Consider the following 140255-nt stretch of genomic DNA (forward strand, 5'->3'; position numbering starts at 1 on the left):
TGAACTGTATTTTAAACACGATAGCAAAAAACCCAAGAAGCAGCTTAAAAAATACCACTGTAAAACTGTTTACTTCTTGCAAGGCCCTTATGAAACATAAGCCTCACAAAGATAGTGGAATGCTCATCTCCAGACACAACCACAAACCATCTGTATGGGTAACAGTGAAAACTCCAGCTAGCAAACTGGATGTGGAGCTAGTCTAATTCCCAACGCTAACCTACTGGCGGTTAGTGCAATGCCATACCCACTTCATGATATCCTTGATGCCTGGTTGGAGGGTCTCATCCGTGGCAAAGGGTTGGGGGGCCGCCATCCCACGGGGAATTCCACTGCTGCACACCTTGGCCAGAGACCACTGTCAGGAAGAATTTGTTTGAATGAGAGAATATCTCATCGACACTTCTCTCTGTCTCACGCTGACCTAACATGCTAGAAGAAAAAGATCTTGGAATAGTCATGGATGTTACAATGAGGTTGGAGAATGAGAGACAGAGTCAGAATACTGTCAGGATTTAGTTTTACTATTATTTGCCCATTTGCATTACATTTACATTCATGCATTTAGCTGACGCTTTTATCCAAAGCGATCCTCATTAGCTTCCACAAAGTATTTGCTGGTCTTCTTTGGGTCCACAGAAAAATAAACAAATATTATAACCAACACTAATTAAAATCACACTATATCAATTGAAAAATGTGTAAAAAATATATAAACATCAGATAAATAAATACAATTACTCTACATATGGAACGATAAACAAAAGAAACAACAACGAAATGAAATAATCAAATCAGGATGCAAATCATGGTTGTGTCAATGACTGCCAGCTAGACAGGCCAGTTTGATGCCCCTGTGCACCAGCTGTGCCAAAACGCTTTAATCAGTCTATCAAATCTATAAGATGAACTCAAAACCCCCTGAGATCAAATCTCTACTGGGAAATATTTTGGAAAAGCGAGCTACAGGAAATTGAGGTCTGAGCCTAAAGATGAAACAGTAACTGTTTATAACAGCCTTTTCACAGGCAGCTGCCATGGCTGACAGACGACACCCGGGCCTGCGCACAAGCAATGAAGACTGGCTAAGGATGCTATTATACAGACTAAAAATAACCAGGGGACCAAACACTGACAGTGAAGACAATTGAAAGAGCAAGTGGCTTTGTCTGAGTGTGTGAGTCAGAGAGGAAGAGGACACTGAGTCCTCCATATCACTGTTTCAGAGAATGCAATCTTTGATGCTGAATTATAAGCAATTATAGGCTTTTTAAATCACACACCTGAACATGCAACATCCTTTGTCTGTGTAGTCCCTGAGGGTTTGTTCACATTGGAGGTACCTACCCAACACCTGAGGAGTGAACAGTCAGAGAGAGACAGAAAGAGAGAGACAGACAGAGACACAGTGAAAGACAGAGACACAGTGAGACAGAGAGACAGTTAGAGAGAAAGACAGAAAAAGAGAGAGACAGAAAGAGAGAGAGAGACAGAGAGACACAGTGAGAGATAGAGACACAGTACGAGAGACACTGTTAGAAAGAGAGACAGAAAGAGAGAGACAGTACGAGAGAGACAGAGACACAGTAAGAGAGACCATTAGAAAGAGTACAGTGAGAAAGAGAAATCATGGGTAATGGTGGACTTCATATCAAACTACACACAGGATGCGACTTCACCATATCTAATACAGGGAGACATCTTTTCCCTTTCATAGGGTCGTTGAGCAGGTGGTCCACTATGATGCCAAAAATAAAATCCATCATTTGTTACATCTCCTGGTGCAGATGACTAAGCGAATTGCTGATTGTGACACAAAAAAGGGGGGGAAAAAGAAAAGACGTAACATCAGAGCATCCCAAAAATTGCCAATTTTTTAATTGGGCTGTGGTGCATCAAGCGGAAAAAAACAAAACATGGTTCTATCTGTTGGATTAGATGTGTTTGATGTTCTGAAAGCCGGACGGAATATAAATATGATGCAAGAAAAACCACTTAGTGAGCCACGCTTGTTTGCCCATTACTGTAATAGTGAAACCTGGACAAGCAGGATCCTTCACTTTCTCTGCTGTCCTTTCATCACTAGGCACATGGCGGCAGGATCCCTCTCTCCCAAAACTACACTGGAAGGAGAAGACATTTAAATCCCATCTTAAAGAAACAACTGCCACAATGATTATTTTACATGGAAAAACTTTTAAACAACCCCCCCCACACACATACACACACACAGTTAATACACAGTTATACTTACCGTTGAAACCAGGTGATATCAACTCTCTGGTGTCCCTTTTTGATTGCCTTAAAGACATCAAGTGCTGGATGGATAAAAACTTTCTCCAACTTAATGAGAGTTAGACCTAGGTGATTCTGTTTGGTACCCCCAGATCAATTGATAATGCATCTACAAAAATTGTCCCCTTATCCACCAATGTGCCATGCCAGACATTTGGGTGTTATCTTTGATTTGACAAACAAATTAATTCTGTTGTCAAAGGTAGTTTCTTTCATTTAAGGACTATTGCAAAACTAAAATCTTTCCTCTCTTTCAAGGTCTTGGAAATTGTTATTCATGCACTTATACCGTCTTATACAGTCATTTTTATTTATAAAGCCAATGCCGACCAAAGTGCTGTACAAAATCATCAAATAGGGCAAAACAACAATAAACAAGAACAACAGACAAACAGTTCTTGTTTATTGTTGTTTTGCCCAATTTGATGATTTTGTACAGCACTTTGGTCGGCATTGGCTGTTTTTAAATGTGCTCCATAAATAAAAATGACTTGACTTGACACACACTTGGTCTTGAGCCAGTCAAACACAACAGCCTTACAGCAACTACCGGTGGGGGACCAGGGAGGCTGGAGGGAGACCCAGACCAAGGGGTCTGCCGTGGGTGGTGGCTTGCAGGTTCTCAGTTGACTGAATAAACGCAATGCCTTCATGAAAGGCACATCGGCCCCGGCCCTCATCACAGAGCAACGCCAGAAGGACAGGAAAACAAGGACGTGAAGGAGGGGTAAACATCACTGAGGAGGTAGTCAATGATCTTGTGGATCAATGATCTCACAGGTAAACCTACCCTACTTTAGTTGGGAGTCCTCAGGAAGTGTATGTACAGTATAACTTGCTTCCTTCATTGTACAGACAGGCAATCCCTACCTTCACGAAGGGCTTCGAAGTGCCCTTTCTCAGCATCCCTTAACGGAACAGTTGGAGAGATTGTAGTCTTTAATTTTCAGAGTGGAAGGGATACAGATATGGAGAGTTGAGGGGGAAGTGTATGTTCGCATGAGTGGGGTGTTGTGTGTGAGGGACCCTTTCAAAGAGCCAGGCTGTTTTGGGGGCAGGCAACAGTTTTTCTCCTGCATTGTGAATCTTACATTCATGAAGAGGAAATGTATTTATAAGGATCAATAATTGCTTGAATCAATCATTACATTTAGTCATTTAGCAGCAGACGCTCTTATCCAGAGCGACTTGAGTGTCTTGACTGAAGTACGTTTACCCACCGCTCTGACAGCCAACAAGTCTTCAGCAGAGACACTGGAGTGCACACGGGAGAACCTCTTTAGGAAGGGACAGCAGGGGCAGGGCTAGGGCACGCGTACAAACCTGCTTTGACAGTGTGGTACTGAGAACCACACTCAGTGTGGAACTGAGTGTGGTAAGAGAATGAAAAGTTAATAACTGGTCCATACTGATGAGGCTACAAGCAGGCAGTTTGTCCAAGAAGGAAACACTTTCTCCTTTGACACAAACTTTGAAGGTCTTCTCTCCAGGAGCCTTGACACACTTGTTTTTTTCTCAAGAGGAATATTACAGCGGGTGATGTAACAGTTGGGTAGCTTGCTACAGTCAAGACATCAAGCTGTGAGGAGTAGGACTAGCGGTACAAATACAATTCAGCAAACATTTTTCAGATTCAGTACTAACATAACAATGGCAATGTGTGAAAGGAACGCTAGCAAACAGTATCCATACAAAAAAAACATTATAAACTTAGCTCTGCCGCTTTCATTTTCAGTGGCAAATAATTCCAAGTAGCCTACAGATCAAGTGGTCGGCAAGTAATTAAATATAAAAGGTAGCTTTCTGGTTACCAGTCCAGTATAAAACTAGAGGGCATCGATCATTCGGAGCAGTGACTCCTAGGCTGTGGAATGTCTTGCCTCCCTGTCTACGGTGTGCGACTTCTGTTGAAGCTTTTAAAAAGCAATTGACTTGAAAAAGCAAGACTGCTATTCAAGCAGGCTTTTAGTTAGTCACAGGTTTTTTATGGTTGTTTGTCATGTTTTGTATTGAAAATGTTCTTGTATCTTATTTGTGATGTTGTATTGCATGTTGTGAAGCACTTTGTGATTTTTTTCTGTGAAAGGTGCTATACAAATAAATTCTACTTACTTACTTACTTTCTTCAATCCAAATACTAGCATGAATAGAATGAATGTTGTAAATTATGCTGATACTGATTGTATACTGCTGTCTTGTATTTTACAAACAACAATACTTTCATATTGCACCTTCGAAACACCTCCCTATGCAAGTCGATCTTCCACTTCCTGACGGGGAGGCCTCAGGTGGTGAGAATCGGGGACTGCACCTCATCCACACTGATCACCAAAACAGGCACCCCCCAGGGCTGTGTGCTCAGCCCTCTCCTGTTCTCCTTGTTCACTCACAAGTGTTTGGCAACGCTTAGCTCCAACCTCCTTGTTAAGTTTACTGACAACACAACCATCATGGGCCTCATCTCTGTCAGTGATGAGTCAGCCTACAGAGAGGAGGTTGATAACCTGACATCATGGTGTCAGGACAATAACTTCTCTCTCAATGTCAGCAAGAGAGATGATTGTGGACTATAGGAGGCGGCAGGAGAAGGAGCCTGCACCCCTATACATCAACAGATCCGAAGTGGAGAAGGTCAGCTGCTTCAGGTTCCTCGGGGTGAATATCAGCAATGACCTCACCTGCTCTGCTCACACGGACAAGGTGGTCAAAGCGGCCCGGAAACGCTTCTTCACTTTGGACACTTCTTCTTGAGGAGACGTTTGGCATGGAACTTTTACAGATGCACTATAGAGAGCATACTGACTGGTTGCATCACAGTATGTGAGCTGCACAGTCAGGGACCGCAAGACCCTTTGTAGTGTGGTTAGGTCTGCTGAGTTCATCATTGGCAGGAAGCTCCCAGCCTTACAGGACACCTATCACACACAATGCTTCAGGAAAGCTGACAGGAATCTAAGAAACTGTTACCACCCATCATTCAGTCTTTTTACCCTGTTAACTTCTGGCAGGTGATACCGTAGCATCCGGTCTCGCACACGCAGACTGGACAACAGTTTCTTTCCAAGGGCCATCAGGCTTCTGAATGAACATTGATATGGACACTGATACACTTCTCACTAGTCACTTTACACAATGTCACTTTCAGCTACTTGTTGCACTATCAGCAATATTGCACAATTGTATTCACTTATGTTGGGTTAGCATAGGTTCATGAGGTTAGTATAGGTTATTATGTGTATTTAGAGGTTTAGTATGCTGTATTGAATATGGTATATTGCTGTATATTAGGAGGTTTACAATATTTTAGCTTATCATAGATGTAATCTATGTTCATACTTATATGTTATGTTATGCCAGGTTGCTTTGCGTCAGTGCCCAGTCTGACCCTGTGCTGTCCGTGCATCTAACAATAAAAGACTTGAACTTGATATTGCTATTACCATACCAATGCTACTGACTAGCTTCTTGAGATGTTGTGAAATTGTTAATCAGACTACAATTATAATCCATGTATGCATCTGTACTGGACATCTGTCACAAAATAATTTAGTGTTAGAGTTAGAGTTAAAATTAACTTCACTTTTATTGACAGCAAATATATACGCCCAGACAATTGAGAATTGGGCGAGAGAGACGAATCTACAATGTTTTCATTGGTTTAGTTGGTTTAGTTCATAACCAATGAATGGTTACAAAAACCAACAAATTGGTTGCGCTAGTTTTCTGGGATATGTAGTCTTCTTCTTCTTCTTATATTGTTGTGGTTGGCATCCAGCTTATTGGAGCATTAGCGCCACCTTTTACTCCAGGGTGTGGATCAGACAGCAGCCTTCAATTAGAAGTCCCTTTAAAAAAATAATAAACATGTAAAAAAGCTCCTACTGGTGGTCCTTTCCCTATCATCCACCCCTGCAACCCATCCCTACTCAACGTCAGATTTACATTTAGTCATTTAGCAGACGCTCTTATACAGAGCGACTTACAGTAAGTACAGGGGACATTCCCCCAAGGCAAGTAGGGTGAAGTGCCTTGCCCAAGAACACAACATCATTTGGCACGGAACCAGCAACCTTCTGATTAATAGCCCAATTCCCTAACCGCTCAGCCATCCCTATGAAAAAACCCTGCGTCCCTTAGGAAAGCTAACAGTAGCCTATAGAGAGAGAGAAATGAACCAGAAAGTCTGAATTGTTTTCTCTTGCATTTTGGACAGGATTGTGAAGGGTAAATATTTAACTATATATATAACTAAATATTTATCATAATATATACAGTATATAAAGAAAGAAATATATTTATATTTCAGTTATATATGTATATATTGTGACACCACAAGAGCGTGGGTGCTAGAGGGCAGGTATGTCCCCCTCCAGTGGCTGAGGTCATGCGGGACTATAAATCCCAAAGGTGGCCGAACTACAATCCCCAAGATCAGAATCAGAATTTGGTTTATTCGCCATGTATGTTACACAAACTCGGAATTAACTGTGGCAGGAAGGTACAAACAATAAACATATACGGATCTTAAATTAAGTAAAAGTACAATAGTTTAACTAATTCTAAGAACTAAACAATCAAAAAATGAATAACATTGAAAAAATTAAATATATTTAAAAATAAGAATAGAATATGCGTGAGCAGCATGAATGGGCAACATAGTGCAATGAGATACTGAGATAAAGGTGGCTTGTGCATAGTGCAATAGGTGTCAGATGGACTTATAATAGTTAAATACATCTCAGTGGCAGTCCTTGGCCTTGTTGAAGGGGCCAGTAGCAGATGGAAAGAAACTGTTCTTATGGCGTGAGGTTTTAGTCCTGATAGACCACAGCCTTCAGCCAGAATGGAGTAGCTGGAACAGTGTGTCCAGGGTGGGAGGGGTCGGCCACAATCTTCCTCGCTCGCCTCAGGGTCCTCGAAGTGTGCAGGTCCTCGAGGGTTGCAGCCGATCACCTTTTCAGCAGTGCGTATGATTCGCTGCTCTGCTCTTGTCCTTGGCAGTGGCAGCAGCGTAACAGATGGTGATGGAAGAGGTGAGGATGGACTCAATGATGGCTGTGTAGAAGTGCACCATCATTGTCTTTGGCAGGTTGAATTTCTTCAGCTGCCGTAGGAAGTACATCCTCTGTTGTGCTTTCTTGGTGAGGGAGCTGATGTTCAGTTGCCTCTTGAGGTCCTGGGAGAGATGGTGCCCAGATGGGTGTGCATTGGCACACCTAAGGAGAATAAAGACATGAACGCCACACAGGAGGGCTACGTAGGCTCGAGAGGAGAGGCAAGAGAGGAGCGGTGAGAAGAGTAGATCTGTGGCCTGATTGCAGCACACTGGGCGGAAAGTTAAACCACTTAAAAGCCTTTTTCCCTATTTCTCAGTACTTTATTAAATAACAACTTTTTGCCATTTTGTACCGAAGGACACCTTTTGGTTAAAAAGTTACACCTTTATCTTTTGTGGCAACTGTTGAAATGAAAATATATTTTCTTGTGTTGTGTTCTCCTTGGCAACCACTAGAGACTACGAAGGCTCGTCATACCGAGGAACAGCCTCTCATGGTGTCACAATATATGTATATATATATGACATATCTATATATTATATATTTATATATATTACATATTTAAAGATATATACAATATAGATGGACAGACAGACAGATACATCTCAGAATTATTTTGTATCAGTATTTCTTATTGATTCATATGCATTATTTTCAGATAGATTTTTCTGTGGCAGGCATTGCATTGACAAACAAAACACTAACATATTGAATAAAATCTGCAATCAGCACTTACACTCACTGAACAGTCTGGCTTTTGAGTTTTGACTGTACTTAGTGTAAACTCTGTGTAATCACAGTTACACAATTATTGGGACATCTCTCCTGTTGTTTGACAGCCTGTATGCTGTTCACAACCCATTTTCTGAAAGGCATTACATTTCAAAGGAGCAGATAATGCTGACAGTTTTCTTTCAGACAGCTTGACACATCTGACAGTGTGCATATTAAATGTGTTCAATGTGGAAGGAAAGGAGGGGGAGGAAATATCGAGAGGGGAAAGGGAAGGATGAGTCTCACTCACTCCATAGACAACTTCTAAAATGATCAATGTAATCTCAAAGCCTCTTGTCAAGAAAAGCCATGTAAGACTCACAGCTAATTGTTGGTTGTTAATGGATGCTTCCTTTTATTTCTTCATCTGTACTTGACAGCTAAAGAAGTTTGATTGGCTGAGGGTTTCATTGTGTGTGACAACTCCCTGACACATCATTTTAACATTCAACGAACAGAGAATCAAAACCACTTTGTTGTGAGATTCATATTCTAAGTGGATTCATTCCATTCTGCTTTTATATTTACAGCTTTTACCATTGTACTCTAGTAAATGAAACTCACTTGGGCATAGCAACCAGTTCCTTAGTCACCAAACACCAACAGTTAATCTTATAACCAATAACATATGACCAATTTAGTACTTGACCCTACTCAGTACAAGGCATTGTCATTTGCTGTGACTGATCCTGACTACATGGCATATATTTACAGGGGCACTGTCCATCAATTAATCAAGCATTTATAAGTATTACATGGTGAGTACAGACTGAAATAGATATAGTTGTGTCTGCGAATGCCACAAAAGCTAACTCAAAACAAGGGAAATACATTTTCACATCTCAATTAAAAACCTCATCAGCAAAACTAGAATCCAACGTTTGGATAATTAATAATTGAGTTACTCTTTTTATACAACTTGTTTACCCCTGAGGTCCAGCAACATGTCCCCGCATCCTAATAGGCTGAAGGACTTATTTGGAACGGATTCATTAACCTTTTTAGACTTGCTCATCAAGGCAGGAGAAGTGGAGGCAAGGAAGGACACACTTGTGACTCATCGATGGAGCTAAATATAAACCCATGTTGGCTTCAGAGCTTGAAACCTTCTTGCCTATGCTATTGATGAAGTAACTCAGCGATAGAGAATGACTGTAGTTCTTTTTTCCCTCGTAGTTCAACACCAACACTAAAGGAAATAAACCATGTAAAATGCGTGAGGACCTCCTGTCACCTCTCTCTCTCCCTCTCGCTCTCTTTCATTGTCTCTCTCTCAGACATGTACAGACACCCCAACACACAGACACATTCATTAATCATTATCTGTTGTGACCCAGCTGACACGTAATTGGCAGAGAAATAAATTAGAGCATTTGAGACAGCTGTTCCAGCACCCAGGATATGATGATTAAGTCCCCTCGGTTACCAAGGGAGTAAACATGTATTTTCCAAGAATAGCAACCTTTAATGACTGACCACTTGAGTGTTTTAAAAGAGTAAAAATCATTACTCCTACCTTCCCTGCTCGCTCAGTATTGATGTATACACATCCTAATACCCAAGGGGCTATTCCAGAAAACAGGTCATGCAACATAACCGGGTAAGTTAACCCACCAACTGATTCACAATGTTGCAGCAACCTACTGGCAATGTTGTTACAATGCTGGGTGTCTGTCAGCTGAGGAGTTAACTTACCCGGGTATGTCGCATAACCTGCTTTCTGGAATACCCCACAGGTCACCTACGCATGCAACAACCACACGTACACACAAACAGAAGTGGGTCAGTGTGCAGCACTATTGACCACCACCAAAAAGATACAGAGATACAAAGGCAGTATCTTCATGTCTAACCCTTTACTACTCTGAACCACTCTCAAAGCACAGACCTATGCATGTTGGTGGCAAGTGAATCCTTGGAAAAACACTCAAACACAAGTCCAGAAGAAAATCAAGTGTTCAGTACCATCAATAGTTGGTTGTCAACCATGCAATTTTCTCAGCAATTTTCTTAACTACGTCAATTTGTCAGCCAGTCCAAACCCTTAAAGGAGAGTGATGCAGAAATGAGATGACTTTGGCAAATACAGTATATTAGCATTTTCATGCCATAAAAAATGCCAATGAAAGTAAGTAGTATATGGTTCACTCTAAATATAAAAAGGTTTCCACAGAGTACAATGTAATCTGGAACAAAGATCGAACATATAGAGGACGAAAAAAAGATATGAGGTTCAAATTAGGTTTCAAAACATAACATTTAGCAATGTTTCTTGTTCTTCCATCTGGGCACCATTCTCTCCTAGGACCTCAAGAGGTAACTGAACATCAGCTCCCTCACCAAGAAAGCACAACAGAGGATGTACTTCCTACAGCAGCTGAAGATATTCAACCTGCCAAAGACAATGATGGTGCAGTTCTACACAGTTCTACCTTTTCTCCACTAGTTCGAAATAAAAATGAACCACAATGGTCTTGTGGGTGAGTGTGTAACCAAAGACATAACCTAAGTCAGACTAATTTTGTTGAATTAATTTACTGTTCCCATAGCAACTCTTCAGAGCCTCAATTAAATATGAGGTGACCCTGGATAAACACGTGAAAACGGTGTCACAAAACTAATACTGTGCTCAAGCTTTCAACACAGTCTACATAAATAGCCATCTGAGTATGAATTTCTATGTTTCTGAATATATGACTATACTGTTTACGCTATATTTAACTAGTCAATTCAATTATTTTGCCTGTGTTTCTGTGTGCAGTGGGTTCCTTTTGATGGAACTAGACTAATGCCACTCAGCTGTCCTCAGCCAGTTCAACAGCTTCTTCGTTTACTGCTACTTATCTGTCAAAGCCCTAATTCTGTGAATCACACTCGGGGATGAAAGAAATGTGAGAGATGAAAAGGGGTTGGCTATTTTGGAGTAATTGTGTTCAGAGAAATCCACTTCAGAGGATATTTAGTCTGTGTCTCTACCTCGACCCATTCATTTGTAATTATGAAAGCCATTAGAATTGGGGACCAACAGGTTCCCCTGAAAGAAAGCTTTTAGGAACACACATGTCATGTGGATGTTTTAAAATGAGAGAGAGATGAAGAGGGAGACTTTAGTACAATCATCATGATTGCTTTTATCAAACAGACACACATTCACAGCCTGACCTTTTTGAAACCTCTGAAAAACTATACCACTACCACTCACATGCTAAAGACTTGGAGGAAGACCTCTTCTTGTATTGGATGAGTGTCAGTATGGAAAATGAACCAATGGACCACTGTCCCTGCCTTTTAGGCTGGTCGTTGGGCAATTTTTAGTTTATTAAAAGAACATATATGATATGATATTTAATACATATATATCAATCTTTTTAAAATATAAAGATTGATATATCATATATATCTGCCCCAAGTGCGCCGGCCCTCCGGTCATTCGCCCGGGATGCCAAACGACCAATCCAGGCCTGGTTGTTTCCAACATTTAAAGGGTATAACATGGAATGTAAAACAATGCACTCGCTCTCACCTTCTTTTGGAACTCCCACCAACACATTTTACAGCTGAATATGTACATACAGGCCTTGGGGTCTGTCCTGTCTTGTGTGTCATGTATTAATTTCAAATATTTGAAGGGTGATTATTTATTACAGAGAAGTAACCTTATATGGAATCCCTAGTGTGCTTGTAGCAGTTGTGTTGTGTAGTCACCATGAAATGTTGCCTTTGATGTCAGGGACTGAGTAATGCTCTGCAGTGCACTTTTGTTGTGCATGTGTTTGTGTGGATGTGTGTGCTTGTGTGAACCTTGGATTTCTCAGACAATAGGTAACCCCCTCAGCATATTTCCTGTGAGAATTGAAAAGAAAAGAAAGGGAAAGAGGGACTTGCGAAAGAAAGAGAAGGAACAATAGAATGAGGCAAGAGAATGAGAAACATGGCGTGGAAGACAGAGGGTGGCAGGGCCATAATTGGATTGCACACAGACACACGCACAGATAAACAATGGCTCTATTGATCAGTACAAAGTGCCATTCTGCCTTTTGCATTCTTATCTCGCTTGATCCTTTTGACCCTTTTTTAAAATAAGCCTAAAAGGGGTGAGTTAAAGTGTGTGTATGTGAGTGAAAGAGAAGAAAGGGACTGATTGAATGAGAGAGTTTGTGCATAATGTACTACTGTGCTATGTATGCAACACTCCAATTTCATGATTTTCCAGTAGGTGGTGTCTTTCTTCAAGACAATTAATCTCTCGCCCTCACCAACTCCAAATCCAGACACCTTGATGTCCATTCTCTGTACACCGACTTGAGGAGCTATACATTCTATTAGAAATATGGATGAGACATGAGAACAATATGGTCATATATCAAATCCAAATTCATTTGAAAGGTCAAGCCATCATTAAAAAAATCATCCTCGCTCTCCCTATCAAACACATCTGACTTTGCATTCCATGAAACAAGCCCACCAACGCTCTCTATTTCATTCTTCCCTGTTTCTCTCTCTCAGTTTCTGTGTCTCTTTTTCCTTCGCTAACTCTCTCCCTGCCCCCATCTGTATTTATAGCCCAGTCCCAGGGGACAGAGATTCTCTCAGATTTGTGGGAAAGAAGAAAGGAGATTGTCTTGGATCTGTCAAAGTCTCCACTGCTCCGCTTTACAAATGAAAAAAGAAAGAAATGACGAGCGAGACAAATGTATTCACATGACATTTGTTTAATACAACAAAAAAAATACATTTAGATATGAGTATAAATATACAGTACAAATATAAAACAGTTGTATGTACAACACCAAGTAATATAGGGCAGACGAACATATATTTTGTGTCACCATTGGTAGTGACAAACAAAACGACCGTCCACTTGGTTAAACACTTCCCTCACTAGAGAGGAGAGGTAGATTTTCACTCTTCTCTGTTGCAGCAGAGGGTAAAAAAGGAATCCCATCTCTACAAACAAACAAAACGCAGCCACATTCCCCTATAAGTGCCCTCATTCAACTAGTCGATTATAATCCGGTGTCACAAAGTAGAGCTACATTACACACACTGCATGGCGACTGAAACTCTCAGGTGTACACACACTGTACATGCATGAGTAGGTGTGTGGCTGAAACAACAGCCTTACCGACGGGAAATCAGTATTCCTGGCACGTCACTCGCTCTTTGCGGTCGGTTTCTCTCAATGAAAACGTACCAGCCCCTTGCTGTGCCTTCCCCCTCCATCTATCTCTCTGTCTTTTTATGAATGCGGGCAGAAAGAGGAAACACCCATCTCCAGCCAGTCCACTTGGAGCTCATACAAAACCATCAACCCAGCTGGATAGATTTCTGTCAGTTTCATGTAGCAGTTACCTTGCTATTTCTTGCCTCTGTGCATTAACAGGAACGTTCATATATGCTTTTATCCAACAGTCACCATGTCCACTAGGTATTCTCTTTGTAAGCAGAAATATTCCTTCTTCCAAAATTCTGCAGTCAGAATGTGCTGTCTTCCTAATGAGCGTGCAAGAATGACCTGCACTCTGGTTTGGTAAGGAGAGAGAGATAGAGAGAAAGAGAGAGAGAGAGAGAGAGAGAGAGAGAGAGAGAGAGACACCGACCTAAAAGGACACTTCCCTCTCTCTCACACTGACCTAACATGCTAGAAGAAAAAAGTATCTTAGATCTTGGAATAGTCTTGGATGTTCCAATGAGGTTGTCAACATCAGGACACACCCTGGTTAGGTTTTATCAGTACAGCAGAAATACACAGCAATACAAGGAAACACGACCAATGCCTGGGGGAGTTTGTTTCTCCAGTAAATGCTACTCATCAGCCAAGTTCAGCTGAGAAGGCACTGTGTTCCTTCCTTGTGGCCTGGTGCCCAGAAACCAGTCTTGCTAGGACCCGGAAGGCACAGATCTCTATCTGAAGCTAACTTGACATTACCACTGTGACTTCCAGTAAAGGGGCATGCTAGAACCTCTGAATAATCACGTTTTGTTCAGGAGGAATGATGCCAATCTGGCCATGGACAGAGCCTGCCTTCCCCTCGCTCCCTGCCTCTCCCTTGATCTCTCACTACTCAATATGTTGGGTCAACTAAGTGAAAGCTGCATTAGTTATGACCTACAATTGAGCAAGCACGCATGCACACAGGCACGCACGCACACATCGAAAAACAGCAACATATTCAGGGCAAGGCAAAGCGTGACAGCTACTGATCTATCTACGTCGACTACACCATAAAACAGGCAGCCCACACAGGCAGCCAGCCAGGCAGCAAGGCAGGTAGGGAGGCCTTGTGTGGCAGGCTGATCTACGGAGAAGTCTTTGGCACTGATCACGGCTCCTTAATGCATGAGCACATTTTGCCCAAACGAGTCACAGATCTACGAAGCTGGATCAATACAGTGCTGATCAATGGTAGTCCTCAAGGGCTTCCGTAAAGGCAGACTCCCTCACAGACACCAGTCCAGACTGCCTGCCTTGTCTCGGCACACACATCGACCAGCCCTTTTGCATCCTGACACCCCTAAATCATTAAGACAAGCTGTCAGCAAGAAAAACAGCGAGAGAAACTCATCATGCCCGTCAGCCGTGCTCAGTCACACAGGCATGTGTAGAGACAGTGGAGTGGGCCGGCCGTTTGTTCGTTCTCTACTTTGGTAGACGGTGGACGCAGCGCCTCAGCACATTAGAGAAGAGAGGGAATTCTCCGCGTTTACGACATCGATGTTCGTCACCAGGACAAGGCAGTAATCCAATGCACCAGAGTCTCCTCGCCAGAGACCAGTCCTCCCAGTCTCGCTCAGAGAGAGACCTCTGGAGGAGGAGGATAAGCAACAAAAACAAAATACCAACATTGAGTGCTGGTGAGGTTGACTGTGTGTGTTCTGTACATGTGTGTGTTTGAACGCGTTTGCATGCGGACTGCATGCCGGTTCTCCAGGTCCATCACCTCAGGGTTCCGAGAGAGATAAAGAGACAAAAGAAGGTGGAGGGAGAGTGAGAGAGGAGGAGGAGGAGGAGGAGGAAGAAGAAGAGGAGGGGGGAGGAAGTGTATTAAGGGTGGTAATGGAGGGAGAAGTGCTGCCAGGGGAGTGGAATGAGGGGGAGGGAGCAGCAAGCGAAGGGGGGGACATTCTCAGGAGAGCAGATGGAAACGGGGGAACACACAGAGCCTTTTTCCATGATCGCTCGTTCAAGGCACTAGGCAAAAAGGGGGATGGGGGGGTGGGGGTTTGGGGGTGAAGTGTCCGTCCCGTGGCATGTCCCCCCCCCCCACCCCAGGGAGAGTGTCCTTCAGTAGTTCTGGTCCAGCAGACCGGTGAGATCCCCTCTCCCCACAGGACAGGGGCAAGGCCAGGAGTCTGGGGTGTATAATCCCCCCCCCTCCCGCCCTGTCTCTTTTTCATTCCTCTCCGTGAAAGAGTCCAACTGTGGGGCACGTGAAGTCTAATTCCTCTGTGTCAGTCTCGACTATGGCCCTCGAGTCTATAGCCCGTGGCTTACTACAAGGAGTCCTTTCTGAGGCCTCAGAGGGCAAAACCATCTACGTGCACACACGCAGGAACGCAGGCAGGCACGAACGCACACAAAACCCTCGCGCGCGCGCGCGCACACACACACACACACACACATCAATTCACATACTGTAATATTGCTGAGACAGGTCACAATCACTCTACTTAAGACAATATGGTCATTAGGTCGTTAGGGAGCAAGTCCCCAAAAATATAGAAGTCTTTCAGACTTCCCAGAATCTCACACAAACACACGCACACACACACACATTTCCCTTCCTAGGCAGCTTCTCCAGCTTCTCGTCCACACAGCTGCTAGTAAGATCCTGCTGGACTCAGGTTCCACTCTCCCGTTGCGTAAAAAAAGCCCAACACATTGCTACGGTGTCACAGTACGAGTGAATGACGTGGGCCGCCGACGCGGGTCCACTCCTCTTTCGACCCGGTGTCGGGTTGCCCTTGGACGGTCACCTGTCCCCGCAGGAGAAATGCTGTGACTGACGCGGCCGGTGACGGCAGCACTAACTCCAACAGCAGCTCCGCATAGTGGGTTGTGTGGCCCGGCAATCTTCCGTTGTGTGTGTGTGTTTGTGTGTGAGTGTGCGAGTGTGTGTCTCTGGACGGAGGTTGTTTTGACACTGGACACCTGCTGTCGGCCGTGGTGAAGCGAGTGTGTGTGTGAAAGCGATGGTTTGAACCCTATCGCCAGTCCAAAGCCACAAACTCCACAGTTAGCCTCCTCAGATCCTCGGTGATCCTTTAGTCAGTCCAACTGTCCGGGAATCCCAAACCTATGTTGTCTCCGGTCTTCCTCCTGAACTTGGAGCGGGGCAGAGGTCCATGATAAAGACCTAGGGGAGGAAGGGAATGGAGTTAGTGGAGAGTGGAGGAGGAGGAGAGGGGGGTGGTGGATCACAGGTGCTAGCCTAACCCGGAGCTTCCTATCCTGGGTCGTAGGTCCGCGGGTGTCCCTCGTGTCCCAGGCCAGCGCTCATAAGGGGCACTGCTCCGAGGTGAAGGAGCCCCCTTCTTTCTTTTTCCTCTTCTTCTTCTTGTGGACCGACCAGCAGGCAGTGGCCATCAGCACCAGCACCAGGCCGACCACCAGCAGAACCACCGACACCACTTTGGTCTGAGGTAGGTCGTTGTACGTGTACGTGACCCCGGTCCCTGACACTCCGATCACCAGGGAGATGATTCCAAAGGGGAAGATGCAGCGGTACCAGGACTTCTCCATGCCGCCCGTGGCCTGGGACAGGCGCTCCAGGGAGGACAGCACCTCCGGGACCTTGGGGCCTCCCGCTTCCAGGGACAGAGCCTCCTGGCCTGGGTTGGCTTGGGGCTGCGGCTGGCAGGCCAGGTGACCCGTGGTGCAGCCCATCCTGCTGCCGCCGGGGGCTGGGGGCTCTAGGGACTGGACTGGGGGGCCGCTGCTCCTGGGGCTGCCTGCCGCCGTGTCCTCAGTGGTCAGCTTCAGCTCTGGCCTGGAGAGAGAGAGAAAGAGAGAGATGGAGAGATAGAGATGGAGATAGAAAGAGAGAGAGAGAGGGAGGGAGGGAGTAAGAGAGAGAGAGAGAGATGTCTGTGTGAGAGACCACAGAGACTGGGTAGGATCACTGTCGTGAAGAGTGTGAGATCAATAGCTAGGCGCAGGAATCCACTCACACTCTCCCTTTCTCTCCCTCCCACTCTGGCTGTCTCTCTGTGCTCTGCCTGCTGTCTCTCTGGCAGCACATTGTACACTCTGCCGAGGGGGCTGAGAGGGGATTTATAAGGAGTCGGGAGCAGGGGCGGAACCTGGAGAGGGAAGGGGTGTGTCCGAGGGTCTGATTGGCTAGTGGCGCCAATGAGTACAGGAGGGAGGACAGGAAAGGGGAGGGCGGAAGGAAGTTAACTGCTCCCTGTCCGTCTGGATCCCCATCTTTCCCCCCCAGTCTGCATCTGACTGAATGCTATCGTGCGATGTTGTGAGCAGAGTATCACCAGTGTGGAGAGAGAATCGAAATGCTGCCTCCAGCACGTCGATGCAGGTCATCGACTCAAACGATGAGAGGGAAATGGAGAGAGGCCTCTGAGCTTCGCTATCCTCACCTTATTCCCTCCCTCTCTCTTTCCCTCGAGAAAAGGGGGGAACGAGTGAAATAACTGTCACCATACTGATAATGTACAGCCTTTGTCAGACACACACACACCCACACACACGCACACATACACACACACACACACACCCACACACACACACACGGTAATTCGAAAACAAAAAGGCACTCCCACTGCCGGCTGCCATCCCAGACTTCACACACACACGCGGAGCACAGCCCACACACAACCTCCCCCACCGAGCCTTTAGTCATGCTCGTTTACGTTCACGAACATCCCCTTCATCTCGTTCCTCCTTTCCTTTTTTTATTCCCAAATGTTAAATATTGACAGGTTTCCAGCACACACCACACACACACAACCACAGACACACATACACACAGTGGATCATACTGTGAGTGCAATGAAGGTTTGTTCAAAATTGCTTTTTTATGGATGTTGAAATGGCCTGCATGTGTGTGTGTGTGTGTGTGCGTGTGTGTAGACCTCTACATTAATAGGAGTTCATATCCTGAACCTGGGTGTTAAATGAAGGGCCTCTGGCAATGGTGTTTTAGAACAGCTTTCCCTCACACACACACACACAGATTACATATACCTATGTTAACTCACACTATCTGCTCACTCACTGTCTCTACCAAACACACACACACACACACAGAAATGCATGAAATAACACAAATATAGAAAGCATCTGAAGCCCCCTGCCTCATTCTCTTCCGCCCACACACACACTGTGCTGCCAAAGGCAAAATAGAAAGAACATATAGATGACAGGGTACGTCATCCCAATACATCAGTCTCTGGAGCCGTTTTCCTCTGTGAAAATCAAATCAGTCCAGGCAGTTTTCCACCCCTCTAAGCCTTCAAATCCAGTCACTTCCACATCAGTCCAGTTAAGGTACAAATTGGTTGTGGGTGTGTTTTTTGTCCCATTCACCCACAATAATCCCAGTTTTGTTCTGTTGGCTTAAGAAATACTTTAAAGTTGAATTAAACGTAAGAATGAAAGTTAAATTCAATTAGACAAATTAAAAACTAGGAATGAGTTTTTTGACATCCAGACCCATTATTCTAGAAAAAAGGAATTTTACAATTCATCTAATTGAATTGTACATATGCTAGATTTTCTTAGCAGCCACTTTACTATACAAAGCCTTTTGTAAGAGCCATGAGCCAGAGTTCTGTATGTATGAGAGAGTGAAAGAGAGCGAAAGAGACAGTTGGAGGGGGATGTAGCTCTGTAATCACAGTCACCACAGTGGCATATCTAGTTATTGATATTCTAACCCTAACCTGATGAACAGAAGTCCACTTATCTTCCAGATCCTCTCAATCCTAACTGTCCGCTGAACAAAAGCTCCTTTTCATGCTGTCTGGCAGCCGGAGCAGCTGGGAGCCAGAAGAGTATAGGTGAAGGATCAGTCAATAGCCCCTGGCATTACTCTTCTATACACACATAAAAGAACAACACAAAGCCTGGGACTGTGCAGTAGGAACACAATGAAGACGATGGATTCTATTCTAATTTCTAAACCATTTCCCAAATTGTTGGATCGACATAAATGGAATGAAATAATAAACTTTCAAGAGGGATTGAAGACAGAAGGGACCAAGTTGACACTGCTACACACTCAACCATATTCAAATAATTCCACTTAGTCTAGTGTCTCTCAAGCCAGCCCTGCAAGAAGCCTCAACATAACAATATACATTATTATATATAATAAATAATACATAATACATACACATCCATTATACATAAGGCCTGTGATTCAATAATTGCACCTGTGGAGTGATGGCCCCATGAAGGGGCTGATGAAGCCAGCTGGATGCGTGGCAGCCTCAGAGTGTGTGTGTGTGTGTATGTGTGTGGTGGATAAGTGTTAGTGGGGGTAAAAAAAAAATAAAATCATATACAGGAAAATTGATGGTCACAGTGACTCAACGCTCCCTGCCATAATGCAGTGCAAATGGAAAGCCATACAAAGGAATTGAGACGAGAAAAGAGAGCTGGAAAGAGAAGAGGGGGGGATGAAGTAGCGAGAGAGAAGATGCTAAGACGGAGGGGAAAGGAGGCAAGGAGAGAAAAGACAGCTGAAAGAACAGAGAGACGAATGAAAGGTAAACATGTGGGATTCCTGGTCCCTCTCTGGGGTTTCTTAGGATTTTCTTCGTATCCCCTAAGGCCTACTAATCAGAGAGCACAATTGGCTCCAGGCCTTTTCATCTATTTAGATCACGTAAGAGTTACAGGAATCGGACAAAAACCAGCTAGGAAAAGGAGCTGGAGGGAGAGAGAAAGAGTGAGCATGTGTGTGCGACACGCAGCGTGCATCAGATACGTTCAAGTAAACGGCTAGCGACACAGCGAAACACAGCGATCTACAAATCTCCACACTGTCAGACATCTGCGGCCTGGGTGTGGCCGGCTGGCTGTTAGGACTGCTTGGGGGCGGGCCTGGTGTCAGGCGTCTGGGTCAGAGGAAGGCTACAAATGCGTGGGCCGCCCTCCCTCTGGGAGCGCCGTGTCGTGCTGACGTCAGCACTGCAGGGGCTGCTTTCCTGTATCGCTGGCTTCACACGCCCTGGTCTCAGAGCACGGGCCCAGAGCCCAAGGAGTCTGGCTCCGTTGGACATCCACTTTTACACTGGGACTGAGTCCCAGAGGCCACAGTGATGCGGAGATTGGGCTTCTGGAATGTCAGAGTACGCTATCAGGGCACTTTCTCACCAAATAAGAGACCCAAACCGAAACAGATTAGGCGGTACACATGAACCTCAAATTAGCAATGACAGTTTCCGTACACGGGAAGCCATAGAAAAACCATGTCCTTATGTGCAATTGTCTCGTCAGCGGGTGAAAGAGAGAAAAGAGAAAATCCCTGGTTTGTGTCGCAGATGGTAATACCTAAACAGCTCAAGGGAGAAATTGGTAAACATGATCAAAAGCTGAAGGCCCTACGGTCATTTAAGATGCCTGTGCTCGCTTCGAACGTCTCTTCACTCTCTCCACCGTTTCTGACAGGAGAATGTGCTCATTCCAACCGATGGCGTCCTGAGAAGCTGTCCCTGGAACGCTTCTCCATCGTGACTCATCCGCCAGGGATATCTGTGTGTGTGTGTGTGTGTGTGTGTGTGTGTGAGTGTGAGCGAGCGCGAGGGCTGGTCCAGCGGGGCACACCCACCCACAACCCGCTGTGTGAACCCAGCGCCACCTGTCGCCCAGTCTGCCGCGGACTGAGCCGTCCTCACGTCATCTGTGGGCACGTGCGTCTTTCTGTTCTCTCCTGGCCCCCCCCCCCCCACCCCCGTTTTCCAGCACGCCCTCACATCGTTGCCGTCACCTCGCCGTTGGACAGACCCAGAAATACATACTTCCTTAGATTAGACACAGAGCAGAGCAGAACTGCATTGGTCCATGAGGAAATGGTACCGTTACAAAATATACTATACCTACAAAAAAAATCTAATAAAGTAACCCATACTCGATGCCAGATATACTTCACAATTATCTTCACTGATATACTTCACCTACTTCACAATGTGTGTAATATTTGTATTTTATATTGTAAATTGGCAACTTATATGTTATTTTATGGCAACTTATATTTTATATTTTAATTGTATTCCACTTAGTATTGCTAGTTAATGTATCCTTAGTATAGTTAGACCATATATCTAAATTTAAGATTCCTATATGTTTATTGTATGCACCTTCCTGCCAAAGCAAATTCCTTGTCTGTGCAAACTTTCATGGCGAAGAAATCCCTTTCTGATTCTGATATGTATTGCCCATGGAGCATCTGCCTGATAGATGTAGACACCATCCTTCAGTCACTCTACCCCAAAAATACACAGTCCAGTCACAAATCGAAAGCCCACAGCATCCGTCCATCCGTACAAAGGGTCGCGTGTACACCCATGTGGTGGAGGCGGCAGGTGAGGCACACTTCTTCTTACTCACTTCACGTGTTTTGTTTTAAAACGTGTTATTTGTGGGCACAGAAGCCCTGTTGTTCGGAGTGTGAAGAGCTCCCGTTGTTTCTCCTTCCCACACCCGGGCTTTCCACCGATCTGCAGGCCGGAGCAGAGGCCTCCCTGCACTGCCATGAGTCAGCCTCCTCCTGTAAAACAGATGAAGTCATCCGACAGGAGCTCCGTGATTCCTGCCGTTCCGACGGGGCTTTGTGCAGACTGTATCCATCGGTGAGGGTACTGATTTATGGCACTCGATAAGGTGTTAATGTATCAGATATATATGAGTTATTTACAGTTTGGATTTAGAGGTAGCCGTGATTTCATCTAGGCACATACAGTTTGTTGTAATAGAAGCGCCATCTGCTGGTGCGGACAAGACTGCATAGAACACTTGACCAACTTTTGACTCCAACATTATTTCTTGAGAATATAACGTTGTTCACTTAATAACTAAGTTACGTTAAGTTTGAACCTGATTTCTGGTCCCGCTTTGGTGTTAAGCAAGATTTACATCCATACGGCCATGATAGTTCTCCCACTTGGAGAGGCCTTTAAAGGTTGGGCTTGGTATTGGAGGATGAGTCATCACAAGTCATCTTAGTGTTCTGCTTACTTCAGACTCCTGTGTAATAGGCCCACAATCAAGGGCCAAGCATTAGGCACATCGTTGTAGGTATTCTGCTAACTTCAGACTGAAACTAAATTGTTGGTGTAAATGCACCATCTGCACGCTAGGCTCATTATCTAGCTGTAACTACCTTGGTATTTAACCACATTTTAGGTAAGCCAACATCTCGATATTTTGTATCGTATTAATTGTGTATAACACAATCCCATTTTCTTGTATTCAATGTATTGATTACGTTACCAGTATAATATGAACCTAATTTGAAAGCTACTTTGCTTGGTTGGTTAGATGGTATGCATTGCCATTAGTTGACCACCAAGGTCAAAGCCCTGATGAAGCAGAAAACAATACCCATCTATACTTAAGTCCTTAAGTATAGATGGGTACTTAAGTCTCATGCATGCGTTAGTCTGTTTAGCACTTAAGGATACACATAAAAAGTATATCATGAACATATTTGGTAAATACATCAAAAGTTAGAGGTGGTATTAGCTTGTATGGTTTGCCATCAACCCAAGATACCCGACTGAACAAATAAACTCCAGAGCTTAGATGTCATAAAACATTGTGACCACTGTAATCCACTTCAATGAAAAACACAACAAACTAGAAACTGCAGTACAAAAAGGAACTGTTATTAGCAACATGGTGAGTTAGTTCAAGAGAAAGGGCCCCTTAGTCCATTGATAAAAATGCCTGCATCGAAACACATTTATATCATATATCCATCAGTAGACACGCAGGCACTCAGAATAAATACATTTCACATCCCACACACTTACATCACAGTTCCCATGGCATCCTCTCAGTGTCCAGGACTAAGACCTATCATTTATGCTTCGACCAGTTGATAGTCTGCACAACCACAAGGGGCAGTAAGACGTGTCCAGGTGTTCATGTCCCCCTTCTGCGTCTTTTCTCCTGTTTATTTGGTGCACATGTGATATGTGGAACACAAATCCAGCTTTAGCCAGGCTCTGTGTCGAGGACCAGGGCAGGAAACTGCTCCCCCCCTTCCCCCAGCAGGGCGTAGATGTCCCGGAGCAGCGCTGGGGGGAGCTGTGCTGGCCCAGAGAGCAGGGAGAGCAGGCATGGGCACAGGCTGCCACCCAGAGCCTGCCCAGGGGGGTGTGGGGGGGGGGGGGGGGGGGGTGGAGAGGGGTAAGAGAATATGACAGGAGAAGCAGTTAGGTGCTACATCTCTACTTATGATCTCCCCTAAATATGTCCGTGCCTTCAGTATCCTGGGTTTTATTCTGTGTGTGTGCGACTGATTGTGTGTGTGTGTGTGTAAATGGGTGAGTCTCACCTGCTGCAGCTGTATCTCCTGCTCCAGGAGCTGCAGGCCCAGCCTCAGGCCCTCCAGCTCGCAGAGCTCCGCCGGGCTGCTGTAGGTCACGATGAGGGGCAGGGGAGGGTTCGCCACCCCCTCCCCCACCTCCCCCCACCCCCTCCCCCTCCTCCAGATGGGGCACAAGGACCCTCCGGCAGGCCTCCATCGATCCCATGCCCCCCACTCTGACGGAAAAAAGAAATAGGGCTATTTTTAGAGCGCCAGCGTGAGCAACCAAATCCGTTTTTTTCTTTTCTTTTTTTTTTTGTCGCGTTGTGCTGCCTCAGCTTTAAATAGTCAGGGGTCTGGGCGCATCAGCGTGGGTCGCCTCGGAGCTCTCCGTCAGGGAAAGAACCTAGCTGTGGCCCCCGGGTCCACGGGGGGCTCTGTTTTCATTTTCCATACGTCAAGAATGAGCGGCTTCATTAGCTCGTTAGCGCAGGGATGTTCTCTCCCCGGAGCCAGCTTCCCAAGCCAACAGGCCACCCTTGCTTTGGAACTACCCTGCCTCAGAGTAGAGCGATGGCACTGGAAGCAAAACACCCCAAATCATATGACGAGACAGAGAAATACGATGGGTTGTCGGCGATGTTTCTTTACATTTAGGCTCCGTTTAGCCAGGCAACTCTTAAATAGGAGGGACGCTTCAGTGGTAAAGGCCAACTCAATGCAGTAACCTCACAGGAGTGTTGCAGCTCCCGACCACGTCATTCTACTTGGATTTCTCACAGATGGCACTGGCACATGACCCTACACCAACTGTGCATTGAGAGCACTGACCTTCATCAAGCTCCCTGCGGCATTATAACTGGTCAGTGAGCCACAGGTGAAGGTTGTGAGGGTCTCCACAGACTTTGATTGTATGGATGGAGGGCAGGCAGGCAGGATAAAGCACTCAACATACTGTTACTGAACATTTCCGTGAACAGATTATTTTGAAGGGGGATGAATAGATTGCACCTGTAGCTCTAAATTTCATTTCTAATTTCTCAAGTTTGCTCGCCTGGAAAGCATTTGGACCTTGGTCCACAGCTGGACTTTGAGCTGGTGAATCAACCTGATTTCTGATTCAGCGTCTCACCACAGCAATCCGAGTGAGGGTACTTTAATGAGGCCCGTTCGGTCACTGAGTGTGTACATGAGTGTGTGTGTGTGGGAGGAACTGCAATCACTACCTTGTCTCAGCTTGTCTGCTCGCTGCTGAAGGTCTTTCACCATCTTTTCTAGGCCGCCCAGCATTAGCCAGGACTCGTAGTTCTTCCATGCTGCCACACACACAAAGACACCAAGTTACATGCGCTCTATAGGTCCTCAGTTTGCCCATAAACCCATGTATGTACACTCCCCCAAAGGATTTTAAGTGGAAATATCCATGTTACTACTTTATTTTATTTGAAATCACAGTTGCTTATTCAACACTAATTAAGCACAGAAGACAGCCTAATTCTTATCTGGGCATAAAAACATGGCCAGATCTTATGAAACTAAAGAGTTTCAGCAGATAAAGAGTGAAGCAGCTAGCAGGTTCAGAGAAATGAGATGTTAGAAGTCAAAAAAGAAATCACAACTCAAAAATAGATGATTAAAAGCTCTGTGTTGGGAAAGATTGCTTCACCTCACCCCCGACTGTTATCTGCCTAGACTCTTCATTTCTTATCCCCCCACCCATCTGTTGTTTACCCAGCCCCCTCCTTGTTCTCCCTTCTCATCCCTCACTCCCTCCCATCACACCATACATTTTTCCTTCTCTCCTTCTCTCCCTCCCTCCCCACCCCAGCTGGTACCTGGATGCCTGCCACTTCTGGAGGCCTGGTTAGCCAGCAGAAGCTGAGTTTGGTAGCAGTGGGTCAGGTTATTCCCCAGTCCAGTCAGTTTCTCCATCTGGGCCCGAATGTCTGCTGGGCTGCCATTGGGCCACTCGCTGGGGAACTGGCACACACACACATACAATGAAATATATGTGTGTTGAGACCAGACAGGCACTGGAGGATATACAGAAGGTCATTCTCTCAAAGCATAGTATAGTGTAGCGGAATGGCGTCTGTGTGAATCTGAATATCTGGCAAAAGCTGACACTGACTTTGATGCCGTGCTAATTTGTAACAAGCGGGCTGTGTGAAAGAGTGGGAAGCAAGCTGGTTGATTAGCTAGCTGTCAAAGACCTATTGAAGAGGAAAGGAATTGGATACCGTGGCTCTCATTTGCTCCACAAAGCGGGTCTTCTCTGGCACTGGCTTGAAATGTGTTTCCGTTACTTTGTCCCATAACCTGAGGGCATAAAGCTTCTTTGTTAGAAACAGATCATATCAAAGTAACAGTAGCCTATTCAGTTTATTTCAACCTCAGTCATGAAATTACTTTGAGTCAGATTTACCGGTTCTGTTTGTTCTTGAGAGTCCTCCATTTAGAAAGCATCTGGGAGGATATGCTGCCAGACACAAAACACAAATGAAACAGATTGTTGGAACTAAGTCAAATGACTACCTCTCACAGATCAACATAGCATTTTCTACATGGACATGCTATACATTGCGGTCTACGTGACAGCAATAGTCATGTATACGGTCACGCGTCATACCCAATCTGTGGCTGTGGAGGGTGTACTGATGTAGACCCCACAATGTAGCAGGCAGACACTGGGTCTTCATGAATAGGTAGACAGGTAGCTGTGTCTTTGCCTGAGTCTCCCACACACACAGTATACTCAGAGGGAAGGTGAACCTGTTCAACCATAGCTGGACCTGGGATAGTTGGCTTTTCTTTCATAGGCGGGTCTGGCAATCTCTTGGCTGGTTCTCCTGATCGTTTCTGGACGGAACCTCTAACCAGGCTGGCCCTGCCATGGTCCAGCTGATGGAATGGCCTCCTCCGCCCTCCTCTTGAGGAACTTGGTACTGGTACTTTTCTTTCAGCAGGTTTGGTGCCTGCTGGTTTCTCTTTGGTGCTTCCTGAGCCTTGTACACCACCCTTAGTCGTCTTTCTCAGCGCGTCTCCAACATCTTTACGAGGCTCAGTGCAGATGTGAGTTTGTTTGGTGGGTGCGCTGCTGCGCACTCTAAGGGCTTTTTCTAGCACCTTCTGCAGCAACTCCATCTCCTCCCTCTCTTCGGGAGGAAGATCAGAGTCTGCACATGGGAAAATAATATGCAGATTAGATTAATTCAAAATCAACGGTGACACATCACTCTCCCAGTACCCAATGTTTATTTCATACCCTTGTCAAGAAGATGAGCGGATTCAATTTCTTTGGGTGGCTTCTTTGCTGGTCTCCTGCAGAAAATAATTACTCGAGTCAGTGACGTTGGTTAAATTCGCAGAAAAAGGACAGCTGACCTGACAGTAGATAACTTATTTGCAAACTGTATGACCCTTTACTGAACTTCCAACGATGACAATGATTGTCAGTTGTACTTACATGGATGCCAGTATCTCTCTGCTTTGGTTGATGTTTTCATTTATCCTAGCTTCTTCAGCGTTGCATAACCTGATAGCCTCATCCACAACACTGAGCAGTGACATTCTACGTAAACAAGGCTGCCTAAAAATTCCACCCACCGACCGCAAATAACACATCACATGATCGTTTGGACTTGAAATAGTTTAACACCGACAAAACAAAGAGTCAAGGAGCGATCATCTACTTCACAATGCTTGACACTTGTAATCAAAAACCGCTGCCCAACATTTACTTGTACGACACGTAGATGTTTTTCGTAATGCCCCGCGAAAGGATGCGGAAGTTACATAGCAACTAGTGCTAACGACTTTCACTCTGATAGAACTAAAACAAATACTTTGAGAAACATGTATATACTTAATAATATTGTCACGGGGACATTATAGACTATGTATATTTTAGCACGCCACGGATTAAAAGGTTTGGTAATCAGAGCTAGGTAGACCGAAAAGCAACTTTTCAAACTTAATCCCGATGTTGTGTCTCGCTCTCGCGATATTCAGCTTCGTTGCTATGGAAATTAGACGCAGATGCTTCAGCCTGCCTGTGTAACTGATTTTTCAGTTCAATTTCTTGACAACTGACACATTTGTGGAGTTCATAATTTAACATGGAGCCATGTGTACTGTAGTCAAAGCAATTCCTGTGCAAATTACAGTTGCGTGTGGGAATAACCTGGTAAAGCATCCATGGCATTACTGTACCAGTGCAGAAGGGCTGTGGGAATGACACCAGTGACTACCAGTACAGTGGCAGTCCACTGTAGCTACAGTAGGCTAAATGCTTGTAGACAGTATAGAAATTTATGGCAAAAACGCAACATTGAACAACAACAACAAAAACACTTAATTAATATAACCTTATTTGTGTTTATGTACATTCATTATTATTAGTTTTGTTTGTTAATGCATCGTTAAACATTTCCCAGCTACCTAATGGAGACAGCTACTGTATATCCAGCTGGCTAGCTGCTTTATATTCTATGTATGTTGCTCGCTAATGCTAGAGGCAGGGAGTGCTTCCCATACATCCACTCGATAAATGCTCAAATCTAATACGTGAGTGTCTTGATTGAACTGCAGTTGTCAACATGTGCAAAATATATCCCACAGCCTATCGAAAGATCATCGTTAACATTAACATGACCAACATGGAGGGAAGACTACTGTAGTCATCTAGTTCAAGTATTTTATTGTCAGATGCACAGAACACAGGGTCAGATTGGGCACTGAAATTCTTTGGACAACACAACGCAAAGCAACCTGGCATAACATGACATATAAGGACCCAGGTACTCAGAACATAGGTTACACCTATGACAAGCTAACATAATATAATAAACCTCCTAAATATACAAAATAATAAACAATACAGCATACTAAACCTATAATACACATAATATCCTATACTAACCTAGTAACCTTATAACCTTTACTAACTTTATGAATAGCCGGAGGGAAATTGCCACATGCCATTTCAATGCTTACCTGGTGTACCTTCCTGGGGTATACAAATTAAACAATGAAGCCACTTCTTCTTTTAATGGAATTACATTGTTTATCATTACCCTCTTCTCATCTTTTCTCTAGATACACTCTAGCACTCTCGAGGATCATGTTGTTTAATTGTTATCTGTTTAACTACATGCTCTTCTGGTTCTACCCATTGGCACTTATTGCGTTTTCACAATGTATGCTTCATGTTTTGGCTACCCCCAATGTTTGGGGCTGTCTCGCTGTTTATGATCATTGACCTATGCACTTTTTGTAAAGCTCTCTCCTGGAAGTTGCTTTGGATAAAAGTGTCTGCTGAATGAATAAATGTAAATATAGTCTAAGGTAAATGCCATGTAATATATATTTAATTATGGATATGGATGGCTAATATGTTACTTGGCAGACAAAACATTTTAATAGATTATATTTTTGCTTTAATTCAGTGCTTGTCAATGTATTCAAACACCAAGGGTGTAAACAGTTTTTGAAAACAAGAGGAGGGCTAGTTAAAACTGAACCTGTACTCTAGCTCTATAGCTAGTTTTGCTAAAAGTACTGTAAACTATTGTGTTTTTCCTAGAGTAAACTGATTATATTTAACTTTTGCAGAAGGGCAACAAGCCCAACGAGTCCTTCTTCAGCTTTGTCCGGGCTGAATTCAATGGCCTAGTCCTCGGGGATTCCCAGAAGCTTGATGCGTCTGTGGACCTGGGAGTAAAGTACAACTTGACCTGCGGCTTTGAGTGTTCAAAGGCTGCTGACACATTGGATGATGTGGCACATAAACCACTCATACGTGAGCTAACTGGTATTGTCCTGGCTATTGATTGTACAGCAATTAGCTGTTAAAAAAACAAACAAACATGTATGACATTAGATTTGAAATATATCTACACTTCATCATCTCACCATTCACTGACACCTATCCCCCCCTTTTTGTACCTCATGGGTGCTATAGTGACAGTGATTGAGATCCTTCCCAAGATAAAGAAACAGAAGGAGGAGACTGCAGTCATAGGGCAAGCTGTTGTTGATCTGCTGCCTCTTTTGCGTGGTGAGAAGAGAATAACATAGTTTCCATTCCAAGCACATTTTCCCAGAAGACTTGATTAATTCTAAGAATTGAAGTGTCAAAAAATGGCACTGGAACTCAGAGTTGATGCAAAGTTTATTGGACTCCTCGGTGACAAAGAATCCAACAAACGAGTGTGTTCCCTGGAGCAGACTGGAATTTTTCTCCAGACATTTACCTTATATACTGTATATTTTCCTCCTATTATCTTGTGCTATTTTACCATTGGTCATTTCAGATGATCACAGATTCTACGCATCATCACACAATTGGTCCCTTGTCCTGGGGGTTTCACATTACATAGTACATATTTATCCACTTCACTATCAACATAGTAAACTACTGTCCAGACCACAATGGTGCTTTTTACCTTCAAATATTCTTTAAATACTATGTGTGCACATATGTTTAGTTTCTTCACAAAAAGAGGAAAAATTGTGGTTTTCCAACGGCTTACTGAAAGTAGGTGGAGAGAGAGAAACTGTAGGCAGGCCCAGGAAGTGGCCTCTGGGGCCCCTTGTTGGGGCCTGGAGCTCAGTTCATCCGGAGACCCCATCGAGCTGGAGGACGGAGACCAGAGACCATAGAGGTACTTAACCTACATACCGAGGTGCTACCTGGAACCATACAAAAGGAAATAGATTTTACCCACAGTAGTGTTCTTTCAAAAAATATAAAACATCTCATACTAATAATTCAGAGACCCTTCAAATAAATGATGTGTATTACTAGCATTTATAGGCTTGTGCAAGTGAACCGTTAAGATGTACAGTAAATTAATCCCTTTTCTTTATCGCTGTCCTTGTGTTTCCTAGGATTGAGATTTCCGTATTGACGCTGAGACTGACAAAAAGAGAGTGAGCTGGGACACAAAGCGATGCTTTGAGATCAGCTAAACTTCATTGAGATCCCTGCTTTCGACATATGCAATATCTATAAAAATGAATTGTGTGGCTATCCTTCATCTCACCAACACCCTTCTCCTTCCTGCCTTGCTCGGCTTGACCCGAAGGATAGCGAAGAGTCGACTAGTCGACCTGGGAAACCGGCAATGGTGAAATGTCACAAGCAAACAGCCACAAAGAAGGTTACAGAGCATCATAGGCCATCATTCAGCATCACAGAGCCTCACAGACCATGATAGAACATCTCAGAGCGTCACAGAGCATCATTCAGCACTACCGAGCATCACAGAGCATCACAGAGCCTCACAGATCATCATAGAGCCTCACAATGCATCCCAGAGCATTTTATTCAGCATCACAGAGCCTAACAGAAGAGAAGATCTGAACAAATCTCTTAACTGGATCTGATGAGTCTGTCTGTATGGAACCATCAAAACTTAAGACTGCTCTGATTACTGTTTCTGCCCAATGTTTCAGAACTTGGTAACCAGAGACAGCTTAGATGAGATGAGTCCATGTGGTCTCAGATAGTGTGGTGCTAGCCATAGCAGTATGATTTGTGTCCTCTGCTGTGTATTTACAAGTATGAAACTAAATAGCTGCCTCTCTGTGTTTGTCTGAGCAAGCTGAGAATGAGTTCCAGATCTCCTGCCACGTTGTGGCTTACATCGACATGGCCCCCCTATTATATCCCGGGGCAAAACATATCCGAGGAGCAACCTCTACCCCTTCTACGACTCTGAACTGTTAGCTAAGGTGAGGACAAACAAACAAGGGAAAGCAAGCTTGCAGGCAGACACGGATGAAACCACTTCAAGACAAAACGTGGTAATGGTGCTGTTTCTGTGACAGTATTCTGTGGCAGTACAGTACAGCAGGTATGGAGAGGGGCAGTAGGACTGAGTCAGAGGAGCATGTCAGACTTGACTAGCAGGAGCTGGGGGAGAAGAAAGAGGGTTCAGCATCAAAGAACAGACGTAGCCAATCATGTGGAGTTAAGAATTTTCAGCCACAGCAGTTGGCCAGATTGTTATTATTTTCCTGCCAAATGCCACGTCCCTATAATCTTCTCTGTAAGATCGGTTCCGTCCAAATCTGTTCAAGAGTGTTTTTGATCATACCTGATTTTTAAAAATCTTTTTTTTATTTCCTTACTTTTTTTAATTGCTACATTACAACATGAATTGTTCTCAAAAGGAACATTTTAGACATTGTTCATCAAACATCTCACGCAGAAATATAGTAATATATATATATATAATATAAACTATCTCATGGGTCCATTTATCACTGTTGTTTCCACCATAGTGTGGGCTCTGGTCTCTTGAGATTATTTTGTTCCCTGTGTCGTTCCAGCACTGATCATAATCAGTTTTTTTTCTGTTTCTTGATGTCTACCTTGCTGAAATCCATCAAAGGTGCTCTAAAGCTCTAAGAATCTCCAACAGTGATACCTCTGAGCTCCGCGGCAGGCTGTTTCCGTGGCAACTCGGAACGCCCCCTCGCCCGTTTTCACAGTTATAACCAAGGTTATTATAGTTTTGAATTTTTCATTTGTTTTTATTTTTATTTCGTTTTGACTTTTTGTTTTCAAATTCAGTTTAGTTTTAATTAGTTCACACAATTAGTTCAGGGTTTTCTAGTTTATTTTAGTTTCTATTTTTAGAAAATGCTTAGTTTCAGATTAGTTTTGATTAGTTTTAGTGTGAGTTTTAGTCTTTTGTAATAGGCTATGGGTTATTTGTCAGCTGCCGCTTTCTTCCGACTTTCGGTACCGCCAAGATGCCAGGCGAGGAGCATGGACTATACCAGACTATTTTTTTGTAATTCCTCGTTTAAATATTTATTTCAGTTAACGGCAATGTTTTTTACCACATAGTTTTCGTTATTTTGTTCGTATTTTTTTACGATTATAACCTTAATTATCACCCATGTGACCTTGTGTGTTGCAAAAGCTAAGTGCAGCGTCAGCGTTCTGAAGGAGAGCGCCAGGGCGCAAGGAAGAGGTCGAGCTCCTTCGTCTGTGGGGTCCTGCAAGGCTGCCCCCAGCAAGACCTTCGACAGCCACAAGGGCGAGAAAGACACCAAGGAATCGCCCAGAAAAGTAAGGCCATCTGCCAAGAAAGCAGTCCTCTAAGTTCTGCAGCCTTACTCTTAGTTACAGTGTGACTCACAGGGCCGACAAAGGCCGCGTATGCCAGTGGTCTGTCTTAGATCATTGCCGGATTTCCCATCTGATTGAATCCGGTTCCGCGGTACAGAAGCTGCTTCCCAAAGCAATTAGCAGCAACAGCAGCAGCTTGTGGCTCCATCAGAGGATGGTGAATCATCTCGTTAGCTCATCTGCCCCTCACCGGCTCCCTGTGGAGGCGCAGCAGACGGAGGGAGAGAGGAGCACACAGCCACCCCACCAACTGAGCATCTGACACGGCAGACGGCTGCCAGACAAATAACAAACTCCCACACACGCAGACTCACATGCACACACGAGGTGGAACGCGCGTGCACGTGTGTGCACACGCGCAGAGCTTGAAAGTGCACGTGGGCACACGCACTCACAAACACCAGCAGACTGCATGGGATCGACACATGTACACACACTTATGCAAATGAAAAAAAATTAAGTATTCGTCGAAAAACTCACTGAACAAATTTGTGGCCTCATACGTGACTCATGCTCTCTCGCCCACACATGCCCACAGTTACCTGCAATATAACTTTTTCAAATTGTGCTCATTGACATAGAATTGAATCTAAAGATTGTTCTGCTCCCCAACTGAAATTGCAACTGCCTACAACTGTCTTCAATGAAGCCAATTTGCCCTGTGCAGACTCTCCCGCCCCCAACCAGACATCTCCCAAACGAAACAGTAGTGATAGTAGTAGTGATGCATGCTGTGTTGTGTTATCAGCCAGGAGCCATGGTAAAGCCTACTACAGCTGAGAGCTAATCAGAATCAGAATCAGAAAGGGATTTATTCGCCATGAAAGTTTGCACAGACAAGGAATTTGCTTTGGCAGGAAGGTGCATACAGTAAACATATAGGAATCTTAAATTTAAATATGTGGTCTAACTATACTAAGGATACATAAACTAGCAATACTAAGTGGAATCCAATCAAATAAAATATAAGTGGGCATAAAATAAAAAATAAGTTGCCAATTTACAACTTATATTTTATGCCCACTTTTGTGTGACTGAGATATAGCCACAGGTCAAGGTGGAGGGCCAGGGGAGTGGGATCGACGCCACTGTCACTGAGAAGGATGTCACTACAGGTCCAGTTTCAGTATCTCATTACCCTCCACACTCCTCAATCTATGTGTGCAGATGTAGAACCTACATAATCATCTAAATAGCTCTGGAGAAGCCCTTGGTGCCCAATAAGTACCTGAGGAGCAAGCTCCAAGGTACAGTCTGTACAGTGACTGTACAGACTGAGATTTCAAGGATCGAGGGGTGTAAGAGGTCATAAGTGTTTATCATTTGATTGGAACTGCCTCGTTACTGTACTCAGAACAGTAACTGTAAGTATGGAAGGGAAGTGAGTAATAGTCAGAAGAGAGTCAATGTGTTTCTGTCTGTCTATTGACAGGGTGAAGGAGCTGCTTATTCCCAGACGCCTCCTGCTTCACAGACCTTCTGGAGCAGAGAGAGTAATTACAAAACAAGTGGAGTCAGGTGGCTGAGCGGTTAGGGAATTGGGCTAGAAATCTTAAAGTCGCCAGTTCGATTCCCGGCCATGCCAAATGAAGTTGTGTCCTTGGGCAAGACACTTCACCCTACTTGCCTCGGGGGAATGTCGCTGTACTTACTGTAAGTCGCTCTGGATAAGAGCGTGTGCTAAATGTAAAACACACTTTACAATCACACAATCCAATCACCATGCACACTTCTCCATTCACTTTGCTGTGTCGACCCCTTGTGGCCATTTGCCTGTCACTACAATTCTTCCTATTTCCTCCTGCTAAGAGCAGATTAAGGTGAGAGATATGGGGATGTTTTTGGTGTTCCTCAGCCACCCTTAAAAAGGAGGGTTTAATTATGGACTCTCATGTTTAAATAGAGGTTCAGTCATGAAAATGAAATCTGAAACTGTTAGCATGTCTAAAGTTTTTACCACAGAGGTCACAGCTGTAGGGCTTCTTTACCGTATGGATCATGCTATAAACTCTGAAATGGCCAGCATGGCTACAGGTTCTCTATGGAGCTTTAAGGTGTCTCCTCGGTCTAATCTCCGCCCATGATCAGGTATGATTGGCCAGTAGAAGATTTGCAGCTTTTACATATAAATGAAATCTTGTGTCTGTCATAATGGGCCACTTTGCATATGTAATGTAGATCATTTGGTTGGAGGTGTATGTTTCTCAAGTTTATTTTTACTGGAGAAATATATTTGTTCAAATATTGTTCTTTACATCTTGGTACAGTTAGTTGAATGATTGTTTTATTATGTTAGAATTGTGTAGATACCAAGTATGACTTGGTTATCTTTCAGGAAGGAGTATTACTAGAACCAAGATTTCAGTAAACACAACATTAAAACAAAGTAACAAACATTACGCAAACATCCATCTCATAATTCTCCACCAGTCCCGTGGTAACAGAGAAGTATTGAAGAACTTTCCTCAAAAGTTCTGATTAAGGTATGTTCTTTGTTCGAATTGCCGCCACAACGGAGAACACAAATGGTTTGCTGGAGACGTGTCGTCTCAAGCAGGCCCTTTGAAGCTTAAAAGCTAGCAGGAGGGCCTCACATGCAGCATACTGAGCGTGTCAAGTGGGCTGATTAGGTTTGTCTGATGTGCTCGCATCAGACTCTTCAGGTGTGACAAGAAGTTAGCTCTGTGTGGTCTGGCTGACTTCACTACACTTGCATGAGAAGAGGAATGCAACAAGTCAGCCTACTGTCAGGGAGGGGTGCACGGGGTGATATGATTTGCTGCAGAGAATGTGCAAGTCAAGGCCAGTGAGAGATACCGGATAGGGGAGGCGAGATTCTGATTCTGATTCTGATGACCACACCGTGACAACACCATGACCACACCATGACCACACCGTGACAACACCATGACCACACCATGACCACACCATGGGACAAGGAGAGGGTACAATGGGCCTTACAACTCTGGAGAATCAACACCAGGAGATAAGAAGAAGATTCATTAGGCCGCACAACTCTGTGGGTTTAGAGGAGACAAAACCGGTTTTAGGCGGTGGAGAATGTATCCCTTTGCTTGGAAAATAATGTATCCTTTTGCACCTAGACATCATCAGACCTTTATGTCTGCCCCCTTAGATGGTCTGCCCCCCCTAGGACATCATCAGACCTTTGGACTACCCACCTTGACTGCTGAAGACGAATTAGATAATACCCAATTGCTCTGAAAGTACCAAGTCAATGAAGGGAATAGTTAAGACCAGTTCAAGAAAAAATCAACGTATTTATTACATATGTAAGGTGCAGGTGTCTGATACACTCAAGTTGAGTATCTCAGAAGACTGCTCAATGAATACAGAAAATCAATGGAGTTAAGTAGTGACACAATATAGGAGGATATGAGACGATTAGCATACCCTTCACAAGCACAGAAATAGGACACTGCATGCTAGATAGCTTTTGTTTAGGTATTTAGATAGCGCTCCTAGAAATGACCTTTGTCGCTCCTTCTTCTTTCCTCATTCAAAGTTGCATGGCATGATACACTTTGGTAATATTGTGACCTCTGACCTACATTAGTAACACAGGCCTTTCCTAGTCGCACCTTACAAAGAACTAATTTATGGCCATGCAGGCATAAGAAAACAGCATATTGACAGTTTACGAATGATACAAGAAACATAATTAATACATAGACATATTTCTCTCCTGGACATAACCAGGGGTTATGTGCTCCTGAGCTTAATTTAGCAGGGTATAGATCAAACTTTGTTTATTATATTTAGAGCATTCCAAACAGTATAAAAGTAATAAAGTAATCATTATCTTTAATTATTGTTATATTATAGGACAGACCTCTTCATTGTGTATGTGTCTACTGTGTGTGTGCGTTTCTGCATATACTGTGTGTGCAGAGGGCTCAGCGGGCTCTGGCCCAGGAACTGCTATGTCCAGAGGGGGCCTGAGTAGCTCCTATCACCTGGCCATGGCCAGACTGCAGCTGCTGAGGGCAGAGTACTGCAGTACTGCAGTAAGTATGTTTTTGTTACCCGTTAAAAAGCAATGCCCAGTCCCAGCCAGGTGAGGCAAGACCGGGTGCTCATGCAGGCATGTCAATATGTCCTTTTAGCCATCTCATAATACAAATGGATTTAAAAGATGGGTTTTGCCTATGATAAAAACAACGTGTGTGTGTTTGTGTGTCACCTTGCCAATCTCACCCTTGCCTCCTCCAAGTATATTGAGCCCAGGCGCAGGTAGATGGGATGTGTGTCCGAGGCATCCACCACAAAGTCCAGGGTCCTCTCATAGCACGCCTGAGCCTTCTTCTAGATCTTCTCTCCTGTGTGGTTCTTGCAGTGAGCTCTGAGATTGCTAGCCTGGCTAAAGGTTTTACCACAGAGGTCACAGCTGTAGTTCTTCTCTCCTGTGTGGGTCCTGCAGTGAACTCTGACACTGTGAGCCCTGCTAAAGGTTTTATCACAGAGGTCACAGCTGTAGGGCTTCTCTCCAGTGTGGATCATGCTATGAGCTCTGAGATGGCCAGCCTGGGTAAAGGTTTTTATCACAGAGGTCACAGCTGTAGGGCTTCTCTCCAGTGTGGATCCTGCAGTGAAATCTGAAACTGTTAGCATGGCTAAAGGTTTACCACAGAGATCACAGCTGTAGGGCTTCTCACCAGTGTGGATCCTGCTATGAGCTCTGAGATTGGCAGCGCTGCTAAAGGTTTTTCCACAGTCACAGCTGTAGGGCTTCTCTCCAGTGTGGATCCTGCTATGAGCTCTGAGACTGCCAGGCTGGCTAAAGGTTTTACCACAGAGGTCACAGGAGTAGGGCTTCTCTCCTGTGTGGATCATCATGTGCCTCTTGAGGCTACTAGATGAGGAAAGGCTCTTCCCACATGTATCACAGTGATGTGTCTCCATAACTCAGCTCTATCTGGTTGAACCTCTGTCTGGTTACTGCTGTTTCTGGTTGAGTCTCTCTATGGTTGAGTCTCTGTAATCTCTGGTTGAGTCTCTGTCGTCTCTTTGGAGCCTTAAGGTGTCTCCTCTTTCTAGTCTCCGCCCATGATCAAATATGAAGGCCAGTAGAAGATCTGCAGCTTTCACATATAAATGAAATGTTTTGTCTGTAATAATCGCCCACTTTGCATATGTAATGTGGATCATTTGGAGAGAGGTGTATGTTTCTTAGGTTTATGTTGACTGGAGAAATATTGTTGCTCAAATATTGTTCTGAACATCTTGGTACAGTTACAACATATAGGTAAATGATTGTTTTATTTTATTAGCTTTGTGTAGATACCAAGGATGACTTGGTCATCTTTCAGGAAGAAGGAGTAGTTACAAGAACCAAGATTTCAGTAAACACAACATTAAAACAAGTAACAAACATTACTCAAATATCCCTCTCATAATTCTCCACCTACTCTTGAGGTAAAGGTGAAGTATTGAAGAACTTTCCTCAGAGGTTCTGATCAAGGTATGTTCTTTGTTCGAATTCCCGCCACAACGGAGAACACAAATGGTTTGCTGGAGACGTGTCGTCTTAAGCAGGCCCTTTGAAGCTTGAAAGCTAGCAGGAGGGACTCACATGCAGATTGGGGAGGTCCCCCACCTCTATGGTTCCTTTGCATTGGCGTTTGGTGGGTAATCAATCAGCATACTGAGAGTGTCAAGAGGGCTGATTAGGTTTGTCTAATGTGTGCATCAGACTCACCAGGTGTGACAAGATGTTGGCTCTGTTTGGTCTGGCTGACCTCACTACAGTTTTGTGAGAAGATGAATGCAATAAGTAAGCTTACTGGTAGGAATGGGGGTTGCACAGGGTGATATGATTTGCTGCAGAGAATGTGCAAGTCAATGCCGGTGAGAGGTACCGGATAGGTCAGATGGCCGAGCGGTTAGGGAGTCAGGTTGTTAATCAGCAGGTTGCTGGTTCGATACCGGGCCATACAAATCACGTTGTGTCCTTGGGAAAGTCAATTCACCCTGCTTGCCTCGGGGAGAATGTCCCTGTACTCACTGTAAGTCACTCTGGAGAAGAGCGTCTGCTAAATGACTAAATGTAAATGAGACGGGAGAGGAGGCTGGACCCTGACAATGACTCCTCCTGGGGCTTCTCTGACTCAGACTACGGTTATAATGTACAATCAATGTGTTTAATAGTGTTTTAATAATAGTTTTAACAATTGGCTAGAATTTTTGATACAATGAATTTTAGTTTGACTAAGAGAGTAAGAGAGTAATTTGACTTATAATGGTCTTTCTGTCTATTGTTAAAGAACACCCTGAGACTAGCTTACAGTTATCGCAGTAAGAACATATTTTATTAGGTGGGTGCTGGGGGGGCTTTGGCTTTTGGGCTGATGGATTTGTAAAGAAATCTGATATTCTTTTCTGAATCGCCATAGTTAGCTGAGTTGGTTTTCTCGTTTGAATATTCAAATTTTAGCATAGTCACGTCACGTCATTCACGCCAGATCAACTTTTCAAATATATTTATTTCTCAAGATCACAGACCACATTTGACTTAAAAAAACACATTTATATTTAGAATTTTTTTATGAATAAATGTACAAAATTTAAAACCTGTTGAAAAAAAGGCATATCACTATAAATCAGCAGGGGGTGCGGGAGTACCTTCAAGACCCCTAGTTCCCGCGGCCATGACCACAGGTCAAGGTGGAGGGCCAGGTGAGTGGGATCTACGCCACTGTCACTGAGAAGGATGTCACTACAGGTCCAGTTTCTGTATCACATAACCTTCCACACTCCTCGATCTATGTGTGCAGATGTATGCAGACTCCAGAACCTACCTTATTATTGAAATAGCTCTGGAGAAGCCCTTGGTTCCCAAGAGACTGCCTGAGGAGCTACCTCCAAGGTACAGTACTGTGACTGTACAGACTGAGATTTAAAGGATCAAGGGGTGTAAGAGGTCATAAGTGTTTATCATTTGATTGGAACTGCCTCGTTACTGTACTCAGAACAGTAACTGTAAGTATGGAAGGGAAGTGAGTAATAGTCAGAAGAGAGTCAATGTGTTTCTGTCTGTCTATTGACAGGGTGAAGGAGCTGCTTATTCCCAGACGCCTCCTGCTTCACAGACCCGCTGGAGCAGAGAGAGTAATCACAAAACACACTTCACAATCACACAATCCAATCACCATAACGCTAGCACACTTCTCCCTTCACTTTGCTGTGTCGACCCCTTGTGGCCATTTGCCAGCCACTACAGGTCTTCTTACTTCCTCCTGCTGGTGTGCAGGAGTGGCCAGTGCTGACTGCAGTTGTGTCTTGGGCTATCCGAGGGTACCACAGCCAGATTGCCAGTGTGGCGGGCCAGGTTCTGGAGCAGTACAAGCAGCTGTTTGGGAAAAAATGAAAGAAACTTAGTGGAAGCGTTTCTTCCATTTGCTCTTACTGTTTGTGTGTCAGTGTGTTTCTCAGTACTCTGTGGTGAAGATCGTATGGGAGAAGATGCTGAGGACTGAGGCCTTCACTGACCCTGAGCAGCTCCAGGCCTTCCCCAGCCAGCTCCATGTGTTCCTGGTGGATGAGATGCACGTGGCTCTCAACAAGGCAAAACACACCTACCACTGTCACCACTTTAGATGTGACTGGAGATGTGTCCACAGAGACAGTAGCAAACCAGCCTAGTGCCGTTTCATCCATTAAGTTCTTTCCCAATGTTTTCCTTGGTCTCTTGTTACCTAGCCTGGCTCTGCCCTCCTATGTACTTCCGCTCAATTTTCATTTTGCTTCTGTACTGCGTCTGGGCTTGAGGTATGTTGGTCAGATGTCTCCGGGAAAAAATGTACCGGTCCAATCAGCGAACAGAGGGAGTGGCTGAGAACGATAACGTTGATGTTGAGTGCTAGTTTGAGTTGTAGTTCCCTAACGGCCGCGGAGAAAGATGCGAGCGAAGCCATTCGGTCCGTTGTTGCAACGCTGCCGAATATCCAGAAGTTAAAGCCGGAGCAAGAACAATCTTTGATCCCCACGGGGTTCGTTTGATTTTCCAGCTAGCTCCGTTAGTGGTGAAGGAGTTGGCTAAGGCGAACGCTAGCAATTGGTTATGGCAGATCCAGTGGCTCTGGGCAGAAACAATAGTTTAGTAAACTTCAACAGAGTACCCACTTTCAAGGAAGTTAACGCTTGTCAATAGAGCGAGCCCAGACTCTCAATACAAATGAAATGTACGAGAGTCCGGTTAGGACCAGGCTACTTGTTTCCCCATCTCCAGACCCTATCAGTGGATGCCCAGGAGAGCCCACTTTGCCCGCTGCTAGACTGTGCCCAGCTGGGGCACTTCGCCAGGGAGGCTCAGCTGAGAGGAGACTACCAGCTGGCTTCTCAGTACTACCAGGAGGTGCACTACCACTGACCTTGGCATGAACACGCTGCCAACACCCTCTTCAAACCTATTTATCATAATACCACATGGGTTCATTCACCATTCTGTCCCTCAGTGAACCTACCGGTGTATCAGTGGGTATTTTCTACCATTTTTCCTCACCTGAATGATGTCGTCTTCTGGGTGTTTTGCTGACTGTACAGAGGCTGACTCAAGAGCGCAATAACCCATCCCACTGGTTTGACTAGGGGGTGTTCTACATGCTGAGGGGCTCGCCGTGTACATAACAAGGGAATCCGGGTTTTTCTCGCTCCACACTCAGAATCTGGTCTGCGAGCATGCGTTGGGCCTCTTTAACCTGAAGACCCGGTGCCATGTAAACTCCGACCAAAATGAATGTTGCAAATTCTCGTGGTGAGTAAAAAGGTTTACAGTTTAAAAAATGATTCCAGATCCGGAGAACAATGTTGCCGAATCACTGTCACATCTACACATCAGCCACTGTTGATTTAGAAACAAATACCACTGCCTTTTGTTTTGCCTGGGAGTGCAGTGTCCCGATCAGCTCTCACGAGTAGCCTGCCAGATGTAATGCGGTGTCCGGGATCAAATCGCACAGCCATGTCTCCATGAAGCACAAAACCGAAGATGAAAGAAAGGCTCTGTTTTTCACCATCAGTAGCTGAAGTTTGTCCATTTTATTGCACAGTGAACGTACGTTAGAGAACAAAAAACTTGGAAGCACTGTTCGGATTCCACGTCTGCGTAGCCGAACTAGCGTTCCCGCTCGCGTTCCTCTTCTTTGGCGTTTCACTGCATGGGCAAAGCCTAGCGCGGCACTGGCTAGAATTCCCACTAAATCTGCCGCTGGAAGCAGAAAAGTGGGAAATAAATCTACAATTGTAGTCATGATATTTAGAAGCACTTCTCTTGTTAGAGAACCCTGGAAATATTGGAAGAACACTGAATTAACAGACAAAACAAGACAAAAAAGAGTGCACCTAGCAACCGAGCCATTGATTGGCTCGCTGTAAGCGAGTGAGATAAATGGTTTAAGTCATTAAATCATGTCATATCTATATTTGATGTGTGTATGTGTGCATGTGTGAGAGAGAGTATGATAAAGGTATGGGTTACCCTGCTGAGGATGTAAAATAGTCAATAGGGGGTCAGATGGCTGAGCGGTTAGGGAATTGGGCTTGATTTCCGGCCATGCCAAATGACGTTGTGTCCTTGGGCAAGGCACTTCACCCTACTTGCCTCTGGGAGAATGTTCCTGTACTTACTGTAAGTCGCTCTGGATAAGAGCGTCTGCTAATGACTAAATGTAAATGTAATAGAAAATTCAATCAGTTGAGCTACTCTAAGAGAATTAATGCAATACACATTTCATGATTAATTTTTACTGATTTGTCTATGGGAATCAGTCAGTCTGAAATATTGGTCAATGCTTGCAGTGCTTGCCCACTTGGTCAAAATGTACGTGGAGACCATCTCCCAGGGAGCAGTTCCCTGTTTGGAGAACGCGGTGCTGGCTGTGGCCCAGATGGAGAACCAGGCAGCGGTGGAGGAGGGGCTGAAGCTGTACCAGAGCTGCATAGAGCCGCTGAAGACCCGGTTCCCAGTGGACATGGACCAGATGTCAGAACACCAACGTGCTGACCATCAGGCCACCCAAGAGTTCATGAACCGTTCCTTCAAAGACGAAAATGGGGAATTCTTGACAATGCTGGCGGTAAGTATTTAATTGGTGCACATTTGACAGTCTAGACAGATGACACCAGCATCGAGAATAAACATCTTAGAACGTAATATGGTTTTCAAAACGTTACTCATCTGACCTTTTCTAGACTGGTATTACTAAGCACTATGAGGAACTTCTAACCCAAAACGGGGAAGCCTCAGAGAAGAAGTGTCAGGATCTGCTGAGGGATCTCTCCGCTCCGGTCGCACAGAAGATCCAGGACGGGTTCTTCGCCAAACCAGGTGGCTATGAGCTTTACTGTGATCTCCACGACAACTTGGTGGCATTGTATCGTTCCACACCTAACAAAGGAATCCGGGTAAGAATGTGAATCCCTGTGTGGAAAACGTGAAAAAGCTATACTTTATACTCTCCTTTGTGAAATGATTAATAGGAACTTGAGCTTATCATCGTTTATCATGGGACTGTACCACCATGTTTACTCAGGTATATAAATGATCGTTAAAGCAGCATGCTCACGTCTGGTCTCTGCAGGCTGAGGAGGTACTGGAACGGTTACTGAAGGAGAAGAGTGTTGAGTCCAACTCCATCTTACAAGCTGACCAGAAACTTACTGACAGCAAGAAGAAGATCCATGGTAAGACCTTTGCCGCTGAGTTTGGGGCCACAACAAGGACGTTTCTGAACCAAACCAAAGTTAAATTCTCAATCTGAAACTAGCCATCATAGGAACTGTCTTTCAATTAGCTAATTATTGGGAATTATGTGAGTAAAATGAATGTTTCAGCGTAGAATTGTATTGTTTTATGCTGTGTTCTACGTTAACAATCGTAGTTGTGATGGTCAACTTGAATATTTTTTTTCTGGATTCCACCAGAGGAGAAAGAGAGAGCAGCTTTGATGGAGCAGGAAAAGAAAGCTACAGAGAAGAAATATGAAGAGATGGAGCTCAAAATGGAGGACGATCGCAGGAGCCAGGAGGTGAAGATGATGAAGATGGAGGAGAAAATGAAGAAGGAGTTCAGGCAACAGCAGGAGGAGTTCAACAGGGCTCAAGATCACAATCTGAAGGAGCAGAAGGCTCTTCTGGAGCAGGGTTTCAAGGAGAAGGCTGACTTGATGAGGAGACAGATGGAGCAGGCTCAGGAGATGCAGATGTTGAAAAATGAAATAGATCGCTTGAAAAGACGGAAACCAAAAAATTGTGTTATTTCCTAAAAACCATTCAGAAAGTTCCACAATGGCTCCCGGGGAAGACCAAGTACCGTATAAACCAAGGCCTTACCTGAGAGGCCCAGGTTCGATTCCACCCTGGGCCATTCCCTGCATCTCTTCCTGCCTCTTCTGCACACATGCATGCACATGCATCCCTGATTACCTCAGTGTTCTGCGCTAAGGCCACCCACCACCATCCTCGTCTCCCCCATGTTGTCTGTCTGTACTCCCCGTGGGGGATTGAACTTGTTGCTCCTGTCTCATTTCATGCATGTTGCAGTGAAGGCAGGGAGCACTTACCCATGTACATCCATTCCTCTAAAGTTAAACCTATTCTCATGATTATGAATAAATGGTTAAATCAATCACGTGAGTGTCCTGACTGAACTGCTGTTGATATATCAGGCGTTTTTTCGCCAATATAAGGCAAGTACACCATTTGGTTGTGGATGTTTGTGGGGCTCCATCTAAAGAGGAAGCTCTTCAACTGCTCCTCTGTCTCCTCAGAAGAGGACTAGAGAGGTTCCCCATCATGACACCATGAAATACATACATACTGTATTTACTAGTTCATACTACATTTTGTGAGTTTTTTTTGTCATTAAAATTTTTACCTAAAGCCAACTGAAAAGAGGAAATGTTTTCATGCATACAGTATATTTGTGTTATAATGATGAAAAGGATCAGTTTTACTTCAACCTCAGCAACGGACACTAAAATTAAGATTTAAAAGTCAATTCATTGTGAACATTTGTTTATGAGAATCCCTGCAACTGTGTACTGCCCACTGGGTACAAAAACAGCCTCAACTAAACCAACTGTAGGCAGAGTCTCTGTAATTACACAATATTTCTTGACGACACAAACTCAAATGACCAGTTCAGACGAGGGTGTTCATTGTTGCCATTTCAGCTTTACTGTGTAACACGGCGCACAATGCAGCAGAGGTATAAGACGAGAAGCCCTTTTAGACTCTCCAGGTGGTTCAATACACCTACTAAAAAGACCACACAAACCCAATTACTCTAGAACCCTGCAGAGCATTCCATGAGAGATCCAGAGGCAGGAAACACAGATAAACAGTATGATGGAGGAATGAGACAGATCACAGAGGTAACAGAGCATAAGATGAGGTCTACTGCAGGTTTTAGGCACAGCATTTCTCGTACGTGAAAACCATGGTGCATGTGTTGAAAGAAATGTGATAGACACTTAGACCCGTTTCCATGATAGGTTTGTTGTTTGGTGGACGCCAGCTAGTGGTCACAGCCAAACAGCTCCAGGGAAACCCTGGCGTGATGACATGACAATTAATGTAACGTTAATGTAAAGTGCTCCCCACTCTCTTTTGCGATTGCTGTTCTGCTATTGCAGCTGGTTGTACCAGAACTGGCCTTGGTATCTGCCAGTCGGTCTGTTCCAGCTACCTTTGACGATGTGGGCGATGTGGTGATCCTGGCAGACGAAGCCAGCGTCCAGGGGGCCCTCCAGGCCCAGCTCCTCCTTCAGGGGTTTGGGGTACCCCGACTTTGTACAGGTACACCATCTTATCCTACACACACCGGACTCTGTTCAGCGACGTATCTGTGCGGTGTGTGCCTGTGTGCCTGCCTTGATCATGTAGAGGTGGTCCATGTATGAGAAGACAGCGTACACCTCGCTGTGCAGCTCCTTGAAGGCCTTCTCGATGCTTTCAGAGTGCAGTTTGTCATTTCCTACATCCTGACGCAGATAATGGTGGCCTGAGAGGGTCGAACAGCATAGAAGTGACATGTTTGCTTTATAGACCATGTAGGCTAGTACGCTGCAAGAATCACTGCAGAAACCAACATTTGGAGATGTTCCTCCTGTTTAGGTAAGGAAACGTTACAATTTAGATAAGGAAATGTAACAATTCTGCAGGTGAAGATTGACCACACCCACACGGACACCCACCCCTGAAGGCGTACACGTTTCCTGCGTCATCTGATGTGATGGCATCCAGGTGAGCTCTGCTGCAGCGCTCTCTGTCAGCGTGGTCGGCACCGTCAGCTAAAAACACACAGACGGAACCATTTACGTCACCTGACTGAGGTTTGACTCGTCTGATTCAGAGTATTTTATACTTTTCTGACTTCCATAATTGTCTCTGGTTGTTGGATTAGTCTTCATGTCTGACCTGTCGCTGTGTTTTGCACCTCCCTACCACAGTAAATTCTGTGTTTGTATGACATACAAGTTGGCGCCGAAAATGGCTGCCTAGGTAGGCAGCTGATTCTAATTCTGATTCTAATTCTGACATACATGGCGAATAAACCAAATTCTGATTCTGAAATTCTTTTACACACACAAACACAAGAACACACACGTGTACAACCCTCTGATTCCTAGCCCGATTCCCTAACCGCTTATTTTTTTCAATGAATATTTTTTATTTATTTTTATCTGAAAAAAGCCTGGTTATTTTATTAGATAAACTGAGGCACTAAAGTATTGAAGGTAAAACAGAAAGTACATTTAGGCCTACTGTGTGAGGTGGCAAAACATGATAACAGCAAATCAAAGACTGTAGATAACAGCTGCATTTCTGCTTTGTACCTCACCACCACCCACACAAGGGTTATAAAAACAGTGTTATAAAAACAGCAACCAAGGAGAACATTGGATTTTGAAACCAAAAGAGAAAGGAGACTGACCGTTTATCAAGAAATAGATGGAAGATAACATGTTCTGGAATTGCGCTCAGATCATGGGTCAATGAACTGTTGTTCATGTTAACACAATTCAACAAATAAGTCCCTCTGCTTACTGTAAGTCGCTCTGGATAAGAGCGTCTGCTAAATGACTAAATGTAGTGTAAATGTCCTTAATCGTCCGGTGTGGTCTGACTGTCCGTGCCAATGAGTGCTTCCTTGAGTTTAATCTTCTATGGTCATTGTGCGTCTTCCTTTGTGTTCAAATAACAATGTAAATCACAAGAGGGTGTAGTAAATCACAAATAACCCAAGGCTTATGCTGCTATACGGTTAAGTTTATGTTGCTGTCAGAATGTCTGGGGAATTCCAAAACACTACAGTTAATCTGCTTTCTGTTTCACTTTCATGACCTTACCACCTCAGTTTATCTATTAAATGTCACAAGCATTGTTACAAATACCATCAACAATATTGTCAGCATTTAGATTCATTAAACATGCATAAAAAGTCATGTTTATAAGGAATAAGATCATGCATCGGTTTGACATTTGAAATCTTCCAAGTGATCCAGGCCAGTGTCCAGATTTTAACAAAAATATTTTACATCCAGCACTATCTCCAGTAAATTTCCCCTTGTATATCAATATCATAAACCTTGTGTTCTTTAACCATGAATTTTTGGTGCATTTCTAAATATATTCTTCAATATGTTGACTATACAAATTCTCTTAAAACTTCATGATTTTTGAGCCCCACTCAACATAATATTAATAATACATTTGATTTATATACCGCTTTTCAAGGTACTCAGTCACTTTACAGAGTCCAGCATTCTTTCAGACACAGTCAAACCGGTGGTGGTGCGGAAGCGTCGCTACCAATCCACGCCTACGGCCCCTCCGACCACCACCAACATTTGTTACCAACATTCATCCGATGCATGTCTCTATGATGGTGGGGAAAACCGGAGTACCCGGAGGAAACCCACGCAGTCAAGGGCAGATCATGAAAACTCCACATAGAAAGAACCTGGAAGCGACCGGGGTTTGAACCACAGACCTTATTGCTATGAGGCGACAGTGCTAACCACTGAGCCACCGTGCTGCCAAACATGCTTTCATTTTTTTAATAATATTGGTATTTACACCTGAAGGCGTCAGACACAGTCATTCGAATGTACAATATGAAAGACAATCAAGCAATAAATAATATATAATACATGAATACAGATTATGTACCTATTCATGTATTTAATATGTTCTTAATTATACAGTCATTTGTATTACACAATCCAGTAATGGTAAAGACTGTCAAATAGGTTTTACTTCACTTTGTAACATTTCATTCTATTAAGCATTTTTACTTAGCAACAAGAGAATCATTACAGCCTTCATGTGATTATCTGCACTAGATGAGACTTCTTGTAAATTGAGAGACAGATGTGTCAGAGCCCCGACACTGAGGGTCACGCCCACAAGTGGGTGCAAAGTACCAGTTCAAGTCTTTTATTTGTCAGATGCACAGAACAACACAAGGTTAGACTGGGCACTGAAATTCTTAAGACAAGACAACGCAAGCACCTGACATAACATAACATATAAGTACACAGAACAAATTTACATCTATGCTGAGCTTAGATAAGTGAACTTCCTGAATATACAGATAGCAATAAATAAACGACTATACTAACCCTAACACTAAAACTTCTAAAATTACAGATAACAATAAATAGTACGCTATACTAACCCTAAATATAATACCAATATAAGTAACCCTACCAATTAGCTGAAAGTTATTATAACCATTATACAAGAAGTGACATGACATCAGAGATACGTACGATGTTCTGTATGTCTTGTATGGGAATAATTGGAATAATTTAGAACGGTGAAAAGACAGTTTTGCTGCAATGACGCAGTAGGTGTCCGTTATCACCCGATAATGGACACTCCTGCAGCCAATCAGAATCGAGTATTCACCCAGACCATGGTAGAAGCAGAGAATGTCTAATAAAGAGAGAACTCCCACTCACAGGAAACTTCCGGGTTCTGAACTGGTTGCAGTTCCACTCAAGTTCCATATGAGGGCGCTGACGGTCGAGTGCAGAATGAATGGAGGTCTATGGAGCTATACCCCTCAAAATCCACTTTTCTCAGGATATAATTTTTTGTCTAGTAATTTGAATTCTGAAATCGAAAGGGGAGGCAAAAACACACACACCACTGGGTGTTAGATTTTTTTTAGTCGCCTTTCTGTTCTAAAAAGCCTTTGAAAATGGCATTGACGTCATTCACATCGCACGACCAGAGCTACTGCTTGACAGCAAGCTCTGGTTACTTCCACTTTACTCTCGAGGCATCGACAACACAGCTGACAGGTTAGGCTCTCCCTGTCAATACAAATACTAGAAAGAGTTTTGGCTTGCTAATGTTGTTGCTAATGTTGCTAATGCTCTGACATTCTGGTTCTGCTTTGGATGCCATCAAGCAGGATCTCTGGTCGTAGTCAGTCCTTCACTAACCAATCAACATTCGTTAGCAGAATGCTAGTGTGTTATGGGCAACAACGACTTACCCCGTAAGAAACTGAAAGGACTTAAGTACTCGTTCATTCAACTTTTGACATGTAATCCATGTTGAACATGCAAAAACTATAATCAACCCAGCTAACACAGTTAAGTCGCCCTTACGTAACTAGGACGTAATTTGATGACCAAACTTTCGTCGCCACAACGTAATTACATTACGTGAAAGTCGTGGATTCGTAACGACAACGTAATTTGGTTACGTTGTCAGATGGTCGTGACAACGTCGTGACAACGTAATGTCTTCATAGTTGTCAGTTGGTCATCAACAGGTAATTGAAAACCGCAGCCTATTCTAGGGCGGACTTGCATTAGCTGCTAGCTGTCTTCATTTGCCCAAAACTATTCCGGCAGATAGCCCATAGCCGTTTTTAAGCAAAGCCGATATTTTGCATGGCAGATACACATAAATTATGAATGTAGTGTTGCTGTAGCAGTCGGCCTAGAAGTTAGTTGGGATTACAACTAACTGTGTTACAGAGAGTCATTAATTATTTCGAGCTCCCAGCCATACCAACACACAACGTTATCCTATGTTGTAATTGTAAATTAGACAGGGACTTACTGGACCAAGTTACATGCAAGAACTTTATTTAAAAAGAAAACATGTCGAAAAGAAGGCCGTGGTTCCAGCAGCTATACTCCTCCAACTGAAGAGACCAGTTGCGCCTATCAACGAAACAATACACAAACAAAAAAGGTGAGTGTCAAGTCCACCCTATTTTACCTGTCTAGCTTTGAATCTGTCATTTTAAACATGATACAATATAACTGCCCATTGCTATTTGTTACCTTAATGGTCTGTGCTGGAGCATGTTTCAAAGTCTCTCCTATCAGGATCTCAACCACCTCCTCTCCCAGCCCTGTCTTCCATTTCATAACTGCTTCTGCAATTGGACAGACAACACAAACATATATATTCAGTGTTAAGTGAGATCATCAACATTTTAAGACATTTTATGTGATTCTTTCACAGAAAGAAGTGCTCAGACTCAACGTTTAATTGTTGTGCACACAGTTGTGCCAATGAAAGGCAACTTCTCCCTTTTCCCCTTGAAGCTGTAGCAGCTCCAGACAGCATTTGTTGCCACCGACCGCATCACTCTCCTGACGCACTCTCCAGGAGTGGCCCCACCAGTGAGGCTGAGATGGTGAATCTGTTGAAAATAACCAGGCCTTGAAGGTAACCACATTCAACTGGCAATTTCAACAGTACATCATTCTTATTTTAAACTGTTTAATTTATGTTGGCAGTTAATATACCAAATTAGGTAGGTTATAAATTACAGGACAGTTCAACTTGAATTAAGCATTATACTAGCGACCTACCACTCTCTTTCTGAACTCGTTCATCTTGAGGCGCTCCTCAAGATCCTGAAGGTCTTTTACGCATTGTGCCGCAACAAAGTTGAGTGCTGGCTCCTCACTTTGTCTTCCCTGGCTTCTGCGCAACAGAAGAAGTATCTCCCTCTGGCTTGCTTCAATTGTCTCCACCTTTCGAAGGAGAACTTGTAGTGTATCTGTAATTATGAATCACCTTCCATTACCACCGCGGTCACAGTGTCTGCAAACATGCTGGCGATTATTAGGCTACTTTAGGCTATATGGTAGATTAAGTTTAAATATGATGTTTAAAAAGGCATACCTTGGAGTTTTCTTGGCTCCCAAGCTGTCGCTGGCCAAGAGGGTCTCTTGTCTAATTTGGCAACATAGCAATATCGTGATTATATGAAAGTGTGTTTTCTTAGGAAATGTTCAAAAATCAATTAATGTAAAATGGTCAGTTTACCTTCGACAAAATGCTGGGTCAGAGTCATGGAGTGCTGGGATTCTGGTAGTTCATCTGCAAGCAAAATACAGATACAAAATACATGAAAATGATTTTGCAATGGTAGTGACATTATTAATTTAGATTATTTACCATCAGTTCCATCTGTTGCCAGGGTCGGAGGTGGAGGGTTTGGGAATGGATCTGAGACTGTGGACATAGATGGGAATACATTTGAGAATGTGTAGAATTATCGAATTAACAGTATTTTCTATGTTGTAGATTTGTAATTGATTACTGTGAAATATTTCTGTCAAATACTGTGTATCTTGAGTGACTTGGTTGTTTTTTGCCGTACTTTTTGCTTTCTTTGGCCGGGGAGGGGTTGGAAGTTTAGCTGGAATCAGATTTGAAAGTTTGTCACAATGTAAAGTTTAAAGATATGCAGTTTTCTATTAAACTGATGGACTATCATAATGGCTAGTAAATAATAACTTTTTTATAGACAACAAATAATAAACAAAGACAGAAAAGACAAAAAGTGAGGACTTTACCTATATCTATCTTCTTTTTTAAAGAGTCTGTAGTTGCTTTGGTTCGTGGAAATGGTCCATCTTAAGAGCATGCACATTATTAAGTTATTGCATTTAGCCATATTTCAATGGTCTAGTACTCTATTGAATGAGTATACATTGTATACCTACCTCGACGTTTTGTCTTTTTCATCGGCTCAACTTCCCATGATGAACCCTCATCTAAATAGCTCACATAACACACAGTCTTTGTTTTCCATGATCTCACTCTAAATCCTTTTTTCTGTTTTGTTTCAGCAGCAGACAAATGAGTACCACACCAAATATGTTTTTGTTAAGTTCTTACCTTCACTGCTGTCTCCAAATTTGTTAGGTCTTTTCTTTTTTCTCGGTTGGTCCTCCTCCGTTTCGACGGCAGACTTGTCCTCAGCTGTCTTGCTCCATCTGAGTGCTCTCTCAAAATCACCTTAAGTATCAAATAGTAACAGTTAAGTAAAATCAAATAGCTACAGTTAGAGTTAAACAATGAATACATTTTTGTACAAAGCTTATGTCGATTTCAACTGACCAGTTGCCGCAAAGATCCGGACTCTTCTGCTGATCCACAGCTCCTCATCCGGGATCTCCTGTTTTTTTGCCCTTTTGGTCGGGTTGGATGGTGGCCAGTAGCTGTATTGTTGCTGAAATGCATAAAACACCATTGTAATTACTGTATAATATAAATATAAAATGTTACGTGCATACATTTTACAATTAATTATCCAAGATCTCCTTGTCAACAATTATCAAGAAGTAATGTATGCCCTTGAAAAGTTTAGCAACCAATCAGAATCGAGTATTCAACAACGCCACGGTATAAATAGTTAACAAGGGTTGTTAGAATATGACATTTACCTCATTTTCTTCATAGGTCCAACACTGGGCCACTATTCCCACCAGGTTTTCCTCAAGGAATTCTACAATGTAGTACATTCTGTTGAAAATAGTAAGACAAACAGTTACTTTAAACATTACCCTTTCCATAGTAAATAATATACTATGCGAGTATACTTTCACAACATTTATACATACTCATAGTTTGTGTAAGATTTTCATGAAGATCTTTTTATCCCCCATTTGTTTCTTCATGGCGATACTCTTTATTGTTTCGCAGGGAATCCATCTCATTGTTGTGGTTGTGTTCTTGTATTGAAACACTCCAATGATGGATGAGTTACAAGGCTCCAAAAACAGTGGTTGCGGATTACTATATACACGGCACAGGTGGCACCCATTTTTTTCTGTCTCATCAATGACATCGCAGCCTTCCTCACTATCCAGCACGAACGCTCTGTCCTTTGGGCTATTTGTAATTTTCTGTTTTTGCACTTGCAGGGGTTCTTCTTTTCTCTCCTCGATCCTCTTCACCACCTGGTAAAGGGGGCATCTTCCATTCCTCACCATCCTCTTCATGGTGTGCAAGAAACTTTCAAATTTAAAGGCACTGCAGTTGTCCAACCCATCGAACAAAACGGCATCTGCAGTTATGTGGAGCATTGTGTGCGTATTGTACACAAGAAACATCTTGCCATAAAGCTCCCGTCCTCTCACAACAAAGTACTGCAGTAGTTGTTGAGCGTATTGTGAATACTGCTTGAGAGTCGTAGAGCTCACTAAAATGCACATCGCCACACTGAAGGACAAGAAGTGGAGGTACAGGTCATCCCTCAGGATTCCCCTCAGCACCACCTTACCAGTGTACAGCATAAACTGCCGGAATTCCGTGGCTTTCCACCTTTCCAGCTCTTCAAGACCTCGTGGTTTGCGGGAGAAGATTTCAGGGGAATTTCAGGTTTAAGGTGAAGAAGCCTGCTGCTCACCTCCTGTATTTGTGTCACAGACATTCTACAACCTTTCTCTCCTCTGCTCCAGATGAGGAGAAGCTTTTTCATGACACCCAAGCATGCCTGATGCATGTAGTCAATGGGGAAGGCTTTTACCATGTCGATAGGCAAGTTGAGCAGGGGAGTGTTGCCATGATGGTGCTCTACTTGGGTTTGATGTCTGAATGCTTCGTCTGTTCGCAGGGTGAGTTCTTCTGTTTCCTGATATGTAACTCTGTTAAACCACTGTCCTTTCTGAGTGCATTTATCACAGCCGTAATAACCTGAGCACAGCTTTGTGTTACGGACCAAGGCTTTTGCTGAAGCATCGCACACAATGCAAAAAACATTAACTTTAAATGTTTTCTCTCTGTGTTGCAGGCCACTAGATTGTAGATCATTGAGGTCTGCCACCATGTCATCTAAAAAATGCAGGTCAGTTGGCCGCTTGTTTCCGCACGTCAGTGTGATTGGGAAAACAGTGATGGGCTTGAGGTGGACAGCACATAGGACAGGCCACATTGCAAATTTGTAGACTATTTACTATTTAACAACAATTGTTGTGTTTTAGATTGTATCACACTTTGGGCAGCAAAGATTACCTTATTTCACTGGTTGCGCAATAAATGGAAACATAAATGTACATGAAACAAAATAGCTGGCTTGCAGTGTCATGAGACCTAAAGTAGCAAGCAAGCTTGTTCAGGGAAATGTAATTGTTGCTTGGCAACAGTACAGTTGGGAAACTGTATGTGTTGGCAGACACAAATAATTTATTAAAAATGCAGTAAATAATTTACAATAAATTGTAAATCATTTACAATTATTTACGACACTCTTTAAAGGGGCAATTGACTGCAAAACCGATTTTACCTTGTCATTGTTGAAAAACGACAGTTCGGAGGGTAAACTGAACATACCTGAATATCAAAGTCTATTGACACCTCTTTCCTATTCAAATCTCAAAAAGAAAAAATGTGGCTGTAAAACGCTAGCTTTTCAACAAAGCCACCGGTCCTACGTAGGACCGGTGATCGCCCTCTTATTGGCTCTGGTCTGTATCTTTGTCACGCCCCAGAATTTACATCCAGACCAGCCAGAGGTAGCGTCTATCTCCGATACTAGTTTAGCTGCGCGCTGCTCTGTGTAGGCTACTTATAAGGAATTACAAAGAAGAACGTTTTGAATTATAACAAGGATATTGATTATGGACCACGGTCGTAAATGCTGTGTTCCAGGCTGTACAGGGAAGGCTAACACTTACAGTCTTCCCAAGGAGCCAAACATTCAACAGGCATGGCTGCTGTTGTCTATGAGAAGATCCAGGCGAAGTTCGACACTCAATCATTCATTTGCTCTGAACATTTCACCCAAGACAGTTTTGACAACCTTGGACAATTTCAAGCAGGATATGCTAGGAAGCTGAACCTGGAAAGAGGTGCTGTTCCAACCATATGCTCATTGCAACCGCAAGCTATAAGGACAGTAAGATGTTGTGCTAACAGTTATTAGCAATGCTAAAGTTTCCTGTATATAGCATACCAGGTAGAATGCTAAATACGTTTCTACACACATCAAATGACTCTAGCTAGACTAGCTGTAGTCGGCAATAGAAGGGAAGCTTCCGAAAAATAGCCAGAAAACGAACTGCAGTCTGGCTTATTGCTAACGCCTGTCTAGATAATCTATTTGAAAGAACTGGAGAAAGGCAGGTTTTAGATACAGGATACATTAGCATTGCTAGTAACTGTTACTAGTAACACCTAGACTGTAGGCATGTAAACAAGTTTAGCTTGCTAGTTAACGCAAGAGCATAGAATGTGTGATAATTTAGCCTAGTTTATTGGCAATGGGGCTAACGTTGATTCATGTTCCTGACTGTGTTTCATTCAAATAAATAACCTGTGTAATGAAAATCTACAATTCACGATGCATGTTTGTCCAGATCTTTGTCATGTTATTTTACAGCAAGATATCTAGAGCTAGCCTAGCTAGCTAACTGAAGCCGAGTAGAATCACGATTACAACAACGTTTGGTTGCTAAGCTGTAGCCTAATGTTCTACCCACCTAAGTCAATCCAGTTTGCTTCAACAACAGAAGTGGAAACAAGTAATGTTATCATTTCAAATGTTATATAGTCAATCTGTTGAAAACAGTGTTGTGTAGACACAATAGATTTATTTGCGCGTTTTTAATTCAAGTCTCCAACTTCAGTGTTTCAGCGAGTGCTGCTGTTGGCCGTTGCGTTTTTGCTCCCAGCTTCACTCGTTGATAACCAACCAATCAGCGCGCAGCTTATCTAAATATTAATGAGCATACCATAAAAGGAGAAAAGCTAGTGTTTTTTCCCGGGAACATTTCAGACGATCTGTAAGAGGGCATAGAACAGCACCCGGGCTATTTTCAACCCAACCAATGTTACATACCCTATTCGGAGACCTTAAGGAACAGTGTGAAATACCCAAAAAACCCAGTCAATTGCCCCTTTAAAGATGTTCCGGCCACTTGGCGTCAAACCTAGGAAGTTCCGGCCACTTGGCGTCAAACCTAGTTGAAGAATGCACTTGAACGAGGGGAATCATCCACAACACTAGGGAGAGGTAAGTTTCATACAGAAGGATATGCTTGGTGTAGATTAATGGTGCAATTGTCACATAAATATTCGTTTATCAGGTATCATGATGTCGCGTATTTGAAGGTTACCGCGAGTAACGTAAGGCTGATCAGTACGTTAGCTCTAACGTTGACACCCAGCTCGCTAGCTCTAGCTTGTTCATTCGCTCGTGCAATTGCGTTTAGCCGTTAGCTCCGAGGTTATAACTGTCAGATTAGCATAGGGAACCTGACCTTACCAAATGGTTATAGTAAGAAAAATCTGATTAATAACTAAATCTTTCACATCCCCATCAACGATTAAATACTTTACATTTAGCTACATGCACAACTAACGCTACATACTAGTACACCAGTGTAGTCTCACCTGATTGTTGGTCTTGGTCAGCTACTGTACCGTACAGTACCGTACAAACCTAGCTCTAGCTAGCTCTATATCTAACCCTAAAACTAATTTAACTACAATATACAGCAAAATATCTACAATAAATTACACTAAAAACACTAATCGAAAACGAAGGATTAAACTACATATAATATTAAACTATTCTTACACTAAAAAATACAAAAAGCTAATCTATACACTATCTAACGCTAAGAACAACTAAAACGATTAGGCTTTGCTACTCTATATAAAAGATTAAATAACGACTGTAATAAAACTTATATAAATACTAGCTAAACTCCAACTTTTATCTCTAGGTCAATACTGTACGTCTTGTTTCTCTGTAATCCACCAACAACTGCGAAGAATAACGTTAGCAGAATTTGAATGTTGTTGAACTATCCACGAGACGTTCCGACCATAGGCAGGTGCCGACCCGCAAGCTCTGGCTCTATTCAGACAGCTTGGTGTATTGCGTTTCTGTAACCAATATACAGACTTTTGTCCCATACGTGTTGTATAATCCAGTACTGTGTTAGTAGTACTGGGAACATGTTACAAACTTGTACAAGTATGTTTTTCACTCATGGACTGTTGATGTAACTGACATGCATTCTGTCAAAGTAACTTTGTGACCAATCATATTTAATATATAGATGTTGATCTACTTGATACTACTGTAAAACGAATATTACCCTCATAGAACATATCTTTGTCTCCAGTTTCAATTTCCCCGGTGTCCACATTTCTGAAAACGTCTCCTGGTCCCTTAAACATCAGTGCAAGAAAGGTGAAACATTGGTAATGAAATGTGTTACACTTCAGTAGTTGTCTTAACTAAGACATTTATATTATAAAATTACCCAAGAGATATATATTATAACATTACTTCCCATCATATGGCAATAGGATCACGAAGGAAAAGCTGCATCTCCTGAAATTTAACTCCAAGAACACTCACCTCGTGAGGCCATTTACCACTTTCAAAAAGTATACATTTGTATCTTATTCTACATTGAAAGTTTTGGTTTGCAATACAAAATTATGTTTTCTGACTCAAACCATCTGTGGCATGTGCGTGTCTGTCAATGATCACCTATGCCAGTCATTTTTCCCTCTGCCTCAGGAACGTCACACCAGACTGCCTACCGCTCCTCTGTTGTCCAACCACGCCACAGCCTCGACAGTTCCACGTCTGCCATCTTCGCCTTTCCCTCATCAGCTGTCAGCAGTGCCTCCACAACCTTTAATAGATTTACTTTTGCCAGTCCACTGATTGTATCCAGAATATTGATTGTAGCCGAACATAGTGTAGTTGGGTTTGGTATGAACAAAAATACTGCTTCATCATTACTATAATGTTCCTCCAGGTTTATTGACACACAAGGACTCAGACATATTGATAATTGAGCTTCCAGCTTGAAGTTACTGTCAGAATATAAATAGACTAATCATACTCAATAAATGTAATTCTCAGAATAATAATACCATAATGCGCCATAGTAAAACAATGAAACTGATGACAGTTTTTAATCTGTGACTTGATAGGTAATATGGTTATGTTCTCTTACCCTTGATGCCACCAATGTTTTAGATGGTAGGCTATTCCACAGTTATTTAAAGGTAATAATGCAGGCTATTATTCATTTAAGCTATAATGTGCTTGTATATAGCTAGGCCTACTTATTAAAATCATACAACTGTTTTAAACATTGATCATTTTATTAATCTTCATTCTCCACACAAAATATCTCAGAGGAATTGCAATTCTTATTTGTGTGTAATGTTGGTGACAAAGGTTTGGTCATCAAATTACGTCCTAGTTACGTATGGGCAACGTAACTGTATTAGCTATAGTTGCCAGCTGGTGACTTGTGACCAACGGATAATTGGTCACAAAGTTACCATTGGGAGACGTAACCACAACGTCATGGATTGGTAAGATCTGGTTTAAAACTCCTGGTAATGAAATTACCGTCAAATGACGTAACCACAACGTCTCTAGCTGGTAAGTCAGGAACCGACCAAAAAGTACGAACATACAACGTTGCCGTTACGTCGTGTGTTAGCTCTGAGATTTATCAACGACAATCAGGCGAAAGAGACAAATTTAGCCGTTTAGCTCCATAGACTCCCATTCATTTTGCACTCGACCGCGATCACTCCCGGTGGAACTCGGGTGGAACTGCAACAAAATTCGGTACAATGGGGCTTAATAGGGAGTGGGCAGGCTCTCCTTAAACAGGCTCTGGTTGTACACTGTTTTTTTGGACCGTTTGCAGTGCGCCATCCGGGTACTTTCAGTGCACTGAATTATTCTGTTTTTGTGAGTGAAGCGCCGTAAGCACTGAAAGTCAGTGCTCAAAGTGCACAAGTGCGCGGTAGTAGACACAGCTTGGGTGTAAGTCAACTGTTTCCTAAAAGGTTTTGTAGGCAATGGGACTGCAAGCTAACAGGTGCTTGTTGGCTGTACACTCTCAATTTTGAAACTGAACTTCAGAAAAAAATATCCAGGGAGGATTGTGCTTGCCAGCCTTGCCTGGTATTATTTTAACCTTTAACGGTAGGCTACACGTTGCTTTTCTTCAACCAGAAACAGGCTATACTTTGTGACGGACACGTGATTGTAACTTGGCCACTCAGCACTTCCTGTTTTGACAGTAAACAACAGTGGACAGAATCGTGGAGAGGTACGCTAGGCTTTGTTAGTCTTTGTACCTTGGACTGTAAATTCAGTGATGTACAGTTCTCGGCACCAAAGGACTACCATTCTTAAAACTAATTGAAATCAGCCTGCCACATCCGCAGGTTGGCTAAGATAGCAGCATTTAAACCTAGTGGTGGTGCTAGCACTATCAAGCTAACGCATCATGTTAGCCAAGCTGCTGACAGTAGCTTGCAAACTGCTGCTGATGGTGATGCTTTGGTCATTATTTGGGAGATTATTTAACGGCTCGGACTGTCGTTTGCCTGCAGATAGCTTCTTTAGTTTACGTTTTTATGAATCCAAGTTAACGTAGAAATATATCGTAAATGTACATTAAGTAACTGATAAGTTATTTACGGCAATGCTTGTGGGGAATGTGTACAGTGTTACAAGTCATTACTAACTGGTTGATAAACTGTAAAGTACCGTCAGAGCTATAAAAACAACTGAATAAGTGTCATGAATGACATTCTGTTAGACAGGTGCTAAGCTAACTTCAGTAACGACCAGAAAAACTGTTATCCTCTGTGTGGTCGTGTACTGACTACATCATGTGTGTGTGTGTGTGTGTAAGCTCCTTTTGTGAATCCATGTTCCTAGTTCCAGGCCATTGTTGATCTCTCTTTCATTATTGGAGGCCTTGCTAGGCTGTGCCAGTTTTTCACCAGAGGTCTGTTGAGGTTAGTTTATCAATGGCTGAAAGTCATGCATGCACCTCCTCTCTAGCAGGCTGAAGAAGATCACAGATTAACTAACTGGCAGGGGACACTACCACTGACCACCAACCGCTGAACAAGGTCAATACGGCAACAATCTGTCACGTTTTGATACAGGGTTGAGGATTCAGGTAGGCTGTATTGCTACTCTCATACGTGTTGATGTTAAAGTGCCGTTTGTATTTTAGTGTGGTATTTAGTTGGTTGTCAAAATTAAAAGCAATGTATCTAGTACATTTCAAATGGTCTTTTGTTGGGGGGATAATGAGTTTTTCTTACTTATTTTGGGCATTCTTTCCTTATTGTGTAGTATAAAGTCCACCACATAATCAAGAGACCTGCACAATAATATATATTAGCCTTGCATGGCAGTCCTCTACAATGTCCAATGTTACCATACCAAAATACTTTGGGCAGATTGAGGCGCAGGGCGACACAGACGAGTGGAACGAGTAACGTCATAGATGACGATGGAGAAGAAAGTGACTGTGTCCAATGGAGCAGGGATGGTGTATGCTGAGAAGGAACCAGACGCCACTCTCAGGTAATCAGCCCAGTACATCCGTGTAAGATCCTTCCATCCCTGTATCCACCAGAGGCCTCGTCTCTGAAACTGCGCGAGCTCTGGAAACGAGCCGTACTCTCGAGGTCTGACTATTTTTTAAATGTGTGCGTGAGCCTGTGTGTGTGACAACGATGGGTTTTCTCTCTAACCCCCCCCCCCTCTCTCTCTCTCTCTCTCTCTCCCTCTCTCTCTCCTCTCTCTCTCTCACCCCTCTCTCTCTCACCCTCTCCCCCCCCCCCCCCCTCTCTCTCTCCCCCCCCCCCCTCTCTCTTCCCCCCCTCTCTCTCTCACCCCCCCTCTCTCCCTCCCTCTCCCTCTCTCTCTCTCTCTCTCTCTCTCTCTCTCTCTCTCTCTCTCTCTCTCTCTCTCTCCCCCCCTCTCTCTCTCTCTCTCTCTCTCTCTCTCTCTCTCTGTCTCTCTCTCTCACCCCTCTCTCACCCTCTCTCTCTTCCCCCCCCTCTCTCTCTCTCTCTCTCTCTTCCCCCCCTCTCTCTCTCACCCCCCTCTCTCTCTCCCCCCCCTCTCTCTCTCACCCCTCTCTCTCTCTCCCCCCCTCTCTGTCTCCCCCCCCTCTCTCTCTCTCTCTCACCCCTCTCTCTCTCCCCCTCTCCCCCTCTCCCCCCCCTCTCTCTCTCTCTCTCTCTCTCTCTTCCCCCCCTCTCTCTCCCCCCCCTCTCTCTCACCCCCCTCTCTCTCTCCCCCCCTCTCCCTCTCTCTCTGTCTCTCTCTCTCACCCCCCCCTTCTCTCTCCCCCCCCCCCCTCTCTCTCTCTTTTCTCTTGGTAATGTGACGTATCTTCCAATTCAATTAACGGAACTGTATTTCTGTATAGAAGGTGGTGACACGACAGGGTACATACAGTATACCCCTGGTTATCTGTGTGGTATCAGTGTGTGTGTTTCTTCTCACAGCCCTGAGGACCTGTCGGAGCTGCTGGCAGTAGGGACCAAGGAGGTGCACGAGAAGGCTGAGAGCACCCAGTTTGTCAAAGACTTTCTCAGGGGACGGATCCGCAAAGAGCTCTTCAAGGTCAGCCCGGAGAAAGGGAGGAACAAAGCCTCCATTTAAAGAATCAGTACCTCTCGTCTCAGTTCCTGCCCGACAAAACACGGAACAACACAGAATGTATTTACAATCACATTGATGTAGTGTAATAATGAAATGTATTTATATAGCGGACGCTTTTTATCTAAAAAATGACATACAGAAGGGGGATTTAAACTTTTGACCTGTTGATCTGCAATCAGATGCTTTAACCACTATACCTAGCCCTATAAAATTGTCAATGATTGTTCAATGAAGAACCCTTGATTCTTTATGCTGTCATGAGTACAGATGTGTATTACAACTCGTTTTTTCTTTTTTAAATGAAAACAGAATGTGAACCATTGCATACTGTGCCAACTCTTGTTCCCCCAGCTGGGTGCAGTGGCTCTCTACTTCACCTACTCCGCCATGGAGGAGGAGATAGAGAGGAACAAGGACCACCCCCACTTTGCCCCGCTCTACTTTCCCAGCGAGCTGCACCGCCGCGAGGCCCTGGCGAGGGACCTGGAGTACTTCTACGGAGCCGACTGGCAGGACCAGGTCAGCTGCTCCCTGGCCACCCAGCACTACGTGGACCGCATCCACCAGGTGGGCCGCGAGGACCCGGTCCTGCTGGTGGCCCACGCCTACACCCGCTACATGGGGGACCTGTCCGGGGGCCAGGTGCTGAAGAAGGTGGCCCAACGGGCCATGAAGCTGCCGCCCACCGGGGAGGGCCTTGACTTCTACACGTTCGACGCCATCCACAGCGCCAAAGCCTTCAAGCAGCTGTACCGCAGCCGGATGAACGAGCTGGAGCTGGACAGGGATACCAAGGATAGGCTGGTGGTCGAGGCCAACCTGGCCTTCCAGTTCAACATGGAGGTGAGGATTTTTTTTATTTTTTAGTTCACTTGTGAAGGGAGTTTTTCCAGTTCCAAATATCTGTCAATGTGTTTGATATTGAAAGTATTGCATGACATCACAAATTGAATGCAATTGCGATGATCAGTTCACATTGTGACCCAAGTTTGTTTATACATATCCGTGGCATCAGGTCCATGCTAACACCCGGGCCTTCTAAACATGTGGGGGGAAGTTCATCTCTACATGGTGATCGCAAGCGCACCTGTGGGCTTTCTGTACATTTTCTATGGGTTTGTGGTTAAGAGCATTAGCCCATTCACATCGGTTTCACAAAGGAAGATGTACAGCTCTCTAAACCCTCTCATTTAATTAATCTCCCCAGCTAAATAGCTAGCCTCCATCTCTGTCCCCTAGAGTAAAGCTGGGAGCCCGGTGAGATTTAAGAACTACAGATGGCTGGACCAAGCTTATCACCGTAACCCTCGGGAACAGATACAGACGAGAATAGAAAGATATAACTGAAGGGTTGTAATAGAATTTTAAGTTATAACACAATAAATTTATTCAGTTAATCAGGTTAGGCCACATTTTAAACGTCTCTTTTATTACAGTCTACCAACCCACAGTGTGTTTTTATCAAATTAACATATTATGATTAAACGGGTCACAAGTTTTACTCATATTGCCTACTCGGTAGCAGTAATTGCCTCAGCTTTTTCTCAGTTTTTCCAAACTGGTAGAGAGCTGAGATTGCTGCAGCAGGGGTTCTGTGAGATGTGTTTGGATGAGTGGTGACGTGCTTGTTTTGGTCTCGCGCGTGTGTGTGTCTTCAGGTGTTTGACGAGCTGGAAGAGATCGGGAAGACCATCCAGGAGGAGGTGCTGGATGCAGGCATGCCTGTCCACGGAGCCACGGATGGAGACATCAACAAGTGCCCATATTATGCAGCCAAGACGGGTAGGTAGAGAGAACAGCTTCTCAGCCAGTGTAAAGAAGGATTTGGTCATTTCATGGTACCGCCTGTGCCACAGTACATTAGACCTGTGTTTGAAGTCGGTAGAGATGTAAATGTACATTATATTTGTCCCTCTACAAGTAGAAGGAATCCATGCACATAGAATACTAGTTGTCTTTCTCTCCCTATTTCAGCGGCCAGCGGTGGGTCAGCCTTTGCCTGTCAGCTGGCCATGGCCGTGCTCCGACACCCTACCGGTCAAGTCCTGTTCGCTGCCTGGGTCGCTGCCCTGGCCGGATTGGCTGCATGGTACCTCATGTGATCTATCCATCGTCCAATCACTGTCCAGCAGGGAAACGGGAAGGAGAAGGAAAGAGAAAAGAAGTCGTAAGAGGCAATGAAAAATGGGCCGTTCCGTAATTGCTTGGATGAGAAGTCCGTCCATTCCCAGTGCTTGTAACTTTTCCTCTTCTCACTCTCTTGCTCTACCTTACCCTTCCGTGTCGGTTGTGGCTGGACATATCTCAAGCCCTTTTGTAGATCACTTTCATAGCTTTATTCTTACACAATTATGAAAGCTCTAAGATGAACGGGTGAGTTGTTCCTTTTGAGAGAAACGTAGGTGTGCATTTTTTTTTTTTACGTTTTGATTATGAGGACGTTGGTTATGAAGTGGCACGTATTTCTATTTCGAAAATGAAATAGTGTCTGGCTTTGATATAAGCCAATTTTGAACTTTTGCAATTGATCATAAAGTTGAGTATAAAATGCAGCATAAACTTATTTGGAATATTTAAGAGCAACAATGTGCTTTGGCAAAACAGAACAAGCTATGCATATATATAGCGTGAGTAGGCTAGTTTAGTTAAAACTACAGGGCAGACAACCGTGTTAAAAGTGGACCATTAATATAACCTGGTTTTATATTGACTAATTTGTGTTGAATGGCTGCTGAGCACAAGATGTGAGGTCTGGCGGACTTGAGAACGGTTACTAACGGTTGTTAATGGATGTCCAAGGGTACGTGTGCAGACTTGAAAATCCTGAGCCATACACTTTCCAAAAGGACAATACTGTAGTGGGTTAACCTTTTATCACCTGCTCCTTCCTCCCTTCCTTCTGTACCCCTAATGCTCTATGGTGATACCATAATAGCTTGTACTACCTGTACACATGTATGAGGTGCCTAGCAGGATGGGCTGACCTCCAGATTAGAAAGCTGTCATCTGTCATCCTAGATATTTGGTTGGGTTAGAACCGGTAGTGTACTGTATCTGTGTTGCTAATATGTAGTTTGAGTGGAAATGTAGTAGAAAAATAACCATCTCCTTAATGCAAGTGAGAAATACTTCAAGCCTCATGACGAATAGCTGGAAGTTACTACAATTTTCATTTCTGAAGTGTATAACAGTTCTTGAATTGTTTATTTTCAGCTGTTACAGTCACATATACCCTACATTAATCTTTTTGTAGACTGAGTTAAACTTTTGGGGGTAGAGGAGAGCTGATGGTAGGGAAACTGTAACATCCGTCCGTGGAAGGCCCCAAAAAAGTGTGTCCCCAGCACGGAGGCATCTGTTTTGGTGATTTTCTTTACCGGCGGCGGCAGACCAGCGGACGAGCGAGCCCTGAGCCAATGTAGGGTTTCAGACCCAGGCTCCAGAGCAGGTCGGTTCAGGTCACACCACACAGGTGCTACAAGACACCTCACCTCATGTTTCTCAGTTGATACAGCATCTATCCATGGTATGGATAGCATATGCACTGCCTTTGACATTGCTATGATGGATGGCCAAACAGATGTGTGTGAGTGGTATGAAGTGATGGGAACCATGGTTTTTATATTCCGTTTCTAGAAGTAGCACGAACTGGCAGGAGCGAACGGTTGTTCGTTGTCATCATAAATAAAATGCACATTCCCCAAAATGTTTCTAACATTACAGGTTTGTCTTATCCAATCTATTTTTTGTGCTGAAAGGCCTCAATATGCAGTAAATACCAAAGGACACACTTGCAGGCATTTATCTCGGTCTCAGTTTTGAAGTGGTGAGTGGGGGTCTTCAGCTGTACAGTCCTTCAGAGATCTTGTTCACAGACTAATTGAAGGCTATGTCAACTTCCTTGATCCCCTCTCATCTATGAAGGTGAAATAGTGTTCATTCATGTATCAAAGATGAAGTGTTCTGGACCAATGCCACTGTAGTCATCTGGAGCGACAGTCTTGGGTTTAGGATTGGAAGGGGGAGTGTGAGACTAATGCAAGGCTTGTCATATTCTAATGACTCAAAGTGGTGTCAGGAATATTCCAAAAGGCAGTAGGCCACAACTGATGTGACAGCCCCTCGAAAAGCCTTTTGCCTTGCGTGCACACACACTTTTACTGGTCATATACTGTATCTTTAAGTGGTAGGAAATGATAACCCTACTTGATTTATTAGAATTATTGTCTTGCTTAATTCCCTGCCTTTAAAATGCTCTCCTCAAAACATCTGTCAGCACTGTCTACAACTGGTGGGTATTGGTCAAGAATGCTGTTTGGTTGTCCCCTCATTTTTCTTAATACCAGCACAACATGATGCATTTTTGTAACCATGGGGACATAACTGAATCAAATGCAGTATTGTGGCTGTTTTGAGACTAAAACCTCAGGAGAGTGGGTGAATGTTTGAGAATGTGTTCTAGTGTTCTAACTAAATGGATCCCCTTTGACCTGCAGAGTGTCTGACTGGGTCACATCAGGGGGCAAACACAGGCCCTGTATGGTATTTTACTACGAGCGGTTATTAACCAATCCATTTTCATAAATGTAACTTGTTAGCTTTATTGTTGACTGACATGACAAGTGTAAAATGGTGTGTGAGTAGGGCAGCAGGTCACAGTATTGGGCTACATTGTATTGACTGTAATTAAATAAAATACAGATTTTCTGGAATCAATAGTTTTGGTCTGTGATTTTATATTTGAGGAGAAGCCATGGGAAACACATGAAAGCCCATGGAATAAGTCATAGATGGAATATTGAAAACGATGTAACTAATATTGGGATGACAATTGCATTAGATAGACAATTTCCTTTATTAATCCCAAGAGGGAAATGAAATCTAATCATAGAAGTCAAATAAAGAAGACAACGAGCAAGTGATTTGGAATAATAAATAGAAAGATGAGTCCCAGTATAAAAGCAGGTCAAAGGGCCGGGGGGGTGTTCCATCAATGTAGATTAAGGAAAAGCCAGGCTTATTTCAACAAGTCTCGCTTACTTCAGCGGGAGTTTCATTCCAATAAAGTGGCTTATTCTTGTTCTAGCTAAGTAACCAAGGTGAATTATACTTCTGAACTCGCCTGCTCTGTGTCAGGCTAAAAGTCGAGCTAAATTAAGATGTGTTGCAAGTAATTTCAAACAGGCGTAAACAGAATGTCAAAAACATTTTCCATATTGTCTTAAATGTATACATAACCTACATCCAAATACAATTTTCAATTGTTGCCAAATTATTTTTTGGCCATTATTCTCAACCTCAACCTTTCTGACAGCTCATCAAATACCGCTAATTATCAGTAGGCCTAAATGCATTAGTTATGTTCAGTAGATTTGGTAGGCCCACAATTTACGCATTTAAACGGTCGTAATGGTTTGACAAGTTGTCTCCCTTGCCGGATAACCCCAAAAATAACACCATACTGCTGGTTTACGCTTTGCTTTTTGCGACATAACTTGACTTTTCGAGTAAGAGTATGAACGTGACTAAAACTAATAAAAGATTTGTGCTTGACACAAAGACTAAAACTAAAAATTAAAACAGGCCGCCAAAAACAACACTAAACCCACCACGGCAAAAAGCAATGCACACAGCCATGTGACTTCTTCCAGAAAGAATGTACCCTCATTCACCACTTTATCCCCCCAAAAATGACACGCCATGATTGACGTGAATGATAGGACACCTAAGTCGAGAAAAAAACAGACACCTTCTAAACACATTAAATAAAATGGACTTTTTTGATATTGTTTTATAAAAAGCCTACTATTAATCAATACATTAACCAGTAGCCTAAATTTTAACATGGTTTTTGTGTCGGGAAAATGAAGGATCGATGCATGGATTTATGAATTGTTTTTCAATTGTAGGCTGCTGTTAACAATTATGTAGTTATGATTATTATACTGGGATAATTTAGATTTAGATATAGACCTATATGCCTGATGCCTAAACATTTGAAATCACAAACTACCATATAGCCATACATTTATTGTAGGCTTGTAGCATTCAGAAATCATGGTTCATCATTGTTTAATGCATTAGGCTAAAGGTTGTAGCCTATGTATTTAAGTTGATTTTCTATTAATGTAGCCTACATATTGAACTGAGGGAGAATGACAAAATGAGAATGTCCATGGTAAATCATCATTTTCCCGTTGGGTCAGTGTCACAGGAACGTCTGGTTAAGCAACATCATGGGCTAAGCCTGAAAGTTAGCTTGCCCCAGACCAGGCTAGTTTCGAATCATAACTTGCCATATAACTGAGTTTGAACTACGGTGAGCTGGCTTTATGGAACCAAATTAACTAGAAAGGAGTCAGACTAACTGAAATAAGCCTGGCTTATTCGGTAAACTCGCTTTATGGAACAGGCCTCTGGTGTATTCAAGTGTTCTGGTAGTCCCTATGTGCAAAGAGCATTAGTTATTAGTGTTAATAATAAATAATAAAAGCAAGTTTAGTCAACAAGCAGATCAATGTCATCAGGCCTCTCAAAGGCAGATTAGTAGAGTCTGATATCGCCCGGCAATAATGACCTCCTGTATCGCTCCTCAACACACCAGGGTTGAATAAGTCTGTTTCTAAAGGTGCTCTTAAGCGTGGCTATGTTGTGTAGGAAGTGGGAAGCATTATCCAGGATTGCCAGAAATGTTGCCAACGTTCTGTTCTACTTTACCAAGTTTACATAGGCTACTCAAGAATAACATGTTAACAGCTATAACATTGGCAAGACACTACATCTTTAAACTTTCTGTTTACATGCACCTTTTAAACTAACACAAACTATGTGAAAGTTGCATTGATAAGACCTCTTTCTCAAGATTTGTATGTGATGTTTTTTGTCGGTCTCATTTTTCAACATGGGGAGAAACCACACAATTTTTTCTGGTAAAAATATCCGTCCAGCAGAGGGCGTCGAATAGTTGACGAACCTGCTTCTAAACAACGCTGGCACGTGGCATCATCTTTTTAATATACGGTAGGTTTAACATATTGTGCGACTTTGGTACGACAATAATGAAACTTAGAGTTTAGCTGCCTGTCAAATTATACTCGGCACAGACCCTGGTACTGACCTTACGAGAGGTGAACGGGACTGCACCTGACTACATCAAGTCTCTCGTCCAGCCTTACACCCCCACCCACCACCAACGGTCTTCTTCTGACAACCTTCTGGTGGCCCCACCATGGCGATCCTAGCACATTTGGCGCTCCGGGCAAGATTTTCCCCTGCACCGTTCCCCCCCCGGGACAAAGTGACAAAGTTCACTTTAAAGACGCACTTGTTCCGGGGGTACACCAGCACTTAGGAATGATTTGTTGGATCAGATGTTAGCTTATTTCCACTAGGAACACAATGACGATTATTGAGGGAATTGCTGATCTTGTTGGTTAGTTGTAACTGATTTAACTATTTGTGCTGGCTGTGAATTATATTATTGTTGCTTGCTTTCCTCAAGGTACACTCTAACACTTTCGAGGATCATGTTGTTTAATTATAATTTGGTTGATTGTAACTGGTGTTGGAAAACACATGCAGTAGGGCAGAATAGAGGAACTGGGCAAAGGGTGCGGAAAGTGGGGAAAGTTCCCCAAAACTGTGCAGAATGGTTAGAGAATATTAGATAGCATTGTATCAAGGCCCATTTGGAGAGGAAGCCATAGGATCTTTACAATTGTAATAGGCCAATAGATATAAAGCCCTCACCCCCCACTCGAGAGACAGTTGGTGACAGAGAGGTGCAGACCATAAGTTAAACATAGTCATGCATTAAGAGTAAAATCAACCAAACACAGTTTGATCATTTTATCTTCTTCAATGAAACTAAGGATTAGATTTACACTTTTAAGAAAGTGTAGCAGTGTGATGTTGTTCCGATTATGCACAAAATTGCATACAAGGACCAATTAAAATTGGTCTGATCAAGAGGGGATGTTAATCATTTGATAATAAGATTAATAATAATAATATTTCATTGTGTTTTTTAATAGAAATACAGTTGGATAACTATGTACATTTTTGGTACAAACACTTTTTCATATCTATATTGTACATAGGCCTACATGTGATTGTCAAAGATTTGTAGGCTATATTTTGGTTTGACCCATCGCGGGTTATCTGTATTCTCACATTTCCCTATTGTTCTTTTCGACCTGACCTTCGGTTAGCAAGGTATGTTGCCCTTGGCTCCGAAAATTGTTCAACAGAAAATGGTGGTAATGTTACACAACGTGATGTTATTCAAACATACGTTTTGTTACCATGTGGACACTACAAATGTACGTTAACATATATCACGAGCTCGCTAAGGTACCTATTGTAATTTGTAGGGACAATGGTTGTGAAAGTTTCCATGTGCTCACTGAAGAGGTCTGTCCTTAAACCATTGATCAGTTAACAACAATTAAAGATAGTGATTAGCATACTTTGTTACATCTAAACTGTTTGAAATGTTCTGAATATAATAAACAATGTCTGATCTATACCTTGCAATATTAAGCTCAGAGTATGGAGTTAGAAAGCTGACAAAAGTATCTGAATTTGAAAGATCTTAAATATTTGTATGTCGAATTTCATAAAACTGAAATGTTTGACCGTTGAATATATATTATCTGAATTATTTGTATGCTGAATTGAACAAAACTGAATTATTGACTTTCTAGACCCAATTATTGTCCGAGACCATTTTTTCAGCTAATTTGTTAAGGAATAGTTGCCACAGCAACGAAAATAAAGTATACGATGTGTATACACCTTATATTGCATGTATACCAAATTACATTCTCCTACTTTGTTATTTTAATATTCACACATGCTCTCAAACCATCTGCTTATGTGCAGTGCAGAACGTCCAGAGCTAGCCTAGCTCTAGCCTAGCTCTACTGTGTCATTATGCGGCGTCAAACTTCACATTTTCGTTGAACAGACGGAAGAGATTCCCCATGGCTAGCTATCTAGACGAGGCAAGCTTTGTCAAAGTGATAAACATTGACGAACGTTAACTAACGTCAACTAAACTACCCAGCTAACACATGACGTTGCGGCAACGTTGCCAGTAAGTGCTCAGTTGGTAACCCGCAACGTTACCTTCTGGCAACGTCGTGGCAACGTTGTAGCAACGTTATAAAGGGACTGTTGCCAGTTGGTCCCATGGGCAACGTTGCCACGACGTCGTACCTTGGTCGGCTGGTTACGTTATTTTTAGACCCATGGGCATCATTGCCGCGACGTCGTACCTTGGTCAGCTGGTAACGTCATTTTTAGGTCCGTGGGCAACGTTGCTGCGACGTCGTACCTTGGTCGGCTGGTAAAGTCATTTTTAGGTCCGTGGGCAACGTTGCCGCGACGTTGTACCTTGGTCGGCTGGTTACGTTATTTTTTGGTCCCATGGACAACGTTGCCGCGACGTTGTACCTTGGTCGGCTGGTTACGTTAATTTTGGTCCCGTGGACAACGTTGCCGCGACGTTGTACCTTGGTTGGCTGGTTACCTTATTTTTAGACCCGTGGACAACTATGGAGTTAGATTAGTTTCATAATTCAAACAAACCATCGCAACACGATTCAAACAAACTTAACACGATCCAAACAAACGTGACACGATTCATACAAACATAACACGATTCAAACAAACAAACAAACAAACAAACGTAACACGATTCAAACAAACGTAACACGATTCACAAATGTATTTCGTGATTCTCAAATGTAACGCGATTCACAAATAAATGACCCTATTACATTTGTTTGCAACCTGACAAACACAAGTTACAAATCCCTGCATTCGTTGGTGTGAATCCCTGCATTCGTTCGTGTGAATCCCTGCATTCGTGGTGTGGGTTTTTGGAACTTTCCTGACGCGCTTAGATTCACAAATGCATTTTTTCTAAAAGATATCCTCTGCAGCCTATCAGATCGTCTCTTCCAATTTTAGCCAATCACATTAACGTGTCTATGTGGTCTTCAACAACCTGCCATAATGACGGACATCGTCTCCTTCAGATCACGAGCAATGTCGTCTGGTAGCATGTAGGTGAAATTTTCCTTGTTAATCTTATTAAACCGATGATCATACGTGATTGAATATGGTTGAGAATGGCTGGATTCATGTTTAGTCATTTTCCGTGTTTTCTAGGCTAAAGCAGAGCCTGTCTACCCATATTAGACATTGTCCGGTGATTGGCTAAAATTGGAGACATCTGATAGACTGCAGAAGATATCTTTTAGAAAAAATGCATTTGTAAATCTAAATGCGTCAGGAAAGTTCCAAAAATCCACACACAAATGAAGGGATTGTAACTCGTGTTTGTCCGATTTGTAACTCGTATTTGTCCGGTTGCAAACAAATGTAATGGGGTCATTTATTTGTGAATCACGAAATACATTTGTGAATCACGAAATACATTTGTGATTCGTGTTGCGTTTGTAAATTATGAAACTAATCGAACTCAATAGTTTACTACTATAGGTGTACATTAACTACTTAGTAGGTGTACATTATCACCGGATAACAGACACCCCTGCAGCCAGTCAATACTCAATCAGAATCGAGTATTCACCCAGACCATGGTATAATATAAATGTAATTTAAAAAGATGTCAACTAATGGTTGCTCTCCCGGAATTATAATCCTAGTAACCAGATAACGGGACAAGTTGACCAACAACCTACCTCATTTATCTTTTTTTCTTGGCTGTCTAAAACCAATGTAAAGACACACTAAATGTTTGATATTGGTAAACAGCATGAGACTATGGACAACTGGGGCAACCGCAAGCACACCCTCACAATTTCCCCATAAATGATATCCTCTCTGGTTGCAACACCTACTGAAGTACAAAAAAAGAAGATTCTTCTTCACTGATTCTTGAGATAAAGGACAAAAGTACTTTTGAAAAGTAATTTTTTTCATAAACACGGGTCGCATCTATCATCCAATGAAAAGGAACATGTTTTTTATTTAACCACTTTTTTATAAAAATTAACAGTTACTCACTGACTAACTTGACATTCGTCAACTCCATCTAACACATGAAAATATGTTTTTTTTTGTGTTTGATCAATTCAGCAACACTGTAAAAAATATTTAAGTGTGTAAAAATGGTGTGCCTTCGCTAGGTTAAGTGATAACTTGCATTGTATACACTTTTAATATGATTTTACATAGTTTTGGAATTAGCCATTTTAAATTACCTTCATTAGTTGATTTTTTCATTTTTAATATACACAATTAATGGGTTTGTGCCCACAAGACAATGATGCATGTACATAAGTTGATGTTTTAATGTATGAACACACTCAATTGAACAAAAGAAACATACATTATTTCATAAAAATGAAAAACCTCCATCTCGCCGTGTTGACGCACAATTAACAGCATATTTACACTTCCAGGATTCAGAAAAATCAACATGTACAATTATTGTGTTCTCACTTAATGTTTCAATCAATTCTCTGCATGCTTGTGCCTCATTGTGAACAAGGCACACGTGTTGTTGTCTCACTTCTAAGTTTCTCCTCATACAGATGAAGCAACTCTGAAAGACTCCCACTATGCAAGTTGAGTTTCATGTTGAAGTGGATCCCACTGGCTGTTTGGTCTTGAACTCGCTCCCACACTGATTCCACTTATCTCTAGAGCCAGAACTGTATGCTTGGTTTTGCACCATAAACAGGTGCAAAGAAGGCAGGCCTCATTTGCTGGAGTGCAACAAACTAATTAAAAACTATCCTCCAGTTTGGGTGACTTTAAAGCACCCTCAGAACCTGAAGCCAGGGCCGGCGTTTGCTATAGGCGAACTAGGCAGCCGCCTAGGGCGCCATGAAGAGGGGGGCGCCAAATACTGAAGTGCGTCCATAAATTAACCGTCCTGCACCACCAGCAGATGGCGCCAAGGCTGTTGAAACATCTTGCCTAGGGCGGCAAAGGTACTTGCGCCGGCCCTGCCTGAAGCATCAAGTCTGCATTCTCATGATGAAGACACAGACATGTGCTTCTGTCGGATGCCTTGGGTGGTGTTACATAGAAGGGCCTGATAGTACAGAAGGATGAGTAACTCCTCTTCATACTCGGGTTCTTCTTGAGAAAGTCGCTATGGAGGTTCAGCATTGAGTCTGTTAAAATCATCCTTTGATATTTCATCTTGTTCCTGGTGATGGTGTCTGTTTTATCAGTTTTCATGCAAGATGAGTTTACAATGAACTCCTTAACAGTCTGTTTGATATGTGGGAGATATGTTGCCTTCTTATATGTTGTCTGTTTTTCTGTCAATCATTAACTTGTAGGTAAAACCCAACTGGCGAAGCCAACGAAGAAGCCGATACTTCTTTGAAGTTGGCTTCCCATTAGCATCCACTCTGTTTCTGTTCGTGGAGAATCTACAATCGTTTCATCTTTTGGTTTGACATTTGACTTTTCTATTTGAGCCTTTTTTTTCCACCATTCCTACTTTCTTAGTTTGTTTTGCCTCTTTGTGAACCTTTTCTTTCAATGCTTTTATCTCCCTTGAGTGTCTTTTCCTAGTTTTTCTCCTCTCCCTCTCAGCTGCAAAGGCACGCCTGCTTGAAGTAGGCTCCTCAACAGTCTGGTCCAGAGGACTTTGTGGTGGGGTGTATTTCATTTAGCCAAATATTGTACATAGCTCTGGACTTTTTTTTTGCTTTCCTCCAATACTTTCTGCGGTGCCTGTTTGCTCTCAGTCCAAAATATTTGCCAGAGTTGACGTCTGACGGAGTTGACAAAACAACATGTTTTTTCAACTTAATCATGTTTAGTAAATAGTAGCCATTTTGATTTTCCTCAGTTGCCAGCCGCCACTAAACTAAACCAAAATACCAACTTTCTTTCAAAATGTACATTTAGTCATTTAGCAGACACATTTATCCAGAGCGACATACAGTAAGTACAGTAACATTGAACCGGCAACCTTCGGATTACTAGCCCGATTCCCTAACCGCTCAGCCACCTGATTTCAATTCTTTATTGAAATGATCCCTACTTTGAAGACAGTGTTGACACATAAAAGCTGTGACCACAGGGATTTCAACTTGTTTGCTGAATAAAAAAAAAACCTGGACTGCTGCATCCATCAACAGAAAGAAGTCAAAAGGGGTCCTCAGGGCTAAAGCTGACCAAAATATGCCAGATTTATTTCGAATTTGAAAAATATCTAACGGAGTTGACATGAATTTATGACAGATTTTGAAAGGTTGTTGTTAATGTATAAAATAATGCAATGTTCACTTTTAGTATTTTGTGATATTTTATTAAGCCATCAAATTAACCTCATATTCATATTTGACATTTTAAAACCCATTTTTTGCAGTTTAATACTGTGACCTCTACAGAGGACGATTTCATTTGCATGGGGTTTCATAGTACAGTGCTGGTATTTTATACAAATACTATGAAATAAAATAAATATATACAAAACTAAGGGTCTAAACATACACAAGTCTTTCATATCCAACTTATAAAGCCTTTATAAATGAAATAATGTATAGTTTCTTTAGGCAATTTGCAACATTTTGATAGGGGATATGTTTTGTCCCTTATTTCAAGAATCAGTCATATATATCGGTTTTGAAACACAATTTGGGGGATGATTTATAGAGCTGTGCCTAATCTATTGTAACCATAGGAAAAATTTGACTATTTGGAAACAAAATATTCGACCTTTAGAAACACTTCTGACAACTACACTAGAACTACTTTCCCTTCCAATTTACAACATGACGTTTCCAACACTTTCTTTAAAAAAGTTGTGTTGAGGTTTAAAGGTTTAGGTTGTTCATATGGTGAAAAGAAGGTGTCCTGAAAAGAAGCTGGTGGAGCTGAGACCATTGTTCCCCAGACTGGCCTCAAGCCAAACCTGGTCTCCTTGGGCTAGCTGCAACACCATGTCACCTGTGGAGGTGTGGCGACCATTTTGGAAAAGCTGGAAGCCCGTCAGCTCCAACGCACCGTTCAGCCACAGGTCAATGCTCCCCATAGTAATGAATGACGTGCAGTGGTAGCTGAACTGGTAGACACCAGGCAGGGCACATGTGAACACCCCTGTCCGTGTGTTGTAATGGTTTTGACCATTGTAGATGACCTGACGAAAAACAATGACTTTCTTGCTGGAGTGATTGGTGTCGCCCAGACGGACAGAGAAGGCAGAGTGTTGCTGGGTAGCGTTGTTTGAACCGGGGTGTCCGGGGGGACCTCTCATGCCATCAGGACCTGGGGATAATCACCAATGAGTAGGTGGGAGTTATGGACAGTTTATGTCAAGTTCTTAATGCTTGTCACAGTACTTATCACATTAAATATCAAAATATATATAGTTTGATATACTGTAGGCTTTTTACACAATGTGTGATATTAACTATGACTTAATTTTTTTTTTGACCAAATACATTGATCATCTTTTTGCAATAAAGAACTACCTCGTTCTCCTGGGGGTCCTTGGGGCCCAGCAGGTCCCTGTGGACAATCTGTGGGTTGAGGAGGAGAAAGCATTTAACATAAAAATTATAATAATCTATCATATTTATTAAAACATTGATTTAATTGGATTCATAAAGTGCACTTCTAAATAAACAGAACCATCAGTTTGTGTCAGAAGGAACATAGCAGCAAACAGTCCAACCACCAAAAGATTTGTTTCGACTGTAAGTGTTGTGCTTGCTTAAATTTCTTCACGTCACTCAGAGTCAGACCTAATTTTCAATGTCATTATTGCAACTGCCTGTTGAGCCTGCAAGACCAAACACAAATACATAAGCCCTGAAGACAACCTCTTGGCTCTCTATCATAGGGTCATTGTATGTTGAAATGGGAATACAGATTTGAAACAAATGAAAAGTTACCCATTGTATTCTGATAGAATGTACAGTAAATGCAAGCGATAAAACAAAACCTTCTCCAGTGGCCATTTACCTGGCTCACAGGCTCTCTCTGTCCAGGGTGAGAGGTTGAGGGGAAGGAGGCGGTTGCAGCTGACAAGAGGGTTTGAGCTCGACTTAATGCGGAAGGGGTCGCGGGGGACCATGTTGATATCAGTGTTATCACAGATGATACGACTCAAAGAGACTGACGTCAGGGAAGCTCTTTGCCTTGAGGTGAAGACGCCTGGATTCTGGTACCACAGCCTGGCAACAGCAATATTACATTTACTTTTAGTCATTTAGCAGACGCTCTTATCCAGAGCGACTTACAGTAAGTACAGGGACATTACCCCTGAGGCAAGTAGGGTGAAGTGCCTTGCCCAAGGACACAACATTTGGCATGGCCGGGAATCGATCTGGCAACCTTCAGATTACTAGCCCGATTCCCTCACCGTTCAGCCACCTGACTAATACATTTAGATGCATGCAAACCCTTACCTGTCTCCCTGGCGAATCCTCTTAAACTGGTTGGCTATGAGACAGGCGAAGAGTGGGCCCACACGTCCATTCGGAACAAAGGGCTCGGCCACGCCTCCCAGCCAAACATCAATGTTGGCTGGTGTGCCGTAAAGCTGTAGAAGCCTGCGGGCCAGTTCAGTGTTGTTCAGGACCTGTGCCAACTCTTGTAGGTCTTGGGGCTCAGAAAGCCCACAGAACCTGCGCCACTTGTTGTAACCTTAAAGGGAACAGGAAATTAAAATTGGTATACTGTAAATGTACTGTAATTTTTTTATTCATTTTCTTTTATTCTATACTATTAAACATGGGTTTAATTTTTGTATTTAAATAGTAACAATAGAACAGAATGGAATGCCTTTTACAGAATGTATTACCCAGAATGTGTAAGAAAATAAATTATGCTGTGCACTGGAAAAGGGCTGATGGACTGTTAATTCTTATAAACAATAGAGGGAGGTGACTGTCAGCTGTGCGTTTTTATCGCCAACGGTAACGGAATGAGTGAGTTTTTAAGTGGGAACGGAGAAGGAGGTGTGTACCAGGTAGTCCGTGGTCACGTCCCCTCTGCATGTTTAGAGAGGCCAGGTCCAGAGCTATGTGCATAACAAACTGGAACAGTCTATCCCTCAAAGCATCCACCATCATGTGATCCTGAGTACCCAATTTGGCCGGACGGATTATCAAACCACGGAGTAGAGGGTCAACACCACCTAAGGGAAGAGAGAGAGAGAAAAAAAACGGTATAAAAGGTTTCTCACTTCCAGGTGATATAAACCTGACAGGCGGGTCATCCATAGCCCCTGCCTTGTCACTTACCCTCAAACACCACTCTCCAGGGGGTGAAGAAGGCCTCATATAGAGGTACGCTGGGAAAATTAGGATTCTCTTTGAGGTTTGTGTCAACACGGAACACCAGGGGCTGAATGGCGAGGTGAGCAAAGCGGTATGCAGCCGTAGCAAACACGTTGGCAATACTTGGATCGATATTCTGATCGTAACCAGGGTAGAGACCCAGCTTACGGTTCATCTCATCTGGGCCCACAATGTGAGGCAGGTAGTCCCGGAGGACTAAAATCTGATAACGAGATGGAGAGATACTGTGTATGCATACATGTTTGAAAAGGTTTCAAAATACTTAGATACTTAATATAGGAGGATCAAAGTGAACATGTGAAGAAAAACTGTGTGCGTGTGCAAGTGTGCATGTGTGTGCATGGGTTACCTGGGCATAGGCGCCCTGAATCTTGCGTGCCTCTTGGTAGAGTGTCTCACTGTCCCAGTGTGGGTTGATGCGACGCAGCTCACGAGCCAGGCGGTTGTGCTCACGCACAAAGAGTGTGTGAATGGATGTCAAGGCGATATTCTCATCCACACGTGCATCACCTGGGGCAAAGAAAGGGACTTAATCATCAACTTAAATAGTCACAGGCACCATCATTGTAAAAGTTCCAATGAACAATTGACCAGAGCCAACTGCTGAACCTAAATGTTTTAAATCGTCTCTGCCTTCAGTTTCTGGTTGCCTTAAGTTAAGTTTGTGGTTGACTAAAAGGTGTGAGCATATTGTAAGAGAGACACCGTTGAGATCTACCAACCTGCAAAGAAGCAGGGCACCTCCCTGGCATTTGTGTCATTGGTGATCCTTTTGCGCGTAGCGCACATGTTGCCATTTAGGGTGGTGAAGGGGAGCAACTCCCGCCCGTTGTCTGTAAACTCAGTGTTGACGCGCATAAGGCCGCCGTCATCGGTCAGGTTACGGAGGTCCAAAGCCAGACCCTCTTCTGAACCATACACTTGTCCCAAGTCTAGGAAGGCCGTTAGAGCATTGATCTGCTCCCTCTTATTGCTCACACCGCCAAACATGTAGGCTGTGTTTCCTGTGCCGCAGACAGGTGCAGATCTGAAGACAGGGATGCAGCTGTTGGGGCCAGGGGGAATGCGAGGGTCCCCCGGTGGAATCTGCCCGCAAAGGACAGTATATGGTTAATGGCAAAATCGTTTAACTGAGTGTTTACAATGTGGGATGCCCCATTTATACACAATCAAGCACCCTTCCAAACTTTATTTAAAAAATGTATTCAAAAGAGTGAAAGTCACTGACTGGAATGGGGAAGCAGGGTTCTGAGCGCTCACAACTCTGGTCGCAGTCCAGGCCATTGCTGAAAGATCGGATGCTAGGTGAGAAAGGCGTGAATGTCAGGTCGTGGTCATTCCACTGACCAAACAGGGTCACGAGATGGGTGAACTCTTGATCGCTCACCACGGCCTCATCCGTTGTGTTCAAAATGAGGTTTGAGACCTCCCTGACCTGAGCACAAACAGTAAAGAAAAAACAGCATTTTTCCCAGGTGTATTAAAGACCAGTTTGTGACATTTAAGATGATATCTTGTTTTAATTTCTAAGTTCTGCTTCTGCGGTCATACCAGAGGAAGCAGAAAGTTGTTAAACTTCTTATTTTGGTCCCAGCCTATAGGCTCAGAGATGCCATCGTCATACTCAGCAGGTAACAGGCGCGTGAAGGGGGTGTTGGAGGCTCCGAAGAAAGGGTTATTCCTGGAAAATAGACATTGAGAAACCAAACTTTAGAAACTCTGCGGGAAATGTTTTCAAAATGTGCGGTGAAGTTTCAGTGCCCAACGTTCAAAGAAACGTCATTAAACTTCGGCGGTTCTTCCTCAAAAATATACCTTCATATTTCACAACAGCCTAAACACACAAATTTGTTGGTACCCTTAAATGCATGAAAGTGATTATGTTTGTTTAGCTTTTGAAATCTGAAAAAAAAGATAATGTGGTTGCTCTCAGGTCTTGCTCGCACTTGAAGTTTGGTTCTATTGATTTTCTTAGTCCGGACCAAAAAAGTAAATGATTGATTTAGTCCTGGTTCGCTTAGCGCTCACACTGGCATTTTTAACACCAAACCTAAACAAAACGATACGGATAAGGTCGCACCCTGATTGGACAGCTTTTATTGTTTCTTTGAAAGCCAAGGCCCACTATTCAGGCGGTCTTGGTACGCTTCTATGGTATGCACCAAGATTCGGATGGCATCGTTCACACTTGTTCAAATGAACCGCACTAACAGAACAATCACACCATAGTTTGTTTTAATTTAACCAAAGCTGTCAATTGTAAACAAACCCTTACAAGTTGTTGCAGACACTTGTGGCCGTGCGATACTTGTTGATGTTGGGAGTGGTACGACAGGATGGAGGCCTTATTCTAGCCGCACAGCCAGTCATCGTGGCGATGGTTTCAAGATCCTGGTCTGAGAGTATATCTGAGGTGACAGAAAAAGATTGTTAGTATGTGCGTGTGTGCCCGATTCGTCAGCGTGTGTGTTTTTCTGTACTATGTTTGTGTGCATGCCTATGTCTAACTGACCTGTTGCATTGATTAGGTTGATGGAGCGTTTGTTTGCATGGTGTACATTGGCTTTGATCAGTCTCAAGGTGTTCTCCATGTAGTCTGCAGCTCTCACGGCAGACCGTGTGTCTCTGCGCGGTTGCTTGTAAAGACGTAGCACATCTGAAGGCTTGACTGACTCGCTACGCACTCTGGCCAGACTCCTGAGGCACAAACACGCACAGATCATTCATATAACATCACCGCTGTGTATCTACTAATCTCTGCCAGGAATACAATAAACGGAAATATTTTGAAACCAGAACTGTTTTGCCTGAATTGACCACAAGTGGGATCAAAACAATGCGCATTGCGATATTTTGCCAGACAGACGGTTGCTGAACACAGATTAGAAGTACTACAACAATAATTCAAATAGAAGATGGATAACTGTCGGCTTCACTCACTTCTCTCTGGAGTACTTATAGGCATCGTCCACAATTCTCTTTGCCTCCTCCAGTGCACTTTGTATGTAGGGGCTGCCCAAGCTTTCCTCTGTTGACCATGATAAGCAAAATATGTCAAATATATATAATATATGCATATGAGATTAGTAAATGTGGCCTGTCTGTTTATAATCCTACCTGATAGGACAGAGTAGTTGAGTGTCAGCACCAAGCCCAACGTCAGAAGGAGAGAGTGAAGGAGATCCATCTCTGAAATAATTATAAGAAATGGTGTTGAGCTGCCATAACTGGGAGTACCTCAAGGAGAATCTTAGGCCAAACCAATAATATACCAAAGAATACCAAAGAAACATGTTGTAAGAACATTTTTTTAAATCTACCTGTATTAAACAACTATGACAAAAATTGCTTTATAATCACACATACACAGATACATAAATAAACAGTTGACACAGCTTTGAACACAACCTACCAATCTACTTTGAGTTAGATTTTCATGCATGAATTAAAATATAAATAACTACGATCCTCATCTGTAAGTGTGAGGCGTAAGTCCTCTTACCTGTGTGAGTCTTTGACAACCGCATGAATTGGAAGATCAGTTTAGTGATGTATCTAACCAGTAACTGTGTATTTATAGAAACAGGTGAAGCCTCACCCTTTATTGTGTTGCTCAAGAGGGGAGTATGCTTCTCACAAACCACCACAAACCTCTTCCTTCTTCCTCCTTTCCATTCAAGAGACCTTGTCTCATCCCCTCAATGATTGATGGAATGAACACTGCTTACTATAGTTCAAACTATTACAAAAGCTGCATGATCGTTTTACAAGTACTGAGGTCTGTTTGACTGAAGTCAAACATTATCAGGGAATTTCTACCAGGAAATATATAATTTCCTGATTGCTGTCGGCCTCACTCAGAGCCTGTGGCTGAAGAGATCAGGCATGCAAACAGGTCAGGGGTAAAAAAAGGTGAGAACGATACGGCCCCCCTCTAGGGGGCCAGGGGTCATGCTCCCCTGGAAGAACATGTCTTAAATGTTAAAATTAAAGGCATCAATCTAGTGCACTTTGAGAGTAAAATTAAGAGGCTAGAAAAAACTCTCCCCACTCTGCCCCTGATTGGCTGTGAGATTTAGGCATTAGGAGTGACGATTGGTTCCAGAGCCAGTTGTAAAGTTGCGAAGAAAAAATATTTTCTCATCTGGATGTCTGTAATGTAATGTCTGTAATGTGACATTACATACTGTACATGCAAGTATTAGCTAGATGACTTAAATGTATGATGCGCTTGTCTATCAGTCCTCATACACTACGGCACAATACTTGCTGAGCAATAGCGCAAACAGTGGATACAGTAGCTAACAACGCTAGTGCTAAATAAGTATTAGCTGCTCGGCTCGATGATGCCGGGTAAGTAGGGCTCGTAAAAAGAACGAAGAGGAACCCGCTTCCTAAACTTTTGGTGTGGGCTCGCTGATATCGCTGTCTGTCTTATTAGAACTGAGTCGTTGCTAACGTGAGCTGACGTCGAGACGTTGTCACGTTAGGCTAGCACTGAGTTCCATTTGTGCAAACAGCTTTTTTTGCTACAAAAACATTCTATGCTCGTAAAACGTGAAACAGAACGTAAATTCCAATACAAGCAACGCAATCGCTAACAACACAAATCTTTTGACACCGACATCTATGTAGTCCAAATATTGAGAAATCGTTAGAGAAATCGATTATATATAATCCCTAAAGATTATATATATATAAAAATATATATTATAAATACATAATATAGCCTATATGTGAGAGAACCAAGGCTGTTTTCTTGCCGGAGGCAACCACACCCAATTACAGTAAAGTGTGTTGTCTACAATAAAGATTAGCTACAATACAGATTAGCAGAGAAGTAAGGCCTTGCACAGCTCTATTTTGCTGAATATTAACAGGAAAAGTTTACATGAAGAAGAAATAGATACACATATGTATAAGCACTCAGTAGGGTCTGAGTCCATCACAAACTTGTTTTATTTGATTATTTATGAAAAATCTATAAATTAATGTGATCAGCTCATAATTATAATATTCAGGAATACATTACTTAACACTGATACATTACATTTTATATTTCTTTCTTAAATCTTCATGTAAAATGCTATTCATAATCCACCATTTGCTCTGCATTTTCACCCCCCAAAAATTAAAGACAAATATCCAAGCAAAAATGGGAGTTGTAGTTGTCTTTAAACTATTGTTATGTATGTTTCTACTGGTGCTCCTGCAAGTGGGGCCTTTGAAAAAAGACATGTGCTGAAATAGGCCTACCTCTTGTAGTCACTTAAAAGGAGCTTAGTGAAGCAATTGTGCTCCTGAGTGCTGAAAAGCTATCCCTGTGTCAAGCTGCAGCTAAGTTCAATATTGCTGGGGGCAAGGGTCAAAGCCTGACCAGGTAGACCTAATATAAAGTGTACCTACACACAGACAAGTATACTTCTGTTACTAGTTGACATTGATTTGGGGCTTACTTTTTTTCTTCTTTTGTTGTGTATGCATTTTAAAAGCTTTTACTCAAGGGTCTCAAGAGGATATAAAGCTAAAACCCTTAAGGAATATAACAGCATTTGCATCCTCCTTTCAGAAGTTTAATTTGTCTTTTTTTTTTGATAATGTAGGCTACCTCAAATGAAGACAACTTCTTTACCCTAAACACCAACAGAGATTTAAACCTATCACAGATCTGCTAATATGGGTGATACATATCTATGTCAAGGTTAATCTAATTTCTTGCTTTGTTTCCTTACGGCTTTACCTCGATAAGGAATTACATGTGTTATTGTGTTCATTTACAGTCCTATCGGGAACTGTGTCACTTATCTCTAACACAAGTTACAAGTACAATTGCTACAACAAATCAATCAATTTAGGTGTTATCTGCAATGTAGGATAAAAACTGTGACCTTGGGACTACTGTGAGTGAGTTGATAGGCGGATACCTAGAGATAGCAACAAACATAATTGGCTGTGGAATTAAATACATGTAATTTATTTTAAAAATCTGTATAGCCTACTTTACAATAACAAAAACTCAAAGGAGAGAAAAAATACATGGATGAAATGTAGTGAGTAGTAAATCAGTGAGGGATCTTATCCCCCTGAAAAAGTTAATAAAGCAAACAGTGAGAACCATGAGCTGGAGAAAACTGTCCGTATTAGTTAAAGATCAACTAGAGAGGCACACATTTACATTTAGTAGACGCTCTTATCCAGAGCGACTTACAGTAAGTACATTCCCCCCGTGGCAAGTAGGGTGAAATGCCTTGCCCAAGGACACAACTTCATTTGGCACGGTGGGAAATCGATCCAGCAACCATCTGATAACAAGCCCAACTCCCTCACCGCTCAGCCATCTGACATAATTTAGTCAGTTCATAATCCATGGATTAAGCCAAAGTATTCTACATCACCTTTTGTCTGTACAAATATACCAAGCCCGGGGGAACATTATGGCTCATAATGGATCCACAGGATGGTCAAATAAACCAGAAGCCTAGGGGGGCTTTATATCTTTTGTCATTTCTTTTTTTTTCTTCCACAATCTGTTCATTACATTTTACAACAATGACGTAGACAAAACAATGAACACTCCAAAGGTGATCAAAACGGGGTATCATGCAAATGTGAAAGCAAAAACAGAGCACTATCAGGACAATACAAAAACTAAGGCTGTAGGCTGGTCTGCTGCAGGTCATATCATATCAGTAAGTACATCACTCAGGGATATTTAGAAAATGCACGTCTCAAATGTGTCGAAAGAAGGGGTCCTATATTTTATTGAATTTTATCAGTGAGCCCTAGTATACATCGAATTCTTTCCAATTTGACAAACCCTAGAACTTCCTCTTCAATGGATCGGAAGTGGAGAAGGTCAGCTGCTTCAAGTTCCTCGGGGGGGAACATCAGCAATGACCTCACCTGGTCTGTTCACACGGACAAGGTGGTCAAAGCGGCCCGTAAGCGCCTCTTCTTCCTGAGGAGACTGAAGAAGTTTGGTATGGACTGGTAGTGGTATCCTCACTAACTTTTACAGATGCACTATCGAGAGCATTCTGACTGGTTGTATCACAGTGTGGTATGGGAGCTGCACAGACAGGGACCGCAAGGCCCTACGTAGTGTGGTCCGTTCTGCTGAATTCATCATCGGCAGGAAGCTTCCAGCCCTACAGGACACCTACCACACACGTTGCCTAAGGAAAGCCGGCAGGATTCTAAGAGACTGTTCCCACCCATCCTTCAGTCTCTTTACCCCATTGCCTTCTGGCAGGCGTTACCGCAGCATCCGGTCGCGCACACGCAGACTGGACAACAGTTTCTACCCAAGGGCCATCAGGCTTCTGAATGGACACTGATATGGACATTGATCTACTGCACACCAGTCACTTATACTCTGTCACTTTCAGCTACTGGTTGCACTATCAGTAACATTGCACTACTGTACCTCACTGTACCTCGCCACCAGGCTCCTGTATGGTCATTGACTTAGTCACTGATCTGCAAATTGCACTATTGTACTGTACTCCACTTAGGTTAGAATAGGTCATAGAGTTGGAACAGGTTTTATGTGTATTTAGGGTTAGTATAGTGTACTATTTATTGTTATCTGTAATTTAGGAAGTTTTAGTATTAGGGTTAGTATAGTCGATTATTTATTGCTATCTGTATATTTAAGTTTCACTTATTTAAGGTCAGCTTAGATGTGAATTATGTTCCGTGTACTTATGTGTTATGTTATGCCAGGTGCTTGCGTTGTCTTGTCTTAAGAATTTCAGTGCCCAGTCTAACCTTGTGTTGTTCTGTGTACCTGACAAATTTGACTTGAACTTGAACTTCCCTTATCTTAATCTAAAGGGTATGCAGAGGTGGTGCCGGGGATTTCCACTGCAATAAGATCAAGCATCTGACGAGTAGACTGACGAAAGCTACAAAGCCTTTTTCTGGGGAAGAGAGTGAAAGCAAGGGTGGATTTACGCCCAACAATCTTACCATAGCATTTGGATCAATTGCTTTCCCAATGACCTTGGACAATGAACTAAAGACTCCTACCCTATAAGATTTTAGAGTGGGGCAAGACCAAAATATATGGACATGGTTCGCAGGAGCTTGTCGACATCATCACAAGTTGTGTCAATATCTTTATGCATTTTAGAGATCCTAACTTTGGTAAAGTGAGCACGGTGTAGTATTTTGCACTGAATCAGTCCATGTTTTGCACAGATAGATGACTTCTGTACATTATCAAGAACATCGTCCTAGAGTTCCTCAGTGATCCCCTCTCCCAGTCTTTATTTAGTTTAAGGAACCCAAACACATGGAATGTATCATGGAGAGTCAGGTGGCTGAACGGTGAGGGAATCGGGCTGGTAATCTGAAGGTCGCCAGTTAGATTGCCGGCCAAGCCAAATTACGTTGTGTCCTTGGGCAAGGCACTTCACCCTACTTGTCTCGGGGGGAATGTCCCTGTAGTTACTGTAAGTCACTCTGGATAAGAGCGTCTGCTAAATGACTAAATGTATCAGAACATAAATATGTGACATCATTTCCCCAGTTATTGGTTTGAAGAAAGGGTCCACTGGTGAGTCAATTAGTAGATTAGGAAATTGAGGGAATCTGTTTCTGACAAAACTGTGGATCTGTAAATACCTGAAAAACATATCAGTTAACTGTTGACATGATGCAGAAGTGTTATCAATATATAGGTCTTTAAATGTCTAAAAGGTGCTGTAAAGCAAATTCCATGATTTGCTTCTCAGTACATTATATACGTGTGAAATTAGTTGTTGAAAGCACGTGCAAAGCTCTAAAACTTTGTCGCACTGAAATGAGTTAGACCGTTGAATAGTTTCTCACCCGTTTTCAGCTCAGGTTTTGTTTAGGCGGGGCAAAACTGAACCTATCTACTTCACAGCCACCTGTCTACGTCAGATCACAGAAAGTTTATATAACCTGCATTCTGTTACTCGGCTGGTACAATGCAAAGACAAAGTAATTAACACATAAAACACTCAGAGACTGCAGGTAGGTTTGTTCTGCTATCTGCAATTGATTTAGCTAGTTGTTGCTGTTGTTGCTAAATTCAGTAAATTGGAGGGGGCGGAGCTTCAGATCCTCCAGGCGACACGTCCCGTCTCAAGCACAGAATACTTCTGATCTTCTCTTGATTTCAAAGCCTAATTTAACATACTTAACATACTTTTTTACATTCGAATTTGGAAGGGTAGTTAACAACACACTCTTGTGTGGTTTGATGAACTTCAAACTCATTTTCAGTTCTGCTTTACAGCATCTTTAATGGAATGTAATGGGATTGCGATGAGATAAATTTAACACTGACATTAAAAACTTTTCAATTGGCTATATTATTTTATTAATTGTGGGAACAATAGTTTGAAGATGTCTGGACCTGCGCTTTATAGTATTTTTAATAATCGGAAATGATGAGAGTCAACGTCAGCGGCAATCAGCATCAGCAACAGAGCCTACCGCCGGGGTGGCTAAAGACAGCTAGCTAACTACTTAGCAAATCATTAACTAGCTATATTTCTTGCTTGCTTAACAATCTAGTATTAATTTATTTTATGGAGGATCATTGCACCTGTCGTGTGGTATGGACTGTTCTGCTGTCAACAGTTGAAAGGTAGCTCGCGATAAGTTATATTCAGACTTGCACGAGGAGAGGCGTGAGCAGCAAGATATATTTATCTAGCCAGCTAGCTAACCTAAACTACTGCTCTTACAATAGTTAAGTTAGCTAGCTATAGCTATCATCGCAGCCCACTTTTGTGTATTGCCTGCTAGCAATTTTGGTCATCACTCATGGGCCATGATACATCCAAGCCACAACATATTCAAGGTAGTTATTTAGCTATTTGAAGATAACTCCAAAGTTAAAGCTAAGGACCTTAGAAGGTATGCGTTGTTCGCTGGTTTGGAGGATTACATAATCAGAAGAGGCATGTTGGGCTTTTAGCTCGGTAGCCAGGCGAAAGATTCTTTTGACAGCTCAATGTGTAGTTTGGTATGATTGTGCAATCGGTTACAACAATTACCAGATTGATATCTACAATGGATTTTGATCAAATTATAACCAGCATGTCTATGTGGCAGTGATTCTCGGGCAACCAACAATGCATCACAAACAGTACACTGTGCAGCTATCTTGTCGGTTCCATGTCTTGGTTAACTTCTGAGTTTAGCGTAATACACAGTTACTTATAATAAACAATTCATTTGCGTTTTGTAGTGCTAAATGTATTTTCTTTATATGCCATGCTATCATTTATGTAATCTGTGTTTTGTGTTAGTTGTTTGAACCATACAGTAATGTATCGGCAATTTAGTGTGAAGATCCTGATTAATTTTCGTAGTTAATCGCAAACTAACTAAACACTGGTTCTCTGGTTAAGCGAAACCAAGAGACATTGAAAAAATGGTTGTGTGGCAGAGCAAATAGGTCAGATTGACATTAATAAAAGTGTGTTTAAAACTGGAGCACGACTGGTGTCAAGAGGAAACGGTCTGCCACTGCTTCAACATGTTCATCTAAAAATATGATCCTGTCTGTGCGTCATACGTCTTATTTGAACACTATGACATTATTTCATTTCGTTGACCTATTTGACAAAAAAACAATAAAGACCTTTAATAAAGATGATACATGGTGCTTGAGCTGTTTCAATGTTTATTAGTTCCTCATCTAAACCATCTTATTTTCTGAACTTAGCCTACTGTATTTGCTTTTGGGATAGGCCTGTACTTCATTATATTTGAGTGAAATGAAATCCACTTTACAATTTCTGTCTAACAGGTGCCTGAAGCAAGAGACAGACAGCTTTGCTTAGGAAATTACCTACTGTAGGATTGCTGTTGCCACGAGAGTAGGAAGAACTAGAAGAACAGCTACACTCTGTCAGTAAATGTAAAATTGAATATGGTAGTTGAATATAATTACAGTTTATATTGTCTTCGTAACAACTTTCTCTCAAGTTTCTCTCTGTAACCTAATCTCCTTTTCTACTCCTTTGGAATACAGTGAGAGCAGCTCCACTGAGATGAAAGCCACCCTGTCCTCGTAAAGCAGGAAATCAAGAACTCAGGTAGGCATTCTTTTATTTCACTGTTTGAAGAGCCAAGATGTTTCTCAGTCTGTCTTTCCATGAATCACTTTTCCGTTTCTCTTGTTTCATCTCGTTTTTGTCAGTGATGTCCTTGTTAACTTGATCTCCCATGAGGGTGAACTAGTTTGAAGCTTGAATGTACTTACGATCAGCATCTAAAACTAGCTTATCCAAACGTATTCTACGATGGGAAGGAAGGGGAGGAAAGGAAGATGACGACGACCAGAGAGTTATGGTATTGGTTGTGTCAGATGTCTGTGCCTCAGCTAAACAGTTCCTACTCTAAATCTAAATTCTCTGTAGGAAAAGGTAGCAAATCTCTGACTAACCTCTCCGTCTGGTGACACGTTCTGTCACTCCAGATAGCTCGCATGCTACGGGAAACTGCGGTCTTGCTAAGGCAAATGTATATTCCCTGTCTGGCTTACGACAGCATTAGCTGGCTTTGAATCAGCCAAACTGGTCCCGTCCGGCGTTACAAAGGACCCGTTGGTACCTTGTATTTGAACTAACTGGTTTTCATGTTTGACCTTTTTGACCCAATGTGTTGGCATTGAAGAGATGGTTTGGGGGCCCAACTGAACTTCATTCAAGAAAAATTCAAACTTTTGAAAGCATACCCCTTCCGTTGCGTGCCGAGTCCGCCTCCACAGGTCAGCCTCGAGGCTGTCCCTCTCCATGTGAGGATGTGGAGTGTAGGTGTAGCCTGCTGCCTCTGTGCTCCTGAACACACAGGACTGAGGTGACGTAAGGCTTTGAGGCGGACGCCCATGGTGAGGCGGCCGTGTTCCGCGGCGTGTTCCGCGGCGTGGTCCGAGTGCTCATGGCTGCTTGTTAATGGTGGGTTGCCATGGGGTCAGAGTGGGTCCCTCTTGCAGCAGTGCCACTGTTGGGTCAGGGACACCAGTCTGGCTGTTACCTCGTCATTGCTGGGGAGGAGCTCAGACAATGGGGCAGGAGGGGGAGGAAGTAAGGAGGGATGAGGCCACAAGATGACGATGATGAGAGGTGTAGACATGATTAGATGAGGGGGAAAGGGAGGGAGGGTGATCAGTGTGTGATGAAGACACTTCTCCTCTATCCGTCAATCCTTGTTTTGATGTTATGGTGATGTAGGTTTGTTTGTTTCATCTTGCAGGTCTGCCCGTCGGCCTCCCCTGTCACTGTGGTCACCATGGAGGTCCAGTCAGGTGAGGGGCCACCAGACTCGAGCAACTTGGCTCCTGCGACGTCCACTGGCTCCGCCCCCAGCCCACAGAGTGAAGCTGTGACCAGTGAACTTCAGGAGCTGTCTCTACAGCCCGCCCCCAACCTGCTGCCCCTCACAGAGAGGAAGAATGGTCAGTTTTCACTCATGTCAGCTACATGAATGAAGCCTAAATATGGAGTTACTTTGTTATGGATATTTTACATTCCCTAACAATGTTGCATGGTGCCAAATCACGTCAATGCTTAGGGGTCGTAACCCCATGTTGCGACAGATGAAATAAAAACAGGGTTGTGGGAAGAGAAGAAAAAGTGTCAATGGATGTTGAAACACAGAAATCCCAAAGTTCAACTCGGGGTCAGAGTTGGCGAATGTCGGTTTAAGCAGTGGTAGCCACAGGGCTATTTAATACTCTGTTAGGGGCCCATATCAAAGTATGCTGTGTGTTATATATAGACATTAAAAAATTAAGTTTGAATGTTTAGCGATTTAGCATTGACAGTGGCATTTACATGGAAAATTGTTGATTCAGGAATTCTTAGTGAAGGCATTTCACACATACATTTGTGGTGTAAAATCCTCCCTCCCCACTGACAGGAACTTGATTCCAGGCGACTAAATTATAACTACATTTACATTTATGCATTTAGCAGATGCTTTTATCCCAAGCGACTTCCAAGAGAGAGCTTTACAAAAGAGCACAGGTCACTTCATCACTTCAGATCATAACAATGAGGTAGTCCCAAACATTGCAAGCAGCCAAAACATGAAGCATACATTGTGAAAAAACTAAACAAGTGCCAAAAGGAAAAACCCTTAAGAGCTTGCAGTTATACAAGTTACAAATTAAAACAACATAAACCACAAAAAGTAGAGATAAAGTATCATCAATGTAATGTAATGAGGAACCAATTAGACTGGCTGGATTGCAATGAAACTTGGAACCAAGACTTTAAAAGGGCTTTAAGATCCATTTTGAAATGGAGTGTCCCGGTAGTGAATACATAGGAAGTAGACTAATTGTTTCACAGTGTAGTCTTTAGCAAACAAACTGGTTTGATAATAACCCCCCAAAAAGACGAGACATTTTGCACCATAAAAAAGCATTTAGTTTTTTGAATAGGTTACTTGACTTATACTTGAGAATGAGTCCAACAAGACAAAACAACTCGAACCCTGTTCTCAATTGAAATACACTTGTTTGTCATGAGGACATTACCCTGTTCCGTGGTGCTTGATGGGAACTCTCCCACTCTGGAGAAAGGAGAAGAAGCATCAACAAGCATTGCATGGCCATTAATATAGATACAGTAGCTCACACACCTGGCCTATGTGAACTGTCAACTCTGCAACTTAATATGTGAGTGTGAATGATTGCTCAACAGGACAGTGTAATGCCAGAGCTACCTGGTACTTTGCTGAGGAGGCCTGTGTCTGGGAGTGGATGCTGCTGGACTAGCTGTCCTGTCACTGCTGGACTAGCTGTCCTGTCACTGCTGGACTAGCTGGCCTGTCACTGCTGGACTAGCTGGCCTGTCACTGCTGGACTAGCTGGCCTGTCATTGCTGGACTAGCTGTCCTGTCACTGCTGGACTAGCTGGCCTGTCACTGCTGGACTAGCTGGCCTGTCACTGCTGGACTAGCTGGCCTGTCACTGCTGGACTAGCTGTCCTGTCACTGCTGGACTAGCTGGCCTGTCACTGCTGGACTAGCTGGCCTGTCACTGCTGGACTAGCTGGCCTGTCATTGCTGGACTAGCTGTCCTGCTGGACTAGCTGTCACTGCTGGACTAGCTGGCCTGTCACTGCTGGACTAGCTGGCCTGTCACTGCTGGACTAGCTGGCCTGTCACTGCTGGACTAGCTGCCTGTCACTGCTGGACTAGCTGGCCTGTCACTGCTGGACTACTAGCTGGCCTGTCACTGCTGGACTAGCTGGCCTGTCACTGCTGGACTAGCTGTCCTGTCACTGCTGGACTAGCTGGCCTGTCACTGGACTAGCTGTCCTGTCACTGGACTAGCTGGCCTGTCACTGCTGGACTAGCTGGCCTGTCACTAGCTGGCCTGTCACTGCTGGACTAGCTGGCCTGTCACTGCTGGACTAGCTGGCCTGTCACTGCTGGACTAGCTGGCCTGTCATTGCTGGACTAGCTGTCCTGTCACTGCTGGACTAGCTGGCCTGTCACTGCTGGACTAGCTGGCCTGTCATTGCTGGACTAGCTGTCCTGTCACTGCTGGACTAGCTGGCCTGTCACTGCTGGACTAGCTGGCCTGTCACTGCTGGACTAGCTGGCCTGTCACTGCTGGACTAGCTGTCCTGTCACTGCTGGACTAGCTGGCCTGTCACTGCTGGACTAGCTGGCCTGTCATTGCTGGACTAGCTGTCCTGTCACTGCTGGACTAGCTGGCCTGTCACTGCTGGACTAGCTGGCCTGTCACTGCTGGACTAGCTGGCCTGTCACTGCTGGACTAGCTGGCCTGTCACTGCTGGACTAGCTGTCCTGTCACTGCTGGACTAGCTGGCCTGTCATTGCTGGACTAGCTGTCCTGTCACTGCTGGACTAGCTGGCCTGTCACTGCTGGACTAGCTGTCCTGTCACTGCTGGACTAGCTGGCCTGTCACTGCTGGACTAGCTGGCCTGTCATTGCTGGACTAGCTGGCCTGTCACTGCTGGACTAGCTGGCCTGTCATTGCTGGACTAGCTGGCCTGTCATTGCTGGACTAGCTGTCCTGTCACTGCTGGACTAGCTGGCCTGTCACTGCTGGACTAGCTGTCCTGTCACTGCTGGACTAGCTGGCCTGTCACTGCTGGACTAGCTGTCCTGTCACTGCTGGACTAGCTGGCCTGTCACTGCTGGACTAGCTGGCCTGTCATTGCTGGACTAGCTGTCCTGTCACTGCTGGACTAGCTGGCCTGTCACTGCTGGACTAGCTGGCCTGTCACTGCTGGACTAGCTGGCCTGTCACTGCTGGACTAGCTGTCCTGTCACTGCTGGACTAGCTGGCCTGTCATTGCTGGACTAGCTGTCCTGTCACTGCTGGACTAGCTGGCCTGTCACTGCTGGACTAGCTGTCCTGTCACTGCTGGACTAGCTGGCCTGTCACTGCTGGACTAGCTGGCCTGTCATTGCTGGACTAGCTGGCCTGTCACTGCTGGACTAGCTGGCCTGTCATTGCTGGACTAGCTGGCCTGTCATTGCTGGACTAGCTGTCCTGTCACTGCTGGACTAGCTGGCCTGTCACTGCTGGACTAGCTGTCCTGTCACTGCTGGACTAGCTGGCCTGTCACTGCTGGACTAGCTGGCCTGTCATTGCTGGACTAGCTGTCCTGTCACTGCTGGACTAGCTGGCCTGTCACTGCTGGACTAGCTGGCCTGTCACTGCTGGACTAGCTGGCCTGTCACTGCTGGACTAGCTGGCCTGTCATTGCTGGACTAGCTGTCCTGTCACTGCTGGACTAGCTGGCCTGTCACTGCTGGACTAGCTGTCCTGTCACTGCTGGACTAGCTGGCCTGTCACTGCTGGACTAGCTGGCCTGTCATTGCTGGACTAGCTGGCCTGTCACTGCTGGACTAGCTGGCCTGTCACTGCTGTACTAGCTGGCCTGTCATTGCTGTACTAGCTGGCCTGTCACTGCTGGACTAGCTGGCCTGTCACTGCTGGACTAGCTGGCCTGTCACTGCTGGACCAACAGCATCACAGAACAAAGCAGAAGCGGTCCGGACTCTGCAGTTCTGTGTCTGTCTGTCCACTACGGTGGCTGACTGTGGATAGCAATGTATCGCATGAAAACGAGAGTTCATAGAAACATATTCATACACAAATACACTAAGTGTCAACATTTGGCACGTTGCTTTCAACCGCTCTGCATCTCGCACATACAAGCTCTCACTCAAACACTGCGTGAATGAGACATTGACTACTGTTCTGGCAGGTGAGATCAGGCCGGAGGCGTGACTGTTATGGGATGGGACCATGGTAAGTGGCCTGTTCTAGGCGCTCGATATCCTGAAGGCTGCGAATCTGGAGATTTGAATTTGTATTTACACCGAGATATACTGCCACCTGGTGGCTAATGACAATACCACAGACACGGCATGAGCAGCAGAGTGAGAATGGGCAGAGCAGGGGCTGTCATCCCAGCTTGTATCTGCTTTTACAGCTCCCATAAGTTCCCAGTTTAAATCAGTGAGTTTGCCAGCTTGTATTTGATCAGTGTGTTTCAACCAGCATCCAGCAAACAAGCCGCAAACCGCGTGGCTGCATGCGTGCATGTGTGTGTCAGGGGGGGTGACCTGTGAGAAACCCTAGCTCCCATGTGCACAGGTGAGGAGGAGCTGGATATAGCCCCCCCTGGCCAGCTGGGCCTGCTATTTAAACCAGCCCTCCTCACCCTCCTCCTCTAAACGCGGGAGTGGGGGTCGCCAACATTCTAGATTGTAGGCCCCCGAGAGAAGGAGTTAATTTGAGACTTGTTTACAGCACTACCGCTCCCGTGAAGAAGACCGTGGTGAAGACTCAGAGGACCCTGTCTTCAGTCAGTCATTGTCGTTGACGTGTGCGCTAGAAATAGGCTCATTTGTATTGAGATATTGTCCCCCTCAGACGTTGAATCTCTATGATTGTTGGGGGGGTTTGGTTACTGCAGGGAGATTAAAAGCCTAGGGGAAGTGTTCCATACTTGTGGATGATGGGATACAGAATCATGACATAGCCTGGGATGAATCTTAAGAGTCTCTCCTTGATCTCTCACACGCGTCCTTCCCTAAACCCGTAGTAAGCCCAAAGAACACGGTGGATCCTCTCGTTTCTTCCAGCCGTTATGTTTTGAGAAGGCGTCAAGGAGACACGCCGTCGACTCGTGAGATCCAGGGTGGCGTGAGGGAGAAGAGGGGGAAGAGTCGAGTCAGGCCGTTAACCCCCGCCCCCCCCGCCCCCCTCCTTTTATGACCTCTGACCCCAGGACAATACTTCACCCACAGTGACATCACAACCATCCCAGTGACAGGTCCCGGAACACCAACTGGAGGAGAATATGAGATGGGGGACTGGGTGCTCATGTCAGACCCGTAGGAGGGCTGTCTCCAGCTAAACACTGGGTGCTGGACTGTCATAAAACAAGTGTGGTTTTCCTCACACCTGTTCACGCCACACCGACCACAGGACACATCCCCACACAACTTTCCTTCATTTGTCTTTCACTCATAATCTACTTCAATGCACTGTATTAGTCACAATAAGCTCCTTTTTTGTAATAGTGAGTTTTCCACAAACAAAAAACAACAAGCGTATTTCAATAAGTTAGAAGGACAGAAGGCCGTTATGATAATCCTTCAAGCCCCACTGGATGTTAGACGTTGGCTTGACCGGTCTTAGAAAAAAAGGCCTCTTTTGGCCTCTCCAACACTATTAAACATTAGTCCCAATAAGCCACATTACGCTCTGCTGGCTTCGCTGTAAATACAGGGCATGCCACGGATCCGACCTCGACCTCGGTACTCTCCAGCTACCTGCATAGTCGGCTGGAAATCCACTGACCCTGTATGTGAAGAGCAGACAGCCAGGCAGGCCCCTCCACACGGCAGCCCGACAGGCAACCCTTTGCCGGTCCGATAAACCACGATTAGCTCCCAGTCCTGATATAGCAGAATGCAGGTAGGGGGATGTTTAGGATGTGCTTAGAGCAATGCAACTTGTTATTTGCCTTTCCCTATCAGTATTTATGGCTGACATAAGCACACACTGACTACACAGTGTGTACACACACACACACATGAAAGGAGGATTATCCCTGCCAGCGTTTGGTCGGTGCCTTATCTGCAGCAAGGCGGATCAGTCCTGATTCGTTTTCCCCTTCCTCGTCAAAGGCAGCTTTGCCTTATTAGTTTATGCACGCGTTCCAGCGCACACAACCTGTGGTGTGCGTCTCTACTGTAAAAAAAAAAAACCTTATTGACCTAGTTGCAGGACAGCGGATGATAAGTAACCGTGAAGTGTAGGTTATTAATCGTTGTACAAGATGGGAGTCCTCTTGGATAAGGGGGTTTCTCTCCTCGACATTGTTTCGCAGAGTGAACTTCCCCAGCTTTGTAAACTTGGGCGGAGAAAAACGTTGCTCATCCGCTCCTTCACGTGTGTGTGTGTGTTTTTCAAGCAAAGGCAAATACATACAGAAACGATGGAGTCAGCCCGGCGTTTCAATTTGAGCAGCGTTTATGCTTTAATAAGAACTGACAGATGAAAGGAAATACAATCACCTTGAAGGGCTCTCGCTGTTCTGCTGCCTGGTCCTTGCACTTTGACAGAGGCTCCCTAATGAGGATGAATTAGACTAACTCCAGTTTGGGGAGGGAGGGAGGGGAGGGGGGAGGGAGGGAGGGGGGGAAAGGGAGGGGGGGAAAGGGAGAGGGAGAGACGAACAGAGAGTGGAAGAGTGCAACAGGGACAGAGAGGGAGAGAGAAAGCGACAGATAGTGAGAAGGTGACAAGGAGTTAGAAAGTAAAAGTGTGATATTTGTTTCTTTCTGTATCTGTGTAGAAGTTGTTTTACCCCATCGGGTCATTAACTCTCTGCCTACATTACTTTACTCAGCTCTCACAGGTGCACACACACACACACACACACTTATGTTGACATTATTGAGCTGAGATCAGAAGTGCTGAGAGAGAGGTATTTGGTGTGGAGGAAAAGGATCAGTAAGAGTGTGTGCGAGTGTGTGTCTACGTCTGTCAAAGGCTGAGTGAGTGAATACAACAGCAGCTGGGACAGAGTGCTTGATCACGAATTCGCTGGCATTTGACACACCCACGCACACACACCCACGCACGCACACATACACCTCTCACTCAGTCTGGTGCTGCAGCACACTCTGCCTCTTCAAGCTTTTAGCTGTGCAGTCTTCTCCTTGAGCTGATACCTCTCTCTCTTTTTTCTTCTTTTGTGTCGTTTTTGTACGTCAAACAGGATTCTACCCATTTTTGCTATAGTCTTTGTTCAGGAGGTAGACTTAAATAGCAATTTAAGTGCACTTTGAATGGACTTTTGGAGAACTGAAACCCAGAGTTTTCCTTCTAGTTGGCAGGGCGAAGGAATCACACATTCCGTTTCATCAGGTTGTATCTTCCGTGAATGTGTGTTTGAAGGTCTGTGACGCTACGGAGACTTTCGAAATGCAACCAGTCTTACTGCCAGCACTGGATTGAGCTGAGTTCTTAAGGAGATAAACAATATACATACATGTGACTTTTGGACAGTTCTGGGCATTTTGTGTTTGACTGATATCATTGATGGGACCTCGGCCTCTGCCTCCACTTGATTTATTCATTTGAACCCTGCCGTTATGCTGGACCCCTGCCTTCGCATCGACCCCGCCTCCTTCGGGGCTCCTCCAATCAGCAGCAGCATGGATAAGAGAGCGATACGCTTTGAGTTAGAGCGGCGGGCTTGTCAGAGCCTGAGGGAAGGTGGGAGTTCTGATACGTACACACACACACACACACTTTTGTGTACTCACCTTGAACCATGCATGCAAAATCATTGGCAATCCACTGTAAGTTAAGGATAGATTGTTATCGATGTCAGCGAAATTATTTGGAGTTTATTATTGATTGTGATCGTTCTGACTGATAATGTATGCCACATTCCTCGATACTTCAGTGTTTTGTGTTTTTTTATTGAAAGGTCAATCACGCGCACACACACACACCTGTCAAAGAGAGTTTCTCTCGGCCTCTGCTCTCCATTGAGTGTCTCAACCTGCTGTGTCTCGCTGTGTGCCAGCGTCAGGTGTTTTCTGGGGCTTCGGGTCAGATCCTGCCCCTTGCTGGCCGCGGCCCCACAGCCTGGCCCGCCGCCAGACAGGCCCCGTGCCCGCTGGACTGCATGAACCCAGGAACCTGTAGACCCCGCAGCAGCAGCCAGAGCCAGGGTCCATGAGACGAGCCAAGCCCCATGGGGGACTCGGGTAGCAGAGAGACGCTGACTAGAACTGAAGCCTTCGCAGCTTTGTGAAAAAGTCGTATTGTCACATCGTGAATTTACGAAGGGAGAATGTCGACCCCCCTTGACAGCGAGTTTGCTGTTTGCCATGTTTCACGGTGGTCATGAAAATACAGAATATGTTCAGAGAATGCTGATGGTGGGGAAGACCTGTTGGCTAACTGTATACAGTTATCCCCTAGGCAATCATTCAGGCACATGGAGACAAGTCACGACGCAAAGAGTGAATCTGAGAAGGCTAGATACCTCAGAGACGGGAATTCCAACCATGGAGACCAGCAGAGATCTACAGAGAGATACAGCTAGCTGTGAGACATACTATCCAGTCCTGGGGGTGACTGTCAGAGGGAACCCTGATGGTTGGAACTGTACCACAAGGCTTGTCCCTGGGTCTGAGTTGTGGAGCTGCTCCCAGCCCTGCAGCCCTGGCTTGTGTACGGACTCCCCGCTGTGGAAGACCAACCCTGGGGCAGGCTAGCTGCACAGCTGGGCCACCACGGAGAGGGAGGGAGGGGCTATGGGGGTCACGTGTGTCCTTGCTAGCACACGTCTTGTGTTTCTGCCTTGGGGCAGTTTGTGTGTGTGTGTGATTCACAGTAATATTCCTCTAACCCTCCAGGCCGGGCCGGGCAGAGGGATAAGGTTCCAAGCTATTACAGCGAAGACCCAAATAGACTCCTGCAGAAAGGACGGGAGAGGGTTTCAGGTTGAGAAGAGGGAGGGGGAGGGGGAAACGGGGGTAGGAGAGATCATAAACGAGTAGGGCTTCACTCTAAATACTGGATGGAGTGATGGAAAATAATCAAATGAAAACATGGAACATCGAGTAGGAGAGTGTAAGAAACAGTGGAAACGATGTGAAACGCCATCGAGCTGGTTCATTTCCATTCACGTCGAGAGAGTTCTGAAATAGTGTACTGCAACACGTGTGAGCCTGCCGTTTGTGGGCACAGATCAGTGCCAAAGAGGGAATGTGTGCGTCTGTGTACATGTTTCATTGAACTCTGTTTATGTTGCCTGAGTCTGTACCTGTTTGTGTATTTCGTGAGGGTGATCTAGAATTCTCAGACTCTTGAGGCCCGTAAGCATGGTCGTAACTGGGAAGGACATTTACATTGTCCTCATTTAGCAGACGCTTTAATACAAAGCCACATACAAATAGTGTATTTCGTCAGTACAGCAGATCATCCAGGACCAGAAGTGCTGAGTTTCAACAGAGTTTCAGTGGTTAGTGTTACCAGTAACAATACACCACAGTATATACTGAGATAGGTTCAATTGACTTGTCTCACGCTGATTACAGATCTTAGTCAGTTTCCATCCCTCTGGTCCAACCATGATGCTGGCTAGACGGGTGAGGCTGGCTGCATGGGACTTGCTGGCTGGTAGTGGCTGGCTGGTAGTGGCTGGCTGGTTCTGGGTAAGGCTGGTTGGTTCTATCTGGTGCTGGGGCTGGCTCATTGCACCACATCCTGATGAAGGTTGTTTGACAGATTTCTGTAGAAGTACTAGATAAGACAGAGGATATAGGCCTTGCAAAAGTGTCGAAATCCGAACACTGACTAATAGGGGCGCTCCGATCAAGATTATTGGGGCCGATTACCGTTCGCTAGAAGCAGTATCGGCCAATACCGAGTACCGATCACCAATTAAGGGGTCTATTTGAAGCCTCCCATTTATCATGTGGCATAATCGATTTCACTATTCTTAACAACAATGTATATTAAGTATAAAAATGAGGATATGATAAAATATCATGAGTTAACAACAACTGTTTATTTAGTGGCAGGACATATTTAACATATTCCACTCTCTTAGAGACACTTTCTTTGTTGTTGCATAATCTGATCGGCTCTTTTGATCGGCCTTTATAGTGAGTACCGATCTGAGTATTTAAAATGATTATCGGCAGATAATGATCGGCGACCGATCGATCGGAGCATCCTCACTGACTAACCTGACTACATAACATTTACATTTAGTCATTTAGCAGACGCTCTTATCCAGAGCGACTTACAGTAAGTAAAGGGATATTCCCAAGAAGTGAAGTGCCTTGCCCAAGGACACAACGCCATTTGGCACAGTGGGGAATCGATCTGGTAACGTTCTGATTACTAGCCTGACTCCCTCACCGCTCAGCCATCTGACCCCTGTACATCTACCATGATGCGCACTTAGAACGAGACACACACAGCGAACGGTCATCACATGCTCCATAGACAGCACATAAACACTTCAGTCACACATATTACCACAAGGCTGTAAACATGTTCTCTCACACCAGGCTAGCACGCTCTGAGGAACAGCACAGGATGATCTGATGTGACCACACACACCCACACACACTCACACAGCCAAACACCCATGCCTGGCTTCACGGTGAATGTGTCTGTTCGTGATTGGCTGTCGGGTGAATGTCGCACCCGTCTCTGAGAAGTTTCCCCACCTTGACTGACCACACATTCATGTCTTACCTATTTGCCGTACTGCTACCTTGATAAAAAATAACTCCTCTTTGGCCACTTGTTTGCTGCTTACGTGTGACTTGGAGGACCTCTCAGGACCAGAGTCAGATGGCTGAGCGGTGAGGGAGTCGGGCTAGTAATTGGAAGGTTACCGGATCGATTCCCCGCCCCGCCAAAATGACATTGTGTCCTTGGGCAAGGCACTTCACCCTACTTGCCTCGGGGGGAATTTCCCCTGTACTTACTGTAAGTCGCTCTGGATAAGAGCGTCTGCTAAATGACTAAATGTAAATGTAACACACAAGAAGGCAGTGTTGATGGAAGGTATAATTCTGCCGGACTTCCGCGAGCCACGCTAGAAGGCCCGACATGAAGAGAACACGGATCGCTCTTTTCACTCTGGATTGAATGCAAAACGCATACGTCGGCGCGCAGTCTGCAGGCACGACTCACAGTTCAAAAACACGACACTTACTCCGTGTGACCCGCCAGAGTGAACAGGCCTTCCTGTTTCTGAATCAACTTGCAGTAGCAGGGTGCCAAGCCTTGCTGTTTTATGAAACCTCCAGAAACAGGAAGTGGTGTGTGTGTGTGGCACAAAGTCTGCCGACTGTGATAACCTCTGTATCGACGCTCGCACACAGACAGAAAGGATGAGAGCCATGACTAGGGTCTGCTCCAGGCTGCAGGCTGCTGTCTCGCCCCCCCCCCCTGCTCTCCTGTAGGTGATTCTCAGTCGTTTGTGTGGACGGCGCCAGGCTGTTACCTGTATTTTGTTTCTTACTAAAGGAGAAGGTCAGAACAGGGAAGTTAGGGGGTTTGCTGCTGTCTGGGTTGTCCTTTGATTGCTCTCGTACAGATCTCTCTGACACTGCTTCCCCTCTCTCTCTCTCTCTCTCTCTCTCTCTCTCTCTCTCTCTCTCTCTCTCTCTCTCTCTCTCTCTCTCACAGTTCTGCAGATGAAGCTACAGCAGAGGCGGACTCGAGAACAGCTCGTCAGTCAGGGGATCATGCCACGTAAGTAACCAACCGTCCGTCCGTCTGTCTGAACATCTCTCCCCTGCACAGTCAGCTCCTGCCGCCCTTACTGGCTGGCGGATCCTTCTAGATGGAGAGGATCCAGGTATGGCCTTTTAGACTCGGGCTAACTGTTGCTGTTAGGGCTGTACCTGTTGTCTCCTGTAACTCCAAGCAGAGCACAGTGGACATAGAGGCTGTGGGTTACATAGGGTCCACACGTAAAAAAGACATAAATATATATATACCGACTATATCGTTGATGTTTACAATATAAGTCGAGTGAAAATGGCTTGCTTGATAATGCTTATTATCGCCCTGCACCTTTTTGCTGAAGGTTGCAGGGAGACGGGGATGGTAGTGTAGCGCGTTTACGCCTGCTCTCCGTCACCCTCAGGGCCTGGCTTCAGAGCAGAGAGGTAGACTCGGTCTCTGACTAGACCGGGTTTCAGAGAAAATCCGGTTTCAGGCTTCGAAGCCAGATGAATGAAGCTCCTTCCTCTCCCTGGGACTCTGTCGTTTCAGGGGATGTCATGGTCTCCTCTGCAGAACGCATGTGTATCCGGAGCAAGACGCAGAGCCAACGTTCAGTCCTTTACGCTTCTGTTATTTCATAGCAGATGAGCGACTGTAGACGTGGACAGTCAGCAGTTCCTTGAAATGAGTAGTTAAAAGAGAGCTACATGCGTACTGTCCCAGATATTCTGAGAAGCACTTTGGCTCGCCGCTTCTTGTCATTGTCTACAGGGTGTTTGGTTCTCTTTACGGTCAGCTAAGCTCACTTTCTCTATTCCTCTCTTTCAAATCCTCTTTCCCCTTTGTTTATGGGGGGAGCACTGTGAGCTGTATGCAAGGTAATGTGTTTACTGTAGTTACATAAACACATGCTGGCGTTCCTGGAATTGAACACATCTATTTAACTGCACACACACATATACACGGATGCAAATAAATATATATATATACACACACACACACACTTTGTCTCGTCACACTTAAGAAGCCAGCGTTATCTTTAGAGACAGACAGCTGTAGCATTCAGCCTAAAGTTGAACCAGGCCACAACCTCATCCGTTTGGGGACGACATGTTTCTAAAGATGTTCATGTTGACAGAAGGACGACCGCTGTCGAGTTTTGTCGTGTGTGTGTGCGTGAGCATGTGTACTGTGTGTGTGTGTTCTGCTTGTCAGGCTCGGTGAAAGCCGTCATTTGAGCAGTGTCATCTTCAATTCCAGCTTTCTGGTACTTTATTAGGAACACTGGCTGCTAACAACTGAATCATTCTGCACACTGGGTTTTGTCAGTTTGATTTAATCCAATTAGAGCTCCTTGCACTTATTACACACAGAAAGAGCCAGCCTGTTCCTCCACCAAGTTTCTTTGAAGCGCAGACCTTTGGTGTCTTCTGGGCTTGTCAGTAGACAAGTGGAGCCAGAGATGAAAGCAGCATTGACACAGTTTCAGGCCAGAAGCCTGTAGTAGGTGGCAGTTGGTTGGTTGTGTTCTCAGCAAGGCCCAGTCGAGGCCTACAGACGTGCTCATCCGCTCTGGGCACGCGGCCATTGATTCATATCAATCTGTGCCTGCTACTGTGTCTTCTGTATCAGTCAGAACTCTGAAGCGAGAACAACAACCAGAGCCTGTTGATGATATCTGTTTTGGTGGGCCTGAAAAGGAGATCAAGTGTAAGAACGGAGCAGATGGATGTTATTGTCTTGACTTGCATCCACTAGCCTCTTTCTGCGACTTCCTGTTCACTCTCCTCTGCGCGAGGAGCAAAGCCGGTCCTACGTTTACACTTCCTGGTCCTAGACACAGAAGGTCCGTCGCTTGGCGTGGCAGTGCCAGCTACAGGTCACACTTCCACCCGGTAGCAGCTGGGGTGCAAGGGGTCCCTAGGTTTTCCTGACGAGGCTTGCTCAGTCTTCATGGTAGCTTCCAACATGACTCCTGACCTACGAGCAGCATATGCCAAGGAAAGACCTCTGGCCCTACAGGTAGGAGTGGAAAGGGTAGATACTCTATAGACTGAGATGTATGAGAGAGAGAGAGAGAGAGAGAGAGAGAGAGAGAGAGATAGATAGAGAGAGAGATGGAGTCAGAGCAGGAGGGATGACGAGGGGCGCCGAGCAGTCACAGGAAGGACGTTCGTCAGAGGGAATGGACCACCTGCCGACAGATGAACCAGAGGTCCCCCCCCTCTCCTCTTCCTCATGCACCCCCCCCCCCCCCCGCGCTTTCATTCCTGGCCTTCTGTTCCCACCTCGCCCCAACATAGAACTCAACCTTGTACCTCACTGCTTTATTTCCACAAAGTCTCTTCCTCTAAATTGTGGCTTTGGCCAACCCTTGCAGACCTGTTTCTCACGGTGGCACCCACCGTGAGAAGGTCAAAGAACAGTCGAGTGTTAATTGTGGTTTTAACAGGAAGTGTGAATGGGCCAGTATTTCAGTGCGAGGAAGAGCTTCTCATGGCGATAGTGCTAGTTTACTGGAGGGTGAGATCTTCAGCCCTCGTCCCTGCCTCTCCTGTCCCTCTCTGCCTCTACAAATGCCTCTTCCCTTCTGCCTCTGTCTTCCTGTCTCTCTACCTTCACCTTTCACCTCCCGTCTTCTCCCCCTCTCACTCCACCCCCCGCCTGCCCCGCCCACTTCTCTCGCCGTCTCCTCCCTCCTCAGTTCCCTCTTTTCTCCACCTTTTCCCTCCATGCCTCTGCCCTTCCTCTTCCTGCTCCACCCCTCACTTTCATTTTGTAGTGTAGTGTATAGTGTGTTTGTAGTGTAGTGTAGAGACTGGTAGACATGATTGTCGTGAGTGGTTTTTGTATCGTTTCAACATGGCATATTGTATGTGAAATATAGGTAATAAAGACTGAATAGTTCTTCGTGGTAGAAGGTAATGTGTGTGTATGTGTGTGTTAGGGCTGGGCTATATGGGTAAAAAATTATCACGATAGATATTTATATTTCAATTCGATAACTTTAATTAAGACGATAGACCACAGATCCGTAGTAGTAGCAAAATTAGTCTGTTCCTCAACTTTTTCCCTACACTCGGCATAAAGTTTAGGCTGCGCAGTGTGAGAGAAATGTTTGCGGCCAGGGAGCACATACCTGGGGTCAAGTAACTTAAGCTTTTTAAAACCTTGTTTTTATCAATACCTTGGCGCAAACTCACACTTTCTGCATGTTCCAACGAGTAATTTTGCTTCAGGTGGTAAAAAAGGTTTGTCGTATTACCAGACTTAAGTACCAATTGGTATCCACCTGTTTGTTTACTACAGAGTTTGCACCGAACATTGCAGCTCTTTGTTGGATGTCAAAAAGCCAAACCACTTCCAAATAACTGAAGAAGACGAACCCTTTGTATCAATAATTTCTTCACTGGAAGTTGCTCCCTCGCCATGGCTATCGCTGCCACTGTTTTCGGCAATAAGACTCATTTTCCGCGGTTAACTACTCCACTCGAGGTGCTCAGTATATTTTAGTGAGCGTACGTAGGCTACCATTTCTCCGCAACTTCAGCATCACAGAAATGAAATACATTTACATTTACATTTACATGTATTCATTTAGCAGACGCTTTTATCCAAAGCGACTTCCAAGAGAGAGCTTCACAAAGTGCATAGGTCACTGATAATAAAAACAAGATAGCCCCACAGCATTGCGGGTATTCAAAAACAAGAAGTACATATTGTGAACAACCAAAAAATAGTGCTAAAGGGAAGAAACCATAAGAGCATGTAGTTAAACAAGTTAAAAATTACACAACATTAATCTCTAAGTGCAGGTGTACCTGTAGGAAAGCAATAAAAATAGGATTAACTAGAAAAAGAATACAACAGTTTAAATCAGCTACCACTAACCAACAAGAGCAACAGTCTAAGCAAGAGTCATTGTGAACCTTGAGGAAACTAGCGTTGGGTTCAGCAAACCATTGTAGTACCATTGTACTCCCGGAACAAGTGTGTCTTGAGCCTTCTCTTAAAGGTGGAGAGACAGTCCGTGTCTCTGATGGAGGTGGGGAGTTGATTCCACCACTGGGGTGCCAGGCAGGAGAAGAGCTTGTGCTGGGACCGGGCGGTCTTGAGAGGTGGGACCACCAGGCGGTTGTCTGAAGAAGACCGTAGGTGGCGGGTGGGGGTGTAAGGCTGCAGGAGAGACTTGATGTAGTCGGGCGCAGTCCCGTTCACTGCTCGGAAGGTCAGTACCAGGGTCTTGAATCTGATGCGGGCCGTTATGGGTAGCCAGTGGAGGGAGATGAGGAGCGGGGTAACGTGGGAGCGTCTGGGTAGATTGTAGACCAGACGGGCCGCTGCGTTCTGAATCCTCTGAAGAGGGCGGGTTGCGCATGATGGGAGACCGGCGAGCAGCGAGTTGCAGTAGTCCAACTTGGAGAGGACAAGTGCTTGGACAAGCAGCTGGGTGGAGTGCTCAGACAGGTATCTCCTGATCTTCCGGATGTTGTAGAGGGTGAATCTACACGACCGGGAGACCGCAGCAATGTGGGCCGTGAGGGAGAGCTCGTCATCCATGGTAACCCCAAGGTTCCTGGCAGAGGATGAGGGGGTCACCGTCGCAGATCCCAGGGTGATTGAGAAGTCATGGGAGATGGAGGGTTTGGCCGGGATGATGAGAAGTTCCGTTTTGGCAAGGTTCAGCTGGAGGTGGTGCTCAGTCATCCAGGCGGAGATGTCTGCGAGGCAGGCCTCAATCCTAGCTGAGATCCCCGGATCGGTCGGAGGGAATGACAGGTACAGCTGCGTGTCGTCAGCGTAGCAGTGGTAGGAGAAGCCATGGGAGGTGATGATTGGTCCAAGTGAGGTGGTGTACAGAGAGAAGAGGAGGGGACCAAGGACGGAGCCCTGTGGGACACCAGTGGAGAGCTGGCGTGGGCCTGACAGTTTGCCTCCCCAGGAGACCTGGTAGGATCTTCCCGACAGGTAGGATGAGATCCACTGGAGTGCAGTGCCAGTGATGCCCATCTCAGAAAGTCTGGAGAGCAGGATCTGGTGGTTAACCGTATCAAACGCCGCAGAAAGGTCCAGCAGAATGATGAAGGATGACCTGGAAGCCGCTCTGGCAGACTGGAGGGCAGTGGTGACTGAAAGGAGGGCAGTCTCTGTGGAGTGGCCGGTCTTGAAGCCCGATTGGTTGGGGTCGAGCAGGTTGTTCTGAGAAAGGAAGTTAGACAGTTGGTTAGATACAGCACGTTCAATTGTTTTAGAAAAGAAGGGCAACAATGATACCGGTCTGTAGTTCTGGAGGACGGCAGGGTTAAGGGAGGGTTTTTTGAGTAAAGGGGTAACTCTGGCCTGTTTGAAGGCAGAGGGGAAGGTGCCAGAGGTAAGAGAGGAGTTTAGAACATGGAGCAGAAAAGTTATGATAGAGGGGGAGATGGTTTGAAAGAGAGGGGAGGGGACAGGATCAAGGGGACAGGAGGTGGGGCGATGAGAGAGAATGAGGTCAGAGAGCTCTGCCTCGGACAGGGGAGAGAAGGAGTTTAGACATTTAGTTGGGTCAGTAATGGAGGGTGAGGGGGTAGGAAGGGTGGGTTTAGGGAACCGACTGCTAATGTCGGCAACTTTTTTCTCAAAGAAGGAGGAGAAGTCGTCTGCTGTCAGGGTGGAGGGAGGGGGTGGGGGAGGTGGGTTAAGAAGGGTGGAGAAGGTAGAGAAAAGTTTGTGGGGGTTTGAAGCGGAGTTAATTTTGTTAAGGAAGTAGAGGGTTTTGGCACCAGTTATGTGAGAAGAGAAGGATTTGAGGAGGGAGTGATACTTATCAAGGTCCAGACCGTCTTTGGACTTGCGCCATCTCCTCTCAGCTGCTCGAAGGGTGGACCGTTCTTCACGAATAACATCCGTAAGCCACGGGCAGGGGGGAGAAGATCGTGCAGGCCTGGTAGACAGGGGACAGAGAGAGTCAAGTGATGCAGTTAAAGTGGTTAGCAAGGTGTCGGTGGCAGTGTTAGTGGGGTGGGACGAGAACTCGTCAATGGGAGGGAGGGAGGATGTTACAATAGAGGAGAAGTGGGAGGGGGATAGCGAGCGGAGGTTGCGCCGGAAAGTTACGAGGGGAGGGGAGGTAGGAGGGATTGGAGGGAGAGAGACAGTGAATTGGATAAAGTAGTGATCAGAGATGTGCAGTGGGGTTACAGAGGTTAAGTCAGTGATACAGTTACGTGTCAGGACGAGGTCTAGCTGTTTGCCTGCCTTGTGGGTCGCCGGTGTGCTCAGCAGCGTCAGGTCGAAGGAGGTCAGGAGAGACAAGAAGTCGACAGCCTGCATTCCTTTAAGGTGGATGTTGAAGTCCCCAAGGATTATCAGGGGGGTTCCATCATCCGGAAGGACGCTGAGGAGCATGTCCAGCTCCTCCACAAAGTCGGCTAGCGGTCCTGGTGGGCGATAAAGAACAATTAAGCATGCTTTGATAGGATTAGTTAGCATCACATAATGGTGTTCAAATGATTTGGCAGTAACAGAGAGTGGTGTGGATGTGTATTTAATATGTGGGGAAAGAAGCAACCCTGTCCCACCACCCCGCCCGGTTGAGCGGGGTGAGTGAGTGAAGGAGTGCTTGACGGAGAGAGCAGCTGGAGTTGCAGTGTTCTCTGGGCGGATCCATGTCTCAGTCAGCGCAAGGGCATGAAGAGAAGCATGGGATGCAAACGCCGGGATGAAGTCTGCCTTGTTCACAGCAGACTGGCAGTTCCAGAGCCCTAAGGAAAGAGACAGGGCAGGTGGAGAAGAACTGGATATGTAGTGAAGGTTAGAAGTTGACCGAATATACTTTGTGACATATCTACGTCTACGGGTAGTGTAATGAACAGGAATGCTAAGGAAACACATGCTAGCTATGAATAAATTCTAGGTAGAATATAATCCAAATATGAATATAAATAGGTTGATACTTATCAGAAGAGGTGATCCGCCTCGTCGGCCTTCCTCGGTGGACTCCGCAGGTAGACTCCTTGTCTTTGTTCGACTGAGTCTTCGTGCGACGAGGCTGGCAGACGAGGCTGCCTCTGTAACCCTAACCGCCTTAAATATGCTAATGCGCAGATACAACGCCCCCAATTACTGCCAAACAAAAGAATATCCTGAGTACCCTGAAAGCGAAAATGACTCACTGGCTAGCTACTCCTTGACCAGTTTCAACTGGTTATCTAACTGCGGACCCTTCTGCTCTGCCCAAGAGACTAACTTTTAGCTAAACTCAATAATATACTAGTCTTGATCACTCGCAGTCAATGCAGCGCTCTCGAAGTTCTCTTCAGTATGACGCTATACGCTCAATAGACGGCTGTTCCTAATGATTCTCTATCGACGTCATCGATATTATTGAAAATGAATTAATGTGAAGATATCTTTACGACTACGACAAATCAATGCAAAAAAAATAATCGCCCAGCCCTAGTTTGTGTGTGTGCTCACCAGCCCCCCCCCCCCCCCCCCCTTGTGAGCAAGGTTGAGCGGCTGTGGTGTGTGAGGGTGTGTTAGGTTCACCCAGCATGACATACTTGGCTATAATAAGCATCCACAGTGATACCCAAGCTCCCATGTTAGCAACACCAGGCCTAAGACACACTGTGCCTATAGTCAAGCTCCCTGGGGGAGGACACACAGGCACGCACCAAGTGCACAGGAGTGGTTGTCGCTTAGCTCACCCCCTCGACCGTTGCGTGTCATGGTACTGAAAGAGTTCTGTTTGTGTTTGCCGTTCTTTAGCCCAACCGCTAAGCGCAACACTGACACAGGCGGATGGTGGCATGTGAGAGGCATGCTCATTTACATTCGCTTTGACTAGGGTACTTATTGTCCTCTGGAGTGGCTATGTGTGTGTGGCTCGGGGATGAGGACAGCTGCCTAAGTCTAGTCTTGGTGCAAGAGGTTGCTGATGTCGCAATCTGGTTGGTCAATGATTGGGCAAACTGTAGAGTTCACGTCATCATTGAAGAGGTTGCATGAATGGAATGTGCCAGAATAGGACACCAGTCCCAGGTTGTGTCCGATTGGTGGAAGTGACCAGGCAGGTGAGGTTTTTGATTGGTGCTGTTTGTTTCGCCGGTCAGGGCAGGTTTCTATCAGGAGGAGGAAGACAGACTTAGGAAGTAAGATGAGGAAGGAAATACGCAAATACACATCAGCCCAAACAAATGGCAGTGTGCCAAGCTCTTGGGAACCGTGCTGTGATGTCGTCCAAGCTGCACCTACATCAGTCTGCCTCCATCCCACGGCTGTAGTTCTCTCTCCTCTTCTGTGTCAGCTCCAGCTGCCTCCAAAGAATAATCCTTACGCAGAAGCTGGGTTTGGGGAGGGGGTGAGTGGAGTGGGGGGGGAGGAAGGCCCGCAGTATGATAATGCAGGCACCCAGGCAGATAAAGAGGTCTTTTTGCACTGACCCTCTCCTCGCCCCCCCCCCCCCCTCCCCCCGGGCTGATTGACAGGCCCTCTCGACCCCGTCTGTGGAGGCCACCTACCCCCTTCACCCCCCCTTCTCTCCCTCTGCCCAGGGGGGCAGGAGTGATGTGCTGATGCTCAGCGGGGTGCACTGAGGCTTGAGTCTGGACCACGAGTCTGGCCCGTGGCCAGCTGACCCACCGGGTCGGCTCTCTGGTGGGGCGGGAGGGAGCAGTGGCCCGACGTGTTGGTGATGATGTTAGCTTAGCGTAGCGTCTCTTTATCGCTGTCTCCCTTTCACGGTGTCTCTCTCTTATTGCTATTGCTTTCTCTCTCTCTGGCCCTCTCTCTCTCTCTCTCTCTCTCTCTCTGGCCCTTTCTTTCACACACACACCACCACACACACACACACACTCTTTCTCTCTGTCTATATTTCCTCTACCCCTGCTGTCTCAATAAGAGGAGGCAGACTCTAATTGAGGTTAGCTCGTCGCTTCTCTGCAGACAGAGAAGGTGTGTAGGTGGGGGAAGCCTCAGTTCCACCTTGCAAGTCTCCTGGTTTTGAAAACGAGAGATCAGAGGTGTCTGTGAAAAAGAGCCCTTTTGCGCCGCATTGACAGGATGCTGGCGACACGAGCTGCCGTAATCGACTTCCACCTGCTCCGTCAATGGCTGGGAAACCACAAATGTCAACTTGAGGCGCCGTTTTGAAGGCTACGCCATAGTAATGTGTCGCATTTGAGTTAAACAGCCCAGTTTGTCAAGAGTCAGACTACTTTGCCTGTTTAACTGTGGAGTTAAACAGGCAAAGTAAACTAGTGCAGCTCTGTAGCCAGAGGCTGGATTTACGGTTCTGTACCTTCAGTGGAAACGTGTTAGAGTAGAACGCTTTGAAGTTGCCATTCCATTAAATGCACCCACACACACACACACCTACATGAACACACACACACACATTGTAATGATGTGCGGTTTGGTAATGGGTAGTGCATTCAGCCATTGAATGATATGGTCACTTCAGAGGATGGCTTTATGACTATAGCTATGCTGCTAGCTATGCTGAGGTATGGTTGGGTTTATGCTGTGCTGGCTACAGGCCAACAGCCACTCACTTCTGTGCGGGGAGGGAGAGCAGAGTGAGATGGTAGGTTGTTCTGCCTCCGCACTCAACCCCAAGGACTTGTACTTCTGCATGCTGAACACGTTCCCGATTCAACATCTGTACACTCTATCCTGTTAACGGCCTCCTTTGATCTCTCTCTCATCCTCTCTTTCCTCCTCTATACTTTCCCTCTCTCTTTCCCTCTCTCTCCCTCTCTCTTTGTCTCTCTCCCCTCCGCACCAGCGCTGAAAAGTCCGGCCGCCTTCCACGAACAGAGACGCAGTTTAGAGCGAGCACGGGTGAGTCTCCTCCCAGAATGCCTCTCTCCCTCTGTCTCTCTCCATCTCCCACCTCCTCTGCTGAACTCTCTTGAAACCTCGCCCGTCTCCCCCCCCCCCCCTTCCCCCTTCCCCACTGTCCTGTCTCTCTACTTCCTGCCCCCCCGCTCCTCTCTCTCCGCGCCCCCCCCCCCCCCCATCTAGACTGAAGACTATCTGAAGAGGAAGATCCGAAGTCGGCCTGAGAGGGCAGAGCTGGTCAGGATGCACATCCTGGAAGGTGAGTTTCAGACACAGCGCCCCCTATCCTCACCCCGAGGGAAGACCGACTTGGCACCTCCAAAATCCAAACTCTCAAGTTACCATTTCCTCTGGTCTTGGTGACCCACTATTTTGGGGTCTGCGCTTCTAGTGTGTCTAATGTTCTGTGTGTGTGTTTGTGCGTGTGGTGTGGTGTGCGCGTGTCTGCGTGTTTGTGCATGCATGTCTGTGTGTGTGTGTGTGTGTGTATCTGGTGTTCTGTGTATCTGGTGTTCTGTGTATCTGGTGTTCTGTGTATCTGGTGTCCTGTGTATGTGGGGTTCTGTGTATGTGGTGTTGTGTGTGTGTGGTGTGTGTGTGTGTGTGTGTGTGTGTGTGTGTGTGTGTAGAGACGTCTGCGGAACCGTGCCTGCAGGCCAAGCAGCTGCAGCTAAAGAGAGCCCGCCTGGCAGACGACCTCAACGACAAGCTCTCCCACCGGCCGGGTCCCATGGAGCTGATCCACAAGAACATCCTGCCTGTCCACAGCAGCCTCAAGCAGGCCATCATAGGTAACAGCATCCACTCCTGACTGGAAGGTTATACCGAGGTTATAACTGATCGACTGTTATAATTACTACAGCAACATCAAATATGGTTACAAGGAAGGGTTGTTGCTGCTTCATGACGACGGCAGCCTCGAGCTAGCCTGGTAGCCGCAGCCCCGGACGCCTCCAGCTAGCGTCGTACAAAGTAAACACGCTCCCGATCATAAACACACACCAATCCCATCCCAATTGTCTCGACGCACATCAATTCGGAGTGCCCAGGCCTGCTTCCCTGTAAACCTTCTGTTTGACAACCTCCCATCAGAACATAACTTAAAGAGAGCAGAAAGGACTGCCATTGCAGTCACTGTACGCCCCAGCAATTACAGGGCCCGGGGGGGGGGGGGGGGAGGAGGAGAGGAGATTGATGGATGGGGAGATGAGGGTAAACCCTGCCCTGCTAAATCCAACATGCCCGCCCCTCTGGGGGGGGGGGGGGCGCCTGGCTGTCGAAGGGGCCTTAATAACCACAATCAAATTACAGCAGGTAATATCCTGAGAGAGCAGGGACGTGACCTAGTCCTGCTGCTCTCCACACACCGCACACACACACACACACTGTCATACACACAGACACATACACACACTCTCATACACACGCACACAAATACTCTCACACAAATGCACACACGCAGACACACACACACACGCTGTCATACACACGGACACACACACACACACACTGTCATACACACAGACACATACACACACACTCATACACACACACAAATACTCTCACACAAATGCACACACGCAGAGACACACACCCACACACTGTCACACAGAGACACACGCACATACACACACATAAATACGTCCACACACAGGAACACAGAGACACACGCGCACGCACACCGGTGGTGTACGCACACACGCACACACCGGGAGAGGGGGAGCGGTGTTTGGTGGCTGGCAGGGTATTCATCAGCCCCGTGGTGGTTCTTCATCATCTCCCGCTGATGGGAAATGAACAGGCAGCAGCGTGATTGTCGGAGTGCTCCGACTGGCTCCCGTCACTAAATACATCATCAATCATGGGCTTGATCACGGGCCTGCGGAGGACCCAGCTACCTGCCCAGCGCACAGACAGCAGGGGGGGCAAGGCTTCCCAGCACACCTGCCTCTGCTGGGGCTACAGGGACACGGGTAGACAGAGTGACAGGCAGAGAGACAGACAGGAACAAACAGACAGATGGACGGTTGGTAGAGAGACAGTCGATGCTGGCAGACAGGAGTCCACCGGGGGGGAACGAGATGTTCCCTGTTTGTGTTCGTGCATTTTGATGGACTTCCTCCCTTTCGCGTGTCTCGTTTCAGAGACAGACTTCCCCAAGGTGGCGGGGGAGAGCTCGTCGTTTGAGGAGGACAGCAGTGATGCTCTGTCTCCTGATCAGCTCATTGGCCAGGATTCTCCGCTGGGGGCGGGCCCTCTGCCCTCCCCGACCGACACCCTGGGAGGAAACAGTAACCCCTCCCCCACGCAGGTACCAAATGGCTCCGGAAAAAATCATTGAGAGAACAATCTAGTGAAATCACAAACCACCTTCACAGCAAGCATAGTGTTTCCAATCAAAGGGGCCGTTTCTCCTTTCAGTTTCTCAACCAGGTGCCACCCCTTCCTCCTCCTCCTCCTCCTCTTCCTCCGGTCTCTGGCCCCACCCAGGCCCTGAAGTTGACCAATGGGACTGCATCTCTCGCCGCTCAAAGGACCCCACCAGCTCAGACAAAGGTGAGTGACTGTCAGCACAGCCAAGCAGGTCTCTCCCTCTCTCTTCAGACAACCCCCCGCTGACCACTTCTTCCTTCAACCCCCTCCCCCCACACCCCCCCCCCCCCCTCTTTCCCCACCTCCCCCTCCCCGGTCCCTCCCTCCAGTCCCACTCCAAGTCGAGCGCCGACCGCCCCCCCCAGCGCCCCAAGAAGGCCAAGGACACCAAGCCCAAGGTGAAGAAGCTCAAGTACCACCAGTACATCCCCCCGGACCAGAAGGCCGAGCGGGAGCCCCCGCCCCAGCTGGACTCGTCCTACGCCAAGATCCTGCAGCAGCAGCAGCTCTTCCTACAGCTGCAGATCATCAACCAGCAGCAGCAGCACTACAACTACCACACCATCCTGCCCGCTCCGCCCAAGTGAGCCTCGCGCACCGTGTGTGGCGTGTACGTGGGTGTGAGGGTGTAGTTGGTGTGTAGTTTGTGTGCGTATGTTGGTGTGTGTAGTTTGTCTGTGTGTAGTTTGTGTGTGTGTGTAGTATCGTGTGGGTGTAGTTTGTGTATGTACGTAGGTGTAGTTTGTCTGTGTGTGTTTGTAGAGTGTGTGTCGTTTGTGTGTAGAGCGAGAGTGTGCATGTGCGGGTACAACACTTGTCGCCGTGCATTGCAACGTTGTCTCATCCATGTCCGCCTCTCTCCAGACTGTCAGATCAACAGCAGCCTCCTTCTGCCACCCCCGCCTCCTCCACTGGCCCCACCCCCTCATCAACTCCGTCCAGTCAGAGTGCTCCAAACCGTCCAAATGTCCCTCCTGCAGGCGGGGCCAAACCTGCGTCTTTACCTCCAAACCTGGATGAAATGAAGGTCAGTGAGAACGATAGGAACGATATGGAGTGACCTATGTACACGCTTCGTATATCAACGCAGAAGCTCACATCGATACGGAAAGAGAGCATCGAACAATCGGTCCACCACCGCGACGACGGTAGAAAACTGACAGCTCATTCAATCCTCTTCTTTTGACTCCGTTCCCCCCTCCCTCCCGCCCGCGCCGCCCCCCTCTCCCCAGGTGGCCGAGCTGAAGGCCGAGCTGAAGATGAGGAGCCTGCCCGTGTCCGGCACCAAGAACGACCTCATCGAGCGCCTCAGGAACTACCAGGAGCTGAACGGAGGCAGTACTCCGGCGCCACCAGCAGGGGGAGCACCCTGGCCGGGGGCCGTATCGTCCAGAACCTACCTGTCTCACAAGCAGCAGCAACAGAAGCCGTCCTCTTCTGCCCTGCACCGGGCGGCAGAAAGCGGCGTCAGGGTGACGGGCGTCCCGTTTGCTTCCACGGCGCCCCAGCACGCGATGCACTTTGGCAGCCCCGGCTCCTCCCCTCCGCCGTCCCCCGTCCCTTCCGAGCGCTCGGCCGCCGCCATGAGCCCAGACGATGCCAGCTATAGCGGGGACACCTTTGGGGAAATGGTGGGTCCACTGTCCGGGGCGATTGAGTTGTCCGAGTTGATGATGAGGGACACGATTCGAAAAAGGAAATTGTGATGGGGATGGTTGCTGGTAAAATAATACGATACTGTGCCTCATGTGTCCATTCACGAAATACATGTTTTCATGCCTCTGCCTTCCTTCTCAGGTGAGTTCCCCCCTCACCCAGCTCAGCCTCCAGCCCTCCCCCCAGCCCCCCGTCACCATCAAGGAAGAGACCCCCTCCACCCCCTCCTCCTGCCACTTCCCTTGCCTCGCCCTCCGACCGGCGCCCCCTCTCGACAAGGACCGGATGCTGCAGGAGAAGGACAAGCAGATCGAGGAGCTGACGCGCATGCTGCGGCAGAAGCAGAGGCTGGTGGAGACCCTGCGCTGCCAGCTGGAGATGGGGAAGCGAGGAGGAGGAGGAGGAGTGGGGGGAGGAGGAGGAGGGGAGGCCGCGGTCCTGCTCCGCGTGAAAGAGGAGCCGCCAGACCTCCCCATCGTCTCGTCCTCCCCCTGCCCCGTCCGCGCCCCGCCTCCGCCCCCTCCCCCGCCGCTCCCCGCCGCGCTCGGCGAGGTCGCCGTCAAGGAGGAAGCCAGCGACCCGGACGAGGTCGCCCCCGAGGCCGCGCCGGCGGAGAGCCGGAGGCCCGACCGGGCGGCCCCCGAGCGCGTCCGGCCGCAGGTGAAGCCCGAGCGCGTCATCCTGCCGAGCCAGCGGCGGCTGGAGGAGCTGCGGCGGCAGCAGACGGCGCTGCGGATCGGCGAGCTGCAGGCCGCCCAGCAGCAGGCCCTGCAGCAGCTGTTGCTGAAGCAGCAGCAGCAGCAGAACCGGCAGAACCAGCTGCAGAACCTGCAGAACCTCCAGAGGCGTTCGCAGCAAAGGAAGAAGAAGTCCCACAAACAGCAGCTCAAACAGCAGCAGCAGCAACAACTGCTGCTCAAGCAGACCCAGCAACAGATACAGACAAAGCAGTCCCAACAGTCCCAACAGCAACTGCTTATACAACTAAAGCAGCAGCAACAGTCGCAACAACAACAACAACAACAACAACTGATACAGCTGAAGCTGCAGCAACAGCCTCAGTCGAAGCAGCAACAGGTGTTGCAGACTAAACAGGAGATGCACTTACAGCAGCCAGAACAACGACAACTGCTCCAGTCACAACAGGTCAGTACACCGTCCAGTCTACCACTTGGGCCTTGATTCAACCCTCTGGTCCGGTCATTTCCAGTAGTGTAGTGGAGTAGATTATTTTTCCACCACCCCTTACTCAAAGCCTAACTGTTCTTCAATTAATCTCATCTTCAGATATCCCAGGTGTTCCTAAACCAGCAGACTGGGAGCAGCTCTTCCTTCCCTCTAGACCTCCTCAAGGCACACTCCACCCCAACCCTGGTGACCGACAGCAACGGCAACCACTTCCTCATTGCACTGACCAATCACACCACTGAGAACCAAGGAAGTGACGCCCCTCAGGGGAAGCCGAACAATCACATCGAGTTACAGGTACCTGGCGAGTCCACCCACCTTCTACACTCTCACGCCCCAGGTCTTGTCATCCGCCGTCTTCTCAGATGTATCTCTCATCGCCAACTTCTCTTCCCCCAGAGACTACCGTCCCCTCCCACCAAGCTGCCTAGCCAATCCCCTCCTCTGCCGTTGAGCACTGACACCAAATCAAAACCGAGGAGCACCACATCAGGCCTTGGGAAGCAACCAACCAGAAAGGTGAGCTGGACGTGGCGAAGTTCACGTCTCCTCGCTGTCACGAGACTGAGAGGTCAATGAAGACCTGTCCTGCTGGTGAATGCATGTTCTCTAATGTTCCAATTAATCCAGGATGACTCCAACGAGTCCAATAACCAAGGACTATATAAATTAATGATGTAGACAGTGAACGGCGACACAGACAGCATCCTTGATAAGACCCATTGACTGCTGTCATGTCATATGGTTCATTATTATGCTAATTAACCCAACGACAGTCCTCATCACAGTGATTTATATTGGTAGCTCGAGCACCGAGGCCCCTGGTTCATTTGCACGGCAGCTAATTGAGATTAATTTCTGGTTTGGGGCAGGGACAGAAGGCGGGGCTTCGGGTGTCAACCAACAACTCGCAAGGGGTGGCTCTCTCGTTCTCCGCCCCGCCCAATCTCCAGCCTTTCTTCCTGGATGAGGACTCCGCCCCCTCAGGGGATGTCCCGCCTTCGCCAGCTCTGAAGGTATGCTAACCGGTCATGGGACTAGTAGCGTATTAACTAACAGAACAATACTTTTAGGCTGGGTCTTCGAACTCTTTGGACAGCTTGTTGTACCAAATCTACGGGGCCGCAGTTACTTTAGTACTGAGTGGCAAAGCCCTAATGACAGGGCTGGACTGACTGATTAGACGTCGTTTGTGAAGTGAATATGACGTGTACGCGAACCGAAGAACCAACTGTCCCATTCCCTTTCTGTCAGGAGGAGTGTTCTGATCTGGACCAGCACGCCCTCTTCAGCCCTGCCTCCCCTGACGCCATCAAGACCTGCCCCTCTTCTCCTGATGACAAGGTAGCCAAGTGTTCGCCACAGCCATTAGAGTCATCAGTGGGTGTCCAGGTTCACCTGGCCAGGGAGCCCATTCAGGGAGACTGCAAACTAACCGTGTGTCCTTCCTGCTCACAGGAGCATGGCTCCACCCAGCACATGGACGACCTGTTTGACATCCTCATCCAGACGGGAGGTAAGAGAGGCAGCCCGCAAACATGCTTCACTTCTGATTCTACTGTCCTTGGCCGGGTTTCCCAGATTCGTTCAGAAGCTCTTAACGCTCAGAGCTTCTTAGGAGCGTTCTATGAGCGTTCTAGAGCATTCTTAGAGCGCTCCTAAGAAGCTCTGAGCGTTAAGAGCTTTTTAACGAATCTGGGAAACCCGGCCCTTGTCCTCCCGTGTCCTCGTCGTGGAATAACGCTCTTCATCCATCTCTCGTTGACCAGAAATCTCGGCCACCTTCAAGCCAGCGCCGGACCCTTCTCTGGCCCACCTCCGGGCCAACACTCCGGCCTCCTCCCCTCCCTCCTCCCCCCTGCAGCTCCATCTCCCTCCCCCCTCCCCCCCCGACCCGGAGAACTCCCCGCCACGGACCCCGACGGAGGACGAGCACCAGGCGCCACCCACCACGGACCCAGAAGGCCTTAGCTGCCCAGGAAGCGGACGTCTGGAGGACTTCCTGGAGAGCACGACGGGCAAGCCCCTCCTAGGGGTGGAGCCCGGCTGCCCTTTGACCTTGATCGACGACCTCCACAGCCAAATGTTGAGCACCCCCAGCATCTTGGACCACCCGTCCTCCCCCTCCCCTATGGACACCTACGAGCTGGGCTACCACCCCAACCCCCCCAACCTGGACTTTGGAGAGCAGGCCCTGGACAGCATGGACTGGCTGGACATCACCATGGGAGGAGGGGGCAGCGATGCCCCCAGCTTGGCCCCTCTTGGGCCCCCCAGCGTCTTCTCCACAGACTTCCTAGATGGCTCCGACCTGCAGCTCCACTGGGACTCGTGCTTGTAGCCCAGAGAGAGCAGCTGCTGTCTCTCCTCTGCACACCTGGCCTCAAGTACTTGATACAAACACTGTCATACACTTGGGGTGCTCTTGATTTAGCTTCCCCCGTATGGCGACAACATCTGGGACATCGACAGGTCCCGTGAGGGATAAACGGTACCGGTCCAGAACTGTGGAAGCTATGTATTCAGATGAAGTGCTTCTGGGTAGACCTGAGGTGGCAGATAAGGAGCCTGCTACTGTTATGTATATTTTTTTGACTTCCTTGTTTTCACTTTCACGCAGCAAACACACACTGGTGTGTTAGAATGTACAGAACACTGAGCACTGTCTCACACACACACACGTACTCGTACGGAGAAACACACACTGATTGCCTTTTGTGTGTGTGTGTGCTCTCACTGCCTCCAGTAGAAAGAAGGCCCTTTTCCCCGAGCTTACACAAGTACCTTTGTTTCAAACCTTGTGTATGATTGGCTGTCATGGGGAACACGCTTTGATCTGGTTGTTGAATTCAGGGTCTGTTGACAGGGTTTGGCTGCATACCATAAACCTTGATATTTTTTTAATTGCCGCGGTTGAAAGACGGCCAAGTCGATACCTGAATGTGCTCGAATTGCATCCCACTTTTTGTGTTGATACACAGAGCCGGAACAAAGCCAGACCTACAGCTACCAGAGCACGGGTGGTGGGATATGATGCCTCAAACATCCTGCTGTCTCTTGGCTTCACGGACTGGTGTGTCAGAACAAGACCCTGGTGTAGCAGTCTGGAGACCATAGCTCTGAGGGAGGACTGTAGAAGGAGCCATTGGCTGGGGAGGGGAGGCTGGGGAGGGGGCGATGGGGAGGGGAGGCTGGGGAGGGAGGGAGGCTCTGTAAGATGCACAGATAGTGTTATCTCCAAAGTTTTGACATTTCTAATAGATATTATCAGTCAATTATTTGGGGAATTAAGTGGGATATATTTTAAGATGCCATGAAACATGATTTCATGTTTCGGAAGAAACTTGAGTCTTAATTTCGAAGTTTGTTAATACAGCTTTGTCGCATGAAAATGCACATGAGATGTTTTTACACTGCGTTTGACAGTAAAATAATCGGCCCTTTCAATGGAAGTATCACAGCTCCTGAGAGCACCCTGCTGTCCCTCGGCTTCTACACATGATCCTACAACCATCACAGGCAGCACATAATCACACACTGTATAAACGTACTTGATACTCTTGATTGTTGAACAGTTACGGCGACAATGCTGTATGTCAATTGGGAAGAGGTGGGTTGCATTTGACTCTGACTACACAACGAAGGGCATGGAAATGTGTGTTTCCTCTTCCGTCAGCGTGGGATGGTTTGAAGCCTTCACACTTCCAGAGGCCGGGGTTACCACGGCAATGCCCACTGAAATTGTCACTGCGTTGGTGGATGCTGTGGTCTTATCATTCATGTTTCAAAGTCCTTAAAGTTGGGGTCGGTTTTATTGTTCTTCTTGCGAAACTGTAATGTACTGTATCAGTACATTTGCCAACAGAGAGAGTGAGTTTTATGCAATGTCTCCCTGCTTATGTCTTGTAATACTGTAAAATACTAGTTTGGACACTGAAAATATATTATAATGCACATTAGTGGTTTATTTCCTTCTTTTGACAGTGTTTCTGTCAATGGAGCACGCTGTGCAAACTTACTGTGAGAGCTTTTAACCTCAGTCAAAAGTCTGTATTGAGATTCTACAAACTCATTTGCACGGCCTTGAAGATGCACGTTACCGCACGCGCATATACACATAGTGGCACATGCTGCTTATATAAACTCACACATACACGCACACACACCACACACACACACACACACACACAAAAGCAAATGTTGTGCAAAGCTCGCTTGTTTGAATTTGAATTGTCAACGTTTGTTTCCTATCCCCCTTAGAAGATACTTTCAGATACCATGTGCAATTTTGCACGTGCGTGTGTCTGTGAGATGGCGGAGGCGACCGTTTCCAAGTCAACTCTTGATCCCCATCCTCAGAGCCCCTCATCATCACAGAGAACTGTAAACAATATAGAAGAATGACCTCCATGCTGGCAGTGCACTTGGTTTCTCCCACTACAATCAGATCAAGGAAAAATCCAATTTGACTGTGAGGTAAATAAAAAGAATATCTTCCAGTGCTTGACCCAGGCCTGGTGTTGTGATGACGACCATGGACTGGGTGCTATGAGGGAAGGTGGGGGGGCAGGGGGAGAAGTGTGTGGGGGGGGGGGGACTGGCGGTGCTTAATGCACATTTGGCCGTTGCATCACATTTTCTTGTTTTTTTAGAGAAGTGAATGATGACAAATGTAATGAAATAAAAGACTGAATAACGCTGGTTAGTCGTGTGTTTTTATTTTGACAGAGTCGGACGAGAAGCTGCGTCGGGGCTATGCCGACGAGGGAGTGTGCCCATGTTCAGATCGGGCCGAGCCCTCATTGGCTCTGTGGTGATGGTGCCGTTCACATTGGGCCGAGCCCTCATTGGCTCTGTGGTGATGGTGCCGTTCACATCGGGCCGAGCCCTCATTGGCTCTGTGGTGATGGTGCCGTTCACATTGGGCCGAGCCCTCATTGGCTCTGTGGTGATGGTGCCGAGCCCTCATTGGCTCTGTGGTGATTGTGTCGTTCAGATTGGGCCGAGCCCTCATTGGCTCTGTGGTGATGGTGTCGTTCAGATTGGGCTGAGCCCTCATTGGCTCTGTGGTGATGGTGCCGTTCAGATTGGGCCGAGCTCATTGGCTCTGTAGTGATGGTACCGAGCCCTCATTGGCTCTGTGGTGATGGTGTCGTTCAGATTGGGCCGAGCCCTCATTGGCTCTGTGGTGATGGTGTCGTTCAGATTGGGCCGAGCTCATTGGCTCTGTGGTGATGGTGCCGTTCCTCCAGCTTAACAAACCATCTCAGCGCCGGTGCGTAAAACTGTGGGAAAGTGAAGGACGCTTTCTGCCCAATTAGCAAAGTTAATCTGTGGAAGCTTGTACTTTCTCTGGTCTCCCTCTGTAATCCATCACGCTGCCCTCTTCCCAGGCTCACAGTAGCAGTAGCAACAATGGAGAGCGCTGGTTTGTCAGCTGGGATGATGATGGTGGTGGTGGGGGGGTGAGTGAAGTACTCACATTCTGAGGGCTAATTAAATGCCTAGCTAAAGAGCCAAACCCCCCCCCCTTTTCTAGACACCCCTCGTCTTCTGCTGTACCCTTGCTCTCCTCACATCCCCCCGCCTTCCCCTCCCCCTATCACCACCCCCCCAAATGTCTTTCCAGTCATTACGGATGTGTCCAATCGCAATGAATCTCTTCCTCTACATTTAATTAATTTTGTGCTGTGGGTAAATCCATCAGGCTTTATGGCCTGTCTCCCCCCCACCTCCATCCCTCCCTTCCCATTCCCACCACAGACCTGCACCATCCACCGGCCAATCACGTACCGTGGCCCTCTTAAACCAGACGTATTGATCGGGGTCGCCACCGATTTATGAAGTGGTCAGAATTCCTTTCTCTCTGAAATACCTGCCATTGTTACTCGGGCGGGCGGGGGGGGGGGGGGGGGGGGGGGGGGGGCGGTGAAGTTGAGGCAATCACGTTGAAACGACTTTGACAGATGACAACCAGGCGGTTGACACTTTGATCATAAAAAGGGAGGTTCTAAAACGAATGTGGCAAAATAGCTTGATAGATGAGGCAGATATGTGAAGAGATCCCTAACCTGTAGTACCCTCTCCTACCAGCAGGCTGTGGTGTGGCCCCCTTAGTAGGGTTCCAGCGCACATGATGTCCCTCCAGAGGAGTCCCAAGTCTCTGTGGCACACGGCAGGTGCTGCCGCCATCTTGGGAAGGGCTAATTGAGTTTAGCAAACGGTGGATGGAGAGATCGATGAAGCCCATCCGTCTAATGTACTGTGGTCTCTGGTCAATCTCTCTCCTCAGCTCTCAGAGGACAGGTGGTCGGTGTTCGGCCATACGCACGCCATTACGTCTGGTCTTGGCTGACCGTGTGTGTGGGGGGGGGGGGGGGGGGGAGAGATGACGGGTGTGTGTGTGTGTGTGTCCATAAGGAAGGCCACTGCTGTGAGTTGTTGTGGCACTTGAAGCATGGCGCCTGCACATGCCAAACATCTTGACCCGTGTCTGCTCACCGCCAATCCCTTCCCCTCCCTGTGTTGCCGACGCGCACGCACACGCTTTCTCTCTCTCCCTCCCTCCGCCCCCCCCCCTCCCTCCTCTTCTTAAACCTGTCTGCACAGCCTGCAACCTCCCTGCCTTGTGCGCTGACAGCTGCTGTGTGCAGACCGTGAGCCAACCAGATTGATGGAGCTGTCGCCGGCCAGGCTTGCAGAGTGGCGCGAGTGCTTGCGCGCGTGTGTGTGTAAGTGTGTAAGTGTGTAGCAGTGTTACAAGAAATGAGGAAAGGGGGTGAGGGAGATGGAATGAGCATATGTATGTGGGTCGCTGCATCAGCGCGTGTGTGTGTATGCGAGTGTGTGTGTGTTTGGTTTCCACATCTTCATGTCCTTAATCTCCGCAGTCCGCCCCCACCCCCAACCCCAAGCACACACCTCTCTCTCTCACCACCCACCGCAGTGCCAGACTGTTGCCTGTCCCAAACCTCCTCTTCTGGGCCCCAACCCCCCCCTCGAGCGCCACAAGGCAGCCCCCTATCCTTGCCGCACACTTCACAATCAATCACAACATTAGTGGTATTACCATCACAATACTGGCTCTGGTGGTGAGCTCATCTCTCCTTTCTCCCACTCTCCGGTGTGGCTGTCTCCCTCGTTTTTTGTCCCTTTTCATCTAGCTCCATTCTCTCTCACTCGCTCCCTCTCCCTCTCCTCTTCTTCTCTTTCTCCGTCTCTCATGTTCCATTCTTTCAGTTGTGCGCGCCCTTTCTCCCGTCTGGAAACGTCCTTCTCCGTTTTCCGCTGCGCTTTTTGTTACGTCTTTTCTTCTCGCGTCGTCCCTGATTGTCTTCCTCCTGCCCTCTTTCTCTGCCTCTCTCCCTTTCTTCCCCCTTCCGTAGCTCGGTGATTTATTCCCTCTCTCCACCATCCTGTCATTATTGACTGTGGTTCCTTTGTGCTGCCCGTCTCCTCTTATCTTACCATGTCAGGTGCCAGTAAAACCTGCTCAGAAACGCAGACACAGAGGAAGGGCGCAGAAGCACGGCCTCGGCCTCTCAGTCTTGGTCAGGGAGGGACGGGAGAGAAAGGTCCTCCGTTTTCACCCTCGGGCCTCTCCCGATCTCGCTCTCTTTCTCTATTGTTTTTTTTCCTCTCCCTCTCTCTCACACTCAAGCTCTCCCTTTCTCTGTTCCTCTCTTTCTCTTTCTCACGTATTTTCCCTCTCTCTCTCTCTCTCTCTCTCTCTCTCTCTCTCTCTCTCTCTCTCTCTCTCTCTCTCTCTCTCTCTCTCTCTCTCTCTCTCTCTTTCTCTCTCTCTCTCCCTCTCTCTCTCTCTCTCTCTCTCTCTCTCCCCCTCTCTCGCTCTCTCTCCGGTGCCTTTCTCATTCTCGTGTTTTTCTCTTTCGCTCTCTCCCGTCGGCAATCTCTCTCATTTGCTCACTCCCCCCTTGTTTATCTTTATCCTATTCTCACTGATGCTTGGTTTTTCTTATTCTATCTCCAGTTCTTTATTCCTCTTGCCTTCCCCTGCAGTGGGATATCTCCCGCGTCTCTCCATAACCCGTCTCACTTTTATTTTGAAAGACTCACGCGACATACCAGAACACCGTTTCTCTGACCATTTTAATTTTTTATCAAGTTCATACAAAGAACATTTAAGTAAGTTTTCCTCTTAAAAGAGATGCTTAAAAAGCCAGACAATACGTTTGACCTTGACTGTTCCTCAAAAATTATAATAATTAGTGCTGTAAAAACGTACACAATCATCATCTTCGTCATCATCATTTTTGTCATTATTATAACCATCTTTGATAACCAACCAACTCTCAATATGTCAGCAGGATGTGAGACTCCAGGGAACAAACAACCCAGTAGCTGTTGTGATGTTGCCCTTCTAAACACTGAGGTCTGTTTGAACTGTGAGGGGTACATTTGGACAGAGCTGGGGGATTGGGGGCTGGGGGGCTGAGGGGGGATTAGTGTTGAGTAAGACAGACAGTGTCAGTGATTGAATGCATCTTTATAGAAGGAGGCCACTGAAACTGTAGTTCTAACATTTGAATGCAAAATCTCTGACCTTTAATTGTGAGAGTAGTTGTATTAACATTAGTAAGCAGGTGGCGGAAATAATAATGTTATTTCAAGCTCTTTTGACCTGATTGTTAACATTTGAAATCTGGTGCATGGCTTGGGGATGTGACTCCTGGCAAAAAGAGGAGAGAGAGCTCGAAAATAAAAAAGACTGTGAGAGAGAAAGAGAACAAGATAGAGAGCAACAGTGACCGGGGGTGGGAGAGATGGGGGAAGAAATAGTAAACAAACAAAACTGAGGTGACAAACATTTGAGAGAGAGACTCGAGGGACAGCAAACTAGTGACAGAGAGAGAAACAGAGAGAAGGATGGAACAAGAGTGACATACAGCAAGAGGGAAAGACAGAGAGAGACAGAGGGAGAGAGAGAGAACGAGAGAGCGAGAGAGAGAGAGCGAGAGAGAGAGAGAGAGAAACGAGAGAGAGAGAGAGAGAGAGAGAGAGAGAAAGAGAGGGGAAGGCAGTCTAATGGGGGGACGTGGTTTGTGGCGCTTGGCCCTTTTGCTCTGTGTGATGGATGTGGTCCAGGCCCTGAAGGAGTACAAATGAGACATCACTGACAGCTGGGCCTTCATGCCCCTGGACCCACCCCTACAACACACACACACACACGCTGCACACAGTGGCCCTGTGCACACACACTCTTTTAACACCCCCCCCACTGGAGAGCCTTAGAGTCACCTGGGGCAGGAGCTTTCAAAGGTGGGTGAACTAGCAACCCCCCCCCCCCCCCCCCCCCCCCAGCTCTGGGCCTGAGTTGGGGGGAGGGGGGCGGGCAGGGCTGCGTGGGGGACCCAGAACAAGTGCCAGGCAGGGGACAGTGAGAGGCGGGGATGCCCACATAAATAGGATGACCTCATGGAATGTGGAACACGCTTCACTGTTCGCAGGCTCGGTGTCAGGGTTCCAAATTGGATTGGTGTTCTTTGGACTGAGCCTGCCAAGGGTACCTTCCCAACCCCGCTCTGTGAATTTGTTTACTGGATCTGGATTGTGTGCGTGTGTGTTGGTGTTTGTGTGTGTGTGTGTGTGTGAGGGAGAGGTGGGGGTAGGGTATGCAAATCGACATGCTACAGTCCTGTATGCATATGCATAGTTGTGCATCGAGAGCATCTCGTCATCACAAACATGTTTTCCCCTTGAACCCATTCCCATTACCTATTCCTTCTTTGTTCCATTTCCTTTGGCCCTGAACTATGAATAAAGACCAGCATACACTCAGATATTAACGCAACATGAGATCACCTGCAACCAGAGGTATTTATAGATTGCTATCTGATTATCTCTAACAGCCCTGCAGCTGTGTCATAACAACCGCAGGTCAAACATGCTAATGCCCCTCCACCTAAATTACACTATGTCTTCATTCAGAGACAGACAAGGCATATTAGAAGTGTCAAAAACAATTTGCCGATTCATTTTAATAGCGCATGGTAGTGTAAGTCACGGGTCGAATGAGAATTAAATTAGTCGGCTATTTCATTTCAACAATCCAATTGTCCCGCGTCTTTAATGGGATTAGTCTATTGATCAGTTTGGACGGCACTGTAGCCGAGCCTGATGCATGCTGGGTAAAGTATGGCAGTCAAATACCTTGCCACCCTTCCTAGATGGATCCCACTGTGTTTATGTGTCTGCGTGTGTGTGTAAGTGTGTGTGCGTGTGTGTGTGTGGAGGGGGGACAGGAAGGGTTGGTTGAGATGGGTATAATGCTGTCCTATAGGCTCCTGTTCAAAGGGCCGGGGTCTGTAGGAGGAGCCTAGAAGCATGTTTTAAAGAGGAGGGCCGGGAGGAAAACGGTATGCCTGTAGGAGATTGAGGAGGTGGAGGAAGAGAAAGAGGAGGAGGAAGAGTAGGAGGAGGAGGAAGAGGAAGAGGAGGAAGAGGAGGAGGACGAGGAGGAGGAAAAGTAGGAGGAAGAGGAGAAGGACGAAGAGGAGGACGAGGAGGGGGCCTCTACTCCCAAGCCTCAGATGTTGTCAAATCTGCTCCACCACTCCGGGGGTCATCAACGCTCTCGCCAGCTAGCAACCCACAGAGACCCATGCAGCCAAATCACAGATGATGTCAGAACATATTAGTTTGGACGCGGCAGTCGAAGGGACCCGGACACCGGGCCACCAGAGGGCTGGTAACATCTCTGGATCTCCACTCTACGCTACCACAAGAGAAAGACTCCTTTTCCTTGTTTGTTTAACTATAAAAAGCCCTTATATAAACAAAGTTCAACAAAGTTCACAGCAGACAAGTGGTACAGCATACAGTATATACACGAGTACATAGCAATCAAAGGTAGTCTACTACCGAAAAGTATGAAACAACACATGATTTTGCAGAAAGAAGCTGCACAATGATCACAAAAATCGATTTCTTCATCTTTAGCTAAATGTGTTGCCAAAGCACTTGGATACAATGCGTGTATGACATGAAGACATGAGTGTTAGTACCGTACAATGTAACCCAGAACAGCACGACGCTTCAACCACAGAAAACACTCTGGAGGGGGTGGTTGTGTTGAAAAAAAAAGGAACATCCCGGAAGCACTTCGTCTTTCATCAGTCAAATGTAGCATTTTTTTGGACACAACTCCGAACCAGAACATGGTACAAAAAAGAAAACGAACAAAACCAAGAAGTGAAACAGAGAATCACACACAATATATTGCTAGGAAGGAAACCCAAGTATGTCTACCAGGTTGCATTCACATAACCTGTCGTAGAATACTTGCGGCTGGAGGACGCTTTACAAAGAACAGTCATTGAGCTCTTTGAGGGTGCCACGGTGGTAATCAGTGGAGATTGAGTAATTCACTCTAAGGTGACATCCCCCAAACAGCGCCACGGGCCTTCACACTGTTTGGTTGAATCAGTTAGGTGTACTCAGTTTCTGCTGATTCACTGAGTTTTGGGGACTGCACCGAGCTCTGCCGAGCCATACTGGGTGGTGAGAGAGACAAACGCCTCCTCGTCGCTTTGTCCCATCACTTTGCCGTGATAGGAGAGTATTTACACAGTCCAATTGTAAAGAAGCAGAGGAAGAGGCTGTTTGGGCTCAAAGTTAGCCTTTCCACTGATTAAATCATCCGTCAGCACCACCACCATCTCCGTACCCTGTCTCTGAGGCTAGCCAGAAGCTGGAGCTGTGTCACCCACAGTAGTCCAGTACTGTGGAGAGTCACACCTGGGGCTCATCAGGACCCTTCATCCCAGGTGGAAATTCATGACCGTGTCATTGTCTCATTGGCAGCTGTCCCTCAGGGAGTTTGATCACCAGGGAAACCTTCCAATAGCGCGGGAGGGATACGAGGGAGCAGCCTCTCAAGCCAATCAAGTGCTTCGTTATGTCCGCGGAGGCTAGAGATTGCTGTGGTATTTCCAGAGCTCGCTGTGAGCCAGCCTCCAGGCAATGTTTGTCCAGGTATATTACAACACCAGCCTCACTCAGCGTCAAACTTTACAAACAGCCGAGTACAGCTAGAAAAGCTAGCCTTCATTATCTCACCTTAGTAACATTAGCTCCCCACGGTGAGTTTGTTTTAGCAGGATGATTAGTTCTTTTCCGAGGCCTTACTTTTTTCCTTCAACATTGGATTTCATTTGATAGACTGGATTCAGAGGATCCTCATGAAGCTTGACGGCAAGATAAAATGCCGGAGATCTCAACGAGTTCCAATTCCGTGATGTCATATCCTCCTGCTGTTATTCCATCAGACCCGGCGATGGGAGGGAGGAGGAGCGGGGGTGGGGGCGGAGGAGGAGAGGAGAGGGAGGGCTCAGTCAATGAGCAGTCTGCTGGGGAGTGTGGGCCAGATCATTGTTTGGTTTAGAAGACCCAGAGATACTGACACGAGTACAGACCTGAGGGGCTTGGCAGACGTCCTCATGCTCACACAACCCCCTCCCAGCCTAGGGTCTTAGTCCATTATTGCTTTGCAGAACAGAACATATTGCTTGTTTCTCGCGCACGGCCATTTCTTATTCCACCATCTCGAAGCTAAATGATGAAGGAGTTCAGTCCATAGAATATTATGGTCGTTTTCTTTTTTTAATCTCTGGGAAGCATTTCATAACAGCCTCTCCTCTCTGGCCCTAAGAGTGTGGATCTGCTCCGACTGAAGCAGGACGTCAGAGGAGAGAGCATGCAAGCTGCGTACCACTGTAGCTATGTGTGCAGATGTGCATGATACATATTCAAATGGCCTCATGCATATCCCAGCAAACTTGTCTATTTATGATAGGCTTTTCTTCTCTCCAAGCAAAAAAACATGCCCAGATTCCCAGAGTGGGTCTTGCACAGAGGTTACGCAACAACTGATTCACCGGATGCTGTGACGTACCCAACTACAGCACTCCATTTCAACTCTAGCCTAAGCCCAGTCTCCTAACTAGCAAAAAAAAGACTAATTTTCCCACAGTAATGTCTAGTGGTGTTCCTTTATGTTTTGATGTCACGGAAGCTGCATCAGACCCGATTAGCGTTCCCACCACAGTACCACACAAAAGTTGCAAACCCCCATAACGTTAGTAAGGTTCATAACATGGCAAAATGCCTGCTGATCATGCACACCTGATGAGTCTGTGTGTGTGTGCGTGTGTTTGTGATTGTGTGTGAGTACGTATGGGCCTGCCATGTTACGAACAGGCTGTCATTAATTATAGCGTGGTCCTGCTGTGAGGAGGCAAGGAGCGTCCCCTGGCTGGGAACAGCTTGGAAGACCATGCAGGAGCAGAACGCTGGAGGCTCCCCACCATCCCTCCCCGTGTACAGGAGCCCAGAGTGTGGGGGGGGAGGGGGGGGTACTGCTGGAGCTCGTGGATGGAGCTAGCAGCCTGGTGGTGGGGAGGAGTTTGCTAGCTGCAGGTGTAAACAAAACAAAACAAACAACAGGTGTGACTCTGATTCTTGTAAACAACAATGTTGGACACCTGTAGTGCATGCATTGGGCGGGAAAGAGGCATCGCTCGCTGGCTTCTGACTTTAGGAGGAGGTCGGTGGGCCGGAGGGCGGGGCTCGTTGGTGGGAGAGTCTGCAGAAACATACGGGGAGAGACGGCCTGGGTGGACCGAGTTGGTGTCGGACTCCCGTGCAAATCAATTGCTGTCGAGTCGAGAGTACGGTGTCAACGAGCCAAGGACGCACTATCCTGCCCGTTCGCTTCCTCTCTGTCGTGTCTCAACGAGCGGGCTTAGCTGCTCAGCCCCTGCATTTAGAGTGATTCATTACAAACACCTGCATTCACAACTAAGGAATACTGTTAAAGGCTATTTTTATGTTACAGTTATATAGTCATATGTATATATATGTATGTATATATACATATATATATGTGCATGCATCACAGAGTTAGTTTGGAGGTCGTATTCAAAAATACGTAAATGATCTTCTGCATTCAAGGGGTGATCAAATCCTCCAAAAGCATATGAGCCAAAAGTTGAAAGAAACACTTTCAAAAAACACTTCCACAACTCCAAGTGCCTTGCTTTTGGCATTGTAACCTGGATACGGTGATCCATCCTGCCCCGCTCCCCTCAAGTCTCTACCCCAGCACCCGTTATCCTTAGCGACCAGCACCTAGACTGCTCCACAGATGACAGGAAGTGACAGCATAACAGTGACTTTGTGGCTACCTGGGCAGTGTGACCTTTCCCATGCATGTGTGGCTGCCTCAGATAAACACAACAGCCTGTCACAAAGGACGGGGTGCCGGTGAAGTTTTGCATTCCGTGGGCACACGGGAAGAAGGTTCCCCTGGGTTCTGCGGCCCTGGACCAGGGGCCCTCCAGGAGGTGATGAACGACAGAGGTGCTTGTGTTGCTCCGAAGCCTCCATGTTTGATCGAGCTCTTCGTACTTTCATAGCTCCAGGATGAGTAAACAAATCTCCATCCGTTTGGCGTCCACTTCCTCTCACTCTCTCTCTCTCTTTAGTATAGATTTGCCAGAATGATATCTCACTGTCCAGGATGGAGGGTGATAGGAGCTGACAACACAATGGCTTTGTCCCATCTGACATGACGTCTCCTGGGGGTGAGTCTACCATACAAACCTCTCTGACAGCCGGCAAACACACAAGCAGAGAGGTTGTGTGTGTGTGTGTGACCAGTAGCGGGGCGAGCAGGCGAGTGAGGAGGGGATGGGGTTGAAAAGAAGAAGACCAATAAAATCGGTCGAATTCTGGAATCAACGAGGGCTTGCTGAGTGGAGCCCGGTCGCGAGAGAGAGAATGAGTCATCGGCCTGCTAATCAGCACTCAGAACCAGCCCAGTGGACGACACACACAGACGACACGATCAACGACGAAACACACAAAGAAAACCGGGGCCTAAAAACCAGCGGGAGATCGCTGAAGTTGTCCATGTCCCCTTAGCCATCGACATGGATGATTGGTATCAAAGATGGCAGCCCGAGGCAGCCTTCTCTCCCTCGCTCTCCTCGTCGTCTCTCTCCGCAACGGCTCAGACTGTCACCTCCGTCTTGCTGTTGGTGGGCAGCCCCTTGTGTTTGGGGTGCATGTGGGGGGAGTGGCCGTAGCCGAGCGGCTGGGAGAAGAGCTCAGGCAGCGTCTCGATGCTGAACTGCCGCTTGTTGGAGTATGCTTGGCGCCGGCTGTTCTGTTGGTGCAGCTGTTGGTGCTGTTGGTGCTGTTGATGCTGTTGGTGCTGTTGATGCTGTTGGTGCTGTTGGTGCTGTTGATGCTGCTGGTGCTGCTGGTGGTGCTGGTGGTGCTGCTGCTGCTGCTGGGAAGGCAGGATGTGGGCAGTCGGATGCTGGATGTGGCTCTTACTGGGGTCCCAGGCTTTGAAGGCCGAACTGGAGGTGAGCGGGTGGGTGTTGGTCTTGGAGATCTTAGGCTTGGGGATCTGGCCGGCGTTGATGGTGATGGCCAATGGGGCGTGGATGTCCGGGGGAGGGAGGAAGGGCTTGTCCTTGGGGTGGAAAGCGATTGGCTGGAAGGTGGGCGGTGACTGGCGGTGGGTGTAGTCCACCATCGGGTAGCTTTTATAGTAATCTCTGGCTGCTGTGTCTGCAGAGAGAGAGAGAGAGAGAGAACGAAAGAGAGAGAGAGAGAGAACGAAAGAGAGAGAGGGAGAAGATTAATTAACTTTTTCATAAACTAATGACTTGACTTGACTAATAACCAATTAATTCCTTGATATGCAAAGCCCTACCAATCCATGGTGGTATATTATTGTTCTAATGGGCCACACACTCAGACAGTTACCTCTGTAATAGTAGCCCTTTGACTTTAAAAAGGAAAATGAAGGTGACCCCAGTCTGTTGCCTTTGGCTTCCACTCACAGAACACACACACAGACACACTCACAACTCCAATCTCGGCCTCCCAGCCAACCTGTCAGGTAAACTTTGAACAAAATGAAAGTAGAACAGACAGAATGTGCAGCAGTGCCTGGAGGGGCTTGTTTCACCATGAAGGTGTGTCAGTGTATCTTGGCAAAGCTCGAGTGTATTTGGATGTGTGCGTGTTCATTTTTCCACCCTCATATTTGAGGGTTCAAACCTTTCTCCGCCACAGTTGAATGAAAAGAGAAGACAAGAGAGAGAGGGGGGGGGGGGGAGAGACAAAGACAGTGGAAAGGAGAGAGAGAAAGGGATAGAGAGAGAGGCAGAGAGAGAAAAGGAGAGAAAGGAGAATGGAAGAACAGCAGCAGCAGCAGCAATGGGCGCATAAGCGGGAGTTTTGAGTGGGGTAAAAATAGAGCGGGTTCGAAGTGTCGTGTCGGATTAGTGGCAGGGCCCTGAGAGCTGCTGTGTGAGGTCAGTGCCGGAAGCCCCACAGCCCTCAGACACTAACAACCTTGCTCACATCACTGTTTTGTCATTTTCCCTTTCTTTCAACGAAAAAAAATGTACGAGGAGAAAAACCATGGAAAACGCACACTCCTGGTTGTTGTTGTTCCCTCTCTCTCTCTCTCTCTCTCTCTCTCTCTCTCTCTCTCTCTCTCTCTCTTTCTCTCTCTCTCCTATCTGTCTCTCTCTCTCTTTAAGTTCTCGTAAGTTTGTTGACATGTGTAACCTACATGTTGCTGTACATGCATATACAGTAAGAGCACAAGGTTTTACTGTTGTGAGCCTGCAGAGCCCACAGTCTGCCAGGCAAGTTGATTTTATTTGGAGTAATCGAGGACTATGCTTGCCTTTTGATTACCGATGTGAAATGTGAGACATGTGAAAATGTGAAAATATAATGTGAAAGGAGTTCATCAGTTGAAGTGAACAAGCCACGTTTTACTTCACTTGAAGTATTTTCAGGACACACACAAACCTTCGACAATGTTACAACCTAGTAATACGAGTCATGTTCTGATGCTAAGTTACATTTACATTTATTCCTTTAGCAGACGCTTTTATCCAAAGCGACTTCCAAGAGAGAGCTTTACAAAGTGCATAGGTCACTGATAATAACAACAAGATAGCCCCACAGCATTGCGGGTAGTCAAAAACAAGAAGTACATATTGTGAACAACCAAAAAATAGTGCTAAAGTTAAAACTATGACGGAACGTCTGGTGGTTTTGTGTTTTGTGAAAACGTTTCTTTTGATCTTGTGCATCGGTACTGGTGTTGCTTATGTGTCTGTTCCAAAAATGTATCCGCGGCTAACATTTTAGAGAACTAACTACACACACAAAGACAGCCGTGTTCAACAGCCAAATCAAAATAATTCATATTTTATGCAAATTATTTTTTATTGGGTGGCATTCGTCGTCTATTATGTCGATAATGACCTCTCAAAGCAACGGCGGTAGGCTTTCTTGTTCGTTGGCATGGGACAAATTCTGCAGTGCTGCCAGGACTACGGTAACAGCACTGTTGCCAGCTCTCCTATACACAACACGAGCCATACTTCACATTCTCCAGGTTGTGAAAGAAAAGCGGAAAAAGCCTTGTGATTTCCGACCGGCCCCTCTATAGGAATCCTGTCAAACGCTTGAGTCGGAGAATAGCGGTGGCGTCTGGCAGGTGTCTCGTCATTCATAATCAGCTGGAGAGACGTTTTCATCGATTTTCCGTTGTTTGGAGGGTAAGCAGGTTGGAACGGATGGCCGTGTTTGAAATGATCCTGTGAGGAAGGGGAAGTAGGGGGGATGTGATCACATAATGACGGTGCAGTCCAGTAGAGCTAGAGCAATGGCTTCAGTCTCGGTCTCAGTCTGGCTTCAGTCTCAGCCTCTGCCAGGGAACGGCGCAGTCCTGGGCTTGGATTTCCGACTCCAGTCTCCATGGAGAGATACCAATGTGATAGCACTGGGAGTCAGGTGGCTGAGCGGTTAGGAAATCGGGCTAGTAATCCGAAGGTCGCCAGTTCGATTCCCGGCCGTGCCAAATGACGTTGTGTCCTTGGGCAAGGCACTTCACCCTACTTGCCTCGGGGGGAATGTCCCTGTACTTACTGTAAGTCGCTCTGGATAAGAGCGTCTGCCAAATGACTAAATGTAATGTAAATGTAAATGTAAGATAGAGAAAAGGCTAAACAAGTCCCAGTGATGCCCGCGAAGCAAACTATCCAACAATATCGACGTAGGCTCAACGATGCTAATGGCACTGGCGCTGACAGTTTGCACTGTAGTGACCTCGGAAGCGGTGACGTCGTCGTGACGGCCGGTGATTTCCGGTGATTTCTCCCGGGCCCCACCCTGGGTGGCACAGGAAGCGTGGCGGCGAGCGGGGCATATGCGCCGGCAGCGGGGGTCTCTGCCCTCTCGGTCCATTTTCTCGCCCTCTCCATCGCGTTCCCCGTCCCTCCCCCCCCCTCCTCCGCTCTACCCCTTTGCTCCCAGGCGGAGGCCCCCTCCAGTCGTTAGGGTTTAATTACGCAAGATATAGGCTGTGGGACAGCCAAGTCCAAAGGCCTGCTGGGATACCTGGCAGAGGTAGACTGGCAGCGGCTCCAGAACCTTCTGAACTGCTCTCTGTCCTCCTCGTGACTTTGCGCACACAGCCAGAGGAGGAGGATAAACCAGTGGGTTGTTTATTGCGCTGCTAGAGGGCGGAAATCACTTGTGAAGAGATGATAGGAGTGAGTCCTTAATCCTGAACTGTGTGTAGGTGTGTGTGTGTGTGGGGGAGGGGGGGGTTGGATGAGGATCTGGGTGTGTGTGTTGCGGAGGTTGTGAGTGGGGGGAGTACGTGTAGGTGTGTGAGGGGGTGTTTCAACCTTTTTTTCAAGACTGCGTCAGTGGTTTTGCGCCATCCTGTGCGTCAACCTGTTTTCTCTACTCGTCCTGCCATCTGCGTGCATTTCATGACGAGTGTGCTGTCAATGTGTGTGGGTGTCTGTGCATGCACGCACGTGTGTCCCCGGAACCATACGGCTGCCAACAGGAATTCCAACGAGATGCAGGGTGTAAATAAGGAAGCAGGCGGTGCTCCGCCACGGTGCTCTGCCAGCCAGGAGGCGTGCCCTCGTGAGGAGCCTGAGGAGGGAGCACGCCAGTGTGCAGCACCACAGGACCTTGGCATCCACCACAACACGGCAACTTAGTGCTGCGTGTGCGTGTGCAATGGACTGCATGGGTATGGTGTGACTCTCTGTGCGTACCGTGTGGTAATACATGTTTCTGTGTGTGTGCTTGCAACGTATATGCAAAGCACTGTCTGTGTGTTGTGTAAGTCTGTGTGTGGTGTGTAATAAAATATGTTGGTGTGTGTGCAATGTATATGTAGTATACTGTGTGTGTGTGTTGTGTGAGTCGGAGTGTGCTTTGTAATAAAATATGTTTGTGTGTCTGTGTGCGATGTAAATGGAGTATACTGTGTGTGTGTTGTATGTGAGTCGGAGTGTGCCCTGTAATAATATGTTGTGTGTGTGCGCTAGGGTATACATGCGTGCATAATGGCTGTGTGTGTTTGTGTGTAAGTGGAGCATGCGGGGCACCCGGCTTTGAAAATGAAACACCCAGCTCAATTAAAATGTAACACTTTGAAGGACCAAGTCGTCATCTCATGGATGGATCCAGTAAGGGCTCCTTCTGGTGAGGCGCTTTACAGGAACCTCATCAAACAGCAGGGATGTGACAGAAGACAAAGAGCGCCTGCTTCACATGCTGATGGAACTGGTCTCGTAAGCGTTTGACTGTGTAAATCCAACGCCAACCTACTATGAATCGCTTGGCACTTCTATCGAAGGTCCCCTAGGTGCAATCAGCCTTATTTATTCAGTGAGCGGAATAATAAGATGAGCTATACTCCATTTCCTGGCGTTTGAGTTCGGACTGTTGCAGTCAGAGCTCGGGAGACGGCTTGTGTTTGGCCACACGCAACGTGCTCCGTGTGGGGATGAACAGGTGTGGCGCTGTCTTTGCACATGACAGTCAGCGCTGGCCGCAATGTCCTTGTCAATCTGGAGTGATGAGCTGATGCAGTGTGTGTAACTGTGTGTGTGTGGGGGGGGGGGGGTGTGTGCATGTTTCTGTGCATGTCTGTGGATGTGTGTGAGCATGTGTGTGTTGGCAAGTGTATGCATGTACAGTATGTGTGTGTGTGTGTGCGTGTATGTGTGCAGGTTTGTGTGTGTGTGTTCCTGTGCATGTGTGTGTGCCTGTGTGTGTGTGTAACCAGTGTGGTAGCTAAGGGACTGAGCCACCTCTCCCTGTTGTCTCTACTCACTACAGACCTGTCCAGACACATACTGTCATTCAGCCATATGCGCTGTCCTGCACCATTGTTCCTGCCTGTGTTTCAGCTGCTACCAGCTCTGTGTGTGTGAGTGTGTGTGCTTGTGTGTGTGTGTTTCAGAGACTCAGAAAGGGAGAGAGAGAGTATGTATCTGCACAATGACACCCTGCACATTTCAATTTGCACTATTGTATCGTTTGCACTATCTGTATTTTTAGGTTGGATTGTAAATTAGGGCTACTTATATTTTATTCCCCTTAGTATTAGCTAGACCCCCTTAGTATTAGCTAGACTTTGCTCCTTTTGTATAGTTAGTCCACATATTTAAGTTTCGATATTCCTATGTGTTTAATGTATGCACCTCCCTGCCGAAGTAAATTCCTTGTTTGTGCAAACATTCATGGCAAATAAAATCTGTCTGATTCTGAACCTTCTGATTCTGATTTATAGTTGTGGTTGAATCTAAGTTTTTTATTTTTTCATTCTTTTATTTTCAGCGGGTTGGTTTTGTTTGGAACTGGTGTGGAAGCCTTTTCTTTGTTAATTAGCGTCTGCTAAATTAATAAATGTAAACGCCCTTTTAACGCAAAAAGTGCCTATTGAAGTTTAGCTCAACATTTTTTTGTTTTAATGAAGTTTATACATGGACGCCTGGAACCAAATTGAATCGGTTAAAGTCACTCAGAAAATATGCCAACCCATCCAGGCCATAGAATGGCTAGCTTTTCGGTGGTGTCGCTGGCTGAAGGGGTGTTTATGAAAGGTTCTCAGTTGTGGGGGTGAGTCAAAGGGCACGAGATGAAATTCCAGAGAGCGTGTTCCTGTGTACGACGTACATCATGGTGGGATCAACACAGCTCATCCTGGCTGACTCTGCAGACATAACTAATCGACCTTCAGATCTGTCTGTGGATATGACTGTCCCATCGGTACTCCAGCGTGTGATGGTGGTGGTGGCAGGTTTTCCGTGTTGGTGTGTGTTTGTTTTTGCTTACCCACTGCCTTGAGGGAAGTGTACTTGTTAAAGCCCAGCCCCAGGTTGTTGTGAGGGTGGGACAGTGCCATCGCTGGGCCCAGAGGTGACAGCGCAGCATTGTTCAGGTGGTTGTGGTCTGAGAGGGGGGGGAGAAGCAGGGAGAGGCGGGGGAGGGGAGGGGAGAAAAACAGGGAGGGGCAAGGGAGAGACAGAGTAGGAGAAAAAGAGGGGGGGGGGAGAGAGAAGAGGAGAGAAAGGGGGAGCAAAAGGAGGAGAACGAGGGGGAGGGAGAGAGGGAGCGAGGGAGGGAGGGGAAAGAGGTTAAAGAGATCCAACAAAAGCGGATAGAACTGTCATTCACTCAGAAGCAATACAGGGAAGCGGACTCAGGGCAGATTTAGTGACCTTCTGGAGCATCGTGTGTGTGTGTTTGTTTTATCTGTGGTGTGTCTCTATTTTCGTTCTCGTCAACAGCAGCTTACAAGAAACAATACATGCTCAGAGCAACACGGTCATAGAGAGGTGCCCTTGGAGGGGGTTTAACTACTCAAACCCCCTCCCCCAAACACACACGCACAGCCCAATCAGTTACAAAAACTCATCCTCTGGACATGAAACACTCTCTATCCCAGGGCAATTTACACCGAGGTCACAGGCGTAGCGCAGCACATTCTCACGCTACTGTAGCTAGCCCCGTATCACTGCTGCCTTGCCCTGCTCTGTCTGTGCTGTACAGCACTGTGTCAAGGTCACAGCGGTCATTACCAGAGAGTCCTGGTCTGAACCCTGGCAACCCAACTCCCTCATCGCTACCATCACCCCCGCCATGCCCCACCCCCCACGGGGTCAAGCGGAGTGAGGGGTTAATGTGGTCTCGTCTGGGGTCGGGACAGTCACGGACATCCCTTTGACTGGCATGCGACATATTGTACTCGACACACGCACACACACGGATGCAAAGACACGCGAGCGCAACACACACCGCAAACATGTCATCGCAGCGCTCCATTGGGCGCGAGCTAGACCCTCTTCCTGTGTGCCCAGAGGGGAAACAGCTGCATGGATTGTTTTGATACACAAACACACATGCATGGAGTGTGTAATCGACGTGCGGAGGAAACCCAGCCTAATGTGTTGCCGTTCCGCCCGGAGGGCAACGGTCTGGGGGTCAGAGGTCAGGGGCAGGTTGAGGGTCATGGATGGGGTTTCATCGCACCCGCCCGTGCAAAGCTCTCTGCAGACGATCAGTCAATACCGTGTGCGGCCTTCAGAACGATGGGTTTATCCGTTGACTCAGGGAAGGTAACCCGCAGACACACGTACACACACCTGCACACACACACACACACACGCTGGGAGAAAACTGTCAAAAGAGCAGGACCACAAATATCAATGTCCCTGTACTTGTCCTTTTTTCCGATGGCAAATAAACTTGAGGTTGGACTAGATCCAGAATTGAAAGACAGCAAGATGGCAGAGTGATGGGAGCTACAACAGTGAATCCACTATTCATGTACACTCAACATCAACACGTTTACACCAGCTTGTGCTTCTGAGAGCCCAGTCAGAGGAACACGACACCCTCTGAGCCGAAGTGACAGACAGAGGCTCGCTCTGGGCCGCTCTGCTCAGCACTGCTCTAAACACACACACAGACACACACACCAAGCCTGCCATCTCTGGCACTCTCCCCCAACCAATAGGCCGAGGTAATACTGGCTCCCCGGCCAATGGGAAGAGCACATGTTGACATGAAGAGAGCCACATGTGTCGGTGCGTCTGGCGGTTAGCCCAAGTGTGGGAAGCAGAGGAGGCTGAAATCTACTGGAAAATTGCTGAGTCAAATTGTTTCGACGTTAGTCACAGCCATCTTGTCAAATCAAACAGATGAGAAGGAGGCTTGGTCTATGGTTACATCAGCAATTAACTTCTGTTATCCATCTACAGGAGTCTCCCCAAGCCTCAATGCTTCAACACTGCCCCTACAATAGCTGCTCTCAGACTCGCTCCCCTTCGGCTCTCAGCTTTAATTGTTCCCTGTGTGACCACCCCGACAATAACAACAACAAGAACAGCAACAACAAAGATAGGCACGTCAACATCAAAAGTGTCTCTAGCGTTGGACGTCACAGATTCTTAAAAGGGCCAGCGATAATCACGAACGTCGCAAAAAAAGGAAATGACGAGGTGTTATCTCATCCATGGAGGGGGGGGGGGGGGGCAGGGGGGGGGAAACTGTTGACACAAATAAGTTTCCGAAGTCGTCCCTCTTTGCTGTGAGAAAAGAAGGAGGGGAAAGGAATGGCTCCAGAGTTGACTGATTGGATTAGAAATGGCGCTTCCCACCCCTGCGTAATTGATATGTGATCACGATGCGTACTGAGTGCAGAGCACCGAGTGCTGAGTGCGTGCGGAACATTGACGGGCTTTCG

The 140255-nt window shown here is 45.9% G+C and overlaps 9 protein-coding genes across 22 annotated transcripts in view; 3 read left to right on the top strand and 6 right to left on the bottom strand.

The window, feature by feature from the left end:
* Nucleotides 1-12820: 12820 nt before the first annotated feature.
* LOC124479348 (transmembrane protein 100) lies at nucleotides 12821-17372 on the bottom strand. Of its 2 annotated transcripts, XR_006957429.1 has the most exons (3): nucleotides 17298-17372; nucleotides 16564-17116; nucleotides 12821-16483 (listed from the first exon to the last, which is right to left on the bottom strand). XR_006957429.1 is itself a non-coding variant. In XM_047038076.1 (2 exons), exons 1-2 carry the CDS (start codon nucleotides 17366-17368, stop codon nucleotides 16624-16626), a joined length of 564 nt encoding a protein of 187 aa, XP_046894032.1. In that variant the 5' UTR covers nucleotides 17369-17372; the 3' UTR covers nucleotides 12821-16623. The 2 variants fall into 2 exon arrangements, 1 of the variants encoding a protein (XP_046894032.1); XM_047038076.1 differs by having other exon boundaries at nucleotides 12821-17116.
* Nucleotides 17373-22832: 5460 nt separating this feature from the next.
* On the bottom strand, nucleotides 22833-27615 carry LOC124479284. The gene is made up of 9 exons (XM_047037967.1): nucleotides 27090-27615; nucleotides 26889-26944; nucleotides 26253-26799; nucleotides 26049-26102; nucleotides 25864-25942; nucleotides 25459-25603; nucleotides 24850-24939; nucleotides 23651-23859; nucleotides 22833-23457 (listed from the first exon to the last, which is right to left on the bottom strand). The coding sequence occupies exons 1-9, from the start codon at nucleotides 27245-27247 to the stop codon at nucleotides 23308-23310; spliced, it is 1488 nt and encodes a 495-aa protein (XP_046893923.1). The 5' UTR covers nucleotides 27248-27615; the 3' UTR covers nucleotides 22833-23307.
* Nucleotides 27616-42604: 14989 nt separating this feature from the next.
* LOC124479504 (guanylate-binding protein 4-like) lies at nucleotides 42605-44050 on the top strand. Its single transcript, XM_047038272.1, has 4 exons — nucleotides 42605-42862; nucleotides 42978-43190; nucleotides 43367-43469; nucleotides 43710-44050. Exons 1-4 carry the CDS (start codon nucleotides 42605-42607, stop codon nucleotides 44048-44050), a joined length of 915 nt encoding a protein of 304 aa, XP_046894228.1.
* Nucleotides 44051-45005: 955 nt separating this feature from the next.
* LOC124479355 (hemopexin-like) lies at nucleotides 45006-47057 on the bottom strand. 2 transcript variants are annotated; one of them, XM_047038086.1, is made up of 3 exons: nucleotides 46723-47057; nucleotides 45983-46078; nucleotides 45006-45789 (listed from the first exon to the last, which is right to left on the bottom strand). In XM_047038086.1, exons 1-3 carry the CDS (start codon nucleotides 46751-46753, stop codon nucleotides 45620-45622), a joined length of 297 nt encoding a protein of 98 aa, XP_046894042.1. In that variant the 5' UTR covers nucleotides 46754-47057; the 3' UTR covers nucleotides 45006-45619. The 2 variants fall into 2 exon arrangements, with proteins under 2 accessions (XP_046894042.1, XP_046894041.1); XM_047038085.1 differs by having other exon boundaries at nucleotides 45006-45894.
* A 2754-nt stretch (nucleotides 47058-49811) lies between these two features.
* On the bottom strand, nucleotides 49812-53523 carry LOC124479307. 3 transcript variants are annotated; one of them, XM_047038011.1, is made up of 14 exons: nucleotides 52679-53523; nucleotides 52502-52580; nucleotides 52176-52287; nucleotides 51954-52073; nucleotides 51779-51829; nucleotides 51629-51688; nucleotides 51433-51471; nucleotides 51228-51284; nucleotides 51096-51149; nucleotides 50952-51002; nucleotides 50636-50826; nucleotides 50304-50463; nucleotides 50099-50193; nucleotides 49812-49975 (listed from the first exon to the last, which is right to left on the bottom strand). In XM_047038011.1, the coding sequence occupies exons 2-14, from the start codon at nucleotides 52577-52579 to the stop codon at nucleotides 49943-49945; spliced, it is 1101 nt and encodes a 366-aa protein (XP_046893967.1). In that variant the 5' UTR covers nucleotide 52580; nucleotides 52679-53523; the 3' UTR covers nucleotides 49812-49942. The 3 variants fall into 3 exon arrangements, with proteins under 3 accessions (XP_046893967.1, XP_046893968.1, XP_046893969.1); XM_047038012.1 differs by lacking the exon at nucleotides 51629-51688; XM_047038013.1 differs by lacking the exons at nucleotides 49812-49975; nucleotides 50304-50463 and having other exon boundaries at nucleotides 50168-50193.
* Nucleotides 53524-58841: 5318 nt separating this feature from the next.
* hmox2b (heme oxygenase 2b) lies at nucleotides 58842-66242 on the top strand. Of its 5 annotated transcripts, none has more exons than XM_047038027.1 (7): nucleotides 58842-58869; nucleotides 59905-60022; nucleotides 60309-60435; nucleotides 61368-61485; nucleotides 61876-62367; nucleotides 63183-63306; nucleotides 63499-66242. In XM_047038027.1, exons 3-7 carry the CDS (start codon nucleotides 60356-60358, stop codon nucleotides 63624-63626), a joined length of 942 nt encoding a protein of 313 aa, XP_046893983.1. In that variant the 5' UTR covers nucleotides 58842-58869; nucleotides 59905-60022; nucleotides 60309-60355; the 3' UTR covers nucleotides 63627-66242. The 5 variants fall into 5 exon arrangements, with proteins under 5 accessions (XP_046893983.1, XP_046893982.1, XP_046893981.1 ...); XM_047038026.1 differs by lacking the exon at nucleotides 58842-58869 and adding an exon at nucleotides 58876-59031 and having other exon boundaries at nucleotides 59902-60022; XM_047038025.1 differs by lacking the exon at nucleotides 58842-58869 and adding an exon at nucleotides 58876-59031.
* An 8566-nt stretch (nucleotides 66243-74808) lies between these two features.
* On the bottom strand, nucleotides 74809-81373 carry LOC124479369 (eosinophil peroxidase-like). The gene is made up of 15 exons (XM_047038105.1): nucleotides 81331-81373; nucleotides 80946-81017; nucleotides 80769-80856; nucleotides 80341-80525; nucleotides 80104-80236; nucleotides 79380-79509; nucleotides 79057-79263; nucleotides 78551-78914; nucleotides 78178-78338; nucleotides 77772-78030; nucleotides 77495-77665; nucleotides 76935-77172; nucleotides 76489-76700; nucleotides 75996-76043; nucleotides 74809-75789 (listed from the first exon to the last, which is right to left on the bottom strand). The coding sequence occupies exons 1-15, from the start codon at nucleotides 81353-81355 to the stop codon at nucleotides 75356-75358; spliced, it is 2727 nt and encodes a 908-aa protein (XP_046894061.1). The 5' UTR covers nucleotides 81356-81373; the 3' UTR covers nucleotides 74809-75355.
* A 5898-nt stretch (nucleotides 81374-87271) lies between these two features.
* Nucleotides 87272-121188, top strand: mrtfaa (myocardin related transcription factor Aa). 6 transcript variants are annotated; one of them, XM_047037883.1, is made up of 20 exons: nucleotides 87272-87450; nucleotides 88621-88721; nucleotides 88846-88909; nucleotides 90069-90270; nucleotides 101552-101617; nucleotides 111363-111418; nucleotides 111602-111677; nucleotides 112048-112209; nucleotides 113563-113729; nucleotides 113840-113974; nucleotides 114121-114374; nucleotides 114656-114818; nucleotides 115024-115422; nucleotides 115589-116593; nucleotides 116735-116932; nucleotides 117035-117154; nucleotides 117508-117651; nucleotides 117890-117979; nucleotides 118094-118151; nucleotides 118405-121188. In XM_047037883.1, the coding sequence occupies exons 4-20, from the start codon at nucleotides 90105-90107 to the stop codon at nucleotides 118974-118976; spliced, it is 3831 nt and encodes a 1276-aa protein (XP_046893839.1). In that variant the 5' UTR covers nucleotides 87272-87450; nucleotides 88621-88721; nucleotides 88846-88909; nucleotides 90069-90104; the 3' UTR covers nucleotides 118977-121188. The 6 variants fall into 6 exon arrangements, with proteins under 6 accessions (XP_046893839.1, XP_046893838.1, XP_046893841.1 ...); XM_047037882.1 differs by lacking the exon at nucleotides 88621-88721 and having other exon boundaries at nucleotides 87279-87450; XM_047037885.1 differs by lacking the exons at nucleotides 87272-87450; nucleotides 88621-88721 and adding an exon at nucleotides 87479-87666.
* Nucleotides 121189-130758: 9570 nt separating this feature from the next.
* Nucleotides 130759-140255, bottom strand: part of LOC124479505 (protein shisa-8) — a 39369-nt gene continuing 29872 nt past the window's right edge. The window contains exons 3-4 of the mRNA XM_047038273.1: nucleotides 137843-137959; nucleotides 130759-132235 (exon numbers count right to left, since the gene is read on the bottom strand). Coding sequence (XP_046894229.1) covers nucleotides 131667-132235; nucleotides 137843-137959 — 686 coding nt within the window. The 3' untranslated portion in view covers nucleotides 130759-131666. The remainder of the gene's footprint in view (nucleotides 132236-137842; nucleotides 137960-140255) is intronic.

Source organism: Hypomesus transpacificus, chromosome 17, assembly GCF_021917145.1.
Source record: "Hypomesus transpacificus isolate Combined female chromosome 17, fHypTra1, whole genome shotgun sequence".
NCBI classification, from domain to species: Eukaryota; Metazoa; Chordata; class Actinopteri; order Osmeriformes; family Osmeridae; genus Hypomesus; species Hypomesus transpacificus.

What these genes read in the sequence shown, in the direction of transcription:
- LOC124479348 (XM_047038076.1), bottom strand. Translation starts at nt 17,368, where the DNA reads ATGTGCTGCCAGAGAGACAGCAGGCAGAGCACAGAGAGACAGCCAGAG. An exon ending in GAGGGAGAGAAAGGGAGAGT is followed by an intron (nt 17,117 to 17,297) that starts GTGAGTGGATTC and finishes CTCTCTCTCCAG; the next exon opens with GCCAGAGCTGAAGCTGACCA.
- LOC124479284 (XM_047037967.1), bottom strand. Translation starts at nt 27,247, where the DNA reads ATGTGTTATTTGCGGTCGGTGGGTGGAATTTTTAGGCAGCCTTGTTTA. An exon ending in CAGAAGTGGCAGGCATCCAG is followed by an intron (nt 24,940 to 25,458) that starts GTACCAGCTGGG and finishes TGTGTGTGGCAG; the next exon opens with CATGGAAGAACTACGAGTCC. An exon ending in AGGAGATACAGCTGCAGCAG is followed by an intron (nt 23,458 to 23,650) that starts GTGAGACTCACC and finishes CCCCCTGGGCAG; the next exon opens with GCTCTGGGTGGCAGCCTGTG.
- LOC124479504 (XM_047038272.1), top strand. Translation starts at nt 42,605, where the DNA reads ATGTACGTGGAGACCATCTCCCAGGGAGCAGTTCCCTGTTTGGAGAAC. An exon ending in AATTCTTGACAATGCTGGCG is followed by an intron (nt 42,863 to 42,977) that starts GTAAGTATTTAA and finishes GACCTTTTCTAG; the next exon opens with ACTGGTATTACTAAGCACTA. An exon ending in CACCTAACAAAGGAATCCGG is followed by an intron (nt 43,191 to 43,366) that starts GTAAGAATGTGA and finishes TGGTCTCTGCAG; the next exon opens with GCTGAGGAGGTACTGGAACG.
- LOC124479355 (XM_047038085.1), bottom strand. Translation starts at nt 46,753, where the DNA reads ATGTTATCTTCCATCTATTTCTTGATAAACG. An exon ending in CATCTATTTCTTGATAAACG is followed by an intron (nt 46,079 to 46,722) that starts GTCAGTCTCCTT and finishes GTGTGTTTTTAG; the next exon opens with CTGACGGTGCCGACCACGCT. An exon ending in AAACGTGTACGCCTTCAGGG is followed by an intron (nt 45,895 to 45,982) that starts GTGGGTGTCCGT and finishes TTACCTAAACAG; the next exon opens with GAGGAACATCTCCAAATGTT.
- LOC124479307 (XM_047038011.1), bottom strand. Translation starts at nt 52,579, where the DNA reads ATGTACTACATTGTAGAATTCCTTGAGGAAAACCTGGTGGGAATAGTG. An exon ending in GGCAACAGATGGAACTGATG is followed by an intron (nt 51,150 to 51,227) that starts GTAAATAATCTA and finishes TTTTGCTTGCAG; the next exon opens with ATGAACTACCAGAATCCCAG. An exon ending in CTCCAGCACAGACCATTAAG is followed by an intron (nt 49,976 to 50,098) that starts GTAACAAATAGC and finishes TTTCGTTGATAG; the next exon opens with GCGCAACTGGTCTCTTCAGT.
- hmox2b (XM_047038027.1), top strand. Translation starts at nt 60,356, where the DNA reads ATGACGATGGAGAAGAAAGTGACTGTGTCCAATGGAGCAGGGATGGTG. An exon ending in CCTTCCAGTTCAACATGGAG is followed by an intron (nt 62,368 to 63,182) that starts GTGAGGATTTTT and finishes GTGTGTCTTCAG; the next exon opens with GTGTTTGACGAGCTGGAAGA. An exon ending in ATATTATGCAGCCAAGACGG is followed by an intron (nt 63,307 to 63,498) that starts GTAGGTAGAGAG and finishes TCCCTATTTCAG; the next exon opens with CGGCCAGCGGTGGGTCAGCC.
- LOC124479369 (XM_047038105.1), bottom strand. Translation starts at nt 81,355, where the DNA reads ATGCGGTTGTCAAAGACTCACACAG. An exon ending in AACCCTGCTTCCCCATTCCA is followed by an intron (nt 78,915 to 79,056) that starts GTCAGTGACTTT and finishes CTTTGCGGGCAG; the next exon opens with ATTCCACCGGGGGACCCTCG. An exon ending in AGAGAGAGCCTGTGAGCCAG is followed by an intron (nt 76,044 to 76,488) that starts GTAAATGGCCAC and finishes CTCAACCCACAG; the next exon opens with ATTGTCCACAGGGACCTGCT.
- mrtfaa (XM_047037883.1), top strand. Translation starts at nt 90,105, where the DNA reads ATGGAGGTCCAGTCAGGTGAGGGGCCACCAGACTCGAGCAACTTGGCT. An exon ending in GTAACCCCTCCCCCACGCAG is followed by an intron (nt 113,730 to 113,839) that starts GTACCAAATGGC and finishes TTCTCCTTTCAG; the next exon opens with TTTCTCAACCAGGTGCCACC. An exon ending in GGGACACCTTTGGGGAAATG is followed by an intron (nt 115,423 to 115,588) that starts GTGGGTCCACTG and finishes CTTCCTTCTCAG; the next exon opens with GTGAGTTCCCCCCTCACCCA.